The sequence below is a fragment of the Astatotilapia calliptera genome, chromosome 4 (genome assembly GCF_964374335.1).
Source record: "Astatotilapia calliptera chromosome 4, fAstCal68.1, whole genome shotgun sequence".
Classification (NCBI taxonomy): domain Eukaryota; kingdom Metazoa; phylum Chordata; class Actinopteri; order Cichliformes; family Cichlidae; genus Astatotilapia; species Astatotilapia calliptera.
In genome coordinates this window covers 32,283,524-32,427,702 of record NC_137425.1, presented here as the reverse complement: position 1 = coordinate 32,427,702, position 144,179 = coordinate 32,283,524, and the positions used below count along the sequence as shown (strand labels likewise).

General features: G+C 42.1%; 4 protein-coding genes and 3 long non-coding RNA genes across 10 annotated transcripts in view; 3 read left to right on the top strand and 4 right to left on the bottom strand.

Annotated features, from left to right (window-relative positions):
* The window catches only part of LOC113021406 (beta-1,4 N-acetylgalactosaminyltransferase 2-like), a 40,994-nt gene extending 20,482 nt beyond the window's left edge, over positions 1–20,512 (bottom strand). Inside the window, exons 1-6 of one of the 2 annotated variants that reach the window (XM_026166049.2) lie at positions 20,353–20,512; positions 9,131–9,270; positions 7,699–7,869; positions 7,379–7,485; positions 6,509–6,546; positions 4,959–5,025 (exon numbers count right to left, since the gene is read on the bottom strand). In XM_026166049.2, coding sequence (XP_026021834.1) covers positions 4,959–5,025; positions 6,509–6,546; positions 7,379–7,485; positions 7,699–7,869; positions 9,131–9,270 — 523 coding nt within the window. In that variant the 5' untranslated portion in view covers positions 20,353–20,512. Of the gene's footprint in view, positions 1–4,958; positions 5,026–6,508; positions 6,547–7,378; positions 7,486–7,698; positions 7,870–9,130; positions 9,271–19,500; positions 20,186–20,352 lie in introns of those variants that run through there. The other variant, XM_080300501.1, reaches the window with a different exon arrangement.
* The window catches only part of LOC113021409 (G2/M phase-specific E3 ubiquitin-protein ligase-like), a 258,658-nt gene extending 231,485 nt beyond the window's left edge, over positions 1–27,173 (top strand). The window contains exons 1-9 of one of the 3 annotated variants that reach the window (XM_080300504.1): positions 18,632–19,163; positions 22,794–23,006; positions 23,250–23,385; positions 23,585–24,078; positions 24,260–24,566; positions 24,678–24,853; positions 25,215–25,387; positions 25,570–25,784; positions 26,075–27,173. In XM_080300504.1, coding sequence (XP_080156630.1) covers positions 24,305–24,566; positions 24,678–24,853; positions 25,215–25,387; positions 25,570–25,784; positions 26,075–26,334 — 1,086 coding nt within the window. In that variant the 5' untranslated portion in view covers positions 18,632–19,163; positions 22,794–23,006; positions 23,250–23,385; positions 23,585–24,078; positions 24,260–24,304 and the 3' untranslated portion in view covers positions 26,335–27,173. Of the gene's footprint in view, positions 1–18,631; positions 19,164–22,793; positions 23,007–23,249; positions 23,386–23,584; positions 24,567–24,677; positions 24,854–25,214; positions 25,388–25,569; positions 25,785–26,074 lie in introns of those variants that run through there. The other 2 variants (XM_080300503.1, XR_013908678.1) reach the window with 2 other exon arrangements.
* Positions 26,756–28,801, bottom strand: LOC113030958 (uncharacterized). Its single transcript, XR_013908679.1, has 2 exons — positions 28,113–28,801; positions 26,756–27,556 (listed from the first exon to the last, which is right to left on the bottom strand). It is a non-coding gene; the product is annotated as an uncharacterized LOC113030958 (long non-coding RNA).
* A 3,198-nt stretch (positions 28,802–31,999) lies between these two features.
* Positions 32,000–33,811, top strand: LOC145428387 (uncharacterized). Its single transcript, XR_013908677.1, has 2 exons — positions 32,000–33,623; positions 33,661–33,811. It is a non-coding gene; the product is annotated as an uncharacterized LOC145428387 (long non-coding RNA).
* A 16,307-nt stretch (positions 33,812–50,118) lies between these two features.
* Positions 50,119–98,247, top strand: LOC113021404 (beta-1,4 N-acetylgalactosaminyltransferase 2-like). The gene is made up of 12 exons (XM_026166047.2): positions 50,119–50,269; positions 51,340–51,467; positions 51,834–51,977; positions 52,399–52,508; positions 55,615–55,652; positions 56,065–56,131; positions 83,062–83,175; positions 83,465–83,551; positions 84,793–84,974; positions 85,295–85,438; positions 97,463–97,691; positions 97,779–98,247. The coding sequence occupies exons 1-12, from the start codon at positions 50,267–50,269 to the stop codon at positions 97,970–97,972; spliced, it is 1,440 nt and encodes a 479-aa protein (XP_026021832.2). The 5' UTR covers positions 50,119–50,266; the 3' UTR covers positions 97,973–98,247.
* On the bottom strand, positions 56,454–57,704 carry LOC145428386 (uncharacterized). Its single transcript, XR_013908676.1, has 2 exons — positions 57,114–57,704; positions 56,454–57,068 (listed from the first exon to the last, which is right to left on the bottom strand). It is a non-coding gene; the product is annotated as an uncharacterized LOC145428386 (long non-coding RNA).
* Positions 98,248–129,956: 31,709 nt separating the features above from the next.
* On the bottom strand, positions 129,957–133,517 carry LOC113023854 (uncharacterized). Its single transcript, XM_080300500.1, has 2 exons — positions 133,001–133,517; positions 129,957–132,544 (listed from the first exon to the last, which is right to left on the bottom strand). Exons 1-2 carry the CDS (start codon positions 133,500–133,502, stop codon positions 132,030–132,032), a joined length of 1,017 nt encoding a protein of 338 aa, XP_080156626.1. The 5' UTR covers positions 133,503–133,517; the 3' UTR covers positions 129,957–132,029.
* Positions 133,518–144,179: the final 10,662 nt, after the last annotated feature.

Here is a 144,179-nt window from a genome sequence, read left to right as displayed (position 1 = left end):
GAAAAGACCATAGAAGCTCTAGGAGAAATGTTCAGTAGGTTTGGATCTCCTACTCAGATAGTCTCTGACAATGGACCTCAACTGGTTTCACAGGAAATGGAGGCTTTCCTACAGGCTAATGGAGTGCAGCACATTACGTCAGCTCCATACCATCCTGCAACGAATGGTCTTGCAGAAAGGTTTGTTCAGACAATGAAACATGCACTGAAAACATCACAAGGCCAAGGAACACTGCATCAGAGACTGCACAAGTTTCTGCTTAACTACCGGAATAGTCCACATGCTACCACAAGGACATCTCCTGCCAACGCAATGTTCAAAAGAGATCTGCGCACTACCTTTGATCTTTTGAAACCCTCAACTGTGAAGGACACTGTACAAAAACAAGAGAAACAAATCATGTACAGGGGTCAAAAGGTCAAGGACAGAGTCTTCAGCACCGGCGAGTAAGTGCAGGCCAGGAACTACCGAGGAGTACACAAGTGGGTTCCTGCAACTGTCATTGCTCAAACTGGTCCAGTTTCATATACAGTTCAGGTGGCCGATGGAGTGTGGAGAAGACACGTGGATCAGCTACTCCGGTCCGCACCAGTGTCTGCAGAAGGGTCTTGCGGAGATCTTGGAAATGCACTCATCGACTCGGCAGCCCCTTCACACACACAAGTAGAGAACTCCACCACATCAGGAACAGTGGTTCCACCTGTAAATGAGACTGTAAGAGAGACTGAGACATCTTCGGTGTCAGGAACAAAGGCTCCACAAGAGAGCACACAGACTGACGTTACCACAGACCGCCGATACCCCAATAGAGAGCGGCGGCCTCCTGTTCGTCTGAGTTATTAGATGGCACCTGACCCAAATGAACGGGGCAGAATAATCCCCATGGGTCATGGGGGAGGTTGAGGTAGTCCACCCTCACTCCCCAAGATAGCAATTAAAAGAGTTGGTGTTGTAACCTTACAGTTAATAAGAGGTGAAATGTTTGTGAGGCTATTACTGTCATGTGCCAGTGAAGACTGAAGTTTGTGAGTAGATCACCTGTTTATTTCGTAGTACATCCTTTGTAAGAGGGGAGGAGATGTTGTGTATTTTGGGTTATAACAGGACCCGTAGCGGTCACGCCCAGATGCATTATGGGATAAAAAGCTTTAGGCTGTCGCTCGGGCTAGCTCCATGTTAAGTTATGCCGTTATAATAAATACCTCAAGTTACGTCGTGGTCCGAGTATCATTGTTATACTAGTAACCCGGAGTGAAGATATAACACTTCTTGCTGTGAGGCAACAGTGTTAACTACCACGCTAGCCCAGCCAAAATTAATTAGTTACTGATAATTGACAACAACAATATGAAGCCCTGAACTTTACCAAATAAGATTCATGTAAAACCACCAATACTACGCTGATTGAGGAGACACGATGTCTAAAATTGTATGGAGCTATGGAGGCAAGTCCAAGGGAAAACCATCATAATATAAAAAGATGTAATAAAAAAGGGTAGGGTTGCAGGGTAGTGCTTTTAAAAAAGTGTCAAGATACCTTGTAAGAAAAAGAACACATGTATATGTCTTTGTCTTCTAAATTTTATCACATTACTCTTTTATGACTTCAGTCTTTTGAGATTGCAATTTTTATTTTACACATGTTACAGGAAAAAAATTATAAAAATCTAAAAAAAAAGTAATAACGGCTAGTTTAATGTGTTACTGACAGAAATAATGGAGAGCCAGCAATCTTTGTAGAACATAACAGATAATTACCACCTAGACAGTGGAAGGATCAGACACACTTTAGGCTGAGTACATGAAAACCCTTCATTTGACCTTCATTGACCTTAATGTGTGAGTCAGCAGTGCAATCAACAACTGTTCAAAAGGACCAGTGCAGCTCTCCATCCACATTCCAATGTAAGGAACCAACACCCACTGATGTCTATAAATAAAGACCAGGGCAGTGGCGGAGCACGAGTCCCTGAGCTCTCACTCTCGTGCAGGTGCTCTGTGGCTGTCCTTGATGCAAGTAAAACTGTGTGTTTCTCCTCTCTGATTCTCAGCTGAAGTGTTTTAGAATACATCTCTTGACACAGTGTCTCACTCAAGTTAATCTGATATTTGTGTTTAGTCAAGACTCTTGCCCACGTAAAAGATCACTCATGTGTTTTGTGTTTGTTTAAGTCGAATTAGTCACTCACCCCAGTTTAAATTATTTGTAAATATCTTTAAGTCTTTAACTACTTCTTCTGCCTTGTTGTTTTGCCTGAGTCCCGCACTTGAGTTGTGTTACCATTTGTTTTCTAAACATAATAAAGTGTTTTGTGAAGGCACTGGAAACAATTCTTCCAAACACCAAACTTGTATTCTATTAGACCACAATATTGTGTTCTGGTTTTAGCAAATAATTTATATACATTTAGAAAAAGAAAAAGTTCTTCTTCCATGGTCTCAATGAACTCCACCCCTACATTTTTGAATCAGCCACATAAGACCCACAACTGTACTTTGCTTAGCCTGCAACCTGTCAGTTGCCTCTGGAGTCCCACAGGCTCTACAAGCCGCAGCCCCTTGTTGCCACTTTAGAAATGCAGCACATGATCCACTCAGATTCACTGTTCCCAGCCTCCCTCAGAGTGCAGTTGAGGTGTGATGGGGCGTGGTTCGTGGCACACTGCGGTGGAGGAAAACACACCTGAGCTGCATGAGATCATCACGCCTCTCTCCATAAAAGAGTGAACTGGGGCCTGAGTGTTGTTATTGTGTATGTGTGGCTGGCAGGTGAAAAGCTGCAGCCAAGTGTAAAACAAACGCCAACAGAATAAAGAAGTGTTTGAAAGTGTGACAATGTGGTAGGATCTGCCATGCGTCTTCTACAGCTATTACTTCCAGGCTTTACTACTGCAATTCATTATTATCAGGATGTCCAAAAAACTCGCTGAAAAGCCTTCAGCTAATCCAAAATGCTGCAGCAAGAGTCCTGACAGGGACTAGAAAAAGAGAGCATATTTCTCCTGTTTTGGCTTCCCTTCATTGGCTTCCTGTTAAAACCAGAATTGAATTCAAAATCCTGCTCCTCACATACAAGGTCTTAAATAATCAGGCCCCATCTTATCTTAATGACCTTGTAGTACCATATCACCCTATTAGAGCACTTCGCTCTCGCTCTGCAGGCCTACTTGTTGTTCCTAGAGTATTTAAAAGTAGAATGGGAGGCAGAGCCTTCAGTTTTCAGGCCCCTCTTCTGTGGAACCAGCTTCCAGTTTGGATTCAGGAGACAGACACTATCTCTACTTTCAAGATTAGGCTTCAAACTTTCCTTTTTGCTAAAGCATATAGTTAGGGCTGGACCAGGTGACCCTGAATCCTCCCTTAGTTATGCTGTAATAGGTGTAAGCTGCCGGGGGATTCCCATGATGCATTGAGTTTTTCCTTTCCAGTCACCTTTCTCACTCACTATGTGTTAACAGACCTCTCTGCATTGAATCATATCTGTTATTAATCTCTGTCTCTCTTCCACAGCATGTCTTTTATCCTGTCTTCTTTCTCTCACCCTGAAAAGGATAAGCGGAAGCGAATGAATGGAAAAAAAAATGGAATAAATTAAATTACAGTGGGAATTGAAGATGGCCCCTGCCTGCAGCATACCCTCACCAGGTCTGTCCAGAATTTTCTGCCACAACTGATCACCAGGTGGTGATCAACTAGCGGCGCATCTCATCTCTGCACATGAGTGTCCATGACTTATGGCTGCAGATTTGATAATACGATTACAAAACTGACCATCAACCTTCTACATAGTGTTCTGGTGCCACATTCACTTATGAATACCCTCAATCGTGGTGTTATGTTGTCGTTAACACTGAAGTCCAGTAACAGAACTCCATTCAGATATAACAGCCTATTCCTCCCTATGACACCTCTCCAGGTCCCGCTATCATTGCCCATGTGAAGTTATGGAGTAGAACAATGGAATCCCCAGATGGCACACTTCCCAGCACTCCAACAAATGACCCCAAGAAGGCTGAGCACTCTGAAGTGTCATTTGGCACACAGACAAATGATAGTCAGGACCTTTTCCCCAACCCAAAGGCATAGAGAAGCAACTTCTCATTCATTGGAGAAAATCTCAATGTCTGGAAAGAAAACTTGTTGGAGGGTGGAGGATTCAAGTATACTCCCACCATGGTGGTAGTTGGACCCATGTAGCTTCTTTGGTCTGAGGCCTGCTAGCCTCCACGGGAAAAGCCCTGGCCATCAGGTGTGGCTAGAGAAATTGAACTCAGAACCTTGAGTCTTACACTCCAGGCCACTAAACTAAACCCAGTCATATTCCAAGAACACTGAACAAGAGGGGCGCTGCTGCAACAGCTGTGACCGGTACATACTGGGCCTGTAAGGCTACTCAGTCCTCTCAGTTTAGCTGGGGTACTGGGGTATTTAGAAATTAGAGGCAATTAGAACTGGGGGAGTCCCCTCACCTACTAGCTCCTTCCAAGCTCTGCACTGAAGTAATACTCATATGATCAAACTTCCTGTATTCGGGTGCTGGTCCCACAGATCAACAAGTGCAATCCCCTTAGTTCTGACTACCTTTCCTCTCTTTGTTACCATTCAAATAAACTTCTCCAGTTTGAATGATATTCCAATGTAATTGCTGTAGACGCTGTACTGGTATGGATCAGTGTATCAATGTCTTGTTCACTCTTGGCATATAGTTTACCTTACACCTAGCTTTTACTAGTCTTCCGCTGCTCAAATTTTCATCCAAAATAATTATATAAATATTAGCATTTTCTGTACAGTGTTCATCCTTCTATTGGGGACACAGGAACAAAAAACAATGAAACAAAGAGAGAAAAAGCAAGCTAATAATATTCAATAATTAAAAATAACAAAAGAAAAAACCCAAACCAATGTTAATTTGGTACCAGTGTATATATAAATTTACCTTTGACTTGGAAACTCACCTTGAACAGTGGCCTCTGCAGTTGGAGTTTCTGTGGTTAGGACACCATTTGACACAGTTAAGAAAACCTAGAATAGAAACACATGAATAAACTAAAAAGCACTCTGAGTAATTTTAGCAATACCAATACTACTACCACCTCCACAAAACTGCACCACCACTCAAGCTGTCTTTTTAAACCAGAAGAAAGCTTTAAAGTGAGACGGAAACTGAGAACCTGATGCAAATACATATTTTTCAGCGTTCCTATAGTTTTATAGCATTCAGTGCATATCAGGTGCACTACACAGCCCAAAGGGTGTGTGGTCTGTCTTGTTAGATTGCAAAATAGTGGGAAACGCAAGTACGCACAGCTTCTTCAACTGAGGACAGTTTGAATTATATTGTGAAATCCACTGTCCTGCAAGCATAGGTTTCAGTGCGTGAATCTTAAAAGTAAAAATTTAGGAATATGAAATAAACCTGCCACCCCAACTTATGTAGAGATTGCAAGAGGGTGCTTTTAGACAAATGTCAAAGGCTAATAAAGTTAAAATCTATCATGTGAGCTTGTGCTGTTTGAGAAATTTCAAAATCAACTACCAAAAGGGGCTGTAATTGATAATTGGCAGCTATTATTGTAGTGGTAAGACTACACACGTAAGACTAGAACCTCATGGAAGAAAATTTATAAAAGCTTGTCGTCCTTTTGGTCATTGCTGTTTCAATGTACTGCTAGACTGATTTTATACATAAAAAACTGTACTAAATGATATCTCCATGCCCTGTTCCAGGTTCAAAATTTAGCCTATTTCTCTGGTCAATGTACAATAATGTCCTTCATTATTTCTTCTGGTCTAGTCTCAAGGCCAATGAACTAACAACTATAACAAGTATCTGTTGCTCATGTGATACATATCGTATCACAAATCAGGTGATTCCTGCTGTTTTTTTGAAAACTGCCACGTCAGCTAAAAAATGGGTGGAGTGCCCACTCTGGGTGACAACAAATTGTGGCAGGATCAGCCTGATATTATTTGTATCCCATACTGACTATGCAGATTGTATACCAAGCCTTGTTTGCCACACATGAATGCAATAATACATTTTTTGACAGTTGGTATATAGTATATAATTCTCTTGGCATAAAAATGAGAAAATGTGAACTTAAATTCAGAATATGATACTGGCTCTCAAAATCAAAGCATTTTCAGTAGCAAGCTCTATAAAATCCCAAGGTCACCCAATATGGCTGCTGTACATTGATTAAAAAATCATGTCAAAGAAGAAAGAAGTATAATTGCTTGTAATATTTACAAAAATCCCCAGATTTGTACATCAAAATTAGTGACAGTCTCAGAGGTGATCAGAGACAATTAATTATGTTTAACTTTTCAGTACAATTTAATTGTTTTGAACATCATTGCCTTTTATAAAATAAAATAAGCATACACATCTTTGAACTTTACAAACATTCAGCAGCCAACTTTTATAAACCAGCCAACCTCTACCATTCAGTCAGGCAGATCTGGGTGAGATCTGCCTGTTTCTAATCTGTGATATCAGACCAACCTTATAGCTCGTTCCTTCTTCAGCATGCAGAGCTAAACCTGAAATAAAAACTACCTTCAGTGTCACTTAGTCCTACTCAAATACACATATTCACATCATCTTTTCACTTTACACCAGTGTTGCAAGGTGAGTTCTTGAGGAAACCTCAGCTATCTTTCACTCAGTTTTTTATACGTTTTAAAATATTACGGTTTTTGTGCAATTTTTTGTCCCATTAACATGATTGGGACCACACTACAAGTGTGGTTGCTGGTTTAGCTCGCTGGGGTGAGCTGTGTTTTAGCTAACTGAGATAAGCAGGCGTTCTGAGAGCGGGAGGCGTGAATTCCAGTCTTTCTCGTGGTAACATTTTTTCAGCAGACAGTGCAGTTTCTTCTGCACACCGGTTTGGCTTGCTGGCATGAGCACCGTTGTAGCTCACTGAGATGAGCAGGCACCCTGACAACGGGGGGCGTAGGTTTGACTATCTGTGGCCTTTCAGCTTTTTTACCTCTTTTCAGCAGATAGTCCTGCTTCTTCAGCAGTTTTTCAAAGACCATTTCCACTACATGGCATTCACCTGCCATTTTCACAGGAAATGTAGCTTTTTCTAGCTGTTTTTTAAATGACTTAAGTTTACCTAGTCAATTGACTCTGAATCACCAAATAACTACTTCTTTGCAGATGTATTTGTTCAGTGCTGTTTTTGATCTGACTACTGACAGCTTACTTTTATAAAAACTACTATGATCACTTTCATGTTAACCTTATGTTCATAAACAATTGTGAACCATGGCCTTGTTGCCTTCCTATTCTATTTGTATTTATATTTTTATAGGAACATAAAAACTAAAACATTGGTGACCGAAGCATATGTTGAGCTTAACATACCTGGTATCGCAGTTGCAGTCAAGGGTCGTACTATAACGCCCTGGATAGGATACTGCAGAGGAGAGTTAGGCAAAGCAAAAAGTAGCTTGGATAGTATTGAATTAGTCCTGTTGAGGAGATGGATTTGGAAAAAATTAAACAAAATAATTTTGAATGCTCAGTATGACACACACACACACACACAAACACACACACACACACACACACACACACACACACACACACACACACACACACACACACACATTTTAATTCATTTATTACTGCACTGTAAGTCTAACAGTTCACGGAAAGCTCGCACCCATACATCCATCTTCTACCTGGCTTTGTATTGCTGGAACTCTTTAGCTCGTCGCTGCATTAATTCCTCATACTGGTCTTTTGGGATTTGGTCTTTGAGAACTGTAAAGCCATCAGGACAGGTGCATGGACCAGGTAAGCGATGTTGTGTGGGCAAAGATGACTTATAATTTAGAGATCCTGAAGGGTCCCTGTAATATGGAAGTCCTGAAGAGTCACAATTCAACATCAACATTTAAATGAACTACTACAGTCAAGTATAAAAGAAAGTATGTCCTTATATGATGTGATCCTTATGGCAGCCTCAGCATGGCCATCCTAGTCATCATTAGATTCCTCCTCATCAGTCATTTCTTGGTCTAGATTGCATGGATTATATTCTGATGCAGACAATTTCTCCTCTAATGCATCCCCACCGTCAGTTTCCTGGCATCTCTCGTCCTCACCAGTGTAGTGATCAAATAAGTAGTAAAGAGCCTCACTTAGGTTATATATCACCTTGTCATGGTGCTGACACCCACTGACCTCTGAGCAAGGCCTCAAAAAAGCATTTTACACCAAATCTACGAGAAAAGTTCAATGATACAATGATGCTGCCAACAGAGGAGTTGTTGGCATGGAAGTGAGGCTCTATTGTGCAAACATTTCCAGTGTAGTTGCTAGGGAACCCAGTGTGTGCGTGTGTGTGTGTGTTTATGGCCATCTGACAAAAGAGGATGTACCTGAACTCAGTTATTTACACTAATTGTTGTCTCCACTATTAATTTCTAGTGATTGGTCATTGTTGACCGGAAACAGTAAATATGCAGTGTTGAATAAAATGAATTAGTGATCATTCTTAAATCTCCCAGAAAATTTCTGAACATATATGCAGTGCCCTCTATAATGATTGTGACAAAGACACTATCAAATAATCAATACATAATTGACGTGCAGACTTTCAGCTTCTTGGGGCGATCGTGGCTCAAGAGTTAGGAGTTCGCCTTGTAATCGGAAGGTTGTCGGTTCAAGCCCCGGCTTGGACAGTCTCGTCGTTGTGTCCTTGGGCAAGACACTTGACCCGTTGCCTACTGGTGGTGGTCAGAGGGCCCGGTGGTGCCAGTGTCCGGCAGCCTCGCCTCTGTCAGTGCGCCCCAGGGTGGCTGTGGCTACAATGTAGCTTGCCATCACCAGTGTGTGAATGTGTGTGTGGATGACTGGATATGTGAAGCGCTTTGGGGTCCTTAGGGACTAGTAAAGCGCTATATAAATACAGGCCATTTACCATTCTTTTCAAAGGGTCTTACAAATATTGTGCACGGGTCACTTTCAGCACTGTTTTAGCTACATCACTGTATCCTTCTCACTCAGTTGCTTCAGTCTATCTGCCATGAAAAGAAAAATGTATAACATACAAGTTTGAAGAGGACAGTTTGTCCACACACACAGACACACGATACAGGAATAATTTACCTTTGTTTTGATGTTGGAAGATTGTTGTTGGGTAGCTCATTTGCCCATTTACACGAATTCCCCATATAGAATGCAAACATGATGAACAGCACACCAACAACAGCAAATGCAAAAAGCTTTGCGTTTGTATAGATATACATCTGTTAATACACAGAAATACACATTACAGTTGGTTAATTAGCAAAGGCAAAATCTTTAACATCTAAATAGTTAAACTTCACAAATGGACATATCAGTCATATAAAATCTGTTATGTCTTGACTCACATCTTAGATATGACCGAACATGTATAAAATTAACATGAAAAATGGCTTTCTTTTAAAAAATGTTTCCTTTGCGTCTGTAAAAAAGTCCATCCTCCATCTCTCAGTTGAAGCTTTCGGTGTAATTGCCAAAAAGGAATTTTCAGTATTTGCCAAAAAAATTTAAGCTGTTGTAAATGACTTGTTGACATTTAGATGTCCTTTATTTATTTGGTTGAACAGTCTCATTTACATTAGAATTGTTTTTTAGTTTTTTGTTTTTGAAGAGTGAGCTGGCCAAGAAGGCAGCAGAAATTGAAATAAGAATAATATAGCAGCAGCATAATGATCAGGGGTGGGTTTTGATTATCGATTTATCGATTAAAATCGATTCTAGCATGGATAACGTGATATTGATTCATTAAAATCCTGAACCGATTTTTTAATATAAATTTAATTTGCCTGAAAAGCCAGAATCTCAGGTTAAACCTCACAAAATGTCAACAACCACCAAACAGCTAAAACAGTAAATGAGAGCAGGTACGCGGATTCTGCACAAAAACACAAAGCGCGGACCCGCCGACACATCAGAATCAGTGAGATGTCGCCTTTCTCACCCGACGGCACGAGCATGTCGTCGGGGCTGAAAGCCGACAGCTCGCTGATTCTGATGTTTCAGCAGGTCTGCGCTTTGTGTTTGTGTATTTTTTGCGCTAGATTCTGAGCTGCAGGTTTTATCTCTCTCCAACCAAAATTCAATGAAACAGCAGCAAATGAAGCAGCAAACTACGCTTCACATTTGATAAACATCGTCATGAATTCCCTCTTACTTTTCCTGTTTTACTTCCACCATGATAAAATCACACTTCATGCACAGCTCTCTCTCTCTCTCCCCCAGTGTACTTCAAGAACAGTTTCCCAATCTAAAAATCTGTTTTCTTCATTATTCACTTGCGCACAAGTCTACCGTTGTTTACAGCGCTGTCGGCCACTGTTTTTTTTCCTTTTAAGTACTTTCGAAAAGAAAGCCTCATTTCCGCTGTTTAATAAGCTACTGAACAAATTTAAACTTTTTAAAATTATGCAAAATTGCAAAAAGCATGGCTGTGTCTCTAATAAAACCTCTGTAACTTTGCTCTGCTTCACTTCAGCAGCATCAGGTAATGTTCATATTTTGATTTATGGTTTTCTTTCATTTTTGATCTACTGCAGAATATTTTTATAAAATCCCAGGAAAGGAAAATTACCTTCATGTTTTTCTGTTTTATCCTCAGCTACTTTGACACAAAAGCATCTGCTGTGATGCTCACACCTTTGATAAAGTCTCGCAAGTGTCAGCTTTCTTTTTATAGATATAAAAATATGGAAATGTACTCATAAATGATCTGAATTATAATATTTCTGACTGAGGCAAAATGTCCCCGATTCAAATCGAATCGAATCGTGGATCGAATTGATTCTAGAACTCAGTGACAATACCCAGCCTTAATAACGATAGTGGCCAGAAAAGACTGAATTGAATAAAATTTAGATACAATATCATGGAATAATAAGGATTGCAACAGAAATTATTTTTTTAATTTTATATATAAGCCCTTTGTAAACCCTTTGACTACAATCTGTTTACCAATATAAGCAGAGATATTACACATGAAAAAAACAAACAATACAGAAACACTGGAAATCACATTTTGACAGTTTATCGCCTGTATCTTCAATACTTTAAGTCCTTTTGGCTGCAAAGGGGCTCATGGGATTGGAAAAGATTAGTCCATTAGTCCAGGCAGTAGATCACAATTAGCGCCATCTGCCTGTGTTCAGACAAACTGCAATTTTAAGGCACTGGATTCATCTTTGCTTTGCCTGTTTGAAAATAAATTAATTTGAACTAAAATAATTTTGTTTTTAACATTGCAAACTAGGTCTGCACAAGTAGGATCAAAATGATAATCACAATTATTTTGGAAAAATATTAATATTTTTTTATTATTATTATTTAACTATGATGTAAACATAATACTGCTTTCACATCTTTATATTGGGACACACATTGCTTAAAAGAGAATAATTGTTAAACAATATATCATAATCTAACACAAAATTCAATCAACAGGCCACCAGTGTTGGGACTAACGCATTATTAAGTAACGCGTTACAGTAACTACGTTATTATTGTGGTAACAAGCACGGTAACTAGTTATTATGCCAAAACCAGGAACGCGTTACTCGTTACTGGGGTTTAGATAGGCTCGTTATTCGTTACTTTGTGTGGTGGCTATCACGGAGCTTCCACAGATTCAATAACATTAGCAAGTGGTGGAGGCCAGCAGGTGGATGAAGGAAAAGGGAGGCAAGAGGAGAGACCCGAAGCGGCTGCTAGTCCGAGAGTGTCAGGTGAACTGAACTTCAGTTAAGAAGTTATGACTTGCAGTCCATCTGAGTCAGATATGAACCAAGTTTAGGTGGAGTTTATTTTCGTTATGCTGACTTTTTCGTGCTGGGTACTAGCTAGCATGATGGAGTTTCTATACAGCTGGGTGGTGCTATGTTACTGATGTTGAACTTTATTTTGTTCATAAGGTTAATTATTAGAGTTGCCAACCGTCCTGTAAAAAACGGAATCGTCTCGTATTCAGAGAAAATATCATGCGTTTCGTATTGAGGTGAAAAGGAATACAGTTTGTCCCGGACTTCAGCTACAATGAAAAAGACACAAAGATGGATTTATTCTGTGTTTACATTGCACAGCTGCCTCTTCTACTCTCATCCTCTCCCCCTCCCTCTCCTGTTTCTACTTCAATCATGAAACTGATCAATGATCAGCTGATCGGCTTTTCTCTCTTGTTTATTTATCACCCACTTTGCGCCAGAAAGAGGAAACCAGTGGATGTCCTGCTAAACAACAGCAGCACGTTTAAGCTTGATCAGCTGTTGTTAGAATTTATTTAATATTAATTTCTAGTATCAGCTGATGTTGGCTGGAGCCACAGCTGTAAAGCTGCTGGTCATGATATCGGTTTGGTTATCTGGTGAGAGGGAAACATGAAGATGAAACCAGGAGATGTCCTTACTGAATCATCAGAGCTGTGATGGAGAAACAGGTTTACCTTTTAGTTAACATGAATGAGTTGAAGGGAAGTTATGAACTGTTTCTGAGAGACAAATAACACCAGGATCCTTTTCTAAGTAGCTGACAGCTGGTAACTGTGCAGGGGCGGGTCTAGCAAAGTGCTGCCAGGGGTCAATGTAGGGCATTAAAAGGGAAAGAGGGACACAAGGAAATACTTTCTTATTCTCATTTAAAATGTCTCACTTTTAAAAAAATAATTATCTGAATCTTACAACAAACGATTGATAGATTGATGCATATATACCATCAAAACAGTGAACATCACTGTCACAACAGTGTTTATTTTCATTCATAGGCTTTATGATTTTTCCTATAATGGTGGGCCGGTCTCTAGTCAAAATGCCCGGGACGATTTTTTTGTCCCAGTCCAGCCCTGTATGCAGCTCATCTGCAGTGTGGTGTTACCTACATCTTCCTATTCAGAAGACAGAATTTCTGAGTTCTGAGTACAATCGAAAGCACCACGACTGCAGTTTTTGTGTTGGATGTAAAAAGCGCACATGACGCTGTGACGTAGGCTAGAATCATGGCAGCAGTCAATGACGGTCCAGGCGTGGGATTTCTCTCGTGGAAATATGCACATTATTTTTTCCTTTCTATTGGTAGGTGGCACAGTGCACTTGTGGCAAGTAAGCAAGCTAGAAGGCAATCTTGCTGGGTATCCAGTTACGGAAGCAACACATTAACAAGAGAATTCTGAGTAAAACCAAAGTTACTCTCCCTAGTAACTAGTTACTCTGAAAGTAACTTGAAGTAACTGAGTTACTTTTGATAGAAGTAACTAGTAATGTAACTAAGTCACTAATTTAAAGTAACTTACCCAACACTGCAGGCCACTGCTTGCACTCTGCAGTCCTTATTATCAAAACCAAGTTTATCACAAAACCATAGTGATAAACTTGATCAGCTTGGAGGGGGAGCAAATTTACAAAGACAATACATTCCTAAAATCATTCCTAAATTAATCCTAATAAATTACAAGTCTTTGCAGATTAATAAAAAAGTTTATTCACTTGGTGTACTTAAGTGTAAGTGACTTAGACTTTACTCTGCAGCAACGCCATTCTCCCTTTTAAGCCTGAGCACAAGTGCAGCCATAAGAGCAAATTCATAAAATCTTAAAGACATGGCTATCGTCTATCATCGCTTCCTGGGAACTACTTAGAATAGTTTGCTTCCCTACAAACAGCAAACAGTAGTGCTTAAAAACTTTTTTTGTTAGCATATGTATTCACGTCAGTGTATGACACATGTCATCAATCTATTATTTATTTTCCATGAATCACCTTGGCACAGGTGTCTCACTGTAGTTTAGGTATGTGGATGGATGAACTGGTTCTTATATAGCCCTTTTCTACTCTTCTGAGCACTCAAAGCGCTTTACACATTCACCCATTCACACAAGCACATTTTTAGTGCTTTCTAACTAGCATTCACACACACATTCACACTCCGATGAATGCATCCGGGAGCAATCTTGCCCAAGGATTAGAAATAAGCTAGACAAGCTAGACAAGAAGCCCTGATAAATAGGGATGGGTATCGAAAACCGGTTCTTGTTGAGAACCGGTTCCCACTCTTTCAATTCCTTGGAATTGTTTGCCATTTTTGCAAACGATTCCCTTATCGATTCCAGTCGCCCTGAATGACGTCCCCACGTTGCGGAGCGTCATTTACCAGGCAGGAAACATGGCGCTCAAAAGTTTGGTTATACTTTATGAGAACGGATGACAACAGGGTAACTTGCAATACTTGCAAAGTAGATATTTCATTTAAGGAAGGAAACACTACGAATATGCAAAAGCATTTGCTCACAAAACACGCGATAACCTTAAATGAATGTTGTGTTTTTAACTCCGCTCCGGACTCGTGAATCTCAACCCAGCAGCAGCGGTAACGTTTGCACGTCCTCTCACTTCCTATTGCAAAATGGGAAACGGATTTATCAGTTAACTTAGACCAAAACTTCTGGTCTCAGATTTGCTTATAGACCTTTCATCTAATTAGAAATCCCAGTCTTCAATTAATTCAATACAAAATACTACATAGAGTGCACTATACAGGTCATCGGATGTTCAAGATGGGTTATACGTCTACCAACAACTGCTCACACTGCCAAACCAATTAACCGCTCTAACCACGCTCTTTGGTTCTGTCCAACAGTTCAGAGGTTTTGGCGCGAGATATGTGAAGACTTATCAAAGTGTCTGAAATGTAACATTCCAACTTCCCCCTTAGTGTGTTTGTTGGGCAGCTTAGATGATGTCACTTCAGAAAAGAATATCGCCCATATGGTTTTCACTGCCCTATGCATAGCCAAGAAAACAGTCCTCATGAACTGGAAAAATAAAAATAATCTTAATTCTAACCAATATAGAAATTATCTATTAGATTACATTAGTCTCGATACAGCCTCTGCCACCACATCAGATCAATTGCTCTGAGCTCCTTTGATCAGCTCCATCACCTAGTGGGGGTGGGGGGTCATAGTTTGGTCACACCTTCGCTGTTGTGATTGTTGTGGGGGTAGGGAAAGGCTTAGGGCGTCGGGGGGTTCCCAGGAGCATTTTCCTTGGAGGGCTCAACCTGGGGTAGTGGTCATGGCCTATTAAGGGCTCTGTTGGCTCTTAGGTGACGGTTTCCTCGTGGCTGCGTGCAGCGGGGCTAGGGGAGGGTCTGTGCTGACGGACGTGGGTTAATGACCTGGTAGCCTGGCTGCCCCTAGGTGGGTCCGGGACGGGCGTGAGGCTCTGGGGGTGCTCCATCTCTGGGCTGGGGCCCTGGCTGGGCCTCGGGGGCCTGGGTCCTGGTTGATGTGTTGCCGGCGTTATGGGCGGGTGGGTGTATGGGGGCCCGCCAGTGCATCGAGCCACCTGGGGGCTCTTCAACTGGTGGTGGTGGTGGGGTCCCGGGCTCTGTGGGGCTGGGCGGCGCTGCTATGATGGGCCTCAGTCCAGATGGGCCTGGGCCCCCTTTCCCTGGCAGGTTGCAGAGTATGGGGGTGCCTACTTGGGTCAGTGGGGGAGCTGGCCCCAGGGAGGGGTCACTTGCCCCTCCCTTCCTTCCCTCCTCATCTCCAGCTGCCTCCCTCTTCCCGCTCCACCACAATCACCCACACATGCAGGGCCCTGGGGTAAAGGTGTGTCACCAGGGTGCAGGGGAGGCATCCCCCCTCTGTCCCCTTCTGGCTGCCTGTGCCTCAATTTTATCTCACAACTTAGACATTCACATTACTCACACTCTCATAACACATACATATAGGACCTTGGGGGTGGGCACGATACACGGAATACAAAAGACCATCAGGGCGTACAATCTCACCCCTGGCGTCATTGCCCACCTCTATCAGGGAGAGCTATGCGCTTACCTGCTGCTCTCTGGCAGGTAGCTCCATGCCCTCCTGGATTTTAAATGCACCTTAGAACACACATGCATCAACACTACATATGAGCGGGCGGAGGGAGGTTTGGAGTCTTCTCACACCCCCCGTTCTCTGCGGCCTGCTGGAGCGGGGGGGCTAGGAGGAGGAGTTTGCCGTCCGACTGGGGTTTGGAATGTGGGCCCTCCCTGCTGCTGCGGAGTCTGTTTCTCCCCACCTAAGGGAAAAGGGTAACACCACCTCGGCCTGGGTGCAGTTTCCCCCTCCAGGGGCAAGGGTACCTAGACCCGGGGCTTAGAGTACGCTTGGGGAGTGTGATTGTGTGTACAGTGTCTCTCTATGGAGCTTACAAACAAAAGCGCCTGGACTTCTTTAAGTTGCTTGAAGATGTTTCACCTCTCATCCGAGAAGCTTTTTCAGTTCTAAAGTCAAATGGTGAGGAGTCAAGGCTCAAATGGTCAAGGCTCAGCGGGCACCACACTATAAAGGAAAAGAAAGACAATGCAGGAAATTTCACACCTTGCTTTCAAAAACACACACTCCTCATCCTGATCCTACACAACCCACAGAAGAAAACACACCTGAAGACAGTCAGGAGCAATGGGTAAAGAACTTTTCAGCCCGGAATCTCACTGAACCTGAAAAGAGAGTATTAGCCAAAGGACTCAATTTTGCCATTTCTCCACAACAGTTGCCCATAGTGGACCTCATCACAGCCACAGAATCTGCCATACGGATTAATAAATTATCACAGACAGAAGCAGAGCAAATCAGGATGAAAGTCTCAGCCACCCTCTCCAATGCCAAAGTCCCTCCATCCAACCTCACAATACAAGAAAAGAAGGCCGTCGCTTCCCTGAGCAAAGACCACAACATCACTGTTTTACCAGCTGATAAGGGAAGATGCACCGTGGTCCTAAACACTACAGATTACCACACAAAGATCACTACTCTCCTCAGTGACAACAATACCTACGAAGCCTTAAAGCGAGACCCCACAAGCAGCTACAAAAAGAAAGTTATAGCTTGCCTTCAAGACTTTGAAAAGGACAAAATCATTGACCGCCTTACATATCACCGCCTTTACCCAGGGGATGCCATACCCTGCATTTACGAACTTCCTAAAATCCACAAGGAAGCTGTCCCACTCAGACCCATAGTCAGTAGCATAAACTCAGCAACTTATAACATTGCTAAACACCTTGCTACCATCCTTGCTCCTCTCGTGGGGAACACCCCACACCACATCAAGAACTCCACCGACTTCACCGACAAGGTCCAGAAACTTACCCTGGATCCAGATGAAACCATGGTGTCCTTTGATGTAGTCTCTCTCTTCACTTGCATACCCACCACGGAGGCAGTGGAGACTGTCAGAAAACGACTACAAGAAGACAGCTCCTTGGAGGACAGGACCAACTTCACACCCCATCAGATTTGCACACTGTTAGACCTCTGCCTCACCACTACATATTTCAAGTACAACGAAGGCTTTTACAGACAAAAACATGGCTGTGCCATGGGCTCCCCCATGTCACCTATTGTAGCCAACCTTTACATGGAGGAAGTGAAAAGGAAGGCTCTTGGCTCTTTCAAAGGAAGAGTACCCAGCCACTGGTACAGATATGTAGACGACACCTGGGTCAAAATCAAGACACAAGAAGTGGAATCCTTCACTGCGCACATTTACGCTGTGGATAAAAACATCAAGTTCACCAGGGAAGACACAAAAGACAACTGTTTGCCTTTCCTGGACTGCGCCGTGCACATTGAAGAGAACGGCAACCTCAACATCGAAGTTTACCGGAAGCCCACACACACGGACCAGTACCTCCTCTTTGACTCCCATCACCCTCTGGAACACAAACTTGGAGTAATCAGGACCCTACACCACCGGGCAGAACATGTTCCCTCTAAGCCTGAAGGAAAAAAGAAGGAACACACACATGTAAAGGAAGCACTCAAAATGTGCGGCTATCCTAAATGGGCGTTCTTAAAGTCAGCAAAGAGGCACAGAAAAGAAGACCAGACACCAGCGAGGGAGGATAAGAAGGACAGACGCAACATTGTCATCCCCTATGTAGCCGGTGTATCAGAGAAACTCAGGAGAGTTTTCTCCAAGCATGACATCCCGGTGCATTTCAGACCCAGCAACACGCTAAGACAAAAACTGGTTCACCCGAAAGACAAAACGCCAAAACACAGACTTAACAATGTGGTGTATGCTGTACAGTGCAGCGAGGAATGCTCAGACCTCTACATTGGAGAGACCAAACAGCCACTTCACAAGTACATGGCACAACACAGAAGAGCCACCTCCACAGGACAAGACTCAGCAGTCCATCTGCATCTAAAGGTCAAAGGACTGAGAACCTTCACAGAGATAAAGGACACTCTTTCGAGGGTGCCAATGTTCACATTTTGGACAGAGAGGACAGATGGTTTGAAAGAGGAGTGAAAGAAGCATCTATGTCCACTGTGAGCGACCATCTTTGAACAGAGGCGGGGGTTTACGACACCAACTCTCTGCCATCTATAATCCAGTTTTGAGATCCCTTCCCAGACACCTTAACGCCCACTCACATCCTGGGCCATCTGACCTCAGGAATTCGCATGATAAGGTGGGGCCAGGTTTCACAATGAACACACCTGAAACTCTGGCTGATTGGGACACACACCCAGTTTCACACCTTGACTCAGGCGATTAGAGGATCATCAGGGGTCCTTTTGTCCCTCTGTGGGGGGTCACTCCCACTAGGTTTATATCTGGGACTCTCCACCATTTGACCTTAGAACTGAAGAAGCTTCTCGGATGAGAGGTGAAACATCTTCAAGCAACTTAAAGAAGTCCAGACGCTTTTCTTTGCAAGCTCCTTTGACTACGATGACCTGGATGACTGAGAACCTTCCCAGACATAGTGTCTCTCTATGTCTGTCTCCACATTGGGTGAGTGTTGAGTAATTGCATATGAGAGCATGAGGGTGGGGTCACTCTGGCACAGCTGGCTGCCAGCAGAGCTCACGGGCGTGTCACTGCAACTCCCTCTGGCTTCTGCTCCGCGGCTGCTGAGTGAGCTCTCATCTGGGGCTCTCCTCAGCTCTTTCTGGGACAGTGGCGCGGCTGCCCCTCTGTTGGTCTTCCTTGGTCTCTGGATGTCTGGAGTTTTGATGTCCTCCATACCTGCTTCATGCCCTGGTGGACGGGGCTGTGGCTCCCCCACACCCTCTAGCAGATCATTACATGAAGGAACCTTTTAAAAACAAGCGCGTTCATGCTCACAGGTATACTCACGGGTGCTCACACACACAAACTACACCCTTTTTGGCTCCTACCTCAAAGCACACTGTGCACTGTCGATCTTGCATGCTGCACAATAATGTTTACTATTTAGTATTTACTTTTTTCTTTCTCAACAGGTGATCCAGGTGATTGATATATGTATTTTTTTTGTCTGCTTATTTTGTTGGTTTTTGTTTTTTTCCCTTCATCCCCGTCCCTCTTCTCTGCTGTTTTTCCCTCTTTCTTTCCCTCTTTTCCTCATTCAAGTCTGTCCCGTATCTAACAAGTGAAAACAAAAAATAAAATAAACAATAAAAGGTGAATCAAATAGATCATTACGGCAAGGCTGGGATGGTCCATTTGGTAAAGTAAATCCGTTGGGCATCTTTCTTCGCCTTTAGACAAGAATTCTGATGGCAAAAAAACCAAACGGGACAGGCAAAAAAAAGAAAAAGGAAATAAGCTTGACACAACACACCTATAAGCTAGTTTTGAACAGAACATTACACACCACATACCTCCATGCTTCAGTGACTGCAAATAACATTGTATTTGCTAAAGAGGTGTGTCTTTTCTTCTTTATAGGCTTTAATCCTCTAACATCTTTTAAAAAATACTCTCCCGAGTCTCCACAGATGAGGGAAACAATAATGATCAACATAATTTACATCAACAAAACAAAAACTATTTGCAGTTTTACTTTTTTTAAGGCACACCATGATATTAAGGTTTAAAAAACTACTTTTATTATTGTGGCTGCATATTTATTGGAGAAAGACAATTCATATGAAATAAAGATCCAGGAATTTAGTTTTAAGGTGAAACCTCAGGGGAGAGCCACTCTCTCTTGCTTGCCTCAGTGATACAACTTTTTATGTGTAGTGTTAGTCAATCACCATCTTCTGAAGCTTGTTTTCACCATGTTTACGTCCCTAAATGACTGAACAGATAGGTTAAATAGCTGTCAAACAGGTGTACCTAATAAAGTATATAAATATAAATGTATGGGCTCCTTTCCCTTTTGTGCTAAAGAACAATTTTCATAATGAAACGAACTAATGAATACCACAGCGCCAGAATCAGAGAGTATCGGAAAAATTAAAATTAACATAACTTATTTATTTAATTACAAAGATATTGGGTTTTTATTCTTATGGTATGACAAAAGTATAGAAAAAGCAAATTTCCTACCTCTTCTTCCAGCTGTTTATGGAGCCACAATAATTTAAAAAAAATTATTAGCGAGTGAAGAAAAACTGTTCTTGGAAAGCTTGAACAACTTCTAACAAAATCTATGAAAGGTGCAGTGTTTTTCTTTTGAGTTAACTGGTATCACAGTGGACAATAAAGCATTAGATAAAGACAGGAGGCGGAACCACTGAGCAAGGTTGGAAACAGCAGAAAAAAAGCTCAACCAACTGGTACATGCACAGATCTCCACCCTTCATTAACAGAAATAAAAACCAAACAACAAAACCAAACAAAACAAAGAGAGGTAAAAATATGTGCAAGTAAAACGCCTGCATTTAATCATAAGTTTCTCAAAGAGGGAGTGCAAGTAGGAAACTTGTCCATAGACAATTTACTGTCCATAGATTTTACACTACTTTTATTTATTTATTGTGTGGATGCCTGAATTTTTTTTGCAATATTTTTTGCCCATTTCTGCCATATCATCAGTGGCATCACTGATTTTCCTTGCCGGGTTGACCTGTGTTTTAGCTCAGTGAGTTGAGCATCCGTTCTCAGACTGGGAGGCCCGGGTTCAAATCCCGCTTATGGCAACATTTCTTTCAGTTAACAGTTAAACTTTTTTAACTCTCTTCAACACAAATTTCAGCTTTTTCACCCCTTTTCATTAGAATTTTAAGTTTTTTCACCACTTTTCAGCACAAATACTAGCTTTTTCAGCTGTTTTCAGCAAAAACCTCTTTTCAGCAGAAATTCTGCTGATTGAACTCTTTTCAGCAGAAATTCTACTGATTCATCTCTTTTCTGCAAAGTTTTCAGCCTTTTCACCTCCTATCAGCACAATTCTCAGCTGTTTCTGCTCATTTCAGCAAAATTGTCAGTCACTCCACCTCTTCTTTGTGAGAATGACTTTGGCTCAGTGAGATGAATCCCACTTATGGCAACATTTCTTTCAGTTAACAGTTAAACTTTTTTAACTCTTTTCAACACTGATTCATCTCTTTTCTGCAAAGTTTTCAGCCTTTTCACCTCCTATCAGCACAATTCTGAGCTGTTTCTGCTCATTTCAGCAAAATGGTCAGTCTCTCCACCTCTTCTTTGTGAGAATGACTTTGGCTCAGTGAGATGAAAAGCGGCTTTGAGACTGGGAGGCCTGGGTCCAAATCCCACTTATGGCCCACATTTCTTTCAGTTAACAGTTAAATTTTTTTAAACTCTTTTCAACACAAATTTCAGCTTTTTCACCTCTTTTCAGCAGAATTTTCAACAAAAGCGATTGAGAACCACCAAAAGGCACTTCGGTTATGAGTCTCCAGATGAGCCCATACAAGATGCACTTAAAAAAATGGAAACCACATTTTTTAATGTGGTAGTGGATACAGCCATCTCTTCACTTGATGAGAGTGAAGAGATGGCTAGCCCGACGTCCTGGGGCTAGCGATTTTTCCAGGCTACCAAAATCTATCTCTGCCCTGCCCGTCGGGCTATCGTAGGAAGGAAAAATATATGTCTATGCTTTTGCATTCTTTCGGAAATGTAGCTGGGTAATTATGTCATTGGCATCGGTGAGCCACTGTCAATATGTGACATATTGAAATCGCGTTTGAATTTGCGCTTGTTTTTTTGCTTTCACTTTGCAATTATGTGTTATGCAACTGTGTATAGAGAGCGACAGCACTGATTGGTGAGTGATGATAATTTGCGCACCAATTCCTCTGACATCGTCTTATCAATCGTTAGCTTACTATGCAAACATGACAAGTGAAATCTCCCGCAGCTTAAACATGTGAGAGGTTGATCGCGCAGAGAATCGCTGAGCGTTATGTGAGTGCGTGTGTAAAAGCAGCAGGATTTATATTTTAGTTCTGCTGAGCCAAATAAGACAGGTCAGGGTGAAGAAGTGACAGCCAAAGAAAAGCTTACCACAAAACGGAAAAGTTATGACAAATCAGACTATAAGGCAAAAAGAAAGTGCAGCTTTATGGTTTCATGGACAAAATAATTTCTGTGGCTGCAATGACGAGCTAAATAACCAGGGCTGCACATAAGTGGTCCGCAGGTGCGCATTCGCTGTCAAAACAAAAGACACGCACAAGATAAGAAGTTGCAACGCGTGTTTGCGTACATAGGATTTTCTGGAGGAGGACAGACATTTGTTTAGAACCCTTAAAGATGTCGAAGAAGCTCCTTTAAGCAATTACTTTGGTTTTCCTCCACCTCCAAAGAAATGTCAGAAGGAGTCCGAACCACAAAAGAAGCGCGTATTCTCAGAAAAGTATAAAAAAAAGTATATAAAATTAACCCTTATGTTTGCCTAACTACAACAATTTTGTCTATGAAAGCATTCTGTGTAGGGGTTTGGATAGTGTTCTGCTGTCTGCATCTCAGTATTATTAGTTATCACTTGCTGTTGTTTATGGTATCTAATATTTATATTTCAGAGCTATGGCCCAGCAGCATGACCATTTCAACAAAGATGTTATACTACTTCCAACTCCATCATGGGGAGTAGTGTGCAAACAAGGTTCAAAATTACGGTTACACAAACATGGGCACATCCTCAGTGCTTTTGAATTCCAGAAGACCTGGGACAACCAAACTGTCGTGAAACACCTCAAGGAAAACTTTGGTGAACGCATTCCAGAGGATGTCAGGTAAAATACTATTGTTTATTGTTACTGTGTGTATTCATGTAATGACTTGTACTTAAAGATAATATACCAAAGTAAAGAAGTTTAAAATATTATTCATCATTATAAAAACATATGACTATACCAGTAGAATTTAAGTCATAAAAGCATACACACAAACAGAACAATATATAATAAAATATTTAACCAATACTTAAAATATTTAACTAATTAGCAATTGCTGTTGTCCCTATTTATTTTTTGTAGCCTCGAGTTTCTAATGGCTTGTGGCAATAAGCTGGTGTCTCCAAAGCTCCAAGTTGGTCAGGAGCTGAATGGGATGCTGATCCTAAAGGTTTTTAAAACCAAAGCCCTCTATGTAAGGCCATCAAGGACACTTTTAGTAAGTTACTAAAAGAATGAAAAGTAATCATGATTTGGGAAAAAACATGTCAACAATTGGGCTTCTAGCAAAATAGAATATATTTATTTAAAACAAGTGTTTGGGAGCAATCAATATTGATATTTCTTATTTTAATCTTTTTAAGATAAGCTATAATTACTTGCTTTTGATATATGTTTTTGGTCTTTTTCTGTTGAAGAGTGAATCAGATGAAGACAAAGATCCTTCCCACATCAGCTCCAAATCAGCATTAAGCAGTTGTGCAACTGATAAGGACAGTGACAATGATTGTTTTGAAGTTGATAGTTCAAAAATCCAACAAGACATGAGCAGCCAAGTCACTACAAGGTTAAGAAGTCATGTTAAAGGTGATAACCCTGGCACTAGCAGTGATGAAGAAGATGATACTGGGACCAACTGTATTCGAAGGAGTGTTGGTAAAAGGCAACGGGCAAAGCAAGGAAGTGATGGGAACAGCATTTGTGATGAAGGCTACATGGCAAGAAGTGATGACAAACCTAGCACAAGCAGTCACAGCAGAGATTTCAATGCAAGAAGTGAAGACATCCCTGCCATGAGCGTTAAAGATGAAGATTATTCTTCATATTTAACTCTCGTGGCATCGCTTTCTGGCGATTCTTCAGATGATGAGGATTTAAATCAAGCTATAATTGCGAGCTTGGAGAATCAGATGTGAGTAACAAACATACAGAATTTGAGTTTGAGACATAATTTGGGCTTTCCAGAATTGTCAAATCAATATAAACCTTTAAAGCTTTAACTCTCTATGATCAGTGTGACACATATTCTCAAATTCTGTAACATGACTACATGGCTGATATATTTTATTTTCTGTTTTATTTTCTTTTTTTAGTGCAGAAAAAGTCCCTGTTCAAGAGATACTGCTGGAACTATCGAAATGAGCACAAAACAGCAGTGCAAATTTAATATAAATCGCTCTGCTGTGTGGGAGGGAGCCTTGCGTGGTTTTCAAAGGCTATCTTATGATCCCAACTTGATGATCTGTGTGAAATTCTCAGATGATATGGGGAAAAATGAGGAAGGGGTTGATTTAGGTGGGCCGAGGAGGGAATTCTTGAGACTATTGATGGACACCATTGCCAGGTCAGCCATGTTTGAGGGGAAAGAAAACTGCAAGAACTTGGCTCTTGACAGTACTGGTAATTACCTATTTTTCTAAGATTAATAGTGGGAACTGTTTAACTGATATTTATTTTTACAGGCAACATTACTGACAATTTTGCTTTTCCTTTTATTCTGTTGCTTTGCAGCTCTCAGAGGGGACTGGTACTACATCTCTGGGAGAGCCATTGCAGTGAGCTTGGTACATGGTGGTCCACCACCTAACTTTCTGTCACCAACAGTATTTTCCCTTCTGGTTGGAAATTCAGCAAATCCAGCCCTGGAAGACATAGCTGACCTGGAACTCTTTGAAAAAGTCCGAAAGGTCTCTATATGTTTATTTTATAAATCTTATAGTGAATTGAAAATAGTTTGTGTTCCAGTTTTCTTTTGCAGGGAATGTTTATCCGGATCAGTCTGGCCATTGCTGAATGCCAAGTTTTTATATTTTGCTGCTATATTAAACTAAGATTCAGTAGATAAGGGTAGACGAAAGAGTATATTTTCTCATTTTTTAAGCACATTGTAAACATATTAAAAAAATATGTGTAGTCATTTGACTTCCAATGTACGCGCGGGCATATTGTGATTGTGTAGACCACTGGTGGCTGGGTTCCTTCTAATAGGTTATAAGACTACTGAGTAACTTCCATAACAAGCCCTTCCTCTGCTCTTTGTGATGCTAGATATCTCAAAGTACAACCCTTGAGGACCTTGAAAAGTCAAAAGAACCTCTGCTTGATTACTTGGCCAATGCAGGATGCCTGAGGCCTATGCGTTCACTAAGAGACAGGGATCTGCTGGTACATGATATTGTCATGTTTCAGGTCATACACAGGGTTCAAGGTCCATTTCAAAGGTATTTTGGTATTCTGTGTTTTTCAGATTAATTAAAATGGTGATAAAAATCTTACCCATTAATCAAAATGGCCAGTTAATAACCTAGTATAACTGATTGTGCCAAATTGATAATATACAATTAACTTAGAAGCATGAAATTGCAGAATTATTGAATAAAATTTCTTTGTGCTGTTTATCCAGATTTTGTGAAGGTCTGAAAACTCTTGGGGTTCTCGAGAAAATGAGGAGGCATCCAGACAGTTTTCGCCCTCTGTTCTGCTATGAGCCACATATGCTGACTGCTGACCAGGTGGATGATCTTTTCAACATTCATCTATCTCCAGAAGGAAGCAACAGAAGAGCTGCTGAGGAGATGGTTGTTACCTTCTGGAGAGACTATCTCCAAGATGCAGAAGGTAATTGTCACTTTAGTGCACAATAAATAGATATAACGATTTATAGGTTAGCATTTCTGAAATCTTTATTTTAAATAGCATACTCAATAACAATAACACCACATTACCCTCTTGGTTGTAGTAACATTTTTACATAGTTCTTTGAGACTATTGAAAGATGAAAAGCATGCTCTATAGTCATTGCAATAACAGTCATTAAGATTCTTGCTTTAGATTTGTACTCACTGACAATTTATGTTGGCCAAATGAAATAACCTTTTAACACTTTTTTCCTTCTCTGTTTTATGCAGAAGAAGAAGGACCTTCCAAATTACAGAAGATATTGGCCTTTGCAACTGGAGCAACTGCGGTGCCACCTATTGGCTTTTCCCCAGCACCCTCGATTGAGTTCATTCATAGAGGAGACGATGACTTCTCTTCTACACCAATTTTCCCTCTTGCCAACACGTGTGTTAACTGCATTAGGCTGCCACTGCATGTTTCATACCAGCTGTTCAAGGAGAAGTTTGATTTTGCATTAGGTAACACTTACGGCTTTGGCAGGGTATGAACACATTATGCTGGAGGAGTTTGCGTGTTTCTCTTTTGTATTGGTCTCTCTATTGATTCAAAGTGAGTATTGAGTATTAACTTGTTAAGGTTTTAATATTTCCAAATTTACCTGCCTCAGTCAAATTGATGTTTTAAGACATCAATTTGACAAGAAGTGATTGTTCTTCAGGATTCATACAGGTAGATACCAATTGTTTAACAGCTCGTCAGAAGTTAATTTAGATTGTTGAGTTTGAATATAAAAAATTTGTGTCACTTTACTCATTTCATGTGTATGTCCATCGGTTTTTGATTTGGTTGTCTTTGTGTCTGTTTATTCTTCTGCCTGTGTCAGTTTCTGTTTGACAACAGAGCTGTCATTTTATCATTTTAAAGAAACTGGTTTCAATATGTTAGTTTCGATCACATATGTTTTCTGAAATGTTTTTTTATATATCTTTTTTTTATTTTTTGCAAAATATTTTATTTAATGTAGAAGGTGTAAAAGTGAAGAAAACACATCTATTCCATGATTTCCATCATTTTCTAATGGATTCACTTGTTGAATTATGTTCATTGCAGTCTCATTTATGTTGATGTCAATATCTGGAATAATGACATTATTGTTTGTTTGAAGTTCTGGTAATGGCCCTTCTTCATCAACGCCATAATAATTATCAACATGAAAAATGTCATTTATAAACGACAGGATTCCCACATTGTTTGTGACACCTGTATGCCACAGCTGAAGAGGGGTCTGTCCTCCTTGTGTAGAGAGACCATGGTTGTTCCACTGATTGACAAATTCTGTTAATGCTCTTTCAATCCTTGGCAAATAAACATAATGCAGACAAAAAAGATGTAGCTCATTCAGTGAATCCAACATACCCTGTTCTTCCATAAAGTTAAAGATATTTATAAAGTGTCTTGATACAACTCTGTTGAGTTCTGCCCACAGTCTTTCAATTCTTTGGTTATGTACTGAAACACCTGTAATAACACTGCCTACTCCTCTTCTCTGTAACATAAAACGAGCAACCTGTATATTTTCCATACCATGATCACACCTGACCCTTAAGGGCAAACCAAAGTTTTGTATTCCTTCCAAAAATAATGACAAGACACTTGAGGCTCTGTTATTGGATAAGCAACGTAAGTATATGATAGTTCGGCTGAAGCCATCAACACAGCCATGCAGGACCAAGCGCCATCTAATCAACTTGTGGTTGCCGTCAAAATGCCTGTTGAGAGATCAGAAAGCATTACTACAGTTCCACATGTTTGTTCATATTATTTAGTAGTGAATTCCTGACCCTGTACTTAAACAAAAACTAGAGGTTTCATTTTGTACATTTACTTCAACAACAGCACACCTCTCTCTCTCTCACACACACACACACACACACACACACACACACACACACACACACACACGTGCTTACACGTGCACACACATACACACAGTGGCATAAAATGTCTTTTTCCACACTACGTTTACCTGGCACAATTGATGTTAGAGATTAAAATTGTGATGTAAAATAAAGGACTAAACAACTCAACAGTATATACATTAGACAACATCTAAATTGATGTACTATGAATCCCCCAAATATTTAACATACTTATATCAATTTCAGTTTTTTTGGTTATTGTTATTTTTTTTATTATTATTATCTTATGCTGATCATATAGATTAACTTCAGTAATGTTTTGAATGAAGGACCATTAATTTTGATGTATTGTGTTAATACTTTTAAACACAAGGCCTGACCATTTGTTTCAAACCAGTGAACTTACCATAAGTGGTTGGGGGCCTGAACACTATAGATCCTTCGCCTTATCGCATGACGAGGTCTAAATGCACGTCCAATAGGATCCACTTCCTGTAGACTTTGTCTGACCCTCCAACGTTGAACTCTTAAGCCACGAGATCTCAGACTTCCAAGAATGTATACTTCCCCTGCATTTGGAGTGTTCTGTAGGATATCCGTCACAAGGCCATTCAGTTCTTGATTTGAAATATCCACATAGCTTAATGGCTCAACTCCCAAAGTTTGTCTGTGTCTGTACAGGGTTCTTCGACTTATTCCAAAGCATGATGCAATTCTCTGCCATGTCATACCAATGGAAACAAAGTGAGAAATCTGTTCAGCAGATATAGTGTATCGTGGCCGACCTGGATGACCACTCAAGGTGGTTGGGGGTAACAATCTGTGGGTCACATAAGCAGATCTCTGTCTAGCATCATATTCATGTAGCAAGCTGCAAAAGCATCTATACAAGGATTGTAGTAGGTTGGTGGCAACCCTATTATTGGGATCATATCGAGATACAGCAGCAAGAAATTCTGATAGAGTTCGTGTATGATCATCTAGCTCTCTATAAAGCCGCTCTTGTCTGATATTGTCCGAATTTTCATTTTGGAGCGCCCCAATACATTGCAGAGCACAAGTAAAAAATCTTTCAACATCTTCTTCATTGGTTCTCACCTCAAAAAACAAAGTATGTAAAAATTGACAAGGATCTGATGTAATTTCATTGTAGATGAGGTACTGTCAGACACAGTCTTTCCAGATTATACGGGCAGCTAGCATAGCATAGCATGCCCCGACTTGTTGCAATAGGCTGCTACCCTACAACAATGTTTGGATAGTCACTGATGAAGGCAAAAGATTTTTCAATTATACCTCTAACAGACTGTTGTCGACGTCACCGCGGTGTTAGCTGTGCATTAATGTGTTATTTGTTTTTCCTCACCTTCCTGTGCAGCTGAAATACCTTCCTGTTCAATTGAAATCCTCTTGGTTTTCATTAGTGTGTGTGAGAGCGTTTCAGTAGTGTGTGTGAGAGCGTTTCAGTAGTGTGTGTGAGAGCGTTTCAGTAGTGTGTGTGAGAGCATTTCAGTAGTGTGTGTGAGAGGTAAAATTTCAGTTGTGTGTGTGAGAGCGTTTCAGTAGTGTGTGTGAGAGCGTTTCAGTAGTGTGTGTGAGAGCGTTTCAGTAGTGTGTGTGAGAGGTAAAATTTCAGTAGTGTGCGTGAGAGCATTTCAGTAGTGCGTGTGAGAGCGTTTCAGTAGTGTGTGTGAGAGCGTTTCAGTAGTGTGTGTGAGAGGTAAAATTTCAGTTGTGTGTGTGAGAGCGTTTCAGTAGTGTGTGTGAGAGCATTTCAGTAGTGTGTGTGAGAGCGTTTCAGTAGTGTGTGTGAGAGGTAAAATTTCACTAGTGTGTGTGAGAGCGTTTCAGTAGTGTGTGTGAGAGGTAAAATTTCACTAGTGTGTGTGAGAGCGTTTCAGTAGTGTGTGTGAGAGCGTTTCAGTAGTGTGTGTGAGAGGTAAAATTTCACTAGTGTGTGTGAGAGCGTTTCAGTAGTGTGTGTGAGAGGTAAAATTTCAGTAGTGTGTGTGAGAGCGTTTCAGTAGTGTGTGTGAGAGCGTTTCAGTAGTGTGTTTGAGAGCGTTTCAGTAGTGTGTGTGAGAGGTAAAATTTCAGTTGTGTGTGTGAGAGCGTTTCAGTAATAATGTCCCTTACGGCACCTCATACTCACGCACACACACACACACGCACGCCTGTGGCCATCTCCCTTTACAACTCCTCCATCTAACACACTGTAAACACTGCAATAGGTAGACCCTTTTTACACACGCTCTTTTCCACTCTGTAATATTCTTGTCAATTTTCTTGATATGTATTTATAATCACCTCTGTTAATCCTCTGTTAAAAAGGTGCTTGTCTGAATGGCTCAATCCGGTCGTTAAATCTGACATCACTAGCTGTGTCTGGGCCTAAACTCTGCTGCAGGTCCATATATCAAACGATCACTATGGCATTACTGAGAGTTGAAAAACTGTCTAAAGTCTTTCATCTTTAATAAAATGATCAGCGTTCTGCTCTACCAGGTGTAACAGTTGAGTTTAACATCCAGGCATCCATGAAAACGGAATTTATGACATTTAACGGAGTTAGAAGTTAGCAGGGAGTTAGCTCGCTAGCTTCTATCTAAATACAATATAGCATGTCCTGACTGCGGGGTTTGGAAACAAATTAAAACGTACAGCTCTGCTATCACTTCCAACATAAATGAAGACAGAAAACAGCAGTGACGTTTGTAGGGTTAGTGAAGTTTGGCTAGCTGGTATATGATGTGCTACGTGACCGCTAGCGACACAGCTATGTTAGCATAATATAAACAAGCTAACTTTTTTCCACTCGATAAACGTTAACGTGAGTGTTCTCGGTGGTCAGGAACAAATGTAATCGCATGGCAGGATGCTGTAAAAGGACCAAACTTCAGCCAGGAGAACAACTGAGATAATCCATCCACAATACGAGGTTAGTCATTCATGCTGGGCTGTAGTTACATCCCAAGGTTTTAAAAACTGAGCTTAAATAAATGATTAACAGTAATAAAAGCCGAGGGAGGTCACAGTGATCACTGACTGTTTTAGGAGCTTTTTGAGATTAAATAGAAGAAAATACAAAACATTAAACATGTTAACAACACAAAAGCCATATTAAACGCAGACTACTTTAGACCCGGAAGTAGGATTTGTCACGTCATCACTTAAACTATAGCACACGCGCCTGTATCTCTCATTGGTGTTAAAGCAGGGAAAACTTTTTGTTATCAAATGCTGAATTTATCCACTGCTGACTCTCCAGCTTGCAGGACAATAGGTGAAACGTTTGTGAAAACAGAGAAGAAAATAAATAAATAAATAAATAAATAAATAAATAAATGAAGACAGAGAGAGTCTGGTATGACCAAGCAGTAATCAGACAATAAATTTAGTTGGTAATATAATAAATTGTGAGATGTTTTCTGCTTGATTGATGCAGCACAAGTAATTTACTGTATGAAGGAAATTCTCTTTTGTGGTAATATTTTGAATGTGACCTGTCAACTTAGCGCATTATAAACTGATATGCAAATTAGTTGATACTAGATTTGGAAAAATGACTGGATTATAAAATAAGTGAATAAGATGTAACAGAGGGTTGTGTGTGGAGGAAGGTTTTATGGTGGCACACATCTGTTTACGTGGGAGAAAACTCCTTACGTGATATGACATTTAGCAATTTGCAAATTGTGATGTTTACAGAACTTTTATTTTGAAAGGTCGAATGTAAGGCGGAAGGACGAGATATAAAAAGGGAGACAACAGAAAACGGTAGATGAACAAGTTAGTGCTGCAGACTGTGTTGCCGCTGCAAGCCTGAGAATTAAAGAATGGAACTGAGAAATACTGAAGGTGTCATCATTAATGTTTGAGGCATAAAGATGTAGCCGGATGGGCTACTCGCCCTTCTTTTTCTCTCTTTCTCGCTCGCTCTACCACCTTCGCTCTCTTTCCGCTGCACTGGCTCCTTGTATCGTGTGATTGGGTTAATTAGGAACCCACCTGCATATTGATTACAGGGTGGTGTTTACCTGTATAAAGGGAAGCCGTTTTTTTTTGTTGGATCATTCCTCCCGAGCTTCTGGTGCGATACAGCAGTAAATGCTGGCCTATTGGTTAATTTACCGATACGATCGGATTGTGTGACTGCTACAAGTAGGCCTCCTTTCGACCTCTGATTTCTCTCAAAAGTCAGTAACTAGTAGTCATAATTCTGCGGCCTGCTTCCTTCCCATACGGAAAAGAAATAGTAAAAACTTATGATTTACTCATGAAAGTGGCCACTTTCATGAGTAAATCATATAAGGCTTACATGATTTACTCATGAAAGTGGCCACTTTCGCATTACTTTCATACATTGTTTTAGTAAGTATCCAAAACATACAAGTTTCATTATATAATTTTTCAAGGGATCTTATATCTGTTTTCACACTTATATGCTTTTCATACAAGTTTCACACAAGACAGATTCAAACTTTATAAGATTTATATATATCTTTTCCATATGGGTTACTCCAGCTGTGGTGGAGAGACGCGTGAGTTGCGTTCACCGTACAGTACAGCGCCTCCAGTCTTGGGGTAAGCCGCTTATATTATAGCTGCTAGTATTTGTAAATTAGAGACGATTAAGGTTATTGAAGGAAACGGTTTCCAGGGCCTAATCCGTGGATCGGCTTCCTCCGAGGCGTGGACGTCTATCAGCAGAGAATGTCCCTTAGTCTGTAACACAGTCAAATATATTCTCAAGTAATATTCAAGCATGCCATTCAGCGTGTTAGTACGAGCTCGGGAGCAGCTTGGGAGAACAAGAAAACAGAGACTGCTTTAGATTGTCTTCCCAAAGTGACTCAACTTTATTCACAAGTACAACAGTTTGTATAGAGGGTAAAATTCATGAGACAGCAGATTTATCAGTTTAAACCAGTACAGACCAAGATAAGGCAGCGTCTTCCTGCCCTTGGGTGAAGAAGCATCCTTTGTGTAGTGTATCAGTTCAGCTACAATTGTGATTATCTCAGCGACATATTTTCAAGGCACAAAACAAAGAGTTCTTACATTAGTGAAATCTGAAACAAACCATTTGGCCTCAACAGGCGTCTCCTAAAAGATTAAGAAACTAATGTAGCTGAGGGAGTGATCTCTGTGGTATTTCAACCTTGTACCAGCCTGTGATTCTCACACATCAATTCTTGGGTCAAAGAGAAAAATAACTAAAACAAAGGGGCCTTATTGAATGACAGAGTTTTCCTGCATAATGTCACTATAAAACAATATCCAGTAAATGCTCCCATGGTACTAAAATACCTAACAGTTATCTTTGCCTTTTTTTGTTTGTAGGGTTTGATTGCTCCCGCACGTCCTCAGGGACCAACTGCCTGATTTTAAGCAAAGAGTCGAGACGCCTGCCTAGCTGCTGTCTTGTCTTGCCCTGTTTTATCTTGTGTTCCGATCTGTTGGCCGTCCAGTTTTGTTCCTGCTGCTGGCCTCTCCTCGCCCCTGGGGGCTTCGGGTCTCACGTTAAGCCCCTTTTTGGACTATCGTTTTACTCCAGCTTTCGCGGCTGGTCGGGGCGATCTTCAGCTGCATATTGGGCTGGTGTTACAAAAACTGGTACCATCTCTCCCTTTCCCTCTTCCAGTTGTGGAGAGCTGCGCAAGACTGAGTAGGGCTACGGACAATCGGAACCAGCACCATCTGTGGGCTGGCTCGCAGAGCACGAGTGTTTCCAATCTGTGCTCTGTGGTGTGTATGTGGGTCTCAGTTTTCCTTTTAATTTCTTTTTTTTTTAGTATATAGAGAGCCTTTATGTCCCATGTTTTGTTTTTTGTTTTTTTATCCTGTTTAATGTGTATATCTTGTGCTTTTATTTCAGTGAACTGAGGATCTACCAGCGGCCGTGGGACCTTAGGTGGCGGGTGGTTTTCCACACTTTTGTTGTACAGCACCAGGTTAATAGACTATAGTGGGTTTTTTTGTGTGGTTTTCTTTTGGTCCACCGCTGCTGGTAAGTCACAGTTGTATGTTTATTTTTTTGTAATTTGGGACACTATTTTAGACATTTAGTGCGCTGTCTTTGTTGTTTTGTTTTTATTTTTTTTTTAATAAATAAAATGGTGTTAATACATTGAGCCGGCCTCAGTGTGCATCCCTGAACCTGTGCAAACGTTGTTGTTTTTTAAGTTCATATTTCCTGGGGGCTAGAATTCCCCCAGGTGGCGTTGTCATTTTATTATTTCTTTTATAACCCCGCCGACCACTTGGTCACATAATTGGCGTTGGTCGACAGGATGCACATTTGAGGTAGATGTTTGGTCTTGTAAATAGTTTTTTTTTTTTTTTTGCAAAGATCACAGTTCACCTGTTTGAAGGCTCTATTTGTTTTAGAGTGTGATTATAGACAAGACAGCAGTAACCAGGTAGGAGGAAGAGTAAAAGGATTTTAGCACCTTGCTGATTTAATTTTCCTTTTTTTGGTCAAAATTTATTATGGAGGAAGAATTGCAGCAACTTGGAGACTTGGTAGCGCAGTTAAAGGCAGATAATGAGCAATTGCGCCGGGATGGGGGCGCTGTGCTCGAGTCTGGTGGTGGTGCCGCGTCGTCCTCCTTCGTACCAGCTGGTTGCATACCAAATGTTGGTAGCCAGGCCGCCGTTACAGAGCGTTTGGTGGTGGTGCCTAGGGACCGTAAATGTCCCATGTTCAATGGCAGAACGGGCATCAATATAGCTGAATGGGTCGAAGAGGTTCAAGCGTGCATGCGTGCCCGGCACCTGTCTGTTGCTGATCAAGCTTTCTTTATTTTTGACCATTTAGAGGGAGAAGCAGGGGAGGAGATCAAATTTCGCCCTAATTTAGAGCGAGGGGATCCTGCTCGGGTGTTGACCATTTTAAAGGAACTGTATGGTAATGCGAAGTCCTATGTCACTCTGCAGCAGGCTTTCTTTTCGAGGAGACAGCCGGAGGGAGAGACTTTGCAGGAGTTTTCCTTAGCGCTAATGGCTCTGATGGAGCAAGTAAAACAAAGTGCACCTGATGGTAGGGCTGCTCGATTATGGCAAAAATGATAATCACGATTATTTTCACTGAAATTGAGATCACGATTATTTGACGATATTTATTTAACCCTTTAAGACCTACTATAGAACCAAGTCCACCAGAGCTTATATTATTTTTATTTATTTTTTTTACATGCTGTAGTGCCATTTGTGGGAGCATTTCAAGTTGCTATACATCAATACAACTGTTATAGCCCATATTTTAATAATATGTATGCATTAAGTGCATAGTAATTACATAAATTGCAAAAAAGTGCAATAAACTACAAAAAAAAATTGAAAATCGCTTTTGTTTTGTTTACATATATTTCTACTTGGAGAAGTTTAAGAGGTTTATCCCTCAAAACTTTAAATACAATAATGTTGCAAAAAATAGTTTCCCACCACAGGAAATTTATTTTGAGTGTCTTCATAGTTTTATTTTGGAGATACAGCAATTTTTATATACTGCAGGAAAAACAAAAAACAATCCTATGATGCAAATTTGCAAAGAAAACAGCAGGTGCATCATTTCACTGTGGGAAGTGTTACGAACAGCTGATAGGAACGGCGGAGCGTGTTTCTGGAATATTATGTTTTTGTTCCTGCAAGCGCTTTTTATGCAATTTTTGCAAAGCTATATGTGGAACGAAACCGTGACCGAGGACAAGCTGATGGCATCAAATGTAAACTCCTCCGGTTTCATATGCAAAACAAATTATTGCGCTAGCTTACACGGTTCAGGTTCTACAGGGATTTAAAAATAGTTACGCAAAACGGAGCGTGCTGCTCTGACCGGCTTTAAAGGGTTAACAATGACTTTAAAAAAATAATATAAAATAGTGTGCAACACCACTGAAGTTTTTTTTTTTTAACTCTTTTCAACCAACGGCAGTCACTCTCCAAATAACTTCTGCTTAGCTTTCCGAGCTTCCCTCGGGTCCTCTTAATCAGCGGTCTCCAACCTTTTTTGCGCCACGGACCGGTTTATGCCCGACAATATTTTCACGGACCGGCCTTTAAGGTGTCGCGGATAAATGAGGGAGGGGCTAATAATCGGCTCAGTCATTTTTAATGATCGTTGAAAGCCCAGATCGTAATCGTGATTAAAATTCGATTAATTGAGCAGCACTACCTGATGGTATGCGTAACGCAGAGGTGTTGCTCCGAGACCAGTTTTGGAGGCCTTACATCAGTGTCACCAGTCTGCAGCCCAAGCCCCAGAGGACCCTGTCGGTACCGTTAAGGTACAGGGTCCGCGGGCTGTGCGGATACCTGGTGGCGTCATGCAGCTGGTGGCTACCACCTGTTTTCAGCAGTTGTCAGGTCAGGTTGTGCTTTTTGAGCCTTCTGAGTCCGGGTTGCCAGTTGGGTTGCTGGCCTCTCCATGTTTGGTCCAGGTGGATAAGGGCGTTGCCTACATCCCAGTCACCAATGTGGGGACAGCTGAAGCTGTTCTCCACCCACGGACCCGTTTGGGAGTGATAAGGTCTGGGTCAATGAGACAAAGGAACTGGAAACCTACAGACTGTCACGGCTGCCGAGGCGAGCCGCGTGGTGTTGGAGGAAAGGAGGACTCAAAATGCAGGTGATGCCTGATGATTCGAGTGATGTTTATTTAGAGGGTGGTGTAGTGGCAAACAGGCAGCGAGGGATGACAGGGAACTAAAGAAACCTAACTGGAAAAACTAAATAACAAACCTGAGAACATACGAAACGGGGAGAAACTTACATAGAGACACACCTACATGCACACTCACTTACGTGCACTCACATAGACATACGGGTACGTGCACACACAGGCATTCACAGGCTGGTGCATACACACAAACACAGAGTTTGCAGCATACCATGGGGGGTTTTAGGATGGGGTCACTTCTACAAAACTGAGTGAAACAGACAAAGGGGTTGAGATCTGCAGAGGAATTCCGGGGTCCTGTACATCTCCCTTCTAGAAGGTGTAATCAATAAGTGTGGATTAATAAAAGTGTTGTGAATTGACTGCTGAGTCCCGGTGTTCTTTCTGGAGGCCTGAGGAATCTACAAACCGGGGGAAAACTGTTTTAAGGTAACAGTGTCTAACAAAAAACGTCTTTGCTGAAGTTGCAGCTGGTTTGGGCCATCATGAAACTCTAGTATAGTCAACACTGCGGTGGAAAATACTGCTGCATACTGTAAATCTGACCCTCTGTCAGCACTAATGTCTCAAATGGATTTCAGGTCAAAGTGCAAAAAACATTTGCATAATTACTAGTAAGTCTGATCTTGTAACATCTAAGGAGTCAAAAATATAGTGTCAGAGTTTCACTATATGTTACCATTGTGATCCCACATGGTGAAGATGGCTATTTCACCTCTGCCATTCATGCAGTGCCTTGCTCTGTTTGACTCATTAGATCTGTTTATAAAGTAAACAACACCACTCACCTTGGCAGATGTTGGCAGGGAAGCTTTGAAATTCACTCTGGTTATGATCCATTTACATCAAGACTAAAAAGACACCAGTGGTGATTCAGAAGTTGATTCAAAACCTGCCACCAATGTCCTTAATGAAATAGATTGATAGCATTGGCATGCTATCCTACAAGTCATTTAAATTGTTCTACAATTCCTTCAGTACACAAAGCAGCAGCGTTCAAATGCAGTCTCATTTTGAATGACGGCTTCTGTGGCGTCCTCAAAAAGAACTGTACTGCACTCTTCGGCATAAGCGACTGCCAGCAGAAAAGAAACTTTCTCTGTTACAAAAGGCCTTAAACACATTTAATTAAGTACTGTACTCAAGTAAAAAATGTATATATCTGTACTTGACTTCCCATCTTAAGACACTTGCATACAGTAATCCAAAGCAGACGCCACAGACGAGCAGGATTAAACAAAAATTAACCTTTTTTGTGGTTTTTCAGTGAGTCAAAAGGCTACGTTCACACTGCAGGCGAAAGCTCATCAAATCCGATTTTTTTGACCCTATGCGACCCATATCCGATCATGGTCTGACAGTGTGAACGGCACAAATCCGATATTTTCAAATCCGATCTGGGTCACTTTCGTATGTGGTACTGAATCCGATACATATCCGATGTTTTAGAAAGCGACTGCTGTTTGAACGGTCAAGTCGCATTAAATCCGTTTTTTACGTCACTGACACAAGACAGACGCCAATTATCAGCGCTGGAGAAGACATTGTGAACCCTTCCTGGCCATCCCGTGTAGATGTCAGTGAAACTGTTGGGAAGACAACGTTGGAGAAACGTTAACATTTTATTTTTACTGTATAATCTGCAGAGTCTGACAGAAATCTGCAGCTGTCCTTTGAAGCAGCGCTCCTCTAAAACAGCAATAAGGATCATTATTAGGTTATTTACATTATTATGTAAATAACAAAATAAAGCAAAAATTGGGAAACGTAAAGTCCGAAGTCTTTATATTAAGGGCCATCAGTCAAACAATATTGTTTGCTCTGGGTCTAAACAGAGCGCGTTGTGTGTGACGTCTTCTTCTGTGCATGCGGGCCGCTTTGAGGGTTCACACTAGAGCACGTTTGCTGTCGCATTTTATTTGTAGTGTGAACGAGCAGACAAAAAAATCGGAACTGAGCATTAAGACCTGCAGTGTGAACGTAGCCTAATTCCAGTCAGTACGCTGAAAAAGTGTAATGGAAATGTGTTCATTCTGTTAGAATATACACGTTAATAAATGAATGTAATCCTGAAGAATCTCACTTAAACAATAAGTCATATATAATGTCTTCTTATATGTGTAACTTTTGTAAGCACAGATCTTTTAGAGCACTTAGCACCAGGTTGTGGAATGCTTTGCCTCATTACGTTACCTTGATTGCATTTATTCTTTTAAATAGCAGCTTAAGACTCATTTATTTAGACTGCATTATGTTTTATGTAAATGTGTTTTATATTATTTTGAAGCACTTTGTGATTCTTCTCCTGTGAAGACTGCTATATAAATCAATAAAGTAAAGTAGTTTTGTGATATCGCAAGTAAATGCTGGACTATCAATAATTTAAAATTGCTTAAAGTCAGTGAAGATGTTAAATAAAGCTTAATGTGCAGCTAAGCAATTATTTATATCTTTATATGCAGTGGTAAGGGAGCTTTCACTGCTTTAAGGCTTTTCAATGCATAGGTCAGCTTGTATGTCTTCTGAAAAAACAATTTTCACAGAACTAAACAAGAGAATGATTCTGTTGTTTAGTCAGAAAATCAACAGAATGACTGAAAAAAAAAAAAAACCCATCTCCTTAAAAAATAATCAACTTTCATCATGCACATTCTTTGGGTTGTCAATGAGCTGACTGGTGCAGACCCATACCAACCGTGGCCAAATTCGAACACTTTAAACAGAAAGAGCTGAAGAGCTGCGACAGGGAGCTGAGAGGAAGGGACTTCAGTGGCAATGATCAGTTTCTCATAGAGATCCTGGAGCGACGCAAGGCAGCGACCAGAACACCAGGCCATGGCTCTACTGAATTGGGTCATCTATCCACATTAATTCCATTTTCTTATGTTCTCCTTTCACTCTCTTTTTCTCCTGATTTAACAGAATTGTCTGCATAGGACAATTCTGTCACAGCTGCCGAGGCAAGCCGTGTGGTGTTGGAGGAAAGGAGGACTCAATTCGAGTGATGTTTATTTACAGGGTGGTGTAATGGCAAACAGGCAGTGAGGGATGACAGGGAAGTAAAGAAACCTAACTGGAAAAACTAAATAACAAACCTGAGAACATACGAAACGGGGAGATCAGAAGAGAGCCGCAGACGGGGAACACAGACGAACCGGCAACAAGCAGGAGAACACACAGGGCTTTAATGCACACAGCAGTACTCAGGGGATGAGAGACAGGAGGGCAACACACCTGGAAAAGTCAGAGCTGATGGGACAGGGGAAACGTAAACTGAACACGCTCACACGAGACAGGGACCTTCAGAATAAAACAGGAAACTCAGACACAGAGAACCAGACAAGACGCCGAACTAACTAAACAGATTCACAAACAGACAGTGTGACGCCATAGACAGACAGAACACAGAAGTGGGACCAGGGTAAGCACAGAACAAAAACCTAACAAATGGCAAATCATAACAGAATACCTAAACAAATACATAAACAAAAGCATAAAGAAACACAAAACACTGAGTCGGCAGACTCAGGACCATGACACAGACATTCTTAAACAATACATGAGTGATTTTGGTCTTTGCAATGCTTGGCATTCACATCACCACACTCTCTGTCTCCCTGTCTCTCTGCAATTTTCCTACTATAACTAAGCATTTTATTCTATTTTGTGTAGTATTTTATTCTACTGTATATAGTATCTTATTCTGTTTTTTATAGTATGTTATTCTATTTTATCTTATCCTATTCAATTGTGTTTTTCTTAATTTTTACTGCTCTTATATATACTGCTCACTCACATCTCAGAAAGTGCTGTCAATAAGCTCCATTCTTTTCCTCTATGGCCTCATCTTGTGGCCATAGTTGGCTATTGTCACTGAAAGCTGCACGTACTTGCTCATGTGCGTTGTGGTCGTTCACAGTCAAGTATGAGGCAACCTTCCGATTGCTCAGTTTTCACTGATCTGCACTTCATATGGATATTGACATTTAACCATGCCATACAGTGCTCAAGCCTTTAAAATTAGCAGATTGTTTTTCTTATTAATATTTTATAATTAAATGAATAAAAACACGTATATAATATACTTCTGAGCTCCTTTTCCATTGATATGTGGTCCTCAAATGAGAGCCACTGCAAACATATGATTTATCGAATATGATGCAAAAGATTAAACAGAATGTAAAATATTTCAATTGAGCTGAATTCTTAACATATGCATTAGTAATATTAGTCCATTTAAGACTGATGATTATTCTGCAGAAGCATCCTTTTTAATATTCGACATTTCATTGAAATTTTTCAGGTTGTTTTTAAACTGTGTTTTATTGGGGTTTTTCCTTAAAGGAATGTTTTCAAAAATTCCTCCACCACATTGTTTTCTATAACGCTTAGGCTGTTCCTGTAAGGGTAGTTCATTTAAGCTGGATAAACAGGTTTCCTCAGTGGTTAAATCCCAAATTTCAAAGGTCAAACACTTAATGCTGTACAAAGATCTTGAAAAACTGATACATGCCTTTTTGACATCCATATTAGATCATTGTAACTCGCTCTACTCTGGAATCCAACTTGCTCACTCCAACGATTACAGCTCGTTCAAAATGCTGCGGCTCGTCACCTAACCAGGACTAGAAAGTTTGCCTCTATGACTCCAGTGCTCTCTGACTTACATTGGCTGCCTATTAAATTTCGTATTGATTTTAAAATTCTGCTGCTTACTTTCAAATGCCTAAACCTAAGGCATTTGAAGTTATTTCATATTCTTCCCGCAGGCAATACGGTCTCGCAATCACACCACCACACAGTACTGACCCACACATATAGTTCTTACACACACACTGGACATTCTGGACTTTGGTTTTGCACAACACTGGACATTATATTCTTCATTTCCAGTTAATACTTGTACAGCTGCTGTTATTGTGTATATATTTATTTATATTTCTTCATACATTCTTATATAGTTCTATATTGTGTATTTTGTTGTACAGTTATTTTATTTTCAACTTTAATTTATATATTTTATCTTATTCTTCCCAGTTAAATTTACCCTTCATTCTAATTTGTGTTGTACAGTTATTTCATTTTTAACCTTAATTTATATTTTATTCCTTCCTAGTTAAATTTACCCTTTTTAATTTTTCATATTTATTTCCTATCTTATTCATAGCCTTTTCCTTTTTTGTTTTCTTTAGGTCACGAGCAGTTGTCCAAGCATTTCACTACATATCGTACTGTGTATGACTGTGTACGTGACAAATAAAATTTGAATTTGAATTTGAAACCACCTTGCCCCTGACTGTCTCACCAACCTCCTCAGTCTCTATGCTCCCAGCTGTTATTTACGATCATCTGGTCAGTTACTTCTGGCCCAGCTCAGGCACTGTCTGAAGACTAGGGGTGATCGTGCTTTTGCCTCTGTAGAACAAAACCTCTGGAATAGTCTTCCCGCTACCGTTCGTGCCTCTGACTCCATTGAATCCTTTAAAGCACGTTTGAAAACTTACCTATTCAACCTGGCTTTCCGACTCGCTAATTCTCACCGCTCATTAATTTCTGTATTGCTACTCTCTCTCTGGATAATCATGATTCCTCCCTATCTCTACTTACTGATGATTTTGCTTGTTTCTCTATTTTACCTTGTTTTAATGACTTCCTGTTAAGTGTAATCATTTACCTTTATTCCTTACTGTGAAGCTCTTTGGTGTACCCCCATGCTATATAAATAAAATTCTACTGTATTGTATTGTATTGTAATAAAGTACTTAGTAGTTTATTACTATTTAAATGATGTTAGGACAGAAATATTAGCTTCTTTCATGATGAATTAAGTTCTAATTAAGTTTCCAGTAAAATGATTAATTGCAGCCACAGATTCCCAATTCAGATTACCTTCAATGCAATAACTTCTATTTTCAATCTTTGCTTCATTTAAACTGCATCGTACTTATATCGATATGTTGTGATGGAAATTCCTTTTTCTTTTATGTATTGATCATGTATGTTAACAGTGGTATACATATAGAGGTATTAGTTAAAGAGATGGAAAAGAAAGCATCATATATGTGTTTTATATTTTATTCTACACATACGCAATTAGGTATTGTAAGTTAGACTGACACATCCAGGCACCATGAGACATTAGGCAGATAGCAAAAGCCTTCTCCTTATCTTAGAGAGGAGGGGGCCTTGAGGGAACGATTCAAGAGGTAAATCTTTAGGTGACAGTTAAATGAAAAACAACTCTCACTAGGGGAAGGGGGCATAGGATGAAGTTTTCCTGGACCCTCTTTCCTACTGAAACACCTATTTCACCTGAAAGTAAGTTAGAAGCTTAAAGTAACATTTACATAATGCAAAACACTATGTGACTCTGTGAAATACTGTAAATGATCAGTTACTTAGTTCAACCATAAACATTTGCTTAGCAGAAATTCTAAACAGAATCAGATGCTGAATATTACAGGAACTGGCTTCTCTGTTGTGGTCACTGAATGCTGCTGTATTTTCTTTTTTGGACATTCTGATGGTGAACAGTCAGAAAACACACATGCAGTAATTGGTTTGTATTACGATCTAAGTCAGACTGCAGTTTTTGTGCTTTAAAAATTAAAGGTCTTATAATTTATATAACAGATACTCTCGAAGAGTATCTTATTTGAAAGTGGAGACAAGATTATCCACTGATCCAATTCACATTACCTCAATATTTTCTTTGAAGCTGGATTCAATTTAGATTCTTTCATCTTTTCTCTCCACGATAAAAAAAATCATAGAACATAAAATCAGTCTGCTACAGACCCCTAGTCCCACCAAAACATTCAGCTTAAGAGGAAACTATACAGTACATTTTCCCAGAAATAAATGTGGTTCAAAATATACATAATATGCTTGAATAACATGTCTGAATGTATTTTACCTTGTGTATTACATACAGTTTCTTCAAGGCCAGTGTACAATATACAGTTTAACCTCAATAAACCTAAAATTCAAGTACATACAATTGCCATACTGACAGTTACGGCAGTTATTAAGATGATTATCTAAATTGCATGTGACTGTGTTGGAAGAGATATAGCATAAATGCCCGTTCATCTCACGAGAGCTGTTGAATGTATTCATTTAAGTAAGTTTTTTTTTAAATTAAGAATGTTTTAATTTGGCAGGAGCTGTAGGGAGATGTTTTTATGAGACAGAAGACAATTATATGCTCCAGTTACACTTTAAAAATTTATTATCAAAATGGTTCAAATTTAAAATACGTTTTTCATGGCGCCGTGGACCTCCTCTCTCTGGCTCAGAGACAAAAGGCTGCAGTATACACTTTTTTATTGCATGTCACAGAAACATGGTATTAACATGATTGATCAAAACAGTTTAGATTGGCCTTATGTCTGATATCAGCTCATGTTTGTTCTTCTGAAGCTTTCTGGGCATCTCATTATATGGAAACGCCACTTCATCCTTCTGTCAGCAAAACTCCCGTTGCCATGACAACCATCTCTGGTCCTCCGTCAACCTGCAAAAAGATCCAGAGAGCTTTTCCAAGCCCAGAAATTTACAACCATGTTTATCTTCTGGTGCTTTCACTAGAGAGTCAACCCACCCCCTCAAATTCCTTGGAAACAGGGCCTCTCTCTGTAATGTCAAATAATATCAGAGTAGCAGTCCACCTCCAAAACTAGATGACACAATTGCTACATAGTGAAAGACAACAAAAAACGTTTAACACATGAGAAGAAATCTATTTCGGTATTCTTGTTCCGGTCTCGTCCTCGCTCCCATCCTCACTTTCCAGGTTCACCAACATACTCCAACAATGGGCATCTGAAGCTGTGTATTTAAAAATTAAGGAAAGTACGCAATACCAAACACACCTTTCCTCTCCGCCAGAAGCATGTCTAAGACCTTCCTCAGTGACGTGTATACAAATTGTTCAAATAAACCTGAAATTGTATGTTAAGATTAAATTAGCCAATTAAACATTACAGTGGACAGAGTTATGAAGATCAGACCTAATAAATAAACTGCTGGCTGGCAAATGCCATTCATTCACTGTAAGAAAGGTCATTGGCAAAAAAAAAAACCCAAAACAAAATCAAGTCATTAATTATCCAATAATTGAAATTATCCTACTGGACCAGCTCAGAATCTCATCTCTGATTTTTGCAGATGATGTGGTTCTGTTGGCTTCATCGGGTGAGGGCCTCCAGCTCGCACTGGAACGGTTCGCAGCCGAGTGTGAAGCAGCGGGAATGAGGATCAGCACCTCCAAATCTGAGGCCATGGTTCTCAGCCGGAAAAGGGTGGAGTGCCCACTCCGGGTCGGGGATGAGTTCCTGCCCCAAGTGGAGGAGTTCAAGTATCTCGGGGTCTTGTTCGCGAGTGATGGGAGAAGGGAGCCGGAGATCGACAGACGGATTGGGGCTGCAGCTGCAGTAATGCGGACGCTGCACCGGTCCGTCGTGGTGAAGAGGGAGCTGAGTGTAAAAGCGAAGCTCTCAATTTACCGGTCGATCTACGTCCCTACCCGCACCTATGGCCACGAGCTGTGGGTAGTGACCGAAAGAACGAGATCGCGGATACAAGCAGCAGAAATGAGCTTCCTCCGAAGGGTGGCTGGCCTCTCCCTTAGAGATAGGGTGAGAAGTTCGGCCATCCGGGAGGGGCTCAGAGTAGAGCAGCTGCTGCTCCACATCGAAAGGAGCCAGCTGAGGTGGTTCGGGCATCTGACAAGGATGCCCCCTGGGCGCCTCCTGGGTGAGGTGTTCCAGGCATGTCCCACCGGGAGGAGGCCCCGGGGCAGACCCAGGACACGCTGGAGAGATTATATCTCTCGGCTGGCCTGGGAACGCCTTGGTGTTCCCCCGGATAAGCTGGAGGAGGTGGCTGGGGAGAGGGAGGTCTGGGCCTCTTTGGTTAGGCTGCTGCCCCCGCGACCCGGCCCCGGACAAAGCGGATGAAGATGGATGGATGGATGGATGGATGGATGGAAATTATCCTCTTAAGCAACAACGCCCCCATATACGGAGCCAAAAGGGAGGAGATCACATTTAGGGTTAGGTGTGCGTGCTAAAGAGGTTAAGTTCTTTAAAATAAAACTACAGATCTCGCGTCTCCCCTTCATAACCACCTTACTATCTATCCTCATTGTTGGCAGTCCGAATCAGCTGCGAACATCTTCCTCCTGTACAAAATAAATGCAAGCCCACCACCTCTGCAACTCCTCTCCTCACCAGATTTGTGACCTTTAGCGTGGAGTGAATAGTTGGTGTGTTGTGTATTCATTGTTTTATTTTGTGTGTTTGTGACATTCATTAGTACCCTCACTAAGGCAGGTTACAGTGTAAACACTGTCTCCAGGTGGAGCACAGGAGTGATACACCTCCTGTTTTGTATATGACTTTATTGTTTTAAAAATTTGGGCTTAAGTTTTCAAAATTTAGAATTTCAAGTTATGAAAATAATTTACTAAACACGTCTGTGGATTTTACAGTTAAAATCAAAATACAACTACTACTAGGATTTTGGTTTTTTGTGTTATTTCAGATCAGTTGTGTTAATAGAGTATGTCGATGAAAAAATAACTGTAAATTCAGACACCTGAGGTGGAGCTGAAAAGAATGACACTAAGCAAGGCAAGGAAAAAAACAATTTGAAGGTGAAATACACATGTAAAATCAAAAGTAATCAATAATGGCCAATTATATTTTGGACCTCAGAGGGTTATTATGTTTATGGGGCAATCACTTTTTTTCCACAGAGGGCCATGCTGGTTTGGATGTTTTTCCCCTTAATGATAAACCCCTTAATTTAGAAACTGCAAGAATTAGGTGACACAGTCTGTGTGCAGATCTTTATCCACTTGGTAGAGCCCCAGAGCTAAACATGTAAAAGCAGGAAGTTGTTTTCAGGTCTGAAAACACAGCCTTCTCTGAGCTCATTACAATAAAGCATTTAACCAGAAATTCATATTAAATTAATATCACAGCTTAAAGTGAGGGCATTCACATGGACAGAATCACACCCCCAATTACAGATACTGAAAAGGACTTCCCACATAATCCAGGAGTTAAATATTATAACAATAGCCTACATGAAGTATTAAACTTTTTGGAATTAAACTATTGTGCTTGTTGTGCACATTGTCTTCCTGTATGGTTAGAGTAAGGGTGTACTTTTCCAGATATGGCTCTGATGAGTCATACAGGAAGCTAGCATAAGTACAAACCCACCACAAGAGAGATGGCTCATCAATGGTTACAGTTCTTTTTTCTTCTTAAAATTAGGTTAAAGTACTTCAAGCACCAGCACCCATTTGCTTTTCCTAAAACAATTGTGCCTTGTGTAGGCTTTCGTGCAGAATCCATGCACATACACAGTCAGGGTGCTCTGGAAAAGAACTGGAGGTTGTAAAACAAACAAAAAAAAACAGTTGATCCCGTTCAAGCAACCATAGACAACTTTGACATCTTTAAAAAAAAAAACCTGATATAGAACATGGAACTGTAAACAGCATAAAGAACACTTCACAGAAAAACACTTCATTGTGGAGCCTGGTATTACATGACGATAACATGACAGCTTTGGGGAGAGAACACGATTGCTGTGTTGTCATATATATATAACACTAAGGACAAAGAAAAACAGTTTAAATGGTAAATTGACCGTTTTTTATGCGTAACATTTACATTTAACCCTTATCTTCATGCCGATATTGCATGCAAATGAGCAACATTTCATCTTTTAAATACAATGCTACAAGCCTGGTAATCTGAGGGTAGGAGTCAAATATTTACTTTGCATGCACGCACGCACACGCACACACACACACACACACACACACACACACCCCTACACACACACACACACACACACACACACACACACACACACACACACACACACACACACACACACACACACACACACACAAACAAACAAAACTGGGTAACAGCCAGGAATCTTGTGGTGTGGGTTTAGGGTGAAGGCTAGACTGGAGAAAAGAGCCAGGGTGCTCAGAATTACTGTAACAGAAGAAACAGGAGTCAAGGGGTGTTCTAGACACTGATCCAGGGTGAAATAGACAAATTGTGAACAGTCCGGGTTAGCAGTGAGTCAAGATTGGAGATCTGAGCTGTTCCAGTGAGTTGGGCAGGGAGGCAGGCAGGAGCATGAGCAGTGAAGCTGCCGAGCACACCAGTGACTGAACAGAGATTTGGTTATTGGAAGTTAGAAGCTGGAGATCCAATGAACTGGAAGAAAACAGCACTCACCCTGACCATGACAATTTGTATGCACAGAAAGATTTTTGAAAGACAAAAAGCTACAACTGAATAAATTGTGTATAAATGTATTGGATGTACACATTTGTAAAATAGCTGTACATGTAGTCATATTGCTTCAAATTTGTTTGTGGATTGGCGCATGCATTTGTTAGTACTCAAAAGTTACACACAAATTTACGGTACACGTTTGCAAAGATTATTTTAAGCTTATGGATCATATGGTATGCATTCATAGCCATTTTGGGTGTAAATATCTCTCCATAGTAATGTAGCATGGGGGACATGCAGGCTCAGCAAACACATGGATGTGGGGTACATGTAGCCGCTGCACAGTGGAGTCTGGGTGGGAAGCCAACTGTTGATCCCAGTGTTGGTGTGAAATGTAGGATCCATCTGGGCACCGCAGTGTGTGACCCAGGCAAGGATGCTGTGGGCAGATCAGTTTTGGTTGTAGACTATGGGCTCAAATTGTACAGGTAGAGCTGCTCCAAAAACCCACAGAGCCCAGCAGCCAGCGCAAGAAATTCTGGATCCTTTGCTTTTAGTTAGCAGTTAGCATTAGCAGCATATCCTGCGTCCGCACTGTGACTCACAGCAATGGTCCCGGGTCAGCCCTGACTTTGTGTTAAACTAATCCTAAAGTAATAATGGTATTTCTAACCACTGATATACCACAACTTTATCCTTTCAACAGCTGCTGAAAGTTATTGGGACCTAACTGCTATCGGATATTTATATAGAGATCCTCCAGCTTCAAACTGTATTACCCTTCAAGGACCTGCAGTTCAAAAAAGCGCCCTGCCGACAGCCAAACCCATCTGTTCTCTGATTGGATTGTTAAATTTGTGATTGACATGACATTGACCAATCAGATGAAAGAAAGAAAAATAGGGTCAAAATTCGTCATTGTAACTTGCAGTTTCACACGTTTTTTTTGGGCTAAGTCCACACACAAATCTTTTTTACACACACAAATTCTTTTCACACATACAAATCTTTTTTACACATACAAATCCTTTACAAGTACAAAAGTGATTTACAAGTACAAAATATTTATGACCACAATTTGAGCCCATAGTAGACAACTCCAGAGGAGAAAATCACGTCCTGTTTAAGGAGCCAGCTCAGACTTATAATAATAATAATTCACAAACCAAAAGCTCAGTCTTGATGACCTGCTCTGACATTGGAAGGAAAGAAGGTGATGCGTGGGTTTGCTCATTGTGGAAACAGAGTTAGGCTTTGTTTTTGGTTTCCCCCTCATTTCCTCCCTGTTGACATTCTGAGCTGGAGCTTCTGCTTCAACCTGTGGTGGAGTTCCTGGCAGCTCATTCCTTCCTGCACCTGTTCTTAATGAAGGAACCCATATTTGAGGGGCCGACAGGAGCCACAGTCCTCTGCCAGATAATCCTCTCTGCTATGTCAACAGTTAACCCTGTCTTGTTTTTGTTTAACCTTAGTATATTATTGCCATTTACCCAGATTTTCTGCTTTCCACACAGGAACTTGTCTGAATTTACTGTTGGAAATTGGTTTGCTTAAACCTCATGTCACCTGTGCACTGTGGATGCTGCTGGGACCATTCCCTTTAGCCTGCTAGCTGAAACCTGTAAAGAAGGAAATCACCAGCTAACCACCTCCCTGCCCACTCTCTCTCTCTCTCTCTCTGTTCCATTCCAGGATCCGTGGACCGACCACGGCTGGACCCGTAAACCTTGCAAATTCTCTCTCATTTTTTAACAAATAAATCAGGTTTATGGTCAAGTAGAGGTGGCGCGTTTGCAGTCTGCTCCAGTCCGGGGATTGCCTGTCTGTCTGTAGTGAGCTCTGTTTTCAGAGTGACGCGGTTTGTAAAGAATGTGGTTCAACAGTTTGTGGAAAAACTCTTGCTTGTGCCTTTAGTGAAACTCAATCAGACAAAAGTGGTGCAGTTTCTAGACGTGGTTTTCACATCTTTATTGATGCACCAGACAGATAATATATTTACGAAACATTTGGTGGTAAATGTGGTAGGCATGCAGTGAGCTGTTCTGAAAAACAGGATCCATTGTGGTTGCAGTATCATTCGCATGGTTCAAATGTGCTGCATGCAGATGAAACAGAAAATGTCAGTGAAATGTGTTTCTCCCTTTTAATTCATTTTTCCTCATGGGTGAACATTAAAGAAATCATATGTTACATTCATATGTGAATCCAGGAACTTGCTGTTTATGTAATATTGTGAGGATTATTAATGTCCGATAACAAACAAAGTGTTTTATGAAGTTAATTTTATTTTCATGCAATACAATGTGATTTTTATGAGATATTCAGAATCTTTGATGCAGTTGTTAACATATATTATAAGCACATAAGCTGATAAAATCAGATATACCAGTGTTAAGCTAGTGCTGTATCAACAGTCTGATGAGGATCCCACCCCCATCAGACTGTTTTTCGTTAACTACACCCCCTCAGTCACTGTACACAAGTGTCCAGCCCCTGAACTCTTAAGAGGTTTTTTCAAAACTCAGGCTGTTTGATTTCGTGGCTCCTTAATGTCTTGGATATTTATGCTGAATAAATGAGATAAGAGTGAAACTTTAGAAGGAAGAAATGGTAAGACATGGATCATTTCTATACTGTAGCCAGTGGTTAAATATCATAGTTTTGTTCATTCTGTTACCATTAACACAACAATAAAATTTCAATGACATATGACATAAATATACATAAATAAATGTAAATGTGAATTCAGTTAATTATGATATTAATTATAATGTTAATTTATTTTCATCTCTTATATGACTACTCCTGATTTCTGTCCAAAGAAATAAAAAGTATATAAATAAGAGTTTTGTTGTAGATATCATCCACGTGAAAGTTAACACTAAAAGAAAAAGGGAAACATTTGTGCAGACAAGGGCAGATGATTATATATTATATTTAGTTTGATTAATATTTTCTTCAGTGCCACATGCCAACATAATGGAGCAGTTTCCAGGGGGGTTATGACCCCCCCAATAATCAGACCCAACCAATATAACCCCCCCAGTAAAATTATGAATTATCTTGCATAAATAGGCTGTTGATTTTCTTTACTCGTTTCAGCTATTACCAGCAAAACAGTTGCATGTTTAATCATCTGGCAATTTAAAAAGATTTATTTATTTATTTAGACAGAGATCTTGACCCCACCAATGTTCAGCACAAAGTTACGTGCCTTTTAGTGAAACTATATAAATTTGATACATCAAAGGCAAAAGACAAAGTGTAGTCATTTTGTTGCGCTGTGAATATTTTTTATATAAATGTAAGGGGAGTTAAAATGTCAGGATTTTTAGATGTTCGAACATTGTCTCAGATTTCAGTGTGTGAAAAAATGCTTTTCAAGTTGGTTGATGCACCATTTTTTAAGAATATGTGTATTAAGTATTGATATATGAAGCAATCACTCTTGTGTCCAAATTTATTACTGCAAAATTTTTATGTAAATGCATTGGGTATGCCAGATATTGACTCTCCCTATACCAGATGCTGACTTTGCATCTTTAGTACTAAAATAAATAAAAATAATCTGCCACCTGACAGCTGTTGGGGGCAGGAGCATTAGAACTGCAATCTTTGCCCTTAGGTCCTTTGCTAGCAAACTGTCTACAACGTGAGTTTGTGTGTGTGTATGTCCGCAGATGTCATTGAGTAGCACAAGGCTCCAGCTGGTGGCTGTTACTCTGATCATCCTGATGGTTTTCTATGTCATATATTTCTCTAACGTTAATGAAAATCTGTTCAAGTTTTCCAGCGCAACAAAACTAAGGTAATAATTTGTATGTGTGTGTGTGTGTGTGTGTAAATCCCTCCTCTTGTATATTTGGCAGTGTTTGAAAGTGTTTTCATTAAATTGCCTTTAACACACACCACACGCACATGTAGAGTGCTTTGTATGACCACTTTGTGTGTTTTTGTTGCTGACCAGAGGTGAAACTGCATTTTATTTGAGGAAAGTTGGTATACTTCTATCCAGATGAAGCAACAGTCTTGTTACCCTTAATGCATCATTAAAATACTTTTTAGACTAGTCTCCCAAATTCCCATAAAATCTGAACTACTTGATTTAAATGACAATGTGATATAGAAGAGAATTTTGACCCTTTAGGAGTTCTGTATTTCCTTTGTTCTTCAGGTCAGTTTCTCCTAGGAACTTTTCATTGGCTCATCAATGTACCTGCCCTAAAGGCTCAGAACTTCTTAAAGATTATATAGCCAAGGATCAATACGAAGAGCTTGTTAAACGGCGAGCTAAGGACCTCCAACATTACAAAACCAGGTAGAGGGTGGATGAATGAATGTTGTGTACTTTAACAGTAATGCAATGGCATTTGTAACTGAACATAATCAATTGGTATCTTTGTAAACTGTAATTAATGTAGACACATTTGGCATTAAATATTACGCTTTGGGAGTGAGAATGTGTTGCACTTCAACAGCAGAGTTGCTTCGCTTGGTGCAGTCGTGCAGTCTGTCAGCGTTAATCAGAATCAGAATCAGAATGGGGTTTATTGCCAAATGTTGAGCAGGTTTACAACATTAGGAAATTGCTGCGGTGCTTCAGTGCAAACATAGTGTCATAAATAGCACTTAAATAGACATGGAAAAAAATAAAAGTAGGGATAAGAATTAATGCTGACAGCACTAGTAAAAAGGTGATACCTGTTTCTATATCTACCCACATTTCATCTCTTCATCAGGATGGTGTCTGCTGAACTATCCAGACTGCTGTTTGCTTCGCCTAACTCTCCTCTGCAGTATCCTATTCAAGGTTATATAGTACAGCCTTTGACCTCTACTCTCATACCAGGTATGCCAAGCCTAATACAGTGGGGCAAAAAAGTATTTAGTCAGCCACCGATTGTGCAAGTTCCCCCACTTAAAATGATGACAGAGGTCAGTAATTTGCACCAGAGGTACACTTCAACTGTGAGAGACAGAATGTGAAAAAAAAAAATCCATGAATCCACATGGTAGGATTTGTAAAGAATTTATTCGTAAATTAGGGTGGAAAATAAGTATTTGGTCAATAACAGAAATACAACTCAATACTTTGTAACATAACCTTTGTTGGCAATAACAGAGGTCAAACGTTTACTATAGGTCTTTACCAGGTTTGCACACACAGTAGCTGGTATTTTGGCCCATTCCTCCATGCAGATCTTCTCGAGAGCAGTGATGTTTTGGGGCTGTGGCCGAGCAACACGGACTTTCAACTCCCGCCACAGATTTTCTATGGGGTTGAGGTCTGGAGACTGGCTAGGCCACTCCAGGACTTTCAAATGCTTCTTACGGAGCCACTCCTTTGTTGCCCGGGCGGTGTGTTTTGGATCATTGTCATGTTGGAAGACCCAGCCTCGTTTCATCTTCAAAGTTCTCACTGATGGAAGGAGGTTTTGGCTCAAAATCTCACGATACATGGCCCCATTCATTCTGTCCTTAACACGGATCAGTCGTCCTGTCCCCTTGGCAGAAAAACAGCCCCATAGCATGATGTTTCCACCCCCATGCTTCACAGTAGGTATGGTGTTCTTGGGATGCAACTCAGTATTCTTCTTGTCACAGGCTGGGTCTCTGACCCAGCGCTCTGAGTTCATGTTTGTATTTGTCTCATTTTGTTATGTGATTTAGTTTGTGTTATTTCCTATCTGCCTTTAGTTTAGGCAGTTATTGTTCCTGGGTTTTCTATGTTTTGGGGTTTTGTATTTATTCATCACATATTAGGTCTGTTAAGTTGTGTTGTCATGTTTTAGTATTTCCTGTTTTATTCTGACAATGTCATGTGTTCTTTGTTTATTGTATTTAGCTTTCCTCTCCTGGTCCTGTCATTAGGTTTATGTCTGTCAGCTGTTTTCCCCCATGTGTCGCCACTTCCCCTGATCACCTCATGTCTGTATTTAAGCCTTTTGTTTTCTTCATGCCATTGTCAGGTCGTCTGCTCATCCATGTCTCATCCCCAGGTACCCATGTCAGTTCACTATGGTTAAGCTTTTTCATGTTTTGTTATTAGTTCACCCAGTTTAGGTTATTGTTTAGTTTTCACCGATGCCCGATTATTTTTACCCTCATTGCTAGCCTCAATAAACGGCTTGTTTTGTTTATCCACACTACGTTTTGGTCTGCGTTTGAGTCCTCCTCTGCAACACATACGGTCTGCCCCAGCCAGACCGTGACACTTCTTCCTCCAAACACGACGAGTTGAGTTTATACCAAAAAGTTCTACTTTGGTTTCATCTGACCACATGACATTCTCCCAATCCTCTGCTGTATCATCCATGTGCTCTCTGGCAAACTTCAGACGGGCCTGGACATGCACTGGCTTCAGCAGCGGAACACGTCTGGCACTGCGGGATTTGATTCCCTGCCGTTGTAGTGTGTTACTGATGGTGACCTTTGTTACTTTGGTCCCAGCTCTCTGCAGGTCATTCACCAGGTCCCCCCGTGTGGTTCTGGGATCTTTGCTCACCGTTCTCATGATCATTTTGACCCCACGGGATGAGATCTTGCGTGGAGCCCCAGATCGAGGGAGATTATCAGTGGTCTTGTATGTCTTCCATTTTCTGATGATTGCTCCCACAGTTGATTTTTTCACACCAAGCTGCTTGCCTATTGTAGATTCACTCTTCCCAGTCTGGTGCAGGTCTACAATACTTTTCCTGGTGTCCTTCGAAAGCTCTTTGGTCTTGGCCATGGCGGAGTTTGGAGTCTGACTGTTTGAGGCTGTGGACAGGTGTCTTTTATACAGCTGATGAGTTCAAACAGGTGCCATTCATACAGGTAACGAGTGGGGGACAGAAAAGCGTCTTACAGAAGACGTTACAGGTCTGTGAGAGCCAGAGATTTTCCTTGTTTGAGGTGACCAAATACTTATTTTCCACCCTGATTTACGAATAAATTCTTTACAAATCCTACCATGTGAATTCATGGATTTTTTTTTTTCACATTCTGTCTCTCACAGTTGAAGTGTACCTCTGGTGCAAATTACTGACCTCTGTCATCATTTTAAGTGGGGGAACTTGCACAATCGGTGGCTGACTAAATACTTTTTTGCCCCACTGTATATGCAACAGACAAGTTTACCAGTGGTCTGTATTGTTGTGTATGTGCTGTATATTCTGTTGTGGAAGTTTTCCATTTAAATAAAGCCTGCAGACGAGCGGTAGCTAACATTCTTTAATCAAAACACACAAAGAACAGACAACCAAGCTTGTGGAGAGCCTACATGACCGCGGGACAGACGGTCAGCAGAGTCTCTCTGAGCCTAACATGGCTCTCAGTTAAATACCTTCTCCAGGAACAAAAGAAAGTACACAGCTGCTTCACACCTTAAGGTTCACACTCCCTTGCTACCTCCCAGAGTCCTCAAGAGACAAAAGACTCTTCCTGTGGAGTTGTCTGCTTCCCCCAACTTCCTTACTAGACCCCCACCATCTGTCTTACAGTATGGGTGTGGAACATGTTTAAATCTAGTGGCACCAAGGCATCATACAATAAAATAATGTGATTAATACATAAGTAAAAGAAATTCCTATACAATCCCTTTCTAGTTTATTAGAAAAATGGTTAATAAATGTTGATCTGAGACTAAATTTGGTGGTATTTCTCAGATTATTAAGTAAACTTTAATACCTCTGAATTAGAGTCATTAGTGAGTCAAATTAACATGCAATTTCAGGAATTTTCCACGTTTAAAACATAATTAAAAGATAATTAACCAAGAGTGATAATGACCAGCAAACTTATACCTCAGCAAATGAGATGGCAAAATTAAATCTGTATTACAGCCAACATATTCACAGACAAGACAGTTGCATGGGGGTTTTAAGTAATTCATGTTGATCATTTATGCTTCAAAAACGTGTCATGGAGTCTTCCCATAAAAGGACAATGTAAAAGTAATGTCATTTTAATTTCAGGTTTAGGGCTGCATGCAGAAAACAGAAGCAGCTACAAGGTTGGTGTTTCTCCCTCACAGCTAATATGAACTGTACAGGTTGGCTGGTTCATACAAGATGCCTCCTGAACATATACATTTCAAACATTAAGGGCCCTGATTCCCTGATTTTGTGATCAATGTGTGGGGCTGACTTTAATTCAGCTTTAGGATAAATGAAAGAAAAAACACAAACCTCATTTATGGTCTGATGTACAGTATAAACTAGCATCTTTCTTTCCATCTTCAATAGGTATTCCAATGTTACACTGACATAGCATAATTTCATACACAGTTTATTTTTTTTGTAGACGACTGTATAGGATATTCTGGGGTAGGCATGGATATCAATAAAGTATCCATTATTATTATTATTATTATTATTATTATATTCTGAGTGCTTTTTAAATTTATTCAGGCCTTTCTTTTGTAGGTATCTTTAAGTGTGTCTAAAGGCATCCTGACCACAAATATTACACCTGAACAGACAATCATCAAAGGTGAGATTTAGTAAATAAGTGACTATATTGTAGGGGGCATTTTTGTTGGATTGGTTTTTGGACCACACGCCAGATTAGCAGCAAGGGTCAGAACTTTTCAGCCATGTGGAGAAGAAAAACAATCTCTTACAAATATGAAATATAAAACATTTACAGCAGTCTTGTCATGGGCTGGGTCTGGGACCCAGCATTTTCTCTTCATTTTGCATTATTGATATGTACTGTAGAAGACATGCTAAGTTCTTGTTGTTTCTATCATTAGTTTTGTTGGGGGAAAACTCTGTAAAAAACCCAGGAGAAATAAAGACACAATGAGACAAAGTTACTTTCTTTATCAAACGTGTACACGGGTGAGCTGCTAAGGACAACTCACACCATGCACAGTGGCTTGGTAATTTTTATAGGAAAGACAGTGAGAACAGGATAAGAAAATACAAAACAAATAAAATAAACAACTCCATATGTGGCGCTAGTCTCGTCAGCAGAGAGCTGGGAGAAGGCTGTGAGAGATAAAACAATCTAAAACAATATGTCCCAAAACAGTATGTCTTTGCTGAGAAAGTCTAAAAAGATAATTGTAAACTAATCTAACCATAGGCAAAGGGCAGACAAAAGGCATCTTTGTACATTTAAAAGAAGGTAAAGAAACATAGAACCATTTTTCCTGTAACATTCCCCCCTGTTTAACTTATTTTAAATGTATACAACAATTGTCTATGAAGGTTATTTATTAAGTATCTTAGGCAATTTTTTAATTTCCAAAATTTTCAAAATGTCAGCATAGCAGAAATGGCAGTCATTTGGTCTAAAGAATAAAACAAAAGAAAATAATAAAAAGAAAAACATAGTAAATGAAAATCATAGTAAATGAAATAACAAGTGGAATAAACAAGAAAAAATAATAAAACTAAAACTACAAAAAATAAAGGATAAAAACCTTATATTTTAAAACGAAAACTACAAAAAATAAAAGGGTGAAAACTAAAATGAAAACTTTGTATTTAAAAATGATGAAAACTTCATATGTAAAATGAAAACCTCAAAAAATACAAGGATGAAAACCTTATACTTAAAATGATGCAAACCTTAAATTGAAAACTTTATATGTAAAATAATGAAAACTTCATATTTAAAATGAAAACTTCAAAAAATAAAGGATGAGAACTTCAAAAAATAAAAGGGTGAAAACCTTATATTGTACCTGCATAAACTACTAATGTGTTAATCAGTGCATGATCACTTGAAAAAGGCAGAAGTCATTTTTAATCACCACGTCATTCATTAGCAGTTATTACAAGTTCTCCTCTAACAGAATTGCAACGGCATGCTGTTCTTCTTTAGGCACGGCAACATAAGCAGTCATTGTAGTTGTTATCATCTGTGAAATCATTACTCTTAGGCATGGCAACACACACAACACTAATATGAGCAGTGCTATCATGATGAGACCTAGAAGAAAAAATGGCTTTGCTACAGCAGCCAGCCATGAACCGCTGAACAGCCAGTCAAGCCAGCCTTGTGCTGTAGCTGCTCCAGGTGTGTGGTCAGTGACATATTTTTGCAGAGCAGTCAAATTCTGCAAAGCTTCATAAATGTCTCCTCCAGTTTCGTGTCCATCAGGGATAAAAGTGCAACATGTTTCCCCGATCAGCTTGCAAACTCCTCCTTGTGATGCTGTTAGCAGGTCTAGTGTCAGTCTGTTCTGCAGCACCATCGTTCTGATGGCCTGCTGTTCTCCTGCTAAGGCGGTTCCAGGGTCTTAGTCAAGTTGATGTGTCGTAGCAGAGCATATCGGTTGATTTCCACATGATCCCGCACCTCGGCAACTCCAATGCCGGGGATCAAGCTCTGTAAGAATTTCACTCCTCCTCAGATGCGAAACTCTGGTTCCTTTACTGCTTGGTGCCGTCCGTGCACATCCTGTCTGGTAATGAGTCTTTGTTTGTAGTATCATCCGGTAGCTGTAGTTGGAGCGACAGTTGAGGCTCATCAGTGTCGCGTTACTGGCACAGGTTTCGTTGAGTGAACAGTCCATACACTTCCTCTCGTTCCTCGGTGGGCAGAAAGTGTATATGTATTTGCATAGCAGTCAGTTTTATTATTCCAGTAAGCTGTAGTGTTCATAAACTGCCACCAGAAATTAGTGGCATAGCCATGGGGAAACTTGGTGTACTTTCCTTTGTCATACAGTGTCTGCCTTTTCTTCATATAGCGTGACTTATTGTCCCTCACGGAAGCAAAGATGAGGAGCCCGGCCATGGTCAGGGCCGCTGCAGTTGTTAAGAGCCACCACCTCATGACGACGGGACACACCCTCCTGTCGCGAGTAGACCCCCCGGCCAGGAAAGCTGACCCCTCCACCGGGCGAGATCACAACAAGCGGGCAAGCCTGCCGTCAGCTGTGTTTAGATGGCTTCACTGACACGCCTGCAGTGACTCTGATGGATCCAGGATGGTCGTTCCGCAATTTTGCAAGCGGTGGGCGTGGTGAGGAGAACCTGGTATGGCCCCTCCCACCTGGGTGTGCTCCAGTTTTTCCTTTGGAGCACCTTGATCAGAACCCAGTCACCGGGCTGTGATCTGCAAGACACTTGATAGACATCATTACATTCTTCGTCATTTACAATCATCTCTTTATTTTCCTACAACTTAGACATACATTTTGCTACTGAAATTGTATCTGCCTTTTTCACTGGGTAGATTTCTGGCCACTTTGAGAATACATCTATAACCACTAGGGTGTATTTTTACCCTTGGCATTCATTTAGCTCAATAAAGTCCATATGGATTGTGTGGTCTCAGGTTTCCCTGAGCATTATATTTTTGACACGTCATGCACGTTCTGACAAATTGTTTTGCTGAGGTTTCAAAATTTACAGTGTAGAATTTACAGTGTAGAAATGAGAGTTGACAATACTGGTCAGTCCCCCCGTTGACAAATGCGTACAGCCATGAGTCACTAATGCCGCCATTTTGTGGAGGAATTTTGGCAACACTAGCTTGCCATAACACATCACTAAGTCGTTTGTCAGAACTGCACCGTGTTTTAGCCATTTTGCCTGCTCTGCTGTGCTTGCTGCTTTTTGTTCATTTTTCAACACATCCAGTGGAATCTGATGTGTGTTTACTGCCATCAATGTGATGTTTGCCTGTTGTGCCGCCTATTTTGCTGCTCTGTCAGCAAAATTGTTGCCTGTAGTAATGAAAGAGTCAGTAGGCGTTGTAAGAGGTTGGCATGCTGGTTTGCCAGTTGGTGTAATCATTCCTCTGGTTTTCCAGATTTTTTGCAAAATGATGCACAGCAGAGAAAACATACTGGCTGTCTATATAAATGGTTATTTGTTTATCTTTGTGTATTTCACATGCGCAACAATCTCGTGTGAAGTGACCTTCCTCTCCACGGTTCTAGCAGGCGTTGTCTCTATGTTATCTGCTGTTTCTGCGTGGCTGTCTGCAGCCTTGGTGTTTGTGACTTTGCTCGCCTCTCTGTTCCTGATAGCCACCTGTGAATTAGTGTTTTAGTCTGTTGTCAACAGTCAGCCTTATTTTTAAGTTACAGAATGCTTCTCCCTTTTTTTGTTTTTTGTTTTTTTGTTTGGGAGAATAGATGCAACTCTACATTTTCACTTAAGGCAGTTTTAGATAATTTCTAGTTTTTCAAACAATTCATGGATCTCACACATTTCAAACTTTCAAGTTAGGGTTGTTTCCCATTTATACAAATATATATATATTTAACTTTGCATTGCTCACAGCTCATAGCTCACAGCTCTAAACCTAGGCATTTTTCAATCATATGCCTAATCACTATGTGTCACTGTGATTCTCAAGTATTGTCACAAGTTCGTTTAAATTCGTTTCCAAAACCAACAAAATAATCAAACAAAAACAAAAACATAAACGTGTCAGGACACAAAAGAAAAAGAAAAATGCTGCCATCCGAACAAGGCAGAAGTCTGCATATGTTGGCTTTTAATAGCATGCAGCTTGTAACATGGTAGACTAATGTGCCTGTGTTAATTCAGCTCCATATTATTGTGTGAAGTTGCACTGGGTTGGGAGTGGTTTTGTGTGTGTCACATTTTTGGTGAGCCAATGGCTGGAATGGGGTTGGACTAATTAGAGGCAGGTGTACTTGATTGCACTGACACACTGGTCTACTTATTATGGAACGCCAGGACTGCCATAATGAATTAATTAAATACACCATTAAATAATTAATTAAATGTGTCAATAATTAATTAAAATTGGAATTAATTAATTAAATAAATAGTTATGACACATGTAATTAATTAATTATTGACACATTTAATTAATTATTTATGTATTTCACATTTTAATTAATTATTGACACATTTAATTAATTAATTATTGACACATTTAATTAATTATTTATGTATTTCACATTTTAATTAATTATTGACACATTTAATTAATTATTGACACATTTAATTAATTATTTAATGATATATTTATTTATTTCATTTTGGCAGTCCCGGCGCCTGGCTCTCGTCATGAAATAATTTTATCTGTCAGCCTCACCCATCAAACTCAGGGGGCGGGGTTAACGCTGCCCATGCAGCTTCTCTAACATTTGATTGGTTGCCGTGCAAAGTAAGTCAAAACAGGTCGATCCTAGATAATCGATTGCTTGTGTAGACTTGGGGCAGCCAGTTATCCCAGAATGCAGATCAAATCACAGGCAGCAATGGTGGTGGTGTAGTTTTAAAATACCCCGTTTTTCTGTCACCAGCTACACTTTTAACAGTGTTTTAGCCGCGAATGTCGCGCCGTATGTCTGGTCAGGTTGTCAACATAGAACATGCTTGCAAAAGTGCTCAGATGTTTTCAGAGATTTCACTAGCTCTGCTAACAGTTAGCATGCAGAGCGCACCGAGGGGGTACGTTAACCGGTTTGTTTACATATTCCACTCTCCGTGTTCCACATGTTGCATTCGCAGATTCTCATTTTCACCGAACGATCGTCTCTTTCCGCCTGGTCTTGTGTCTCTGTGCTTCTGTAACATAAAGAACGAGCTGACATTTTTCTCACGAAACCAGCGATCAGCTCAACAGACCCTCAGTTTACCTGCATGCATCCTCCTCCTCATCTGTCAGCTGTTTAACACCTGCTGCTAATTCAAGAAACACGCCTACGTTACCTGGTGATAGTCACAGTTTAACTGGGCAGCCGGTGCTCGATATAAAGCAATGTCAGCGCATTTTTCTGCACAAGATAAGTAAATATAGTGTTTTCCCCGAGCGCAGAGCTGCTGGAGCTCGTTTCCTTACAGAGCACTTTATAGGCGAACAGCTTCATCAGCGGCTGATGTCCAATCACCAGCACACAGCTTTCAAACCTCAGCTGAGTTTTAGCTCTCAGTGGTTAAACGCTGGACTTCATTCACTCAGGTTCTGTCTGTCGGGTCACGTTTACTTCGCTGTTTTATTTACAACTGAGCAAATCGGTTTGGCTGAGGTTAAAGTTACGTTTCATAACTGCATAGTTTCACAGACGTTTAATGGTTCACTGGCACATGTGTTAGACTGAACTATCATCTAAATATCATCTGTTTTTTAATAGTTATTCAACTGTATTCTAAGCACCAGCTGTCTGTTAGAATGTGATTTTTTTTCTCTCTCTGTTGGCAGAGGTATAAAAATGCGCAGGAAAATCTGACGTGCATGGCAAACTTCACCGACGATATTTAGGGAGGAATAAACACACATCAAACATAAATGAACCATTTGTCTGTCTCCATAATTGAGAGAATTTTCTCTTCTTATATCAACACTCTCTCTCTCTCTCTCTTTTTTTTTTTTTTGCTTTTTCGGTCATGTTATGTTTACCTGTCAAAGGCTTGTTACAAACTATGAAACACATTGTGCAGACTTCTGGATGTTAGAAGAAAACGAATACTGCTCATGAATGAGACTAAAGGCAGGAAGGTGTCCTTTAAAACTAAACATGTTAATAGGACCTCCCTGTTTATATCATAGTTTATGATATAGCACGTGTATTTCAGTAATAGCCTGCTGAGGCCACTATACGTGCTGGCCTCATATCAAATGTGAAGGCAGACTGAGTCTATGTTTAACGTTTGTTTATATCTAATCTTCCTTTTCAAACATTTAAACAGCAGCGAGTCTGCAGCTGAGGGAATACAAATTCAAATTGTCGGAACAGGTTTGCTCGTTTCTTGGATTCATTTGGTGATTTATTAAATGTATAACTGTAATTCTAATCTGCTGCTGAGTCTCTTACACTTTTCTTTATGCTGTATATTTTCACGTCTCTGGAATAGTTGGCAGTTAGATAGTCAGCTGGGAAACTCATGGAGCTGAGGATATCGTGGATATGCTGACCTCGCTGCGTGGTGTACAGAGCGAGGTCAGCATGATTAATATTCACAATAAAAATATTAGCCGAACATCATGAAGTCTGTATGTGTTTCATAGTGTCGAACAACCTTTGTACAGTTAAAGCCAGCAGTTACTACATGACGGAAACACCAACGTTATCTCTTTTATGTGTTTATACACAGGTCACGCTGATTACTGAACAAAAACCCAAAGATCAGATGTTAAACAGATTTGCTCTCTCTCCTCCTTAAACATTGTGGCATGAATAAGGCACGGCGGGACCACAGAGCGACGTTCAGAGCCAACTTTATTTGATTCACATCACACCACACCACCACCAACCCCTGAGTCCCCGTGTTTTAACACGGCGGGCGTGATTGCGGATGCCGTGCAGGTGCGTCCGCACGGCCCCGCAGACCACGCCCCACCACATACCCCCATCGCCCGATTGAGGCCGGGGAGTGATCCGGCCAAACCTACTCCCCCCCGCGACCTGGGGCGAGACTCGGCCCCTACACATCGGCGCCCCAGCCCCCGACCAAGCGACGGGGAAGCGTCCGTTCTGGTGGCCGCCCGCGCATCCAGCGGCAACGGCGAAGCTGGTCCGGAGGTCGGCCGCGTAGCAAGCGGACACGGCCCCACCGGCATGGCCGTGTGCTCCTGCACACAGGCGGCTGGGCAGACGCCAGGCGCGCAGAATCGACTGGTGGCAGCGAGGCTGGACTAGCCAGCCCGCCGATCCCCGGCCTAGCGGGGCTGTCCCGCTCCTCTGCCTCCAACTCCGGCTGCACAGGCTGCCCTGGAGCAGGGACCTCCGTCTCCCCGCACAGCTGCTCCGCCACCGCCTCAGCCACTCCCGTTTGGAGCGGCTCCCCGCACTGCGCCTCCGCCCCCAGCAGGCACCGCCCCTCGCCCCCCTCCGGGTGGAGCGACTCCTCTGCCTCCGGCAGGTGTAGACCCTCGCCCGCCTCGTCCTCCGATTGGAGCGGCTCCTCCACCGCTCCCGGCAGGAGCAGCCCTTCACCCGGCTGCTGCTCCTCCTCCTCCGGCAGGCTCGGACCCCCGCGTGGCTCGTCCACCACCTCCGGCTGCCGAGGTGACCCACACGGCTCCTCCACTGTCCTCGAGACACACTTGTGGGGGTGGCGCCCAGGCCCAGAGCAGCGCTGCCAGCTCTGCCATCTTCCCCAGGTGGCGTTCGCTCTCCTGCCGCAGCTCCTCCTGTTGGCGACGCACCTCCGCCGCCTGCTTCCGCTGGGTGGCCGCTATTTCGGCCACCATCTCGGCCAGCTCTTTCCTTTCCTGGCTCTGGTAGGTACCCGCCATGCCGCCTCCTGGGTTTCGGCACCAATGTGGCATGAATAAGGCACGGCGGGACCACAGAGCGACGTTCAGAGCCAACTTTATTTGATTCACATCACACCACACCACACCACCACCAACCCCTCAGTCCCCGTGTTTTAACACGGCGGGCGTGATTGCGGATGCCGTGCAGGTGCGTCCGCACGGCCCCGCAGACCACGCCCCACCACAACATGTTTTTAATGTTAGTTATAATTCAGAATTGGCGACTGAAACACGTAGGACACATAAGAACATCAGGAAATAAAACACCGATAAATATAACCTCAGTAAAAGAAGTCAGCGGGGGTTACTACAGCTGTGTACCGGGGCCTGCGCTTTGTCGGTGGGATTGCTTGCGAGGCGAGCGGGTCTATCCCACGCTTTGCCGTGAGACTGGGACGACATCTCCGAAATCATCGAAACACTTTTGCAAAGAGGCTGTATCTTGACAAACCGACCAGACACATGAAGATTAAACCACTACATTCTCGGCTAAAAAAATATTAAAACGGTATTTGGTAACACACAAACAGGGTTTTTCAAAGCTCAGTTCTGTTAGCTTCCACATGCCGGTTGTTGTGTGCTAGAAACAATGGCCACCAGGCCAAAGCAATGGTTTTGACTCGATCAGCGTTAACCCCGCCCCCTGAGTTTGATGGGTGAGGCTGACAGATAAAATTATTTCATGATGAGAGCCAGGCGTCAGGACTGCCAAAATGAAATAAATAAATATATCATTAAATAATTAATTAAATGTGTCAATAATTAATTAAATGTGTCAATAATTAATTAAATGTGTCAATAATTAATTAAAATGTGAAATACATAAATAATTAATTAAATATGTCAATAATTAATTAATTAAATGTGTCAATAATTAATTAAAATGTGAAATACATAAATAATTAATTAAATGTGTCAATAATTAATTAATTACATATATCATAACTATTTATTTAATTAATTAATTCCAATTTTAATTAATTATTGCCACATTTAATTAATTATTTAATGGTGTATTTAATTAATTCATTATGGCAGTCCTGGCGTTCCATACTTATAGCCCACACTACAAACACTGCTGTGTTGTTTTGTCTCTCTGTGCAGGTATGCAATGCGATGAAATCAGATATGTTTGGGATGGATGGGTTTTGCCCTATGAATTTTATATTAAGTGCGTCGTTTTGTCTCTCTGTGCAGGCCAGGGCCTATTATATGCCACAGCCTAAAGGCAGCAGAGTTCCAGAGGCTTGAGTGACCACTGACTATATGCTTGCAGGGTGGTGGGTCTCCAAGGACAACTTCTAACCCTGTTAAAGGCAACATGTGGGGTGCAACTTGGCCGTGTGGCATAGCTGGCTCTGGCCTTGGGACTGTGTGTTTTTATACAATTCATAAGTGGGACACTGGACTGTTTTATCTTTTATCTCTTGATATATTTTTCGTCAATAAATTATCTTTTAGAATTTTATTGACTGTCATCTTTTTGCCCACGACTGAGACGGTTGGTCAGACCTAGAGTCTTTCTTTGGGTGTGTTACAGCAGCTTCTGCTCTAAAAGAAACAAAAAAGAAAAAGAAAAGTGGTGGAACATGCTCATCAGCTTAGCAGTGTCTACATATTTAATTCAGCTTCTCAATCCTGTAGTTGTAGCTGTTGTCTACAGGGTTTTGCTTATTGGTTGTTATTATAGGTGTGCTCTATATCTCAGCAATGTGTCATTCTAGGATGATAGGTTTCAAGCTGGTCAAGTGCCTCTATGCACTTCATTAGTTTAGTTATTCTCTGTATTGTCTTCATCTCACATGTCATTACACTGAGTTTCAGCAAACCTTAAGCTTGATGCAGACTACTGCTTAACAATTATCCACCTCACATCATAACCGATTAAGGTGCCTCTTCATATTAATATTATGTCATTGTTAATATTATCCTCTTTGTCTTATATGACAGCAATAGCATATTATAATATTTTATCAGTGTGTACCACTATACTACTCCTGAGCCAATTTGTTAGTTAGGGTCATCTTATTCGGCAAACAGATAATTTAGAATTCATCCAATCTGCGGTCACATTTGTTCTCTCTGTTGCATGGCGGACCAGGCAGTTCTATTATAATATATTATTTATATTTTATTTTGTATCCATCAAGGGCTTCAGATGACCTGCAGAATCATCCTTTTCCCAAGGTGGAGACAGTTACCTTTTCACACACTGGCCTTGGCTGAACAATGACACAGCCTTAATATACTTTATTTATTTTATTAAAATATTTTCGTGTGAATTATTTGCTTTATATTCATTTTATACATTGTGGGCATGGTCATCATGCCAACTGTGTTTCATTGTTAATATCACTTTACAGGTTGTTATCCTTGCTATTATTAATTTCAAATACTCTAAAGATAATTTCTACTGTAATTTTCCCTTTGTTTAGCTTTATTTCGTACTTTTTATATTTATATCTACTCAGTGGGGTCTGTTTTCAACCCTTTTAAACTACTACAAAACTACTGTGATCTCTAGTTTTCACTTAATAAGGGATTATTATGTTCTTCCTGATATGGGTGGTGCTGCAGATGCGGCTGCAGGAATGGGTCATGGCTTTCTAAAAGGATTGTGGGCACTGCACAGTGTCTCGTCTTCTGGTTTTACTAAAACTGGCAGTTGAGCTCTATTCTTCTGACTGTTTATATTTTGTTTTCTTAATTTTCTCAATTTACAGACTGTTTTGTCCGGCGCCTGGATTTTTCTTTTCTCACCACTGCTCGTCAGCAGGAGTGAGTTTTAATTTCACTTGCTTGATTACCCATCTTATTTATGTATTTACTTATTTTTTGTTTAAGTAATATATACACGATACAGCTGCTATCACCTTCGCTGGTATTAGAGACGAGAGTGGTTGCTCACACGCCCTTCTACTTTCGGACTATTTCCAAAAGCGGTGTGAACTTTACGAGACGGAACTCGACCGTTCTCTCAACTCACCAGCACGTCAGTGAATAGCAGTAAAGAAAAACACAGTAGGAGCAGCTCAGTCTCTTATTGGACCGTGAAAATTCAGCTTGCTCCGTTAATTAAAACAATACACACACACACATACATTCACATTCACACTTATTCGCGCGATCGGAACCCTTATCATAAGGGGAGCTGCCAGTCTTTCTGTAGACGAGCTACTTATTCCCTTGACCCAGCTGGGGGAGCTACCCAGAGCTCCAAACCTAACCCACAAGAGTGGGGAGCTTCCAGTCGACGAGCTCCAAGCTACCAGCCGACGAGCTACTTTAAACCCACAGAAGTGGGGAGCTTCCAGTCGCGACGAGCTACTTTCGCTATTTTAAATTCCCTGAATTTAAAATACGATTTTACGCAAGATTGTGTCAGTGTGTCTGTATCTACCTGGTCAGTGTCGCCGGGTCTGGTCCACCTCGATCGGGCCCCACCACCGTGGGTCGCTTTCTAAGAACGTTGGCCAAGACTCGAATTTAACGCCCTTGGTCTTTGACCACACACCTAGTGTGTGGGCTGTCGACAGACGAGCAACGTGGACTGGTCACGGAGATGGGACACGATGGAGGCGCTCCGGCTCGAAGGACCAAGAAATGTTGGGGGAAAACTCTGTAAAAAACCCAGGAGAAATAAAGACACAATGAGACAAAGTTACTTTCTTTATCAAACGTGTACACGGGTGAGCTGCTAAGGACAACTCACACCATGCACAGTGGCTTGGTAATTTTTATAGGAAAGACAGTGAGAACAGGATAAGAAAATACAAAACAAATAAAATAAACAACTCCATATGTGGCGCTAGTCTCGTCAGCAGAGAGCTGGGAGAAGGCTGTGAGAGATAAAACAATCTAAAACAATATGTCCCAAAACAGTATGTCTTTGCTGAGAAAGTCTAAAAAGATAATTGTAAACTAATCTAACCATAGGCAAAGGGCAGACAAAAGGCATCTTTGTACATTTAAAAGAAGGTAAAGAAACATAGAACCATTTTTCCTGTAACAAGTTTGGATTGAGTTGTTTTGTATTTTGAAATTCTTTAGTCCTTGTTTATCTAGATCCTGTTGTGTCGTCACCCCTTATGTTCCAGTCTCAGTGTTGGGAAGGTTACTTTTAAAATGTATTCCATTACAGAATACAGATTACATGCCCCAAAATGTATTCTGTAACGTATTCCGTTACGTTACTCAATGACAGTAACGTATTCTGAATACTTTGGATTACTTAATATATTATCATGCTTTTTACAACAACGTGAATGTACTATTGCTGTGTGATTTATTACTATTACTGAAAGTCCGCGACTCCGAACTGTAGTAAAGGGACCTCTGACTAATACGGCGGGGTCCCTGTCGGCTCGTAGCCGAAAAATAGCTTTACTTTGTTGTGTGGGTCAACTTTTCTTGCGAGAGACAGAGAGAGGCGTTGAAAGGCTGCTCCAACGGAACTTATTGTTTCGGAGGAAAACACGAACACGGTGTACAGTCGAGTCTTAATAGCTTACTTACAACTGGGCTCGTCAGGCACTCTTCTTGGCTGCAGTGGTTATTATTATATTTACATGCTTCCAGCTCCCGTTTTTGCTCGATGACAACTCGTACTTTGCCTTTTTCTCCCTCCCTCGCTCACAGACACATTAACGTGTATGGCAGTCTGTAGCACCCTCAAGGATTGACGTACGCACGATGTAGTTATAAAACAGGGTTTATTCTGGTCTTGGCAACCCGTGAGAACTGCTCACGGACAAAACAATAAAACAAAAACATCACATCAAAATGCGCTCTTGTACGTAATGTCAATCAATCAAAAAATCCTTAATTACAGAAAATAAACCATTTAAAATACACAAACCTCGTGAGCTGACATCCAGGAGGTGCTAAATAGTCCTTTATGGCCTTATTGCCTTATCTTCCATCTTCTTCATCAATTATTTCACTCTTTAAACAATATTTTCTCCATGTGTGGAGCTAACTGTGAGTTGCAGCATGCAGACACCATGTGCGCTAGCAAAAGAAAAGTGGCTGGGTGGAGACCCAAACAGCAAAGCTGTACCCTACACAGTTCACCACCAGAGGGCGCAAAGGAACAAAATCCAGACATACAGCTTAACAAATATCAAATGCAACAAACATCAAATGCAAAAGACCATTACACTCCCACCAATCACTTGTGATTAAAAACTATGAACCTATGAACTAATGAACGGCTTTTGAATGAACTATCATGAATTATCCTTTAAGCAGAGTGCGGTGGAGAATCGTTTTCCGCTTCCATCAGAATGACTGTCTTCTGAATGGGTCTTTCCAGGTGCACAGGTTTGGAGGTACGTTTTCCTGCTCTATCCAGGGTTGGATCACTCAGCAGCAATTTCACCTTCCTCACTTTTCCATCCTTTCCAGGATACACTTCAATGATCCTTGCCAACTTCCACTGGTTGCATGGAGTTATCTCATCCTTCAGGAGGACAACATCATTGATCTTAGCATTTCTGTGCTCTTTGGTCCACTTCTGTCTGCCTTGAAGATTTAACAAATACTCCTTTTTCCACCTTGTCCAGAAAGTGTTGGCAAGTAGTTGAACACCACGCCACCTCTTACGGAGATAAAGATCTTCTTTCACAAACCTTCCTGGAGGTGGAGAGATGATTGTGGACTTCATGGTTAGTATGTGATTCGGTGTTAAAGGTTCTGGGTTTGATGGATCACATAGTTGGTCAGTAGTCAATGGTCTGCTATTAATCACTGCCATGACTTCATACAGGAATATCCTCAGAGAGGAGCTGTCGAGTTGTTTGGCTGATTGTTCCAGAATGGACATGAGAACACTTCTTATGGTGCGAATTTGTCTTTCCCAGACACCACCCATATGACTAGACGCTGGGGTGTTCATGAGAAACTCACAGTCCAGTTTCCCTAGCTTGGCTTGATCCATTTCCTTAAATGCTCCAATAAACTCATTTCTAGCGCCGACAAAATTCGTGCCTTGATCGCATCTTATCTGGCGAACTGTACCTCTGATGGCCATGAATGCACGTAAGGAGTTGATGAGGGAATCTGTAGAGAGATCGTCAAGCATTTCAAGATGCACTGCTCTGGAGCACATGCAAGTGATTAGCAAGCCATAACGCTTTAGCTCCTTGCGGCCTTCTTTGACATAAAAAGGACCAAAGCAGTCCATCCCACAGTAGGTGAATGGCGGTGTGGTCTCCATCCGATCCTCTGGGAGGTCTGCCATCTTCTGCTGCTCTGTGCGCCTTCTGAACCTTCTGCATTTTACACATTTATAGATGTAAGATGACACAATCTTGCTGCATCCAAGAATCCAGAATCCATTAGCTCGAAGTTCATTCATGGTGATCCCTCGTCCTTGATGGTATGTCTTCTCGTGATAATGTTTGACCAGTAATGCCGACATGTGACTGTCTCTTGGCAGGATCGCAGGATGCTTGACATTGGGGTGCAAAGCTGCATGTGTTAAGCGTCCGCCTACCCGAAGAATGCCTTGGTCATCAAGAAATGGACATAACTTGTGTAACTTGCTAACCTTGTCTTTCATCTGCATCACATCATGATGTTGCAAGGTTCTTATTTGCTGAGCAAAGGCTGTTTCTTGAACCATCTTTATGATTGTTAACTCTGCTTCCTTTCTCTCTTGTAGGCTACTGATGTCGTGTGATCTACTCTTGTGATGCTTTGCTTCTTTCACATAGCGCTTGAGTCTAGCAACTGCCTTAATCATCCTCGACCAGTGGGAAAACTTGTGTAAGCGATCTAACAGTGACCTTTGTTCCTCCCCTTGTATCTTGTGGACTTGAACCTTCTTAACCTCCGGGTCACTGGTTGATAACTCTCCCACCTTAATTTCTCCACTGGGTATGACCTTCTGCCAAAGGAGGTCTGGGCCTTTGAACCAGTTTGATGCTACAAGTTGTTCTGCTGTGAGACCTCTTGAGGCGTGGTCCGCCGGATTATCTTCGGAAGGTACATACCTCCATTGGGTTGAATCTGTACTTTGTTTGATGCGTTCCACTCGGTTTGCAACAAACACATGAAATCTTCTGGCTTCATTGCTGAGGTATCCGAGTACCACCTTCGAGTCAGTCCAATACCTTTCTTCTGAAATTTCCATTTCCAATTCCTTTTTCAGCATGTCACCAGTGCGCACAGCAACAACGGCCGCCGACAACTCAAGCCGAGGTATAGTTGTGACTTTGGTTGGTGGAACTCTTGATCTTCCCATCACCAATGGGCAGTGGACTTCACCAGTTGTGCTTACTGCTCTGAGGTAAGTGCACATTCCATATCCAGATGCACTTGCATCAGAAAAATGATGAAGTTCGTAGTGGTGTGCCTTGAAGTTCGAAGGAATGTAGCATCTGTGAACCTTTACGTCCGCAAGGTTTCCCAGGTCACGCAACCAATACTCCCACTGAGGTCGAAGTCTGTCAGGTAAGTTATCATCCCAACTGAGTTTATCTCGACACATTTGTTGCAAGATCTGCTTTCCCAGCAGAATGAAAGGTGACACAAACCCAAGTGGATCGAACACAGAGGCGACTGTGGCCAATACTCCTCTTCTGGTGAGCGGTTTTTCCTTAACAACTACTCTGAACTGAAATTGATCTGATGCCACACACCATTGTACGCCAAGTGCTCTTTCCATATGTACTTCACCGAGTGCCATATCTAGCTCTTTGGGAGCTGCAGCGCATTCTTCTTTCGGAAGCGAAGCTAGAACTTTGGTGCTGTTTGAGATGAACTTGTGCAACCGAAGTTTGCCCATGCTGCAGAGTTTGCGTGCTTCATTAACCAGCTGTATTGCCTGATCTTCAGTGTCAACACTTGCTAGTCCGTCATCAACATAGAAGTTGGTGAACTTGATGGTTTCTTCATTAAAACTTCCTTCCCCTTTAGCTGCAAGATGCTTGAGGCCATAGTTGGCGCAACCTGGAGAAGATGCTGCTCCAAATAGGTGTACCTTCATCCTGTAGACAGTGAATGGAGTTTCAAGGTCACCGTTCTCCCACCACAAGAACCGTAGGTAATCTTGGTCACAAGCATGCACATGGAATTGGTGGAACATGCGTTCGATGTCACACATGAAAGCCACTGGGCCTCTTCGGAAGCGACACAAGACTCCGAGCAAGGTGTTTGTTAGCTCTGGACCAGTGAGGAGATGGTCATTTAAGGAAGCGCCTTGGAACTTGGCAGAGGCATCAAAGACGACACGAATCTTTCCGGGTTTTTGTGGATGATACACACCATGGTGTGGGATGTACCAAACTGGTGTCTTATCAATGTCTTGCTCTGTGACCCTTTCAGCATCTCCATGGGCTAGGATCTCATCCATGAATTTCTTATAGTCCATGTAGTACTGCTTGTTACTCTTGAGCCTTTTTTCTAAACATTTGAGGCGATGAATAGCACATGCCTTGTTGTTTGGCAGGTTCGGCCTTTCACTCTTAAATGGGAGTGGCATTTCAAAATGACCATCCTCCTTGTGCCTAATGCCGGCTTTCATCTTTGTTAAAAATTTGAGATCTTCTTGAGAGACCTTTGTGTCTTCTGGTGCTTTCTCAACAAAGTCAGACTCCAACATCTTTAGGACCTCTGTGGGAGAGATCATTTCCTTTATTTGAGTTCTGTAGACATAGTGAACCTTGTTGGTGAGATTTGAAGAGGGATTAATGTCAGGCACCACTTCCTTCACAATGACTTGGTGACTTATTCCGAAGGCGTCTCCATAATCGAGACATGGATTGCCATAACCCACAATACTCCATCCCAGATCAGTTCTTTGTGCAAACGGCTGATTTTCCTTTCCAGACACAACCTCACGAGGAACAAGTGCTTGGGGGCAGTTGTACCCAATCAGCAGACCAACATCACAGCTTTGTAGTGGAGCGATCTCACTTGCAATGCACTCAAGGTGAGACCATGCCTTAGCTGTTGCAGGCGATGGAATGTGATCTCGGTTTGCGGGAATAAAGTCTCTGGCATACGTCACTGGTAGGGAAATGGTCTTATTTGAGTAGAACCCTCTGACTTGTAGACCTGAGAGCTTGCGACAGGACACAACTGTGTTTCTTGAAGACATGGTAGTGAGCTTTAGCTGAGTCGATTCACCTTTGATATGCAGAGCTTGTGCCGTTTCTTCAAGAATAAAGGTCGTATCGCTCTGTGTATCAAGGAGCGCGTACACAAGAATTTCATGCTCTGGCTCAACTTTGGTTGACACCCATACTGGAATAATGGAAGATGTGTGAGTGTCGTCAACATTCTGCGTGACTCTGTTAGAAGTTGCTTCACTTGTTGTTGGTGTGACACTGTTGTCTTGTGAGACATCTGCGTTCGTTTGTCTTGTCCTGCCACTGTTCTTATGTGGATTTCTCCTTGTTCTTTCTTCCTTCGTGCGATTGTCATGAAGACATGTTGGATGTCTTTTATTACATGTGTCACAGGTTTCTTTCCCTTCACAATCCTTGGAGCGATGACCAGAGTTCAGACAGCCAAAACATAACTTCTTGTCTTGAACAAACTTTAGTCTCTCAACAATGCTCTCATTTATGAACCTTCTACACTTAAGTAGGCTGTGACCCGACCTTTCACAGTACACACAACTAGCACTAACAGTCCTTTCATTTGAGTTAGTTGCTAGCACCTTTGCTCCATTGCCTCTGTTCCTTGTGGTTTTTGCCCCTTCAGTATCACTTGGCTTCAGAGCAAAGAGAGATGTTATGGGATTACAGGCAATTTTGGCTTCCCGTGAGATGAAATCTACAAATTGGCTGAAGCTTGGAAAGGTGTGAGTCTCTTCTTGCACTTCTGTAACCTTTCTGTTCAACCTTGAAGTAAGCCAATCTGGAAGTTTTGCGAGCATTTTTTGGTTTTCATTGCAGTCATTGAGCACTTCAAGCCCCTTCATTTGCGACATGGCTGTCTTACAGCAGCAAAGGAAGTCAGCAAATGCTTGAAGTTCCATACTGCCTTTAGAGCTTATCTTAGGCCATGCGTCAAGTTTGTCTCTGAAGGCCTTTGCTACTAGGAAGGGATTGCCATACCTCTCTTCGAGAACTGTCCATGCTGCATAGTATGCAGACTCTGTGCCAAGCGGGAAGTAGCCTTCTATTGCCTTCCTTGCAGGTCCACTTACATATTTCCTCAGATAATAAGTCTTCTCTTCAGTTGGTATATTTTTCCTGTCAATCAGAGTCTGAAAGGAAATTTTCCAATCATTATATCTGATAGGGTCGCCACTGAATATTGTTGGCTCTGGTACCGGAAGACGACTTGCATTAAGAGACACTGCAAATGCCTTGACCAGATCTTCTGTGTTCACCTCTCGGAGCGGTGTCACATTTCGTGGCGAGGAACACCGTTTCATATGCTGGTCATTGTTTTCAGACTTGACTTCATTTTTCTTATCAGATCTGTGGTGAAGTAGGTTGTATATTTCTTCATCTGAACATTCACTTTGTTCATACACCCGCTGTCGAGCCTTTGCTGCATTCAGCTTTTTTACAGTCTCAAGTCGCTCTACTTCTCTGCGCTTAGCTTCTAGAGCCTTTTGTCTTTGTGCTATTTCTGCTTCTTGCCTTTCAATTTCCTTCATATGGATTTCTTGTTCAAGCAGAACTTGGAGAGCAGCCTCATTTGCTGCAACTTCAGCAGCTGCATCTTGTCTTTTAGCCGAGAGCCGGCTGGAGTGTCTAGAGGAAACCCTCGAATGAGAAGAGAGCTTAGTGTGGTGTGACTTAACACTCATCCTGTCTGAGGCTTCTAACTTAGGCATAGACTCAGTCTCCTTCCATTTTTCATCCCTTTGACTTTTCACATCTGAGGCTACGGATTTAGATGAAGACTCAGTGTCCTTCCAAAGTTCTTCATCTCTTTGAACCTCCGCACTACTTGGGCTTGGACACTTTCTTACAGATTCAATAATTGTCTTTGTTATGGCTTCACACGTATCCATCCTTCGTCTTGTGTCACTATCTGGAGATTCAATACGTCTCAAGTCATCATAGGCTGCATTCACATCCTTAGAAGCACTCAAAACCTTGGAAACATGTTCTTGTAGCAGATCCTTTGAGCATTGACCATCTATAGCTCTTTTGGCATCCTTAATGACAACCTTCCACTTCTCATAGCGCACACTGAAACGATGTGCAGCCTTCTTTATGTGCTCACCGTACAGTTCTTTGCCCTTTTCCGTCAATGTACGGACTCGTTGGCTCTGTCGTGCTCTTTGTGAGGTAGTAGAAACATCATCAGCTGTGCCTTCAACTGCTTGTAGTTGCTCATCTGCAGAGAGTTGTTCCACATCACCCTTTTCACTGACTTCTGGATTAGCCTCAAACTCTGCCATCGTTGGAGGGGTTTGGGTTTTTTGTGTATCTTACTTAGACTCAATGTAAAGGTGCAGCAGCTTAAATTTGATTTGGTAGTTGAGGAGCAAATGAATATTAATCTACATTTACTGTTACAACTTTAAAGCACAGTAATTACTATTACTCCTTAAACATCACTTAACGTGTATACTTAAGTCACATTACATATCTTGTCCAAGCCAGTAATACTGTTTCATACAGCAACTGCTGAAGCCCACCATATGCACAATACACAGGTTACTCATCACAACATTAACTTAACATTGTATGAATATCAGTCACTTGAACAGCAGAAATGTAAACAATGAGAAAGAAAGAAAAAAGAAGAAATATTCCAGTCCTTTGTTCATTTATAAAAGGAAACTTATCTTAATTATTTTTACAGTCCTTTTCCTTTTTATTTCTCTTTCTTTTGGTTAATTATATTCAGTCCTTTAATTGAGGCAACACTTATTTTCGGGGCACCTGACTTTCCTGCGGGGCTGCGTCCTTCATCTACCCGTGCAGAGCGGAGTTCTCACTGTAGCACCCTCAAGGATTGACGTACGCACGATGTAGTTATAAAACAGGGTTTATTCTGGTCTTGGCAACCCGTGAGAACTGCTCACGGACAAAACAATAAAACAAAAACATCACATCAAAATGCGCTCTTGTACGTAATGTCAATCAATCAAAAAATCCTTAATTACAGAAAATAAACCATTTAAAATACACAAACCTCGTGAGCTGACATCCAGGAGGTGCTAAATAGTCCTTTATGGCCTTATTGCCTTATCTTCCATCTTCTTCATCAATTATTTCACTCTTTAAACAATATTTTCTCCATGTGTGGAGCTATCTGTGAGTTGCAGCATGCAGACACCATGTGCGCTAGCAAAAGAAAAGTGGCTGGGTGGAGACCCAAACAGCAAAGCTGTACCCTACACAGTTCACCACCAGAGGGCGCAAAGGAACAAAATCCAGACATACAGCTTAACAAATATCAAATGCAACAAACATCAAATGCAACAAACATCAAATGCAAAAGACCGTTACACAGTCCATTCTCCCTGCAGCACGGACTACACTGCCCATGATGCTACATTCTTTAGAGCTATGCTTGTAGCATTCTGCCTGTTAGCTTAGCACAACAACAACAACAACAACAAAAGGCGCTCTCTCACCCAGGAAACACACGGTCGCAGAGAGAGAGAGAGCGTCGCCCTGTAACCATGGCAACCGTAACGCTGCCGCCTGGAACAACAGAACGTAGCTGTCAAACAAACCCAAACAGTCCTGACCCGCGACAAAATGAAACAGGAAAGTACCGCAGTGTAATCCATTTATTTCAACAAAGTAACTGTATTCTGAATACCACCTTTTTAAACGGTAACTGTAACGGAATACAGTTACTCATATTTTGTATTTTAAATACGTAACGGCGGTACATGTATTCCGTTACTCCCCAACACTGTCCAGTCTCCCTTGTTATCAAGTCAGTATTGTCTGCCTCCTGTCTTATTTTGAAAGAGCCTGGTTTTCTTTGTTCATTGTATTTAGTTTCACTTCCCCTGTCCCATTATTAGGTTCATGTGTGTCAGCTGATTCCCTATGTGATTCCTGATCCCCCCCCCCCCCCCTGTGTGTTTTTAGTCTGTGTTTTTCATTGTCTTGTCTTTGTCAGAACGTCTGTGACACCACGTCTAGTCATAGCACTCATAGTCACAGTCATCATAGAAATCATAGTTATCATAGTCATCGTGATTAGTCACAGTTATCTTGTTCCGTTTTCCCAGTTTAGTTTAGTAGCAGTTTAATTTGTCGCCCAGTTTGCCTCGCATTATTTTGTATTCATGTTTATCAGCTAAAATAAAACGTCTCACTTTTGGTTTAACTCTCCGCTCTATCTCCTTTTGTGTCTGAACCTGGGTCCTCGTTCTCACTCTTGCACAATCAGCAGGTGTGGATCTAGAGAAATTTTCTTAGGGTGGCAGAGAAATCAAATGGGGTGGCAAAATCAAAGCCTTCTTTTTTCAAACACATATGCAGATGGTTACAATGTTGTAATGGTTCAAATGCATTAAGTATACACGCTTTTCATATAAATGTAATCTATAACTTAATTCTTTTCTGTAGCCCACATGATTAAACACGTTAGTTTGACATAAAATTCACATAAAACATGTGAATTTTGTTTTTATGTACTGTAGGTATATATATATATATATATTAGGGGTGCAACGATACACAAAATTCACGGTTCGGTTCGGTTCGATACTTTGGTGTCACGGTTCGATATTTTTTCGATACAAAAAAATGTTCATGCCTTTTTAATTTGTCATTTATTAAAATTATAAATATATATATTTAACTCAAAAGTACAGTTTTTAAATTTAACCCTAACCCTTGTGCATGTTTTTTATTTTGACAGTGAATACACACCTGCGGACCATTTATGTGCAGCCCTGGTTATTTAGCTCGTCATATTGCAGCCACAGAAATTCTTTTGTCCATGAAACCATAAAGCTGCACTTTCTTTTTGCCTTATAGTCTGATTTGTCATAACTTTCCCGTTTTGTGGTAAGCTTTTCTTTGGCTGTCACTTCTTCACCCTGACCTGTCTTATTTGGCTCAGCAGAACTGAAATGCTTTTACACACGCACTCACATAAGCTCAGCGATTCTCTGCGCGATCAACCTCTCACATGTTTAAGCTTGCTGCGGGAGATTTCACTTGTCATGTTTGCATAGTAAGCTAACGATTAATAAGACGATGTCAGAGGAATTGGTGCACAAATTATCATCACTCACAGATCAGTGCTGTCGCTCTCTATACACAGTTCGCGCGATTGCAAAGTGAAAGCAAAAAAACAAGCGCAAATTCAAACGTGATTTCAATATGTCACATATTGACAGTGGCTCACCGATGCCAATGACATACAGTGGGGCAAAAAAGTATTTAGTCAGCCACCGATTGTGCAAGTTCCCCCACTTAAAATGATGACAGAGGTCAGTAATTTGCACCAGAGGTACACGTCAACTGTGAGAGACAGAATGTGAAAAAAAAAATCCATGAATCCACATGGTAGGATTTGTAAAGAATTTATTCGTAAATCAGGGTGGAAAATAAGTATTTGGTCAATAACAGAAATACAACTCAATACTTTGTAACATAACCTTTGTTGGCAATAACAGAGGTCAAACGTTTACTATAGGTCTTTACCAGGTTTGCACACACAGTAGCTGGTATTTTGGCCCATTCCTCCATGCAGATCTTCTCGAGAGCAGTGATGTTTTGGGGCTGTCGCCGAGCAACACGGACTTTCAACTCCCGCCACAGATTTTCTATGGGGTTGAGGTCTGGAGACTGGCTAGGCCACTCCAGGACTTTCAAATGCTTCTTACGGAGCCACTCCTTTGTTGCCCGGGCGGTGTGTTTTGGATCATTGTCATGTTGGAAGACCCAGCCTCGTTTCATCTTCAAAGTTCTCACTGATGGAAGGAGGTTTTGGCTCAAAATCTCACGATACATGGCCCCATTCATTCTGTCCTTAACACGGATCAGTCGTCCTGTCCCCTTGGCAGAAAAACAGCCCCATAGCATGATGTTTCCACCCCCATGCTTCACAGTAGGTATGGTGTTCTTGGGATGCAACTCAGTATTCTTCTTCCTCCAAACACGACGAGTTGAGTTTATACCAAAAAGTTCTACTTTGGTTTCATCTGACCACATGACATTCTCCCAATCCTCTGCTGTATCATCCATGTGCTCTCTGGCAAACTTCAGACGGGCCTGGACATGCACTGGCTTCAGCAGCGGAACACGTCTGGCACTGCGGGATTTGATTCCCTGCCGTTGTAGTGTGTTACTGATGGTGACCTTTGTTACTTTGGTCCCAGCTCTCTGCAGGTCATTCACCAGGTCCCCCCGTGTGGTTCTGGGATCTTTGCTCACCGTTCTCATGATCATTTTGACCCCACGGGATGAGATCTTGCGTGGAGCCCCAGATCGAGGGAGATTATCAGTGGTCTTGTATGTCTTCCATTTTCTGATGATTGCTCCCACAGTTGATTTTTTCACACCAAGCTGCTTGCCTATTGTAGATTCACTCTTCCCAGTCTGGTGCAGGTCTACAATCCTGTTCCTGGTGTCCTTCGAGAGCTCTTTGGTCTTGGCCATGGCGGAGTTTGGAGTCTGACTGTTTGAGGCTGTGGACAGGTGTCTTTTATACAGGGGGACAGAAAAGCGTCTTACAGAAGACGTTACAGGTCTGTGAGAGCCAGAGATTTTTCTTATTTGAGGTGACCAAATACTTATTTTCCACCCTAATTTACGAATAAATTCTTTACAAATCCTACCATGTGAATTCATGGATTTTTTTTTTCCACATTCTGTCTCTCACAGTTGAAGTGTACCTCTGGTGCAAATTACTGACCTCTGTCATCATTTTAAGTGGGGGAACTTGCACAATCGGTGGCTGACTAAATACTTTTTTGCCCCACTGTAATTACCCAGCTACATTTCCGAAAGAATGCAAAAGCATTGACATATATTTTTCCTTCCTACAATAGCCGGACGGGCAGGGCAGAGATAGATTTTGGTAGCCCGACTGGAAAAATCGCTAGCCCTGGGACGTCGGGCTAGCGATTTTGCGAGCCCTGTATCTGATTGAGGAATCACTCATCTTTGGAAAAGAGAGTTTATTACAGAGAAATGTCTCTTTCCAAAATAAAAGCTATACTATCCGCTTCTTCTGGGCTATATTCTCAGCAGCATATTAAACATATCAGGTCCCCATAAGGAGAATCATGTGCTAACATCTGTCTAAATGACTCAGGTAAAGTTTGTAGCATGCGTGCTTGTTGTTTTTGTCTTTGCACTAGGATGATGTTGGCGTAAATGTGCAGTCATATTCGTTGTGTTCCCACTAGTGCTTTCAGGTTAACCTCGTTAAAATGACGTTAACGCCACAACACGGCAAATCTCCGTTAACGAGCTACCGCTGATCGCCCCGTGCATGGGGCTAGACGGCCAACACGTTAACGAGCTAAGTGCGCTAACACACTAGCTCCCACCCATGTAATTGAGCATTGCGTGGCACATCCAACATACTGTTTTACTTTAGTCCATGACTCGCTTACCTTCAGGGTCATACATCACATGAAAACCAAAATAATTCCAAACGCCAGATCTGAATGAGGGTGGGGGAAGTTCAATTTGCCATGTTGCAAGGAGAGCTTAACTTCTGTCTCGCTAGCTTGCCCTGCGCTCTTCCTTCTGACAATGCTGTCTGTGTGGAGCGCTCAGTGGATCTGCACTCGACAGTGCAGCCTAGGCGGAGTAGTCGAACGCAGATTCACTGAGCGCTCCACACAGACAGCATCGTCAGAAGGAAAGTTGATAAAATAAATTACAAATGTTGTATCGTTCGATACATATGCGTACCGAACCGAAAGCACTGTATCGAACGGTTCAATATCGATACGAATATCGTTGCACCCCTAATATATATATGTATATATATATAATAAATATGTAGCCCAATACGTATAAAATCCAGAAAGCTGCACAACATGGGGCGGTTCATTTACAAACACATGTCTATCTTAAGTTTCACTGGTTTTTTGTTAGAAAAAAATCTAATTTTTGCATGCTTAATTTACACAAAATGTCAGAAATCTGCACCGTCATGAACAAAAATTTAAATGATTTAACCCTCTGAGGTCCAAAATATGACTGTTTATTTTTGACTCCTTTTGATTTTACATTTGTATTTCACCTTTAAATTGTTACATTTTTTTCCCTGTCTTGCTTGGTATCATTCTTTACAGCTCAACCTCACATGTATTAATTTTGTTGTTTTTTTCATTGACATACTGTATTATCACAACTGATCTGAAATCACACAAAAAACACAAAATCCTTTTCACACATTTTGTAAACATTTTCAACTATTTATCTAAAAATACACCTGGAATTTTTTACAATTTTGAACAACCATTTAAAAATATTACTCTAACTAAAAAGAGAGAACAATCGAGTGTCAAAATAAGATGCCCCACAAATTATTATGTGTTTGTCGGACACAAGACAGAGGAGAACCCCACAGGGATAAACCCTGCAGGCCTGACAACAGGAGTTGTGTCACTCCTCTGGTTTTCTACCTGGTCACAGTGCTTACATTGCAATCTGCCTTTATGACAATCATTAGTACCCTCACTGACACACAAATTAAAACAACGACTACACAACACACTAACTACACACTCAAAGCTAAACGTCACAAATCTCCCACATCTAAAAACTCGATATCAATATCTCTCTCTCTCTGTCACTCGCTCTGTCTCGCTGCTGTCATTTCCAAAACTTTCCCCTCTTCCTATCTGTCCTTAGAAAATGCTTTAAAAGAAAACAAAACAAAAATACAAAACAAAACATGACAATAGTATTTAGAAAAAAGCATGGCTTATATTATATTTTTTCTATCATAACTCTGAATTTACTGGCCTGTAATTAAAATTTAAAAAACGGTGTATACTTTGAAGTCCGAACTTTCAACACGGGCTGAAAGACTCAGCGTGGCTGCAGCTTGTTGCTATGTCAGCTTAAATCAGACATGTGATTTGGAGGTGCAGCGTGCCTGTGGACCACAGAGGGTTAATAACACTCACCTTCATTGTGTAACAACCAACCACCTGTGTGAAATCTGAAATTCCCATGGTGTTCTTCGAAATGTGCTATGGGCTGAACCTCTTGTTAATGGTGGAGGGGGGTAACACTATGCAGTATATTCATTTGTAGAATTTATATTCACTGCTAACTGTAACTGTGCTCAAAGTGTTAATGCTATCTTATTTTAAAGCACAACACTGTCGTATGCAAAAGTAGGGTGGTACTTGGGGTGGCAAGAGATCATATTAGGGTGGCACATGCCAACCTTCTAGATCTGCCCCTGACAGTCAGCTCCCACTGACCGTGACTTGAGAACTTAATGATTTTAACAATCATCAGATGTTTCTTGTGTTATGAAACAAGCAATAACCTTGGTAATGCGACACCTTTTTATAGGCCATCACTTGGTACTGAGGATTGGCAGGGTTGCTTTCTAATTACTGATAGATTTCAGCTGGTGTCATTACTTTCCATGCCTTCTTGCACCTCCCTTTCTTCTTGTGTTTAATACTGTTTCCCTGTATTAAACTCATTATTACACATCTTGATTTACCTTCCTGTTGTATTTGGGTCGAACCTGACCCATTTACAAATTAAAACACTCATTTGATTACCTCAAGGCCTTATGACATCCTCCACACTATGCATTTGAACATATAAAAGTAATGAGTACCTCTTTCATTTCAGTGTTATGTTAATTTAAGAGCTGTTAAAACAGACCAGTCAATTGTTACCGGGAACACTAAAGTAAGGGGGGTGGGGATGCACACAACAGGAGGGTTTATGGACAGTTCTAGTTTCTTTGCATATATCGATTGGATATGTTACATCTGGTACATTAGCATTATTTTTCATAATTATGTTGTATGAGAAAGCAACATACAACACTAGCAATTTGTTTATTTTTCTCAGTGTTGTTGTGAACTCACTGACTGCTTTTCAACTTTTTTTTTCTTGAAAATGTGTCCCGCCTTTAGTTGTTATTTAAAAAATATAAGAAAGTGTGATTTCAGCTAGGCAAAAAGGCAGAATAAACAGACCTTGTTTGAATTCATTTTTATATAATCTATATAGCTTGTAGGGTGTACACTTTGTCATATTTATTGACTTTAAAACTTGAACTATTAATCAAGTCATTTTAATGCTGTTGTGAAATTTTGTGGTTTGAATTAACAGGATCTGGTAAGAACAAACTGATTATCGAGTCTCGCAGCCTGGTGACCCTCAACAACTTGCTAGCCAAAGTGTCCTATACCAGCACTGACTACCACATAAACACTGGAGACCTTGGTATGTGTTTAAACAATGTTAAATGAGCTAGAAATTTGAAATTCTATATGAAAATAAAGTTTTGCATGAAATTTGATTGTTTCTGAATTCCGTATGTCATGTCCAAGCAAAATAAGTGAAAGCAAAAGTGAAATTAGACAAAGTGTTTTCCAGTTATGCAGTTTGTGTGCTGTTCTAAGGTTTATTGGAAAATCAGTGACTATGTTTTGTTATGTTTTTGTTTTTTCTCTTTATACAAGAGTGTCCTTTGCACTATATTTAATCTGAGCTTTTTGTTTTCTGATTTTAGCCACTTTCCAGTTTGAAATGCATGAAGCTGTGTTTCCAATTGCCATCAAACAGCCTTGTGTACCAGTCCTGTATGACATGGGAACAGGTAGTTTGTTCTTCCTAGGAATTAAAAATCTCTGTGATGGTACCATGTATTGATTCCTGAAATTATGGCCAACTTAGACTGCCTTCCTCCAATGAATGAAATGTTTCTAACTTAATTCTGTTTTCAAGGTTCTTCACTAGAGGTGTACAGTCCTTTCAAAAAGTAGTTGCACCCTTCCTGATTTCTTATTGAATATTGTTTTGCATATTTCTCACACTTAAATGTTGCAGATCATCAGATAAAGGTTAACATTATTTACAAATAATCTGGGTAAATACAAAAGGCAATTTTTAAATGTTGAATTCTTTCATTATTGAAAAAAGTGATCCAATCCCTTTTGGTGTTATTGGTGCTACTTAGTTGAGGAGCGTGGCTGAAGAGTTTAAAATATTACTCTTTTTGGGTCACAAAATAAAATTAACAAATTTTCAGGCGAGAATGTAGCTGTGTCAAGTTCAAATATCTGCTCGATTTATCAAGACATCGCATATTTGCAAAAAGTGCTCCGATGTTTTCGGAGACGTCTGTTACCGACCAGCTCGATAGCTGACTGGGTGGTCAAGGCTAACTTGAGCCGGTGAGTACAGTGAACTCCCGACACATCATTTTCAGACCCTCGCGCAGTCTTTCACTACTCAGGTTAAACATGATATATAAGTCACTTGTTGATTAAAAATGTTATTGTTTGGTGTTTTTCAGTGTTTTATTTGTTCCTCAGTAAATCAGTTTAGCTGAGATTAAAGTTTTTTCACACAGCTCAATAAACGTCAAACAGAAAACTGATTAAACAGAAGTGTGAGATGGTTGAGAATTTACTCCAATATTCTGTTATATTTTAGATAGCAAGGAGCAGATGGCTGAGTTTATTAAACTCCACCGACACAGTGACACAAATCTGAAGACTAGACCGTCCCATTTCACAGAATCGCACTTCTGGCCTTCTCGGACCTGGCCCACATAGACTGCAAAGGCAGGGTCCTCCAAAGGATGCAGCCACTGCATTGGGACATAGCCCATAGCCCAGGTCTACCCCCCCTTAAGAAGTGAAATCAGTATTTAAAAACTCAATTTTATATCTGAAACATTTCATTGTAGTGAATGGGGACAAATACTTTTCCATGGCACAATAGGTGAGAGAAGGATGCACATAGAGAAAAGTGTCCTACGATAACTCATTCTATGCTGTAGCAGATCACCCTACTTTTTCTTGAAATAAGTCTTTGTTTGCTTCTGTCTCTCAGATATCAGCTCTCAAGTCACCATCACAACAAAAACTTTCCAGCGCTATAGACACTTAAGAGTGTTGCTTGACAGCATCCGGCAATTTTATAGCAACGTAAAAATTATTATTGCCGATGACAGCTTTGAAACGGAGCACATTACTGGAGAAAACATTCAACATTACATTATGCCTCCAGCACAGGTATATACCTACATTCTTATGGACTAAACTGACTATACAAAATTTAGAACATATGTCACTTTACTTTAATTCTTGAAATTTTCTATAAAATCTGATAGGAAAATAATTCAGATTTCAGATGCATTTAAAATTTTATTAGCTAAACTTCTGTTACTTAGTTGTATCAAGCATGTTAAATTGCTGCTAATCTAACTAACTATATAAAGAATAAATGGACTGCAGTCACATGTGGTCACCACCACAATTTAAGGATAAATCTGAAATCAGAATTAGAACTCTTATCATTTGCATTAAGATGTGAAAGATGTTTCCTTTCTCAGGGCTGGTTTGCAGGCAGAAATCTGGCTGTTTCCCAGGTAACCACCAAGTACTTCCTGTGGGTGGATGATGACTTTATGTTTTCAGAGAAGACGAAGATAGAGAACCTTGTAGAGGTGATGGAAGCGATGCCAGAACTTGACGTGGTGAGAATGAAATGGCTCCTGTTTGGGTTAATTTACTTCTATTTGCTTTATGGGATACAGGTTGCAACCAAACATCAAATATACATAGCTATTTCTGTAATTAGGTAAAAAAAACTTTAACTTTAACTTTGTAACTTAGTTTCTTTTTACCCTTTTAATACACTGATTGGCGTTCTTATAGACTTTACTCTTTCCTTGACGATGATTTATCTGATCTAGTTACAACATTACCAAATTAATTTAGTTTTTTCCAAAAATTTTGATGCATTTTTTTTCATTTAATTAAATCAGTTTTAATAATAGTTAACAGCTGTCATGTTACGGCTGTGTGCAGGCAGGGATTGGACCTAAACGTAAACTCACTGACACATAGAATAAACTCAAAGCCAACTAAACTGGGAAACTAATAGAACTAATGCACACGAGGAGACACTGGGGAGCACACAGTACGAGGGACAATGTGACATGTAACTGAGAGAGACTCGGACATAAATACCCAGAAGGTAATGAGGAAAGTGGAAGCACATGGGGAACACAGCTGAGGATAATTACATGTGACAGGACAGGAAAGACATGAAAACTGACAATGCTGACACCAGACACAAACCTGATTCGGGCGATCGTGGCTCAAGAGTTGGGAGTTCGCCTTGTAATCGGAAGGTTGCCAGTTCGAGCCCCGGCTGGGACAGTCTCGGTCGTTGTGTCCTTGGGCAAGACACTTCACCTACCGCCTACTGGTGTTGGCCAGAAGGGCCAGTGGCAGCTGTGGCTACAACTGTAGCTTGCCTCCACCACTGTGTGAATGGGTGGATGACTGGGTGTGTAAAGCGCTTTAGGGGAGGCAAAGTGGGGGACTAGTAAAGGCGCTATACAAATACAGGCTGTCATATACTGGGTTGCCTGTGTCGAACGGGTGGGCGTTGCGGCTTTACGCCACTAGGACATGCTTTGCGGCAGGGCTGTCTATGTCCAGATCTTCTCTTAGCTGCCACACCCGTTGTTGTGCTGTTATAACCCATGCTGGATACACGTTCAATAAAGCAGCATCACAAGAAAGCTACCGAGTGGTCATTCTACATGGTGTCAGAAGTGGCCCGGACCATCGCCGGAATAACGCCATAAGGGAGAAAACAGAAGTTTAATCCCCCGACAAGCTTCCCCTTCGATAAGCCGACGGAATGGCTCGACTGGAAACAGCGTTTCGAGCGCTACAGGATTGCAATGAAACTCCACAAAGACGAAGGACAAGTACAGGTGAGCTACCTAATCTATGCAATTGGGAAATGAAGCAGAGAACATTTACAAGTCACTCACCTTCGCCGCCGATGAAAGTCGTGACAACTTCGCCGTCGTAATGAGGAAGTTCGACGAGTATTTTTCCCCGCAGCGGAACATTATACATGAAAGAGCATGTTTTCACCAGCGTGTCCAGCGGCCAGGCGAAACGGTGGAGAGTTTTATCCGAGCCCTGTATGACCTCTCAGAGCACTGTGAGTTTGGTGCATGTAAAGAGGAAAATATTCATGATCGTATTGTGGTCGGGATACGAGACAAGGACCTCTCCCGCAGGCTACAACTGATGAAGGACCTCATGTTGGCACAAACGACCCAGATTGTCAGACAGTCAGAGGAGGTCGCAGCGCAGGTCAGCTTGCAGGGAGATGCTGGAGGCAGGATGTACGGGATAAACGGAAAAGCATGGACTGGAAATCACAACAACAGCGAGGCAGGCTACCCGAGGAAAAAAAATGGGCGGGGCGTGACAAGAAATGCATTAAATGTGGGAAGACACAGCATGCCAGGGATGAAAGGTGCCCGGCAGCAAAATCTGTTTGCCATGGCTCCCGAAAAATTGGACACTGGGCCAGGGTGTGTCGTAACACCAGATCAGTGAATGAGGTTACAGAGACAGAGAAAAGCGAGCAGGCCTCATATTTTCTAGGCTCAGTGTGTAATACAAAAGGAAATAGTGAAGCATGGACTGTGCAGTTACTGCTAGACTCTGCCCCAATAGAATTTAAGATTGACACAGGAGCAGATGTCACTATCATAAATGAAGATACATTCCACACACTTGCTCATAAGAGAACACTAGAGCCTTCTAATCTCCCTCTAGATAGCCCCGGAGGAGAGCTGTTATGTCTCGGCTACTTAAAGGCCACAATACGTTATAAAGGCAAAGACTACCTGTCCAAGGTGTATGTGGTTCGTGGACGCAGAGTTAACAACCTTCTCAGCCGCTCCTTGTCAGTGCAGATGAACCTGGTGAGAAGAATTGATGAAGCAACGATCACACTCACCAGGAACCAACCACTTTACGGTGAACACGGAACACCAAAAACTGAACCAGTCAAAATTCAGTTAAGGGACGATGCTGTGCCATACGCGGTGCATACGGAACGCCGTGTGCCTTTCCCCATGCTGCAGAAAGTGAAGGAGGAACTACAAAGAATGGAGAACCATGGTGTCATTGAGAGGGTGACCCAACCTACCGGATGGTGTGCCCCAATGGTGCCTGTCTTGAAGAAGAACACAGCAAGGGCCAGGATCTGCGTTGATCTGACAAAAATGAATAAGTCTGCCAAAAGAGAGCGCTATATCTTGCCTACCCCTGAGGAAACCATGTCCAGGTTGAGTGGGGCAACGGTCTTCTCCTCGCTGGATGCAGCCAGTGGATTTTGGCAGATCCCTTTGCATCACGAGAGTTGCAAACATTCATCAGGCCATTTGGCAGGTATTGCTTTAACCCTTTAAGACCTACCATAGAACCAAGTCCGCCAGAGCTTATATTATATTTTTACATGCTGTGGAGCCATTTTTGGGAGCATTTCAAGTTGCTATACATCAATACAACCATTATAGCCCAGATTTTAATAATATGTATTCATTAAGTGCATAGTAATTACATAAATTGCAAAAATGTGCAATAAACTACAAAAAAATTGAAAATCGTTTTTGATTTTTTAACATATATTTGTAGTTAGAGAAATTTAAGAGGCTTATCCCTCAAAACTGTAAATACAAAAAAGTTGCACAAACTAGTTTCCCACCAAAGGAAATTTATTTTGAGTGTCTTCATAGTTTTATTTTTGAAATACACCAATTTTTATACACTGCAGGAAAAACGAAAATAAATATTATACTGCAAATTTGCAAAAAAGCAGCATATGCATCAAAATAAACTATTTCCAGCAGTGCAATATGAGTCCTAAGCATCCCAGAAACGACACAGAAAGTCATAAAGTCAAAGATAACTTTTAAAAAGAGCAGTATAGGCCCTGAGGCCCTGATCGCAAAAAAGACTACATTTCCGCGAAAATGACGTCACTTCCGGTTTTGGCCAGGTAATGGCGGAAATGCAAAAGTTCGCGCTGACGTCTATTCCAACGTAGGAAGTGTTTTGAACAGCTGATCGGACCGGCAAAGCGTGTTTCTGGAATATTATGTTTTTGTTCCTGCAAGCGCTTTTTATGCAGTTTTTGCAAAGCTTTATGTGGAAGGAAACCGTGACCTAGGACAAGCTGATGGCACAATATGTAAGTACAACTCCTCCGGTTTCATATGCAAAAAAAATTTTTGCGCTAGCTTACGTGGTTGCAGTGCTACCGGGATTTAAAAATAGTTACGCATAACAGAGCGTTCCCGCTCCGATCGGCTCTAAAGGGTTAAGAGGCTGCCCTTTGGGATAACAAGTGCACCAGAGATCTTTCAGCGAAAGATGTTGGAGACCTTAGAGGGGCTCGAAGGAGTGGAGGTCTTTATGGATGACATCCTGGTCTATGGGGCCACCATGGAACAACACGACACCTGACTTGAGGAGGTGCTGCAGCGCATTGAGTTAGCCGGATTGAAGCTCAACCAAGAGAAGTGCTCCTTCAGACAGAGCCAGCTTCGCTTCCTAGGGCACCTGATCGACTATTCTGGGGTCAGGCCAGACCCTGAGAAAGTGAGCGCCATTCTTCAGCTGCCGTCACCAGAAAATGTGCAAGAGCTTAAACGGATCCTAGGAATGGTTAATTACCTGGGCAGATATATTCCTGCTCTTGCCACAGTATGTCAGCCACTGTACGAGTTGCTTAAAAGCAAAAACAGTTGGACCTGGGGTCACCCACAGCAGGCAGCCTTCAAGAACATTAAGAGAGCGCTTACATCAGCACCTGTTCTTGCCTTCTATGACGTCAACAGACTCACAGCCGTATCTGCCGACGCCAGTAGCTACAGGCTTGGGGCTGTGCTGCTTCAGCTTCATGGCGCAGAGTGGAAACCTGTTGCCTACTACTCTAGACGCCTCACGGAGGCTGAAACACGCTATGCACAAATCGAAAAGGAGTGTTTGGCAAGTGTTTGGGCCTGTGAGAAGTTTGATAAGTATCTATGTGGCTTAGATCGCTTCAGGCTTGAGACCGACCATAGACCTTTGGTGCCCCTGGTCAACAGCCGGGACCTTGACAATGTTCCATTGAGGTGTCAACGCCTCCTGATGAGGCTCATGACAGGTACAAGCCGGAGGCCGTCTATGTCCCTGGCAAAACGCTTGTCATCGCCCATACGTTGTCACGGAGTCCACAGACTCGGGCTGAGGATGACACTAGCACTCACAGTGAAGTGGACTGCTACATAGCCACCGTGTTACAGGGCATTCCAGCGTCCCCAAGCCGAATGGAAAGCATTAAAGCAGCCACTGCAACGGACGTTGAACTACAGACTGTCATTACGTACATTCGCAGGGGTTGGCCTGCATACGGAGCTAGTGTGCCATTGAACATTAAAGCGTACATGTAAGTGAAAAACGAGCTATCAGAGGCTGACGGCCTGGTTATACGAGGCTGCAGAATTGTCATTCCAAAGTCACAGAGAACAGCCATTCTACACAAACTACATGAAGGACACTAAGGCCTCACCAAGTGCAGGGATAGGGCTAATTCATCTGTGTGGTGGCCGGGGCTCTCCACTGAGTTAAAGAATGCAGTGCTGCAGTGCCACACATGTCTGGCACAGAGGCCAACACAGACAAAGGAGCCGCTTATCTCCACACCTTTGCCGGATCGTCCATGGCAAAGGATAGCCCTGGATCTCTGTGAACACAACCGGAATAATTATCTTGTTGTGTCGGACTACTACTCACATTTTCTGGAAATACCGCACCTACCATCCACGACCAGTGGCCAAGTTGTTCAGAAACTGAAGTCGACCTTTGCTAGGTTTGGGATCCCTGACAAGGTGGTGAGTGACAATGGCCCTCAGTTCTCCAGCTCTGAGTTCCAGGCCTTCGCGAGAGAGATGGATTTTGCCCACATAACGTCTAGTCCCCACCACCCACGGGGAAATGGTCACGCGGAGAGGGCAGTACAGATTGCAAAGAAAATCCTTCGACACAACGACCCACTGATAGCACTAATGTGCTTTAGGTCTACTCCCTGTACCACTACAAGCTTCAGCCCAGCAGAACTTATTATGGGGAAGAAGACCAGGACAACCCTGCCTACCTTGGAGAAGAATCTTCAACCTAAATGGCCAAACAAAAGAGAGGTTAAACGAAGGGATGCTGGTCAGAAGGCCAAGCAGGCGTTCTACTTCGACTGCCGCCATGGTACTAAGCCCCTACCTCCACTCCATCCAGGGGATGCTGTCCTAACTACGCTGGACAGGGAGAAGGCTTGGGCAACACCGGCCATCATCTCCAAGGAGAGCGACACTCCGAGGTCCTATCTCGTTGCCACACCCCAAGGTGCAGTGCTGCGACGGAACCGCCGCCATCTCCGCCTCGAACCATCTCCACGGGCTATGCCACAACCCCTTCCAACACCCACTGTGGACGCTGAGGAGCTGCCATCTCAGTGCGCTGGTGCGTCCACTCCAGAAACCTCACCTTTGGCCCCTAGTCTTCCCCCAACACTTGCACCCACTCACGCCGACGTACCGGATCAGTTACACATGAGGTGCGGCCGGGTACGCAAGCCAGTCAACAGGCTGGATCTGTAGACACTGGGGTAATGGGAGAGAAAGAAGGACTGGGGAGTGGGAATGTTGTATTGTTGCTGTTTTGCACTTATGTTTTCAGCTGCAACCAATACTGCTGTTACCTGGTTGACTTAATTACCTTAAATGGCCTGTATTTATATAAATGGCCTGTATTTATAAAGGTTTACCATGTTTAATAAGTCCTGTTTTGTGGACACTGCCCTTCAGGCCGACAGTAGGCCAGTTGTGCCCGGTCCTTAAGAGAACCGCCCAGAGGCTATTATAGTGTCACATGTTATCATTGTGTCGTTGCTGTTCTATTTGGGGTTTGTTATTGGAAATAACATGAAAAGGGGGGGAGATGTCATATACTGGGTTGCCTGTGTCGAGCGGGTGGGCGTTGCGGCTTTACGCCACTAGGACACGCTTTGTGGCAGGGCTGTCTATGTGCAGTTCTTCTCTTAGCTGCCACACCCGTTGTTGTGCTGTTATAACCCATGCTGGATACACGTTCAATAAAGCAGCATCACAAGAAAGCTACCGAGTGGTCATTCTACACAGGCCATTTACCATTCTAAATAATTAAGGTAATAACAATACAATGATCAAGAACCAGGGTGAAAATTTGCATATATTTGCATCACTTCTGTGGAATTACAGAAGTTAAAAGCTGAACATGTGCAATAGCACGTGCGCAGTTGAAGTTGAAAGCAGGTTAAAGCAAGTTTCACAGGATGTTGGGTCGAGCTGAGACAACCACAGGCTTCAGTGTGAGTGCTGCAGTGCTGTAGAATTCTGAAACCAGCCATTTCCTCAACCTTCTCACGCTATGAGGCTCACTGAGCTGTCAGCATGACTATATGTGCATATGTCTGTGTTTTCATGACTAGTTAAAGCGCTATACAAATACAGGCCATTTACCATTCTAAAAAATTAAGGTAATAACAGTACAATAATCAAGAACCAGGGTGAGTAAAAGATACTTCTATTAAATTTGCATATATTTGCATCACTTCTGTGGAATTACAGAAGTTAAAAGCTGAACATGTGCAATAGCACGTGCGCGGTTGAAGTTGAAAGCAGGTTAAAGCAAGTTTCACAGGATGTTGGGTCGAGCTGAGACAACCACAGGCTTCAGTGTGAGTGCTGCAGTGCTGTAGAATTCTGAAACCAGCCATTTCCTCAACCTTCTCATGCTATGAGGCTCACTGAGCTGTCAGCATGGCTATATGTGCATATGTCTGTGTTTTCATGAAGCCTTTAAACCACTAGTATTGTCTAACTGTAATTGTTTCACAGCAGACTGATCAGTGAGCGTGATTCTCTGTTTTAGAAGGCATTTGCATTTTCTTTCTTTTATTGGTGAGTTTTCTTCTCCTCTGGGTCTATTTACAGTTTAGTATAAAGAAGAAGTTAATAAAAAGAGACAGGATACTTGTGCAAAAAATAGAAAAGAACATACTGTATAACACCTGAACTGTGACCATGCTCCCCCTTGTGGTGGCTAGTGGGTAATACACCACACTACAATTACTACTACAGGTTTTCAGCCATCATTGTATGTATTAACAACCAACACACACATTTCACACACATAAAAACTTTTTTAATTGTAATATGGAGGTAAAAAGGTTTTACCATACACATTTAGGGACAAATGTGTGGCTGCTCGTCTATAAGTTTGTTTCTGTTTATATCATTTCTGACCTGCATCATTTACAAAAGTCGCACAACCCAGGTTTTCTGCACTGTCACCTAACGCTCCCTGAAATACAATAACTTCATAAATGACTTCTCTGATTTTTTAGCTGGGATTATGCCCAATTGTGCTGTTAAGAGGGAATGTCATCGAGCAGAACAAATGTGATGGATGGTCCCAGCACGGAGCCTTGAGGAACTCCACATAGCAGCTCTGTGGATTCAGACTTAATCTGGTTTGCAGACACATTAAAACTCCTATCAGATATGTAGGAAGAAAACCACTCTAAAAGAGACTCTGCCGTGGTTTTTGTTACAGCCTCCAAGAGACTTTCCCAACGTGTGGTAATCCAACTGCTCTCAGAACTGTTCGGTCCAGTGACTGCTGTCAAACAAATCCTTTTTATGCTGACACAGAGAAACTACCAGCTGACATAAACACATCAGGTTTTTATTCTGGGTTAAAATTAGTATTAGTATTGATTAAAAAAAAGACTTAACTAATTAATTTCACAATTTTCTGTAATTGATCGCGATTAATTGCAATTACTTGATGAATAGCGTGGCTGCAATGACACTTTTTAAACTTTATATTTAAGCTTGTAACAAACATTTATGCAATATAATGAAGTAAATGGAGAATAAACACAAAGAATGTGTGCTTAAATTCAAAGAGAATTTGAACAGTTTTCTTTTAGCACAGGTTCTCTCCTGTGAAATACAACTTTTTTTAAAACCTACATACTAATGGCTAAGTATACACTTATATATAATATATATATTAGTGCTCTCAAACAATTACAATTTTCAATCGGATTCATCACAGGGTTACTGTGGATTAATTTTGATTAATCATGATTAAATATAATTCATTTTTAATCAATATTAATTGCATTTCATTTTGCATGAGCAAACAGACTCGAGAAAAAAGCGGAAAATATACGCACTTAACATGTTTATTGACATCTTGTACATTCATGTTAACAAAAAACTCTGTAAACATTTATCCTCTCTCGCTGTCACTCTTGCAGAGTCACTTCAAGTCCTTGAGACGAGGAACCAAAGCTATGTAAAGTGCGTGTTCTCAACGACATTAACAGGTGTGCAGTTTGTTGCAATCCACTTGGCAAATGTGTCAGTCAATATGTTCGAGGCAGACTTACTGAACCCCCGATGCTTCGTGAGTGGTTTGTCGCAAGTTGGGTGACGCGTTAGCCAAAGTCCTAGCAGCATCCCTGGCTAATATATGCTTCGCATCAATGTGATATTTTAAGCTGCAAGTGCTTTGGTGAAAAGAAAATTCCTTCTTGCACAATGTGATTGATTCAGCTGCCCAGCCTCGCTTCTGTTAGTGCGCCCTAAGGCAGCTGTGGCTACAATGTAGCTGCCATCACCAGTGTGTGAATGGGTGGATGACTGAATGTAGTGTAAAGCACTTTGGGGTCCATAGGGACTAAGTAAAGTGCTGTACAAATACAGGCCATTTACAATTTAATTGGCCTTGGTTATGGCAGGTTAAGACTCTACAGAACGTTGTAGAACCACATATCAAAGGATTTAAGTGAATCTTTGTATATATTTGAATATGTGTGAATAATTCTGACCATCTGTCAATTTGAGAAAAAATAATTAAAGTCAAACCAATTCTTTTGTTAAGTAATTATAATTTTAAGCTGTACAGTCATTCCACCCAGTTAAAACATCAGTCTACAGAAATAATTAAAGGCTCAAAATTATTTTGGCATTCATGCCCAGGGTGGGCATTAATATCTACAAAAACGTGTGCAGTGAAGTTCATCCTCTTCAAATACTTCTGTTATTGCTGTTATTGTTAATAATCTAGTTCCTTTATACTGCTGTCTTCTGTCAGGGCTGGCTCATTATATCTGTACTGTTCACTATTATTTCTATTGTGCTGTAAGCCTTTGGATCTCCGCCTTCCTTCTCTTCTACTTCTTAAGTAGCTTCCTTCTAATGATATCATAGCACTAGAAGTACTTTCCGACCAGTGTGGATGTTGGTCTGCTTATCTATAGTTCCCACATGTGTTGCACGTTTGGTCTATTTTTTTAAGATAAAATTCTGGGTATTTTCTGTACTATCAAAGTAAAGCCAAGCAGAGATGTGATATTCTGGTGATGGCACTGACCTTTGTGTATTCTGCAAAGTATTGTGCTCATATGTTTCCCGGAGGTTTGGCTCTTAGGCCGAGTTTAAAGTGCATGTTTTTGTGCATTAATGTCTCTTCAAACCACCAGATGGCAGAGGTGAGTAAACATTAACAGACGAGGATGGATTACTGCTGTTCAAGCTGAAGGAAGTCTCATCACTAAGCACGCCAGAAGCAAAACCTCAATTTATATTTATATTTTTAACATGTACCATGATCTTATTCGAAGACACCATCATGCACAAAGACATAATGTCATTTAATTTTACACATTCAGTCAAAGTTTCACATGTAAATTTGTTCATTAAGAAAGCTGGTGTACTGCACTGCTGTTGTGAATAATCTTAAAAGGAATTAGTTAAAAATTTACACCAGAAGGAGACATTAGCTTTGCAGCAAGATGCCTTTGTGAGGCGCCAAGCTGTTTTCAGTATTTTATTTGTTTCATCATTCTTTATAATATGGTGAATTAAAGGCATCTATCAAGACCCATTGAGACTTAAATCTGAGCCAAACATTAAGGCTGTTGTTACGTTGTTAAAAACACACACAGACACACACACAACCATTAGGTTTTTATTCTTGGTTAAAATTTGTCATTAACTTGACTTAGCTGAGGTTTGTTTTTGCTCCCCAGATGTCTTGACTGACCCTTACTTCCTTGTGTGTATTTAAAGTCTCTCTTCAGTCTTTATCATTCCACTTATGGGCTCTATATTTCTTGGTCTGTTTATTAACCCCTTTTAATGGTGCATTTTGAGTTGCTTTGCCTGCTTTTGAGCCTTTGCATTTAGGTCCGTTTGTCCTGCACACCATGGTAGTTATGATAGCATAACGTATCATATAACTCATAGCTCTTGTCAAACAATGTCGAACCGGTTAGATTTGGTTTGGCTTAAAATTCCTAGAGAACCACAAGATTTTGCATATATTTATTGAGATAATATATATGTAATAATAATTATTATATTTTCATTCACTTGCTGATAACTGTAAACATGAAAAACTATATTTATTAATGGTCCGAGAAAGAGAACAGGCTGTGTATTATGAAAATACCATGTTCTTTTTTCAAGATTGTATTAGACTTGGGAATAATTACTTTTCAGGGTTAAAATATGAATATAATATATAATACATGTAAATAACAGTTGCATTTAGATTTTTTTGATTGTGTCTGAAACGTTTACAATTCAAACACCTTTGTGACTACTGCATAAAAAGTGTCTTGTTCTGTTTTGTCACTTAAACATGTCCAATGTGTAGATAGCGCTTGATGTTCCTAAGCCACTGCATATAACTACGACTCATAATAATAACATATAAAAGCAAATTACAAATATCAAATGTGATTTTCATTCATATATTCAGATTTTCATTTAATGCATAAACGTTTTAGATAATAATTAACGGTGGAGTGCCCACTCCGGGTCGGGGATGAGTTCCTGCCCCAAGTGGAGGAGTTCAAGTATCTCGGGGTCTTGTTCGCGAGTGATGGTAGAAGGGAGCCGGAGATCGACAGACGGATTGGGGCTGCAGCTGCAGTAATGCAGACGCTGCACCGGTCCGTCGTGGTGAAGAGGGAGCTGAGTGTAAAAGCGAAGCTCTCAATTTACCGGTCGATCTACGTCCCTACCCTCACCTATGGCCACGAGCTGTGGGTAGTGACCGAAAGAACGAGATCGCGGATACAAGCGGCAGAAATGAGCTTCCTCCGAAGGATGGCTGGCCTCTCCCTTAGAGATAGGGTGAGAAGTTCGGCCATCTGGTAGGGGCTCAGAGTAGAGCAGCTGCTGCTCCACATCGAAAGGAGCCAGCTGAGGTGGTTCGGGCATCTGACAAGGATGCCCCCTGGGCGCCTCCTGGGTGAGGTGTTCCAGGCATGTCCCACCGGGAGGAGGCCCCGGGGCAGACCCAGGACACGCTGGAGAGATTATATCTCTCGGCTGGCCTGGGAATGCCTTGGTGTTCCCCCGGATAAGTTGGAGGAGGTACCTGGGGGGAGGGAGGTCTGGGCCTCTTTGCTTAGGCTGCTGCCCCCGCGACCCGGCCTCGGATAAAGCGGATGAAGATGGATGGATGGATGGATAATAATTAATGATGACAGCAACCTAGTGGTTGTCATGAAAAATAATATCTACATCAGAGTATTTATTAGTAAAGATTTGATTTGTAATGTTCTCTGTTCTTGTTAGGTTGGTGGGTCGGTGAAAGGGAATCAGTTTTACTTTGCTCTCATCTATGAGGAAGGAGATGAAATTGAAGGTGGCTGCCTTTACAGGAAATCTGGAGGGAAATTTCAAACACTTCCTGGTTACCCACAATGTTCTATGACCAATGGAGTTGTCAACTTCTTCCTGGCACGCACAGATGCCGTGCAGAGGGTGGGCTTTGATCCTAAGCTCCAGCGGACAGCACATTCAGGTAAGTCCAGACCTCATCAAAGTTTGAGTTCTAAGTGGCAATTAAAGTTTTTTACCTTATGGGGAAAATGTCTCTTTCTTTCTCCAGAGTTCTTTATGGATGGTCTGGGCACTTTGCTAGTTGCCACATGTGGTGATGTTTCCATTGACCATCAACTCACAACATCAGAAAACAAGAGTCCTTTGTATAACAAATTTAGATACCCTGGACAAGGTGATGTTGAGTTCAAACTGAAGCTTCACTTTTACAAAAATCATCTAAAATGCATTAAATATGGATAGAGTACCAAAAAAATGAGAGTCACTGGTTTTAGAACATTTTGTTTCTTTTTGTTTTGGATGTTATTGCCACAGTGAAAGAAAATAAAAACAATGATACTCTGGTCTTCCTTTCACCATGTATGACAATTTGTTATTTCTGTCATTTCGTTCAAGTGTTTAATTTGGATAACTACTGTATGTGAAAATTGTAATGTCACTGCCACTGACAATTGTTTCTAAATTTTTAACACTGGTATTTTATTTATTGCTTCTATTTAAAATTTCGTTTTATTGTCTGTGAAATGTTGTTTCTTTAATCCAACTATGTAAGGAACTGAAATCAGGGAGTACTGTTTCGCTGAAAGGATGTCCATCGGGGCTGAAACTCGTGGCAGCAAGTGGCCTGGGCCTATGTATATTTATATATAAAACATAGGTGTACACCTTGTGACATCAATTTGATTGATGTCCCCAGCCTTGACCTTTTGACCTTACCGGAAGTACTCCGGAAGTGTCACGGTCCGCTGTGACGGACCGAGTGGAAAGTGCGTGGAGGACTCAGGTGCAGACACGAGTGATAAGGAAGTGGACTTAAACAAAAGCGAGCCTTTTATTGTGGCTGATGAATACAACAGAAGCAAACCAGAATAAGGGCAGCACAAGAGCAATAACTAAACAGAAACCTAAACTGGGAATAAACTAAGGTAAGGCTATGACTTGGAATATAATAGACCGGGCATGGAAACACGGAGGGTGGGAACACAGACGACGCGACACAGACTACATGAAACACAGAGACTAAATACACAAGAGGGATGATCAGGGGAAGTGGCCACACATGGGAACACAGCTGACACAGATAAACATAACAAGACATGGCAGGAGTAAACAACACTGACGGGAGACTGTCAAAGTAAAACAGGAAGTACACAGAGGTGCAAACAGGAGGAGAGAGAGAGCACGGGCATAGTGGGCTGGGGAAACATGGAATGAAACACGAGGGGAGATGAGGGCTCACAGATACATAGAGGGGCACACAGGGGATAAGAGTCACAAGGGGAAGTCAAATAAGGAACAACATAACAGGACAACTCAGGAAACATGACCTAAATAAGGAACGAAATACAAAAACACAAGGAACTGAGAATACTGGGCCCGCATGGCCCAGGACCATGACACCACCCCCCCCTAAAGGGCTGGCTCCCGACAGCCCAAACCCGAGAAACAAAACACAAGCGAAACAGAAAACACCCCACCCAGGGCGGGAGGCGGGGGACCAGGACGGAGGGAACAAAACGAACCAAAAACAAGGAGCATGAGAACAAAACTGAGTCCACAAATACACAAAAGAGTCCAGAACAGGAAGGCGAATGTCCAAAGAGGCCCGAAGGCCAACCCGAGAGGCGACAACACAAAAGTCCAGTCCAACCGTTCCGGAGGCCGGCCACGGGAAAGGTGGCCACGGTGACAGAACAGATCCGGAGGCCGACCGCGCGGAAGGCAGCGGCGGCGGCGGAGCAGTTCAGGGGGCCGGCCGCGCGGAAGGCAGCGGCGGCGGCGGAGCAGTTCAGGGGGCCGGCCGCGCGGAAGGCAGCGGCGGCGGCGGAGCAGTTCAGGGGGCCGGCCGCGCGGAAGGCAGCGGCGGCGGCGGAGCAGTTCAGGGGGCCGGCAGTGCGCAAGGCGGCGGCGAAGCAGTTCAGGGGGCCGGCAGTGCGCAAGGCGGCGGCGGCTCTCCAGTGTCAGGCGTACTGGCCAAGGCCCGGTGGGCACGGGACCAGTCGAGGCGGGACCAGACGAAGCACAGGCTGAGGCAGACGAAGACTCTGAGGCAGACGAAGACTCTGAGGCAGACGAAGACTCTGAGGCTGAAGCCGGAGCCGGACCAGGCGGAGCAGGAGCAGCTGATGTAGAGGCCGGACCGGGCGAGGATGACGGCTCTGAGGCTGCAGCTGACGAAGCACAGGCCGGAGCTGCAGCTGACGAAGCACAGGCCGGAGCTGCAGCTGACGAAGCACAGGCCGGAGCTGCAGCTGACGAAGCACAGGCCGGAGCTGCAGCTGACGAAGCACAGGCTGGACCATGCGTAGCAGAAGGTGGCTGGATGGGCTCCTCGGGCCCTCCAGCTGAGACAGAAGGCTGAACGGGCCCCTCGGACCCTCCAGCTGACGTGGCATGAGGCTGGTGCGGTTCTCCAGAACCCCCAGCTGACGAGGAAGGTTGCTGAACGGGCCCCTCGGACCCTCCAGCGGAGACAGGAGGCTGAACGGGCCCCTCGGACCCTCCAGCGGAGACAGGAGGCTGAACGGGCCCCTCGGACCCTCCAGCTGACGTGGCATGAGGCTGGTGCGGTTCTCCAGAACCCCCAGCTGATGAGGAAGGTTGCTGAACGGGCCCCTCGGACCCTCCAGCGGAGACAGAAGGCTGAACGGGCCCCTCGGACCCTCCAGCTGACGAGGCTTGAGGCTGAACGGGCCCCTCGGACCCTCCAGCGGAGACAGGTGGCTGAACAGGCTCCTCGGGCCCTCCAGCTGACGAGGCTTGAGGCTGAACGCATTCACCTGACATCTTACAGTTAACAGTCCAGAAGCAAACAGGTGTCAGATGTCCTGAGGCACAGACCAGCTCATTCACTTCAAGACTCATGTAGGCTGACATAACAGGCTCCAAAACAGAAAGTCCTGCTTCTATATTCCTCCCTTCAGTCTCGAGCAATGACAGGGCTTGACGGCCCAGATAAGCCGGGTCAGCCACAGGGAAAACAAGGACTACAACACTCCCCAGAAAAACACGACTTAAGCCTTCACGGATAAACTCCTGGGCAAACATGAAATGTTCAGGAATGAATCTGGGCGATGAGAACTGACTAGCAAGATGGTGGTAAGGGTTATAGTGACTAGGAACCATGCGTGAGGTGGACTGTAACTCAAGGGTGTTATGTAGTGTGTATGGTGAAATGGGTACGGCTAATGCTGTGCTAGCATTCCTAGCTGAGACGGGTGATGTTACACAGTTCATGTTACCCTGATTTGACTCCATGTCGTCATCTTTAAGTTCCAACGTGAGTTCATGATCCGCGTTCTCAGTTTTCAGTTCATTGGGAATAGGAGCAGCATGCAAAACAGGATTACACATCATCTCACACTCAGTACTTTTACACTTTACGTCATGACCCTCCTTTAAATAATCCTTATGTGCTAAGGAAGCACAGGGGCCTACTTTAAGTAGCTCGTTGGTGAGCGGAGCGGGCTCGGGAAGGGAGGCATTAGCCACAGGTAACTCAGTCCTAGATGGAACCCCAGGCACATTAAATGACACAGAAGAAAACACTTCCACCCCACTCCCCACACAAGCAACATCACGGCCTGTGGAACTCTCTTTCAACCCAAGTGTAGTGTCAGGGGCCCCTACAAGATCACTAGGCCTGTCCAAGATCCTCTCTGGAACAAATGCACTTGGCTGTGACTTGGTTAGCAGAGCGGGTAATTCTGAAACAGTGACTTTATTTTCGCAAACAGAAACACACGAAACAGGGGATTCCCCGGTCAGCTTAGAGGCTGGACAGTTAAACACCTGTTCGGGTGGCGGTGACAAGAACACCGGCTGTGACTCCCCAGTGTTGGAACTCACAGTCTGAGTGGGTCTTACTCCCTGTTCGTGGAAGCCAGACGAACAGACCACACCATTCCCAGTACCAGAGTCAGCCATTTCCACACTATGTGTCTCTGTTAAATTTGACCCGTGGCTCTGTAATTCTGAGTCTAATTCATCTTCTACGGCTTCAATGGAGGCTGGAGATGACAGGTTGCACTCACTCACCTCCGGTCGTCGCGCGATGCGGTGGCGATGCGAACGCCGTTTCCTCTTGGCCGTGAGCCCCGTTAACGTGGAAAGTGGAGCCTCTTGCGGCGTCGCAGAGGCTGAGGAGGCGAGGGTTGGCGGAGCATCAGGCGGGAGCTCCTGGCAACTCCGGGGGCCCCCAAAGGCCAGGCGTGTCCCGCGGAAAATCCCACCGTAGTGAGGAGCGAGCCCTGGCTTCCCCCGTGGCTCCTCCTCCAGTTGCGCGCATGCGGCGCGCTGCCGCTCCTCGAGGTCGAGATCCATCACCTCCACAGCCTCCTCGTGTCGCTCAGTGGAGGGCGAGACATGCCGTAGCGATGAGCGACGTGAACGCCGCTTCCGTCTTGAAGTGGACGCAGACGGAACTTGGATTTCTGTGGTGACCGGCTCCTCGTCTTCTGACCACATCCGCGCCAGATACAAAGCGGGAGAAGAGTAGTCCGATCGAGGCGGCGAGGACGGGCGGCCAGTCCGAGGCGGGGCGGCTGGCGGAAGCTCCTCCTCGGAGATAAGCCAGGGCTTCCAGCGTAGCTCGTCCTCCCGATACGCCCGTAACACCTGCTGCCGCTCTTCCTCGCCAAAGTCCATGGCCTCCGTCGTCTCCGTGCGCCACGCCGTGCGGCCAGACCGCGGTGAAGACGCGGAAGCCGACGGGGCGCGAGCGGAAGGTGTGTCGGTGGCGAGCCTCACCGTTCCAACTGCAACTGCTTCTGGCTCGCGAAGCAGCGGGGAAACGGGACAACAGCAGGGCTCTGGCGGCATAGCCTGCACACTAGGCAGCCGTGGCTGCGGACGGAGTTGGAGAGCGGTGACGAGAAGGTCGGTGATCAGCGGGTGTAGTGCCTCCCATAGCCAGGGAAACACAGACACACATACTCCCACTTGGCGGGCCAACTCCTCCCGTTCCTCCTCTCCGGAGCACCGCAGCCATCTACCACATAGCGACTCCACCGTCTGGAGGATCTCCCTCTCTTGTGTCGCTGGGTCCGACATGGTCGCGTCGTACTGTCACGGTCCGCTGTGACGGACCGAGTGGAAAGTGCGTGGAGGACTCAGGTGCAGACACGAGTGATAAGGAAGTGGACTTAAACAAAAGCGAGCCTTTTATTGTGGCTGATGAATACAACAGAAGCAAACCAGAATAAGGGCAGCACAAGAGCAATAACTAAACAGAAACCTAAACTGGGAATAAACTAAGGTAAGGCTATGACTTGGAATATAATAGACCGGGCATGGAAACACGGAGGGTGGGAACACAGACGACGCGACACAGACTACATGAAACACAGAGACTAAATACACAAGAGGGATGATCAGGGGAAGTGGCCACACATGGGAACACAGCTGACACAGATAAACATAACAAGACATGGCAGGAGTAAACAACACTGACGGGAGACTGTCAAAGTAAAACAGGAAGTACACAGAGGTGCAAACAGGAGGAGAGAGAGAGCACGGGCATAGTGGGCTGGGGAAACATGGAATGAAACACGAGGGGAGATGAGGGCTCACAGATACATAGAGGGGCACACAGGGGATAAGAGTCACAAGGGGAAGTCAAATAAGGAACAACATAACAGGACAACTCAGGAAACATGACCTAAATAAGGAACGAAATACAAAAACACAAGGAACTGAGAATACTGGGCCCGCATGGCCCAGGACCATGACAGGAAGTGTCTAATCGAATCCAGATGTGTGTAATATGATCCATAAGCGCGACGAATTGCATCCGGTGAGGGGAGGGGGTTACTCCGGCAGTGTCTAATCGATTCCATATGTGTGACTAATCGCATCCGGTGGGAAAAAAGGAGGGGGTTTGTGGAGGGAGGAATATAAAAACAGAGGGGCTGGCGCACACTTTTCTATGTGCAGACAAGATGGAGCCTTTCACTCTGCACCCCTGCGTTCCTCTGTTCTTGGACGGGGAAGAGATCTGCTCTCCCGACGCCGTAAGCATGGGAGGCAGCAGCAGCGACTGGTCCTCATTAGTGATCAGCAACACCCCCGTCACTGTCTACAGTAACAGATGCGATGCGGCTGATTTCATATAGGTCTCAACTCCTTGTATGTGTAAAGTAAGCCTTAGTGGAAAAAAAGCACATATTCAGAACTCTATCCTAAATAATTTTATTAAATCACCCCGATGAGCTATTTTGGTTTTGTGCAGCCACTCCTTTTCAGACCAAAAGTAAAGAATTTTTCTTCATTTTTTGAGCTTCTTTTACAACAGGTTTTCTCATTAACAGAAAATAGACAGAATTCCCAAAAGAAAACGAGTTTTTAAAACATATCGATATATTTTTATACGAGATATAAGATGTGACAATATCCTTTATATCGATATAGTCTATGTTACATTATAATTATAGTTGTGGAGCCGCAAGTTTGCCTCTCTTTCGTCCACTTTTGTCTCTACGTAACGTTACTCCGCCTCGCCTTCACTGAAGACAACTCCCCCTCCTCCCCCATCGCTTCACGTGCAGGCAGCGACGAGATGGACACGGCAAATCTCCGTTAACGAGTTACTGCGCATCGCCCCATGCGTGGGGCTGGACGGCGTCAACGTGTTAACGAGCTAACCATGCTAACGAGCTAACCCTAAAATCCTTTCATTCTCTCAAAAGTTGATAGCGCGCCTTATGTATGAATTCTGGTTGTGCTTGATGGCCGCGAACCGATTTTATGTGGTACACGGCGCTCAGCAATCTGTCAAAAATGTTTGAGTACGACTTTCGTAAGCTACGGAGCTGCACCGCTTGATAGTTTGTCGGCGCATTACGGCTACCGAGGAGCTTCGCGGAGTGATACGTACTGTGCATCAACGTAATATTACCGTATTGTGTGTGTATAAGGACCATAAATGGCACCTGTAAGAGACACGGTTATGAAGCGGATTTCAAACTCCAGGCTGTCAGTCATGCAGTAGAACTTGGGAACAGAGCAGCTGTGAAATCTGTCTGTCTTTGTTATTACGCTCAGCGTCTTTTAGTTTACATTTTGACTGCACAATTGTGAGCTCTTTGTTTAGCACAAAACAACATTGTTTTCTTTTATTTATGGAGCATTATTATTTAATGAATGCTCATAATTTAATTTTGAGTAATTTTTCATGTACATCTGTGCTGTATGTTAATAAAAGTGCCTGTGTGACATCTGGGACACAGCTTTGACTAAGAACTCTCTTTTTGTTCTTACTTTATGGCTTAAAAAAAATATCGAGATATATATCTTATATCGCCATCCAGCTAAAAAATATCGAGATATGAATTTTGGGTCATATCGCCCAGCCCTACTGTAATGTAACACCAAAGTTAGTATTTTAAGATCAGACAGGTCCCAAAACATTCCTTAGACATTCCCACAGTCATTGAATAAGCATCTGTGGCACAAATAAGCTTCAGGGACTGACTTGTTTTTTAGAACCGACATTTGACACTTGGATGTTGGCTTAATTTTTTATCCAAAGAGAAATTTGACCCTAATAAAAAAAAAAAACACAATACTGTGGTGAATACTTACCTCAACTTTGATGGGTTTTTTCACAGCTACTGTATTTATCTTGAAAAAAAGTAAACATGTTACAAGGACACATTGGACATTGCAGAGTACATGAATGGGAAGTAGGAATCCCCCCCCGACCTTACACACACACACAGCACAGACATCACATGGGGATACAGGTCAGAGATCGGTAGCGTTACAGAAAATTAAACACTGAAATATACACTACAATGGGAAAGTACAAGAGGAAAAAGAAGAGACCTCTACTCATGCTGGGCTCCTGGGAGGACAGCATGAGAACAGGAAACAAAAAAAACTCCTCTGCACAGAAAAGCACATAAATGTCCACAGCACAACATTATGGAACACGTGACAAGCCACAGGGTCGGGTGGGGGGTGAGGAGTAATCCGAAGCAAACACAGCAGCCATCCTGCACTGTGCTACCATTCCAGCGCGGGCTCAGACCCGCCATGTTCCCAGGAGGGAACAAGCATCGAAGGCGTTAGGAAAGGGAGGGGGGATGAGTGTGTGCATATCAGTGTATATGTATGTGTGTGCGTGTCCAGAGTTCAGCTGAGACAGTGTCCTTCGCCCTGCTAGGCTAAGTAAACAGTCTTCCAGCCAACCCAGGTGGCCTTGCATGGAATGGGAAGGAACATACTAAACACAGTCGTTATCAGGGAGATTTTGTTCAGCTCCAGCCTTGCAACCGCAGCTGGCTCCGAAAGGGTATCCGCATGAAGTGATGGTGTTTTTTACTTTAGTGCAAACATCTCATATGAATTTCAAAGGAGTTCTACAGTCCAACACTGGTCTCTCAATCTCCCGTTGGAGAGCCGCAAGGTTCACCATACTTGCGTTCTGTGATGTTGTCATTTCTTGTGCTCAAGGAACCGATTCTGAGAACTCACGGCAGTGAGCCTCCCCGAGAAAAGTGCGTCCGCCTTCGTCAAGTGCTTTGTCAGTGTTTACTCAGCATTCAAGGACAGCAATATTTGCATAGTATTTTTACTGACATATAGTGCACATATGTTTTGGGCAAAAACATTTTTTAATATTAAAATACGAACATTTGTAACAAACAATTGACAAATTAGCCAATGCCAATGCAAAACTTTATCTGCCTGTTAAAAAAAGAAGATAATCTTCTCACAAACTGGTGTTTGATTTTGAAACAGGAAAAAAGTGGGGAAACAACTGAAAAGACTAACATTTGAATAAAACCTGAAAGCAAGTAAATACTTTCTATGCTGCCTTATGGTAAACTTTGGTAACAAGTAACAGTAACAACACCGGCTGATGATGAATTACAGTCAGCTGGTATGGTGACACTGCCAGTATTAACCTGCAGGGCTGGACCGGGACAGAAAATCGGGCATTTTGACTACAGACCGGCCCACCAGGTATTAAAGCCATAAAGCCTTTGAATGAAAACAAATGCTGTTGTGACAGTGATGTACAGTCTTTTTGGTATATGTATGATTTCTATACATTTTACATCAGATAAAAACTTTGGTTGTAAGATTTAGATAATTATTTAATAAAAGCGAGACATTTTAAATGAGAATAAGAAAGAAAAGTATTTCTTTGTGCCCCACCTTTCCCTGTTAATGCCCTACCTGGCCCCCTGGCAAAAATTTCCTAGACCTGCCCCTGCACAGTTACCAGCTGTCAGCTGCTTAGAAAAGGATCCTGGTGTTATTTCTCATAAACAGATCATAACTTCCCTTCAACTCATCCATGTCACCTAAAAGGTAAACCTGTTTCTCCATCACCTGTTCAGCTCTGATGGTTCAGTAAGGACATCTCCTGGTTTCATCTTCATGTTTCCCTCTCACCACATATCCAAACCGACATCATGACCAGCAGTTTTACAGCTGTGGCTCCAGCAAACATCAGCTGATACTAGAAATTAATATTAAATACATTCTAACAACAGCTGATCAAGCTTAAACGTGCTGCTGTTGTTTAGTGCGACATCTGCTGGTTTCCTCTTTCTGGCGCAAAGTGAGCGATAAATAAATGAGAGAGAAAAGCCGATCAGCTGATCATTGATCAGTTTCATGATTGAAGTAGCAACAGGAGAGGCAGGGGGAGAGAATGAGAGGAGAAGAGGCAGCTGTGCAGCGTAACGACAGAATAAATCCAGCTTTGTGTCTTTTTCCATTCTAGCTAAAGTCCGGGACAAACTGCGTCTCTTATCAGCTCAATACGAAACGTGTAATATTTTCTCTGAATGAGGGACCATTCCATTTTTTAAGGAGCCGTTGGCAACTCTACTAATTAACCTTATGAATAAAATAAAGTTCACTATCAGTAACATCATAGAACCCACCCACCTAAAAACTCCATCAAGCTGGCTAGAACGCAGTACGAGTTATTGCAACTGACGGTAAAAAGTCAGCACAACGAAAATAAACTCCACCTAAACTTGGATTATATCTGACCCAGATAGACTGCAGGTCATAACTTCTTACCTGAAGTTCAGTTCACCTGACACTCGGACTGGTGGCTGCCTCGGGTCTCTCCTCCTGCCTCCCCTTCCCTCATCCACCTGCTGGCCTCTGTGGAAGCCCCGTCATAGCCACCACCAAACAACTGATTTTTTTACACATCGACCTGCATCTGGCCAATCCACCACCTCTCATTGTTCATGCCATTACAAAAATAAATAAAAAATAAGTCACCGGGCATATCCCCGGTATGCCCGATGGCCAGTCCAGCTATGTTAACCTGCAACCCAATCTACAGCTCCATACAGCAATTTTACAACTTAGATTATATCTTATAACTCATATGTTAGCTGCCCTCAGTAGCATACTGTCAGAAATATTCGAGGGCTGCAATAATTCTTTAAGTGTTATTTTTTCCTTGGTATTCTAATTTCACCGAAGTTTACTAAACTCAACAAACTTAATATTAGTTACCGGGACAGTTATTCTGTCCTCATTTTCTTTCACCGAAAAATTGTTTCCTGCGGTGCCGTCTTTCGTGCTTGGCTCTCCTACCTTTGCTAATGTGATGCACATAGCGCAGAAGCCGATGCTGCATTCACTTACACTCGGATGTCTGAGCTTCACCGTGAAAACATGATCGTACATTTGATATTTGATTGAATTTTATTGTTTTACCTTTGGGGTGGCCAGTCTGGTTGGGGGGGTGGCCTGTGCCCCCCCCCCCCAGGCCACCCCGCTGGACACGCCATTGAGAACAACTCGAGCATCTTTCTTTTGGGAGCCAAACTAGGGCTTACAAGTTTGCCGTGCAGATCCCAGCTTCATCCAGAAAGGCTCCCGTGCTGTCATCGCTGTGGACCGGCTCTACATGGACGGACAGCTCTACCGCGACCCCGGCACCACACCGTGGTTATATTGACTACACTCCAGATAAGAACCCGCTACACTCTTTTCTTATTCATTCATTCACACTTTCTCCTTTAACATGGGTTTAACCTAGTAATATCAATATGATGTCATAGCAGATATAACACCGTCACCCTCCGTCATTACTTTAATTGGAATGTTTCCGTTTCTTTTCTTTTTTTTTTGTTGTTGCTCACAGTCAGTGTTGGGGAGTAATGGAATACATGTACCGCCGTTACGTATTTAAAATACAAAATATGAGTAACTGTATTCCGTTACAGTTACCGTTTAAAAAAGTGGTATTCAGAATACAGTTACTTTGTTGAAATAAATGGATTACACTGCGGTACTTCCCTGTTTCATCTTGTCACGGGTCAGGACTGTTTGGGTTTGTTTGACAGCTACGTTCTGTTGTTCCAGGCGGCAGGGTTATGGTTGCCATGGTTACAGGGCGACGCTCTCTCTCTCTCTGCGACTGTGTGTTTCCTGGGTGAGAGAGCGCCTTTTCGTTGTTGTTGTTGTGCTAAGCTAACAGGCAGAATGCTACAAGCATAGCTCTAAAGAATGTAGCATCATGGGCAGTGTAGTCCGTGCTGCTGGGAGAATGGACTGCCATACACGTTATGGGTCTGTGAGCGCGAGGAGGGAGAAAAAGGGGAGTGAAAGGTACGAGTTGTCATCGAGGAAAAATGGGAGCTGGAAGCATGTAAATATAATAATAACCACTGCAGCCAAGAAGAGTGCCTGACGAGCCCAGTTGTAAGTAAGCTATTAAGACTCGACTGTACACCGTGTTCGTGTTTTCCTCCGAAAACAATAAGTTCCGTTGGAGCAGTCTTTCTACGCCTCTCTCTGTCTCTCGCAAGAAAAGTTGACCCACACAACAAAGTAAAGCTATTTTTCGGCTACGAGCCGACAGGGACCCCGCCGTATTAGTCAGAGGTCCCTTTACTACAGTTCGGAGTCGCGGACCTTCAGTAATAGTAATAAATCACACAGCAATAGTACATTCACGTTGTTGTAAAAAGCATGATAATATATTAAGTAATCCAAAGTATTCAGAATACGTTACTGTCATTGAGTAACGTAACGGAATACGTTACAGAATACATTTTAGGGCATGTATTCTGTATTCTGTAATGGAATACATTTTAAAAGTAACCTTCCCAACACTGCTCACAGTTCATGTGGTTTCTTTCTTTCTCTTGTCTTTCACTGCTGTGATCACCTACTTCCCCACTCACCTACAAACAACACCCTCTATTTCTCCATATTTTCACACCACGATCACGAAAACACATCCGTTCAACGGCAGCACATTCACAACTGCCTCACAGCACGCACAGACTTGCAGGACACATAAGCAAGCCACGCTTGTTCATATTAGTGAATATTCACACACATAGTCAGACTTATTGAGCCTCTCACCACACTTTTTTTTCTCTTTCTATTTACAAACAAGTGATGTTTCCACATTCTCTCCACCTGTCTAAACGAAACACCCAGCGTACATCATTAGACATACACACACAATTATGGGCATTCTGAGGCTTGTCACATGGAATGTAAATGGAGCTGGCTCCAGAGGAAAGAGGTTAAAGATATTTAACCAGCTTAAAAAACTACAGGCAGATGTTGTTTTATTACAAGAAACTCACAGACCTGTCACAGGTTTAAACGAACTTAAAACACCTGAGTTTCCTAACGTGTTTGCAGCCTGTTATAATTCTAGACAACGGGGAGTAGCAATTTTAATACATAAAAATGTTAATTTTACAGTACTCAATACAGTTATAGATCCAGAGGGCAGATTTCTAATTATTAAACTATCAATATTGAACAAAAAACTATGTATTGTAAGTATATATGGTCCAAATGTTGATGAACCCTTATTCTTCCACGGATTTTTTAGTGCACTCTCTGAACACCTCGATTGCACACTCGTTCTTGGCGGCGACCTCAACCTTGGACTAAATGAAGAAATGGATAGGCTCAACACAACAGGAACTCAGCGCAACTGTCAATCCACAAATATAATCAAACAGTATATGAGCGACTTTGGCCTTTGCGATGCATGGCGCTCCCTTCACCCCAACAGTAAGGAATATACTTTTTTCTCACATGTTCATCACTCGTCTGGATTATTTTTTGGTCAGCAGCTCACTGCTGAGTGACATTTCAGACACTGAGATTCATCCTATAGCTGTCAGCGATCATGCTCCTGTATCTTTAACACTAATGCACAAGAATAATACTACGCCAAGAAAAAACTGGAGATTTAATACATCACTGCTTAAAGATGAAGACTTTATTAAATATTTTAAAAAGGAATGGACTTCATATAGACATAGACACCTGACTAAAAGCCGCAGGTGTTTCAATGTTGACTTATCATATGTAAGAGAATATGCACAAAGCGAATTGTCAAGAAAGAGACGGCTGTTTGGAGACACACCCCTTTTATTAATATTTTGAAAAACAAGTTATGGGTACATATTTGCATAACTTTTTATGCAAAGTACAAGTAGCGGTAATTACAAGTACGAAACATGTACTGTGCTTCATAAATGAGTAACAAATGTAGCACATAACAGTAACCTACAGCACACCAGAAAAATAGATTCGGCCTACCTTTTAGGCTCAGGTGCAGTGACACGGCTTCAACAAGAAGAAAAGTCAGTCCTTCGCCACCATCTTTCTCTTCTTCCTGCACTAAAACCACCAAAGTCCTCTCCTCCAGTGTCGGAAACGAACAGGCTCAGGGTGGATTCGTCATCCACTCTCCGCTTCTCTCCTTCGTTGTCAATTACAAAACCAACCAAAGAAATCCTCGTTGTCAGAGTCAGAGTCAAACACCCTCTGAAGGGCCGTGGCGGTGTCCTCCTCTCCATCATGCAACAGTCCAGCCCTTCGAAATCCGTTGGTGATCGTGGATGTTTTCACACTTTTCCATGCTGTCAGAATCCACCGGTGGAGTTGAGCATAACTTGCTTATCGCAAGTTTATCGCCACTCGTCATCCACGCTGAACGCGTAGCGCTACTTTGAAGTTTGTTTTTCGCGCTACTTGTATGGCACTATGTTTCCTGGCGTGTGTCTGATCACATGCCCTTCCGCCAGGCAACGCAGTGCCGTACAACAGCGGAACAAATAAAACAAATCGTCTTACGATATCACAAAAATCATGGATAATCCATAGAAAAGCTGCACCTGACTAAAAGCCGCAGGGTTCAAAGCTTGTGCAAAAAGTAGCGGCTTATAGCCCGACAATTACGGTAGTTGTTTTCTTAATAAGTTATTTGGAACATCATCGCAACCTGTCAGCTTTTTATTGAGGATTTAGAAAGTTGCTGGTGGCCCGAGTGTGTACAGTGGGGTGTTGTTTTTGTCACATGGTGAAAGTGACCTCATGGGGAGCAAAGAGAACAACTGAACAATGTGGGGATTCACAGACTTTGGAAATTGCTTTAAAATCAATTAATAAAAATTGTTCTGTGTGAACTAAAAGCTCAAATATAAACCATCCTGACACACTGACACAAATGATCTGCTGTTTATAAGCAGGGCAGTGTTTTCATGAGCCTGGGTGAAGGTCATTTGCATGAGTTTAACCTCCTGGTCAAAAACTTGCATGACTCTGTTATCACTGTAACTTTCTTCTGTTTATTTATTCATTTCTGCTAATTGTAGTAGATTAATATGTTGACCAACTGATTCTTGGCCTGAATGTTTGAATGTTTGCAGTTTCAGGTCCTACTGATCAGTTTTAAGTATTGTAGAAAGTGAGCAGCAATTAAATCGAGCTCTGGGATGAAATGGGACAAAAGGGTAATGTGACAGCCACATTAGTTCCCTTCCCTCGTTTAACAATGTGTAAGCAAACTGCTTTAACCTGCAATTTACTGCATGTTGTTAGGCTGCATGGTACAACCACAGGCTGCTAACCACCCGTGGTGATCGAAGGTTTTGAGGTCTTGTTCGAACTACTGATGAAGTTTTATCAAAGCTTGTTAAGTTTCCCAACCACATTTCATCCCGATGGTCCAAGGCTTACATCTTTATGCTCACAGACGTACTTCTGTAATTAATCAGTGACCGATTTATTACTTTAAGTTACAGTGTGAGGGGCATTAATGAACATAAATCAGATTTAACTGGATTATGTGTTTAGGTCAAGAGACACAGACCTTCATCTTTAAGAGGCTCTTCTTGAATGTCTAATCACGATGTTTGTGTTTGTCTGCAGCATCACTGCAGCAGAGAGGGTATAACACAAGGCCACAGTCATGTGGTATTCTTATTCTTATATATAAAAAGGGTTCACAACTGAAAGTAAAAAGTAATACAGTTAATGCACATTCACATTAGTCGACATAAGCATAAAGACAATGTAAATAAGATATGAAAATATTTTAAAAGGTATTATTTTTCATGTTGCATCAGTGGTTGTCATTTTATTCACGAGAACTGCGATCTGTACAATACTAATCGGCTAGTTTCTGGGATCGATTGGTAGTGTCTCCAATCTCCACTAGGGGGCTTTCGCACATTCTCCTCATTGCATTAAACTACTCTGTGAGATAACAACACAAAATCACTCTTGTGATTCTTTCCTTCCTGTTTTCAGGGGTGTAATAATGGCTGCATTCACTGAGGAACGTAGAGGAACAGTTAATATATGACAGCCTATATTTAGTAACATAGGGTCAGTGCAACACAACCAGGCTTTTTTTTACATCAATAGCTCAATTATGTCCAGCAATATTAGTAAATGGCCTGCATTTGTAGACCTGGAAACATTCCTCACAGATTTAGTTTCATATTGGCATGATAGCATCACACAGTTGCTTCAGGTTTGTCGGCTGTGCATCCATGTTGCAAATCTCCTGATCCACCACATGCCAAAGATAATCTGCTGGATTGACATCCGTTATAAGATGAGTATACTGTGGTCATAAAACGATGGACATGGTCAGCAGCACAGCTCAGAGAGCTTGTACCTCTGGAAAGGCCACCTGAAGTTTTCACCAGCGAGTTAGAAAGGAACGGAGGGTTCCTCAAACAGTGTTTCCTAGTGTTTCATCAACAAAGTAGAACTTATTCTTCAGACTGTGCAAAATTTGCTTTCATGGTTATTCTGCTGCGAGGGTGAGCTCTGAGATGGGCTGAAGCCATGCTGAAACCAAACCCAAATTTCATTGCAAAGTGTTTATGACAAAGGATTTAGCTGATGCTGCGGGCAAGAGGCTTTTTACCCTTAACCAAAGTGAGAGGAGGTTTAGCTCTTTATCTCACACCTCATCGTCCTTATGACTGCTCCATTGACTCGCTTACTGCTCCTCCTTCACCTTCCAGTAATCAGTATAATTTTTAAACCCACATGGGTCGTTTCGGTTATTTGAAAATAGCATTTTCAGCAAACGCACCAGGAGTCTCCTAGAAAAAAACATCTCAATTTAAAAGGTGAGAAATGTGAATTTCATGTTGATTCAGTGTCATTCCTGGGCTTTATTGTTGAAAAAGGTCATTTAAAAGCACACTCAGTCAAAGTGGTTGAATGGCCAGTTCCCTCAAACAGGAAGCAGCTTCAACAATTGCTGTTTTGATGACTTTTACTACCTTTTATGATTTCAGAAAAATAGCTCTATTGTTATCAAATTCAAATTTTATTTGTCAGACACACAGCCATACACAGTATGAGGCAGTCCTGTTTCAAATTTCCACCAAATATACTTTTGTGCTTGTAGTGGTGTGTTTCCTCAGTGGATGCAGATGGTCAAAGTCTGTGTTTTCAAATATGTAGAGTGTCATTTCTCTACATAACACAGAAATAAGAATTTACAAATCAAACAATTATTCAGAAACAAAATGTGCAAAACCCAAAATAAACTAATCTTCAGTTTAGAGCAAAGGAGTCATCTATTAATGTTGTGGAGTTGTTAAACACACACAAACTGCTCTAAGATGAATAACTCGGTGTGGAGATCAGGGAAATATTTTACTGCTGCTATTCATAACCATCATCATTACCATTACATTAATTATTATTTCATCAAGTGCAGTGTTTTGTGTTGTTTCACTTTAAATTTGTTTAAAAGGAGAAAGCTGAAAATTTAAATAGTTAAAAGTTGAAATGTAAATAGTTGGTTTTTGTATTTTATAGTTTATTTATTACATTTTAATTGAAGTGAATAAATAAAAGTGTATTTACGCTGGCCCCTAGAGAGAAAAACTGCAAATCACGTACAAACTCCGAAACACGTACCAATTGCAAAGCACATACAAACTGCAAAGGACGTACAGACTGCAAATCACGTACAAACTCTGAAGCACGTACAAACTGCAAAGCACGTCGTACAAATTCCAAAGCACAATGGAAGTGCTCCAGGATGCCGGGGGCAGTTTTGAGCTTTTGTTACCTAGTGGCTACATAAGCCAGGAAGTAGTGGTAGTAATAGGTAAATGAAACTTTTTCTTAAAATTAAATATATATATATATATATATATATATATATATATATATATATATATATATATATATATATATATATGTGTGTGTGTGTGTGTGTGTGTGTGTGTGTGTTTGTGTATAAATACACAAACAATAGACATATGCTTTCAACTATGTAATTTAAGTTATCTAGGTAGCTCTGTTTACTTTATTGATCCCTAGGGGTATTATATTGGTTACAGTGCTCCAGTACAAACAGTAACAAAAATAGACCATACAAGAAGTAAGAAATAGCACAATATATATATATACATATAAGTCACTTACTAATAAATATCTGAATAAGAAAGAAGAGCATTTGCAAAAAGGGTGTAGCTATTGCAGTATATAGTGCGTTAGGTGGATGAGTTGTACAGGGAGATGGCCACAGGCAGGAATGATTTCCTGTGTCATTCAGTGGTGCTTTTTGGTCATCTCAGTCTCTCACTGAACGTGCCTCTGTGGCTAGCCAGCGTGTCATCGAGTGGGTAGGAGGTTTTTGTGCATCGACGATTCCTGGACCCTGTGGATACCTGCCTCATCGCTCCTTCTTGACCCCTGTCCTCCTCGGCTCAATGTGCGCCAAGTGAACCCCGCAATCTGAGGCCTCTGTGTCGGGCTCCCTGTGCATTTTATATTTATATATTTTTTTTGTAACTTATTATTTAACTTAGTATACAGCACTTTGTTTTCAGCTGGGAGTTGTCTGAAAGTGCTATATGAATAAATTGCTTGCTCTCTTGCTTTTGAAAAATGAGCTTTAAAATGAATAGTGGTAATAAAAACGGAGACAGGCCAACAGTGATCACTGACTTTTTTAGGGGCTTAAAGATTAAATAGAACAAGATACAAAGCATTAAAACATGTTAAAAACACAACAGCTTTAATAAATGCAGAGTCGTTGGGACCCGGAAGCAGGGTTCATATGTCATCACTTAAAGACCGGATATCCCACCTGCTGTGAATGTTTTAATGCAGTACAGCTGTTATTATTATCACTTGTCACATCCTGTTTATGACAGATAAAACAAATAACATTCATATAAGAAATAAAATTGTCTGTGTAAACTGATTATGGTGTTAAATAGGCCTATATTACTGTACTTTAATGTCGTTCATAAGGATGGTACTTTAAGAGCCATATATTTTATGAGGTGGTACTCGTTGTGAAAAGTTTGAGAACCACTGCCTTAGAATGCTCTGGTTTCTTCAGCGGTAAAGTAATCCAGTGACAGCTGTCAGTATTGCCACTGTTGCACAGCAAACAACAACTGTTTATAATGAATTCAGCAAACTTTATTTTTCAAATTTTAAACAAATACAGTTTACATTTCTATCGCTGCCACAGTGTAACTTGGTTTACTGCAGTAACCTGAAGTGTCCATCAGAATGACCAATCAACTTTGTCGATTTGCGAGTGTAGAGAGCAACCCACAAGAGCGTGTAACTGAAGCAGAGTTAGCTACAGGAACTGTAGCTTCTTTGTCTGTTGTTGAATTTACGCGCAAGGAATTTATTTGAAATTGAATTATTTGGTCAGATTATCTTTCTGAGTTGATTTCCTGTCTTCCCACATTCTGCCTGCAACACAGCTGATCCTTCAAGTACTGTTTTTTTATTCCATTTTTTTGTCTCCCCTTTGACATCAATTAATGCACGTTTGTCAGAATTTTGTACAGAAACTCAGTGAAGCCTGAATGAATTTCATGAGTGGAATCTGTCTCGCACATTTCTGTTTATGACCATCATATTTTCTCAGAAGATGCTGTTTTCCAGTTTGTGGATACAGACATTTAAATTAATTATTCTGTCTTTCAGGTGTCACAGTAAGCACCATGGTGGATTTGCACAAGAGAATCTATGGTGGTCAAGACTGTCAAAATGAGGGTCACTATCACGTGAAAGTTATTTCACAAAAGGATGGAATAGAGGGTTACTGTGGCGGCTCACTGATCCATCCACGGTGGGTTTTGACTGCAGCTCACTGCCAAAAGAGTGGATGGTGAGAAAATTATAGTTTCACATGAAAACATTAAAAATTAATTTAAAGATTGGCTTGCAATATGTCTTAAAATACTGAAGCAAAAATAATTGCCAATATTTTTTCATAGCAATAATATGATAATAACAACACTGCTCATTCTTATTTTTAGCAAGCACAGTCGCTATTTCAGTCACTATTTCTCTTGTGCAGGAAACTGAGCGCGATTGTTGGAGTCCATCCAGATCCAGGACAAGTCCAGAAAGTGGCAAAGAAAAAGATCTTTAAGACGAGCATCTGGAAGACAAATATCTTAAATATCTTTAATAGAAAGAATGACATCATGCTACTGAAACTGTCTGAGGCACAGAATGGGAGTGTAGCCTTACCTGACTGTAACAACCCTCCTCATATGTGAGTTATCATGAAATTAATAAGTTTGAAATATTTATTCTTGAGATGCTGATATGAGATGCTTCAGGTTCTTATATTATTGTTTTAATTTATTTTATATCTAATGATTACCTGTGCCAGATGACTGTTTTTTCTGTATGTTTTTTTTAAATTAAATGTTATATGATAGCTGACTCTTTAACTTTGTATTGCAGTAGTCAGAATATCACATACTGTTTTTAGCTAAATCACACAGCTTCAATAACATTTCTGTATTTTTAGCATATTATTATGATGTACTGGGTTGGCAGCCTTTTCAGAATTTAGTCTCCCTCTTCTGGGCGACTGGCTTCAGAGTGGTGGACAGTGAAGCAAGGTTAATCTGTTAGTGATGCACGCTGAGCCTAATTTCTTTTCAGTGTTTCAGGTGGCTCTCTTGTTACCTGGTAAGATCACCATGGAAATATGCTCCTGTTGAGATTATGTTCAGAGTTTTGGTTTAAAATGAACAGGAAGCATCACATTTGAATTAGTCATTCAATTTATAGTATGCTTTAAGCATGACATAGATTGTCTGCTGAATTAATACGTTTTATGTAAGCAACTTGTTAAGACATACATTACTAACACCATCAGTTTAGGAGCAAACAGGTTTGGCTTGAATCTGCTCCTCAGTCTGCTTCACACTGCTGGAAATGCAGCTAATAGAACACAGATTAGAAAATGTATCAGTAACATTTGTAAACTATGTATCAGCTGCTCAATCTATAAATTCCAGTTTGATCTGGAGCCAAAAGAAAGTGACTTCCTGGTCTCCTTTATTAAGCCATGGGTCAAAGTGTTGAACACAGTGAGTGATCTGTGGTGTTTAAATGTATTCCGTTTAAATTTTCAGATCTCCAATGTGTGGCTGTCATGTTGAGTTAAAAACAGCAGAACCGATAGCACAGTGATGATCAAATCAGGGCTCTGCAACATTACTTTTTCTTTGATTTGGAATACCAGCGTTGTATTTTGCTGTTTATTTATTTATTTATTCATTTATTTATGTATATAAAACACACACACACATGCACACACACACACACACACACATCTCTAGGGTTTACAGAAAGTGGTATGAAAAAGTAACATATCGAGCAAGTAATATTTCTCTGGATGAAAATGCCTCGTCAAGATCACAATGGCCAGACTGCTTTGAGCTGAGCGGAACAACAACTCAAATAACCACAAAACATTGTTCTTTGTCAAATCGGTTTTTAATTAGTAATTCACTCACAATCAAAATAAAACTATAGAAAGGATGAGAGCCTCTGCAACCACATTTGTACAAAGTAATAAAAAAAGAACAATTTTAACAACATTGGTTTTATTAAAGGGGGTCATTATTCAGTTTGTGCAGCTAGTTTTAAAAGTTTGAACTTATCTGAAAATGGAAAGGGGTGGGGCAGGGCGGTTTGATGCTAACAGTTGTTGAGCTCAACTGTATCAGTGTGTGATGAGTTCATGTAATGAGAAAATGCCTCCCCCTGTTTTGTACACTAGAACAGCGGTCCCCAACCTTTTTTTGCGCCACGGACCGGTTTATGCTCGACAATATTTTCATGGACGCCTTTAAGGTGTCGCGGATAAATACAACAAAATAAAACCAGTACCGGTACCAACACCCCCCCCCCCCCCCCCCCAATCTATTGATAACACACCGGAAAAGACCCATGGAAACCGAGTTAACGATAAAAACAATAAAAAATAACGATAAAAACCCTGAAAACCATAAATTTCACACCCGAGCCTCAACTCTCGCAGCCCGGTACCAAATGACTGGCCCATAGGTTGGAGACAGCTGCACTAGAATGATAATTTTGCACTTTGTGTGGATACAAGTCTCTATGAGCTTACTATGTATCATTTTGATTAGTTATTACTTCAAGATGTGGTTTAAAGTTATGATGAGGAGGAAACAACTCTCAACTTCAGATCATCATCATCATCAATGTCTCCTTCTCGGCAGTGTTCGCGTAAACCGGCCTAAGTGAGGACTTCGGACTCTCCCTGCCTCCCCGTCCTGCGACCTCCTTCTTCTTCGTTCTCCTGCTCCTCGCAGGTGAGCGCTTTGCCGGATGGGCCTTGGGTTACGCGTAAATGGGCCTAAGTGAGGACCTCGGGCTCTCCGTTGCTCCTCGACTTCCTTGCTCCTTCTCCATCGTTCTCCTGCGCCTCGCTAGTGAAAGAGCAGCTGCTTGGCCTGCCTATTACGCGAACACCGCCCTCCAGTTGGACCTCAGGCTCTCCGAGCCTCCTCGTCCTCCTTGCTCCCTCTACATCCTTGTCACGCTCCTCGCTAGAGTATGCTTAGTTTTGCAGAGGGTGGGTTTTGCGAAAACCGCCGTCGGTGAGGACATCGAGTTCTCCGTTGCTCCTCGTCCTCCTTGCTCCTTCTCCATCGTTCTCCTGCGCCTCGCTAGTGAAAGAGCAGCTGCTTGGCCTGCCTATTACGCGAACACCACTCTCCGTTTGGACTTCAGACACTCCTTGCCTCCTCCTCATCTATGCTCCCTTTACATCGTTCTGATGCTCCTCGCTAGCGTACACATAGGTCTGCGGAGGGCGGGTTTCGCGAACACCCCCTTCGGTGAGGACCTTGGGATCTCCGTTGCTCCCTGTCTTCCTTGCTCTCTCTCCATCATTCTCAAGTGCCTCGCTAGTGAAAGAGAAGCTGTTTGGCCTTCCTATTACTCGAACACCGCCCTCCAGTTGGACCTCGGGCTCTGCGTTGCTTCTCGTACTCCTTGCTCCCTCTACATCGTCCTCAAGGGCCTCGCTAGTGAAAGCGCAGATGTTTGGCCTGCCTATTACGCGAACACCGCCCTCCGTTTATGCTCCTCGCTAGTGTATGCTTAGGTCTGTGGAGGGCCGGTTTCGCGAACACCCCCTTCAGTGAGGACATCGGGCTCTCCGTTGCTTCTCGTACTCCTTGCTCCCTCTCCATCATTCTCAAGGGCCTCGCTAGTGAAAGAGCAGCCATTTTCCTTTCCCATTACGCGAACACCGCCCTCCGTTTATGCTCCTTGCTAGCATACGCTTAGAACTGCAGAGGGCCAGTTTCGTGAACACCCCCTTCGGTGAGGACCTCGGGATCTCCGTTGCTCCTCGTCCTCCTTACTCCTTCTTCTTCGTTTTCATGCGCCTCGCTAGTGAAAAAGCAGCTGTGTGGCCTGCCTATTACGTGAACACCACCCTCCAGTTGGACCTCGGGCTCTCAGTTGCTCCTCATCCTCCTTGCTCCCTCTACATCGTTCTCAAGTGCCTCGCTAGTGAAAGACCAGCTATGTGGCCTGCCTATTACGCGAACACCGCCCTCCGTATGGACTTCAGAAACTCCTTGCCTCCTCCTCATCCTTGCTCCCTCTACATCGTTCTCAAGAGCCTCGCTAGCGTACGCTTAGGTCTGCGGAGGGCGGGTTACCTGAACACAGCCTTCCGTTTAGACCTCGGACCCTCAGTGTCTCCTCATCCTCCTTTCCCTTTTTTAAAACATTTTCCTCGCTCTCAAGTGCCTCGCTGGCGAGCCCTTAGCTTTGGGGAGGGTGGGTTTCGCGAACACCCGTCTGTGAGGAACCCAGTACCTCCTACACACACACACACATACAGGAGGCAGTGAGGAGTAGAAGGAGGTTGTTGCTATGCCTGCGTCGCGAAACCAGGGCTCATTGTGTGTGCGCCCGGAGCAGCTACGGGGGAAACACATGGGACAACCGACCAGTTTGGGGCCATGGTTTATTCAACGTGTATTTTCAGTGTGGTTTAACTTTTTAATCTGATCTGAAATACTTTCCTTGAATGTGCCTTAGTTTCACCTCTTTTTTCTTTCTTCTTGTCACGGCTGGCGTGGTGAGCCGTGTGGTGTAGGAGGAAAAGGACCCAAAATGCAGGCAGTTGACTGGTGATGAGAGTGATGTTTTATTTACAGAAGTGGAGCGACCGAACAGGCAGTGAGAAAAGACGAATGACTGAAAAAACCTAGACTGGGAAAACTAAATGACAAACCTAAGCATGAAACGGGGAGCGGAGAATGCAGAGAGCCGTAGTTACACCGAGAAACACAGACGATCCGACAATGAACAGAAGCCAACACACATTATAAATACACACTAGGTAATGAGGAGATGACATGCAGGGGTGGACACAGCTGACACTAATGGACATGTTGAGAAGCAGACCTACAAAGTAAAACCGGAAACACACAGACTGTTTTACAACAAAAACGCAGGGACCTGAACAGAGCACAGAGGGGAGACACAGGTAGGGATAATAAACACGACAACCAACCCAAAGAATTAATACAGAATCAGAATAAACACCAAACACAAGATGAACCCAAAAAGAAACACAAAACGCTGGGTCAACGACCCAGGATCATGACACTTTTCTTAGGCTCTGCGACCCGTGAAGAACTGAGACTCCTTCTGGTCGGTAAAACAGGATCGGGAAAGAGTGCATCCGGAAACACCATCCTGGGGGATGCGAACGCTTTCAAAGAAGACGTTTCGCCTGAGTCTGTCACCGACGGCTGTCTGAGAAAAGAGGCAGAGGGCGAAGACGGAAGAAATATCGCTGTGATCGACACTCTGGGGCTGTCTTTTGGATGAAATAGATGAAATGGTGGATTTCAATGGAGGAAACCACTACACCGACGAGATGTATAAGGCGGCCCAGAAGAAACTCGAAGGAGAAAGGCTGAAGAGGAGAAAGGAGGAAGAACAAAGAAAAAGGGAAGAAGAGGAGAGGATCGAATTGAAGGAGCGGTGTAAATTCTTCCGCCTCGCTTCCCTGGGATTATTTGGCACAGGAGCATACTTTACATCTTATGTTCTCATGGGGCTCGGTGGAGCCCTTGGAAATTCTCAGTTAAAGACTGAGAATGTGAGGTGGCTGTAGCTCAGGTGGCAGAGCAGGTCACCCACTAATCAGAAGGTCGGTGGTTCGATCCCAGGCTGCCTCCTGGCTGCATGCCAAATATCCTTGGGCAAGATACTTCACCCGTTGCCTCAGAGGGCCCGGTGGCGCCAGTGTCCGGCAGCCTCGCCTCTGTCAGTGCGCCCCAGGGTGACTGTGGCTACAATGTAGCTGCTATCACCAGTGTGTGAATGTGTGTGTGAATGGGTGGATGACTGGATATGTAAAGCGCTTTGGGGTCCTTAAGGACTAGTAAAGCGCTATATAAATACAGGCCATTTACCATATCTGCTTCTGCCGTGGCCTGGTGGACAAAACATTGGTTAAGGGTTCCCCGAGCTTTCATGCCCCTCATGTTCTTCATGTGCCCACCACTAGAAGCATGCCTATGGAAAAAGTGCGCCGGCACACAGTGCAGTGCGTTTTAAAGGTGTTATCGTGCATTTTCCGAGCCAGGTGTTTTCCTTTTCCCAGTCCTCCCTGTACTTTTGCAGCCTTTTTTTTTTTCTTTCTCTGAGCGATCAAACATTGCTGCTCTAATGCTGGGCTCACACTGTGCGATTTTTGGCCCATTTTGAGACGATTTTTGAGTCGTGCGACCGATTTGGTGATCGGCCCGATTTTGGCCTTCATCGTGCATCGTGTAGTATACGTGGGGTAACGAGAAGCGATTAACACCTCACGACCAGCTCCCGATCATCAATCACGCGCAAACACGTAAACGTCGGTGAAAAAGACAGAGCAGCACGGCTGTGCAGCGTGTGATCCAGACACAAGCGATGGAGGCACAACTTGTAGAACTTTAGAAAGCTCATCCGAGCCTTTTCGATGTGGCATCACAAAATTATCACGACCACAACAACCGTGAAAATAGTTGGATTTACATTGCTGCTCAATCACAGCTGCCTGATCAATGTTTTTCATTAGCAATTTAGCAAAGTTGATGGTGGTGGTGTGTCTGTGTGAGTGAAAGACAGAGAGAGAGAGCGCGACAGATTTTCTGTTATAAACTTCATTTTATGGACGCACAGTGTGAGCACTCAGGTCGCATCAGAGCATCGGGCGGTATAGTGTGAGACCTGCATCGTGACCTACCAACTTCTAACCCCTGCGAGTCAATCGTGCAGTTTGAGCAGGAGCTGAATAACGTGACTGAAAAAATCGCACAGTGTTTGCCCAGCTTTAGGTTTACTGTCGTTCGAGCCAATATGGAAAAGATATATATAAATCTTATAAAGTTTGTATCTGTCTTGTGTGAAACTTGTATGAAAGAGAAAAGCATATAAGAGTGAAAACAGATATAAGATCCCTTGAAAAATTATACAATGAAACTTGTATGTTTTGGATACTTACTAAAACAATGTATGAAAGTAATGAGAAAGTGGCCACTTTCATGAGTAAATCACATATAAGTTTTTACTATTTCTTTTCCATATGGGAGACTTGCACCGCAGTGTCGGCGTTTGTTTCCCTGTTGGCCATGCTTGTTGTTGTGGTCATCTGTTGTCTTCCGGTATTTTCTCTGTAAGCGACCTTTCCTCGACCAATGAGATGAGCGGTAATCTGAATTGTCATACTCGAATTGTCATAAGTGTGCTGTCAGCTCATTGGTCACAAAGCAGGAGAGGGGCTGGGAATTATGTTTTCAAACAAAGCGTTAATTCCATTAACATTTATAGACTACTTTTGATTCTCACTGTATTACGGGACAAAGTGCGTCCCTTATTAGCTCAATACGGGACGTGTACTTTTGTTTCTAAATACGGGACAATTCCGTTTTTTAAGGGACGGTTGGCAACCCTACCATCGACCCACCGAGTAAATGCCTGGTATGCCCGATGGCCAGTCCAGCTACGGTCTTGCCATCAGTTAACTACGCGTGCCTAGGGTTGCCGACTCCTGCTGTAAATGTACAATTTTCTTTCATTTATAATATTCCTATTTCAATGTATTATTTGCATTAAATCTATGAACATTACCAGGAAATCACATAGCAATCACAGCAATAACAACTTTTCAATATATTCTATTATTTATTGTGTTTAGTCTCAAACTCACAGCCCCCGGGCCACTTCCAGCCCGCACCTCCCCTTCTTCCAGCCTGTGAATTGATGTAAAATATATAATGCAATTTTGCCCTTGAAGTTACTTTTTGGTTTTTTTCTGCAATGAAAAAAAAAATTAAGTAATTTATCATTTAAATTTCCAAAGTAAGTGCAGTTTTTGACTAGAGCAGGGCAAAGAAACCGCAGCAGCTGAAGAAGAAATGGTAATATTAGCAGAAGAAGAAGCAGAAAATGTTGCTTTCCAAACCTAAAGGAAAGTGGATGACGTAGACCGATAATTTCAAGAAAGATGGACTCTGCAGTATTTTTTGTGAGTTTGGTTGAAAAGCGACCTGCCTTATATGTAAGGAGAAACTTGCTGTACTTAAGGAATATAATCTCAAGCCATGTTTAGTCGCATGAGACTAAACACGTTGAATTGTGAGAACAACAAGGGAGATGACAGGGGAAAAAAATTGGCCAAACAGATATAAAGAAGGCTACCAAAAACTACTAGAACCTTTTCACAAAGTTTATGCCGACACTGATTTTGCCATCCAAGCAAGTTATGGGGTTAGTGAATTAATCACTAAAGTGGAAAAAGCCAGAGGGGCAGTTTCTGAAGGATTGTACGTTGCAGGGTTGCTGATATGATCCTATGTCCTGAAAAAAAGAGCTTGTTCACCAACGATGTTGTGTCAGCAAACACTGTGCCACTGTGCAGATTAATGCATTTAACAAGTAATATCTTTGTAAGACTTACAAAGTGTCCAAACCTTGTTAGCTCAGTTTGGCTGTATTCAAACAAAACAGCAACTGTGAATGTAATCTTGACAAAACATACTTACAATAATGTGCGGTACCTTAAATGTTTCAGTGTAGGGGTCCAGATGGAAAACATAAGTTGTCTTGTTGTCCTCAATCAGAAAAAACAGCATTTTGTGGAACAGAAATCAGCCTCTAACTACATTAAAGCTGCTTCCTGGAATACACCTCAGTACATTTAGAGTTACAACTGTTTTCCACTGGAGGGAATCAAAGTATATTCTTTGTTGAAATGCATCGCATATAGTCAATGAAACTCCTTGAGCAAATCCTATATATAAATAGAATCTGTCTATCTACCTATCTTAAAGACACAGATTTGTCATCTATCACATTAATGGGGTTACATTAATAGATTCAGGATTAAGTTAAAGTCTTAATTCAGCCTGACAACCTGGGGGTGGAAACTCCAGTCATTCTGTCTTTGTTGTTTTCAGCATATGATAACGTCTCCTTGATGGCAGCAGGTAAAAACGTCTCTTCCTGTTTGTGAGGCAGTTAGATCCCCAACGGTCTCTGTATTTATTGCATGTATTTGCAATAAATGTGTCCTCTGCTTAGTGACTGAAAACTAGTTTGGGAGAATTATAGATTTGCTTTTAAACTCTGAAAAAACAACTTTTTTTAATAATCCAAAAACTGCTATTCTATGAGCAAATATATAGATGTTGTGTGTAGCAGGATTACAGTTGGGCTTCTTTACCTTTCCCTATAGCTAAGCAAAAAGATTAAAAAAAATCTACTTAATTTGCAAAGATAAGTATTATAGATACTTATCTTTTATACTTATCTGCAAAACTTTCTTTTATAAATCTTTTATTTATAAAATATGCTTCATGCCATGCTTTGTATGGTAGGAAGCAGATTCATGAGTTTGTTACATTTGGATTTCTGTTTGAAATCTCCACCCTGATAGGTTAGGGTGGAGTCACTGTGGAGTCACAAAACCCTCACCTTGTTTTGTCCAAGGTTCGCTGTTGTCTGGGATTACCAGAAGAGAAAAAGACAGCCCTCTTTCCTGTATGCAGTGCCGATGGTGGATGACCTCCAGTTTTCACAGGATTTCAGAGGTTCCAGTGATTCCTGCTGATCAGCGAAACTTAAAAAGTGGAAACGGTAAGAAGACATTTCTATACTATTATTTTTGTTCTTACTGCATTCTCTAACCTCAGTTTCTGTGTATTTATAAGAAGCATAGCATCGATGGGTTTTTCTCATTCAAATACTAGAATTACAGCTGAAAATTATGCAAATCTAATGTATTTTTACTAACTGTGAGCAACACAGTGAAATCACATGAAATTAGATAATTATATAATGGCATTTAGACTAAATTCTGAATTCACCATTACTTCCGTGGTAACAAAAAAACAACACCTTTGTCTTCCAAGATGACTAGTTCTTGGTGAGTAATGTGAAAGGTTAGCATTCACTTTAGTGAATGTTTAACAAGGTGTGTACTTTCATAGAATTAGATTGCTCAATGTGAATCTTTGTGTTTATATGTATTCTTTTACATACTGATCAAGAACTGCTCTTAGAAAAACTAATAAACAAAACAAGAATAAAATCAAGCAGGTTATAAAGACTTGTTGTCAGTACGAAAAAACTGCACTTGGTTCTTCAGTTTTGCTTAATTTCAAAATAGTCTTTTTCAATCACTGGTTGATCTGAGCTCAGAGTTCAAGAGGTCTTCATTGCGTAGCTGTTTGAGGCAGTTACCCCTCTATAACATCTCTGCAGAACACATGGCAGGTTGCTCAGAGTAAGTTCTGACATGTTCAGGGTGAATGTAACTGAACGCTGGTCCACAGAAACATTTGGGTATGTAAGTTCTTTAAAAAGCAAAAAAAAAATTTATATGCAGCCATTATGAGCAGAGAGTACAAACATGTGGATGGATTGGCTGTTTTAGTTCAGTGAGCGAGTTATTTGTAAACAAAACAGTTTTCACTAGCAGTCAAAAATGAATGTGTACACTTATATCTGCATTTTTATTTTGTTAAATATGAACAAAATTATAGCAGAAGCGCTGCCACGTATCTGGTCAGAAAGAGAGTACCTATTTGTTTATTTAGTACTTCAGATAAAGGCAACACTACGTTTTTGGAAATATTTGTGGGTGTTTTCCTGTTTGTTTGTAGGGTTGTTTTTTTTAAACTACTTGAACACTAAATTGGCCCTCACGTGAGATGACATTGCCAGCACTCATTTAAATTTGAGACCCCTAGACTAGACACTTCTGTTATTTCCCTTCACTGTATTAGCTTCCATGTTGCAGAAATTAACAAAACACATTCATTTTCACAGGATAATGTTGGCTAAGATTAAACACATCACATTATTAAAGATTATAGCAATTTACTTGAAATGATATCTATAGTAGTCAAAGGAGCTTGCAAAGAAAAGCGTCTGGACTTCTTTAAGTTGCTTGAAGACGTTTCACCTCTCATCCGAGAAGCTTCTTCAGCTGTAAGGTCAAATGGTGGAGAGTCCCAGATATAAACCTAGTGGGAGTTTCCCCCCACAGAGGGACAAAAGGACCCCCTGATGATCCTCTAATCGCCTGAGCCAAGGTGGGAAACTGGGCGTGGGTCCCAATCAGCCAGAGTTTCGGGTGTGTTCATTGTGAAACCTGGCCCCACCTTATCATGCGAATTCCTGAGGTCAGATGGCCCAGGATGTGAGTGGGCGTTAAGGCGTCTGGGAAGGGATCTCAAAACTGGATTATAGATGGAAGAGAGTTGGTGTCGTAAACCCCCGCCTCTGTTCAAAGATGGTCGCTCACAGTGGACATGGATGGCTTCTTTCACTCCTCTTTCAAACCATCTGTCCTCTCTGTCCAAAATGTGAACATTGGCATCCTCGAAAGAGTGTCCTTTATCCTTAAGATGCAGATGGACTGCTGAGTCTTGTCCTGTGGAGGTGGCTCTTCTGTGTTGTGCCATGCGCTTGTGAAGTGGCTGTTTGGTCTCTCCAATGTAGAGGTCTGAGCATTCCTCGCTGCACTGTACAGCATACACCACATTGTTAAGTTTGTGTTTTGGCGTTTTGTCTTTCGGGTGAACCAGTTTCTGTCTGAGTGTGTTGCTGGGTCTGAAATACACTGGGATGTCATGCTTGGAGAAAACTCTCCTGAGTTTCTCTGATACACCGGCTACATAGGGGATGACAATGTTGTTACGTCTGTCCTCCCTCGCTGGTGTCTGATCTTCTTTTCTGTGCCTCTTTGCTGACTTTAAGAACGCCCATTTAGGATAGCCGCACATTTTGAGTGCTTCCTTTACATGTGTGTGTTCCTTCTTTTTTCCTTCAGGCTTAGAGGGAACATGTTCTGCCCGGTGGTGTAGGGTCCTGATTACTCCAAGTTTGTGTTCCAGAGGGTGATGGGAGTCAAAGAGGAGGTACTGGTCCGTGTGTGTGGGCTTCCGGTAAACTTCGATGTTGAGTTTGCCGTTCTCTTCAATGTGCACAGCACAGTCCAGGAAAGGCAGACAGTTGTCCTTTGTGTCTTCCCTGGTGAACTTGATGTTCTTATCCACAGCGTTAATGTGCGCAGTGAAGGATTCCACTTCTTGTGTCTTGATTTTGACCCAGGTGTCGTCCACATATCTGTACTTTGGCGACAGTGGGAAGGAAAAACTCCCTTTTAACAGGAAGAAACCTCTGGCAGAACCAGGCTCAGCATAACTAAGGGAGGATTCAGGGTCACCTGGTCCAGCCCTAACTATATGCTTTAGCAAAAAGGAAAGTTTGAAGCCTAATCTTAAAAGTAGAGATAGTGTCTGTCTCCTGAATCCAAACTGGAAGCTGGTTCCACAGAAGAGGGGCCTGAAAACTGAAGACTCTGCCTCCCATTCTACTTGTAAATACTCTAGGAACAACAAGTAGGCCTGCAGAGCGAGAGCGAAGTGCTCTAATAGGGTGATATGGTACTACAAGGTCATTAAGATAAGATGGGGCCTGATTATTTAAAACCTTGTATGTGAGGAGCAGGATTTTGAATTCAATTCTGGATTTAACAGGAAGCCAATGAAGGGAAGCCAAAACAGGAGAAATCTGCTCTCTCTTTCTAGTCCCTGTCAGGACTCTTGCTGCAGCATTTTGGATTAGCTGAAGGCTTTTCAGGGAGTTTTTTGGACATCCTGATAATAATGAATTGTAGTAGTCCAGCCTGGAAGTAATAAATGCATGAACTAGTTTTTCAGCGTCACTCTGAGACAGGATATTTCTCATTTTAGAGATGTTGCGCTGTTCAAATTCAAAAACATAGTTAGCAGGCCCATAAAAGAAGTCAACTAAATATAACTCTACGAAAAGTAATTTCCAGAAACTTAAACAAAACAAAGTGAGACATAACTTAACTCACAAACTGACCTAATTACAAAGACACATGAGGGTAGCTTTAATAATAATTTGGCCAAACCATTAACACACAATAGGGGGAAACAAAACACACACTAATATTAACTAAGCACAGAATAACCTAACTAAACCTAAAACACCCCTGCTCCTGGTAAGCCCATGGTTGGTCCTGTTGAGCAGTGTTATGGTTCAAAAATATTGGAGATGGACACCAGAGGAAAAACCCACAATAACAACACTGGTCCGGTCGGGTTGAGTCAAACGATGATTTAATGATCACACACGTGGGAGATGGACACTGTATGCAGACAGTCTCAGATCTCATCTCAAAAAACACATTTCCATAGTTTTATGAAATCAGGGTATTAGAACGCCCCCTCATGCGTAGTGACAGGTGTAATACAATCAATGTTGACAATTTTATTTAACACAAAGAATAACATTGTCTCCTTCCCGAGGGCAGACGCTAACTGCCCCCCTTCTCCTGGAACCGTCTGTACCCTGCTGAGACACAACATGGCAACTACAAGGACTCTTTCATTTATTAAGACCATTAGTGTGTATTGCTCTAAATCAAGTATATAATATTAAATGAATATTGCTGGATCAGCTACTTCTACTTAAAACATATTAAAACATGACTAAGCACAAAATCACCAAGAATGACATCTTATAAGTGCTGTGTAAGCGCGTGCGGCCTTCCAAGCTCAAAGCCTTTGCCCTCCATAGATCAGCCAGACTCGCGCTGGCTGTAGCTTTTAACCTTTAATTACCTTGAGCACAACTCTAGAATGAGCAACAAACTGCAATGTGTATGGAATGATCATGGTTACATCTGCAATGGAAAATCATGTTATTATTCTGGTACCTGTAAGAAAGATCAAATTAAAGTTATCACCATCACTGTAATGCAAAGAATAATATAAGATCAAAAACTTCAATTCATGCTTAATGCAAAGCTGGTTATATACTTCTAATAAACTACTAATGACATATTAAAATATTAAATGATAATGAGAAAAACATCCCCTCCTAATTCTACAATTCCCTCTGTTGACCTCTGGAGAATCCAGAGGTCACAAACAGTTGTGTCCCTCCTTGGCCTACACATTCAGCTCCACATGCATCATTGGCATCATGGACATTGGAGTAATGACTCCACGGTCCACTGACCTCACAGACATACTTTTGAACATTCGTCTGGCACAAGGGATGAGACAACAACAAATAACCATAATACCCACCACAATAGACAAAGAAAACATGACCGCAGCGATGACCCCCTTCCACCGTCCGAACACTGAGGTCAGCCAGCCTTCTAACGGATTACCAACACCGGAGTGATCATGCATAGTTTCAGAAAGGCTCTAACAACATGTCAAGGGCCATTCTATTCTGCACTCCCATTAACGAGGTCGGACCCACCTGCTTCGCTAGCCCCTCCAATCCGTCTCTGGTCAGGTTAGAGAGCCTCAGTACATTGTAATGAACATAATTAATCCTATCTACATTCTTATTTGGAGTCACTGGAAAGAAAGCAGAACGATTAGTTTTTCTAGGAAATTAACTTTAATTAACCCTTTTGGATCAACCCCCGCTATTTCCACCCCCAAAATTAAATACATAGATTGTTTGCGATGCCAATTCCCCAATGACAAAGTTAACGCGTTTCCAGAGGGGCTAAAATCCCTCTGTAGTTTAAGCCCGTTTTCTGATCCTGATTCTAACGGTTCCCAATTTTGCCCAGTGTAACCCCTTACCTGGTCCCAATTACGGCACCAGCTGTCATAAGGACGATTTCCCCTCTCCCAGTGCGTACTCACTGAATAATCCCAACAGACCCACACATTGTATCCCCTCCAAGCACTGCCGACGTCCCTGCAATTAACAACATCACACAGATCAAACGTAAAGGAAGTTGTGGAACCAATAACATAATCTAATTCTAAACCACCATATGTGCTGAGACACTCATCCTTTTTACCAGAGACCTCGCGCTTCACTCTTGCCCGCAACCTTAAATCACTATGGACCACGCGTGATGTACTTGGTGTATCAAACAACGCCGGACTGGCATGGCCTCCGTGCTCAGACTGGTTTCCCGGGTCGGTCTGCAACAAACAAATCAAAAAACAAATAGCCATGATTAGCAACATAGTTAACATCAAACTCATAATAATTTTGAACATTGTGATGGCTTTTGAGACTCTTTTTTCATCACCAGTGTCTAATTGTTGTGATGGCATGGTGGTATGTGAATGTTATGGTGTAGTAAAAAGTTCAAAGCCCTTTATCAGAGCCTCTCTCTTGTTTTAGGTGTTCAGTGTGATACCGCTCCTTTTCGTTGGCGCGGCGATCTCCTCCTTGGCTGCTCCTCTTTCTTTGACCTTCCGGGTAGACTACCGGTCGGTCCGTTGCACAGGTGTGAGGGATTATTGTGCCGCTCAATTTCACCTGCGTCGGGTTGAGATTGATCCTTCCTCACCAAGCCCTCGTGCGCAGCTGCGCACTGCGTCCAGTGATACCAGGTGTCGCCTTTCCCCTTCAGTTGGACCGCTGTCGCCGTCCGAGCCGATACCTCATATGGACCAGTCCAGCGGGGCTCCTTCCACTTTCGTTTGATGACTCTCAGCCACACTGTTTTCGCGTCCGGGACCTCTCCTTCTCCTGTGGGCCCCTTACAAGCCGCCTGTTTCGTGAAACTGGACACTAGCGCCTTTAGCTCGTTCCAGTAGTCTGCGTGGGACCGGTTCCCCTTTTTGTCCCGTTCACCCGAGCCCACCGTCCAAGGTGCCGGAAACTGTCTCCCGGTTTGCAGCTCGTATGGTGTAAAACCTGTGGATTGATTAACAGAACATCTTATGGTCATCAACGCAACCGGCAGGGCTGCGACCCAATTTAGCCCTGTTTGCGCGCAGATTTTTGCCAATTTGTTTTTCAAATTTAGGTTCATTCTTTCTACTTTCCCCTGAGACTGAGGATGATAGACCGTTCCAAATTTATGCTGGACGCCCAACATTTTTTCTACTTTTTCCAAATCTTGATTTTTAAAATGGGTTCCATTATCTGATCTAATTCTTTTCGGGAACCCATGACGGGGAATGTAATGATTGATTAAACACTTAATGACAGTCTTAGCATCCTCCTTTTTTGTAGCCCAGGCCTCTGGCCAGCCGGTCAAAGCGTCAACACACACTAGCAAATATCTTACACCGCCCGGCCCGGAATCAATCATATCAGTGAAATCAATAACAATCTCCTCTCCCGGCCTCTCAGGGGGCCGAAACTTACCCACTTCCGGTTTTACTGCTGGCTTAGGATTGTGTGCCCCACAGATTAAGCACATCCTGGCCTTCTCCCTTATCATTCCTCGCAGCTCAGGATGCCACCAATGACACAAATTTCTTTCCATCTGGGCTCTCCCCACGTGGGCAAGTCCGTGGGCTTCATCCACCTTCTGTTCTGCCATTTTGGCTGTCAGCACGGGGCGCCCGTCTGGCCCCCTCCACAAATGTCCATCCTGCCAGGCTCCTTTGTTTTTCCACACCCCCTTTTCCTCTGGGGATGCCTCCTCCTGGGCCCGTTTAACTTCCTCAATCAGGTCAACAGGTATCTCTTCTTCTGATGTTACCTGTATCATTTGTCTCTGTCCTTTGTAACCTGCGGCCTCCTTTGCGGCTTCGTCTGCTCTCTGGTTTCCTTTTTCCACCATACTGGTTCCTTGGGAGTGAGCTTTGCATTTTATAATGCTCACCTCCTCTGGGTCAGCCAAGGCCTTTTCCAGTTCCTCCATTTCATGTTTGTGGGAGATAGGTGCCTTGGTTGCTGTTCTGAATCCTGCTCTTTTCCACTGAGGCAGCTCCACATGCGCTGCTCCAAACGCATATGCCGAATCGGTGTAGATGTTCACTCTCCTGTTCTTGGCTAGTCTCAAAGCTCGAGCTAAGGCTATCACTTCAGCTCTCTGGGCCGACTGCTTTCCCTCAATCCTTCCTGACTCTCTGACCTGATAATCTCCTCCTACTCTGCAGACCACCGCATACCCTGCTTTCAGTCCTCCTTCGTCTCGGTGGCAACATCCATCGGTGAACCAGTCCTCAGCTCCCGGTATGGGTTCGGCCTTCAGGTCCTCTCTAATCTTTTCCTCGATCTGTGCTCTTTTGGCGCAGTCATGTGGTTCCCCTACACCCATTAAATCTGCCATGTTAATTCCTTCATGTGTGAATGTCAAATTTGGGGCCTCTAAGACTTTGCTCAGTCTCTGTTGTGCCCGTGGTGACATACAAAATGCTTGTGAATTTACGTATGCCACTATGCTATGTGTAGTGAGTATTTTTAGTGGGTGTTCTCTCACTACATGTGCTGTTTTTTGGATAATTCTAGCAACCCCTGCTGCATGTTGTGTGCATGTAGGATGCTTTGCTTCTGTTGGATGTAGTTTTACACTAACATACATGAGCACTTCTCTACCCCCCCCTTTTTTCTGAAACAACACTCCATTTACAATTGAGTTTGTTTCAGAAACATCTAAATAGAATGGCTCGTCATAATTGGGTGTGGCTAAATCTGAGGCCCTTGACAAATCCTGTTTTACCCTAATAAATGCGGCTTCAGCTTCAGGCGTCCAAGGCAACTCAGCCTTAAAGTTTCGAACACCAACTTGCTTCATTAGGGCCCTTAAAGGGGCAGTTTTGCCTGCATAATCCGGAATGAACTGCCTGCTGTAACCTGTTAAACCAAGAAAAGAAAGCATTTCTCTCACAGTTCGCGGTTTTGGGTGTGTCAAAATTTGGTCTCTGTGTGTGTTCATCAAACCCACTGATTTGTGTGCGATTACCCGGCCCAAAAAGGTCACTTCAGGGCGAACTAACTGCAGCTTGTCTTTACTTACTTTAAAGCCACATTCCGCCAACCTATTCAACACAACGAACGATGCCGCTGTACAATCCGCTGCTGACGGGGCTGCAATGAGAAGATCATCAACATATTGTATTAATGTACAATCATTAGGCAAATTACATGACGACAGGGCTTCTTTAAGCACCTGATTGAAAATGCCTGGAGAAAGTGCAAAGCCTTGTGGCAAACGTGTGTATCTGAGTTGTTGGCCTCTGTATGTGAATGAAAAAATGTCTCTGAGTGACTCATGCAGAGGAAGACAAAAGAATGCATTTGCCAGGTCAATGCACGTGAACCACTTTTGGTCACATGTGATAGCTGATAAAGCTGTGTACGGATTTGGTACCGGTGCAGTAGTAGAGAGCAATATTTCATTAATGGCTCTCAAATCATGTGCCATACGGTATTTTCCTGTTCCATGTTTCTCCACTGGTAGAATTGGTGTGTTCCACAGTGAGTGAGAGGGTTCTAACACCCCGGCCCTTAGCAGGCCTTCTATTGTTTCTGTAATTCCTGCCTCTGCTTCAGGCTTGTGTTTATACTGTGGTCTATTGATCGGTGTGTGTGACTTGAGCTGGAACAAGACAGGAGGACACTTAGCTAGGCCAACATCCGTGGGCCCTTTTGACCATAGACTGTCAGGCAGATTCGACAGTCCAGCAACTGCGTGAGGATGATCTACACACTCCTCACCATGTGTTTTTAAAATTTCTTTATGTTCCAAAATCACTATATCCTCACAGGCACAAGTTATGCGATAGGTTTTACAATTTGGAGCATAAGATAAGTTAGGAATTTGAGTTCTTTGCCACCCTGTGTCGTCCAGTGCTCGCCTGACCATTGGACCTAGATCACCTGCACCATGACCTTGGTGGACCTCCAATGTAATGTGAGGGGTTGAATTTTCTTCCACATTGTACCAAGGCCGTTGTTCATCAGTTAATTTCACAGCCGCGGCTACACCTTCTGGTCCGATGTAGATGTCATGTGTTTGCACATTCCACGTCTGACCTTCAAGATCAGATTGAAATAATTCACGATAGGTGTCGTCATTCTCTTTATCATAAAACAGGGTAACGTGGTAAGGGTCGCGCGGAGGGGAGTAAACTGCCAAGCTCATTATCCAGGGTCTCCACAGCTGAAATTGCCTCAGAACATCCTCTTTCACTAATCTCCCCCAGTAGATGTTGACTTTTGCTCTTTCACAGTCTTGAAGCAGATATTGAGTCTTTGAACTTGTTCCCAGGCACGGAAAATGCTGGCCCCCTGGCAGAGTCACAGATAATCCATCTGCTGAACATGTGATTGTGGCGCCCAACTTCACGAGCAGGTCCCTGCCCATAAGATTTACTGGCGCTTGCGATGACACCACATAGTTGTGTTTCAAAGTCTGCTTGCCCAGCTTTGTCAAAGCTGGGTCAGTCACTGGCAGAGTTGTCGGGATCCCGGAAAAACCCACCACGTTCACTGTGTGGCAGGACAACGTTGCACTGTCTGGTGCTGCTCTCAAGGTTGAATATGTTGCTCCAGTGTCTACCAAGAAGGGCAATTCTGTCCCTTCTATAGTCATTAACAGCATGGGATCTGCCAGCACCATACTGTTTGGTCCCTCCGGGTCCCTTCAGTACTGGTCCTCCCTCCAGTCAGCCACTGGATACTGCGTGGCTGGTGCTGCACTCGGGTTTGGGGCCTGATATGCTCCCCTAGAGCCACCTCTTGCTCTCGGAGCTCCACGTGCCTGGGATTGGTAGCCTCTTCTTTGATTGTTCTGACGACGTTCTGGGCAATTTCTGCTCCAATGACCCTCTGCTCCACACCTCCAACAGACATTCCAAGGCACACTGCTGAGATTCCCCGTGTCACGAGCTCTTTGTACTCCCCCCGCTGAGCCACCACGCCCTCTGTACGATCCACCGGTTCCCCAATTCCCTGTGGGTTGGTTCTGCCTTGGTGCATTGGCGGGCCATCCGTCATTAGTGCAGGGACCCGGGCCACTATCTGGCCATTCAGGCCCAGGACCAGGCTGGGTCGCAACTATCATAATTTTTTCTGTTTTTTCTTTTTCCTCTTTTTTCTTTTCGCTGGCTTTGTTTCTGGCCTCCACCAACTGTAATTTGAGTAGAGACGCTTGTGCCTCCTCCAACTCTTTTTTCTGCTTGTTCGCCCTGTCCTGCTCCAGCTGCAAACGATGTGAGACGTGTCTTTCCCACTGCACCGAATCTGCTACGGCAAAATCTGGGTTTTTCTGTAGATCTTCTGTGACCTGGTTTGGCAGCCCTGCCAGCACCGCTGAGCGAAACCATGCCCGATGTTCACCTTCTCTACCCGGATGGGTACCTGTTTCTAACAACCACTGATCTCTGGCTTTTTCTAAAAACTCTCTAGGTGTGTTTTGGGGGTCCCAAATTATTTTAGGTATGGCTCCTGTATTAGGGGTTGGGTACTTTTCACGGACTGCGTCAGACAAAGCACATTGCACTTCATGATAAGGAAAATCATTTGCATGGCAAGTTGTGCGAGCTATAGCCTCTACATCTGCTAGCCCACCACCGAGCATACACCGCGCAGAAATGGCGCGAAAATCGCCAATCGCAAGCTCCTCTCCTTCTGTTAGTCTGCCTAATTCACGCAACCACCTTGCTCCGCCCCCAGTTATAGGTGGAAGCTGTTTAATCAATGCCTCCAAATCTCTTACTTTGTATGCGCGGTACACTGGTTCATTTTTTGCACCAGCCACTAAAGGCAAATTATAATGAGTACCCGCAGCTTTTTCTGCTTTGGTCACAGTTTTACACTGTCCCAATTTTCCCTTGCCTTTTGAACTCTTAAAAATAGGCCTCCTCTGTCCCTGCTCTTTTTTCACCTGTCTTGACCTAAGATTCCTGGCTATACTTGGTTCTGACGCGACTCCTCCTCTGTCGTTATCTTCATCATCTTCTTCCTCCTCTGTGGTAGATGAATCATTGTCACTCTCCTCTTCTGCCATGCTTTTGGTCATTTTGTCCTTTACGGTCTTCAGTGTATTTAATACTTCCAATAGCCCTTGCGGGGCTTCCAGCATTCGTCCGAATACTTCTCCTGCCCATGTGTCTGACTTGGCCATTGCTTTGGAGTGTTTTGACCTGGTTTGGGCCTGCTCTTCTCTTGCTGGTGTTGGCAGTCCGATGAAAGCCGGTTATGCCATCCTTTCCACCGGTGAAATCATTTCCTCGTTTGTTGGGGTCCAATCCGCTTCTCCAGTCTGGTCTGGCAGGCTCTCTCTTGATGCTTCGGCTTTTGGCCTGTCTCCTCTCTCATGTGAACTAGAAGGCAAAGGCAAGCCTTCCTCTGCGGCTGATGTTATCTCTTTCCCTTCCCCATTCAGGGACTGACATTTAACTGTCATAGGCCCTTTATTATGAAACACCCGTGGTGCTCTGGTGTATTCAACATCAGCTACTCCTCCTACAACCACTGCCGTCTGTCCATCGGGGCCTTGAACTTGTCCTCCTCTGAGGGTCATTACAGGCATGACATATTGTCGTCCTACGGCATTAGATGTTAATGTGGCCCAAGGAAGAATCTCTGCTGTGTGATACTTGTTAGCATCTCCTGGTTTTGGAATCCAGTTCTTCATTTGGTTTTCCAGCTTCTTATTTTGGTCTTTCAGTTGTTTCAAAGCCTCCATTATGCTCTCCATATCTTCTGTTTCAGGTGTGTCATCCTCCTCCATCCAGGAAGATGCTCCATTCCACAAGAACATCCACTTGCAACACTTTGCATGAGTTTGCTGTAGTTTCTTGATTTGTTGTTTAATCTTCCAGTTAATTGAACGTTTCTCTGCCTCGGCTTGTAGTTGTTCCAATTGCTGCTCACATCTCTCTCCTTCTATTTTGAGCACAAGACTTAGGGCTATTTTGTCATCCAGCCCTCTCTGTTGGGAAGCAATAAACTTGTTTAGCTCAGCTTCCATTGCTTTGGCTTCCTTCTCAGCTAACTTTGTTGATCCAGGGGAAGCTAAGCGAATAGCTTTTTTTAACTGTTGCTGCTGCTCCTTTAGAGGCTTATAGCCTCTGTGCCCAGTAGGTGTCGTGTTCGGGCCGTCAGCCATTATCCTAAAACACAAGCTTACCTCCCTTTTTTGTGACGTTTTACGGCTCCTCCTCCTGGATCACTCCGCAATGTCTGCCTGTTAGCTTTCAGAAATACTTTCGCTCCTCCCAGGGTCACTGTCTCCTTGTAATCTGCTTGGTAAGACACACAGCCAACGCAGTGTGTCAAGACTTAACCAAGCCTCTTTCATTATTCACTTTTAATAATTACTTTTCACTCTGTAACATAAATGTTATAAACTCATACACACTGCATGTTAACTTTGGGGCACAAAACAATAACACAGCTCAAATGCATTCACACAGCCTTAAATTTTTCACAGAAAATTGCTCCAAAGCAATATCATGTTTGCTCACAAACTAACAAATTCACTGTGTTGTTTACCGAGCGAGGGAGCAATGGACCAATTAAATCCAAACTCCTCAATAATTAGCTGTATAGCTCGCTCTACTTCAATGCCAAACCATAGTACTGTGATTAGCTTTATTCAAATCAAATCTATGTTTCAAAGCCTTTCAGACACACACCCACACACACAATTTCAACCACGCACTCTCAAGCACACATTTGTCTCCTTTAAATCTACTAATCGCTTGGAGACATCTCCACAGATAATTATATTATTTCCCAAGCAAGCATATCAAAATCAAAACCGTCTAGTACCGACTCTATCATAGCCTGAGCAAAGTGGGCGGCCTCTGTGGGCTCCCAATTTGGATCATTTTCATGCTCAGTCATCTCCTTTAAGCCTTGAAATAAAAATAGGCAACGTTGTATATAGGCATTTAGCTCATGCAGCTCAATCTCGGACCACACTGTCATCTCATAAGGTGAAACACCTTCCTCAGTCACTATGTGACATTTGCAGGTCACCTCCAATTGGCCCTCCTCCTCTACTATTTGTATGTTACAGGTTGCAAAATAAAGCACAGACATGTTTGCTTATTCTATTTAAACAACGATTTAACAGTATTAAATGGGACTGTTTAGTGCATGGGACACAATATAATCATTTATTGTTGAAGGGACAAATGTCAAAAGGGGTTCTAACAGGTCCACTTTATTGCGTGCTCATAAATTATTGTTATCTGGGTCACTCACCCAATGTGCTTTATTGTTTGAGATTATTAATTATGTCACGCTTATCAGTGGCTCATATTTATTTAAGGCCTATGTTTGAACTTGACAACAAAGGCAGAGCATCATTTCATCCTTTGAGGGTGAAACACTCCACTTTCTCTGTGTCATGGCAGCTCAGAAAACTTCATGAACTTTACTTATTTAAAGATATGACTTAAAATCAGTTGTGTTATCAGTATAAAATATTTAAGATTTAATTAAATTGTTTTCAATTGACTTACAGCAGCTTACTCTGACCTAGGAACACTCTCTTATGCTCCTCAAAAACTGAAGTTACTCAGTCTTAAATGATTTTTACATTACATAAATCAACTGTGATTAACAAATAACGTTCTAGTGATTCCCACTTGGTTTAAAACATTCAAAAGCCTTCTAGGGACCTATTCTGATCATAACCTATGTGTTTGTAAGCTTGTTTGCATTTAACCCTCTGCACTCAAAGCATTTATTACACTTTATCAATCCGGACAGTCACGCCGAACGAAGCTTCTGACCTTCAAAGGCCGAGTGCCAACTCATTATAAGCACATTTGCAAGGTGTGTCTGAAAATTATTTAAACCACTCTTTTTAAATCAAAAACTATTGACATTGTTATAACATCAAAACCAGCAGCTTCTTTACAAACTTTCAGCAATAAAAGGCCTTCTGCTTCTAAGGCTCACACACACTCTGGGCAGGAAGTGAAAAGCTCCGTTCTCCTCCCAGCCACACACTCATTTGCATGTTCACACCGTCTAAAAATAGCTCTCAGCGCTGCAGCTGCGCTCTCATCACACGCAGGGTCACACAAAGCTCAGACAAAACTCTATTCACAAAAGACGTCTTATATTCACAATCACTGACAGGCCTGACAGATTCAGCACCTAACAAATTTCGACAAATTTAAATTAACGGGTCCAACCGAAGAAAGTTTCACTTTTTTGTAATCAATCAAACAGTATCTGTCACTTCTGGGAACAGTTTCTGACCTAACTTCTAAATCCCTAACTCAATTTAACTTTGTCCAAACAAGCACATGACACCGTTTCAAACGATGAGGAGTCTCGGTAACTCCTAGCTTATTTCGGGATGCCCTGTACCCCACAGTTAAACCAAAACTGAACTACCCCTGTTCGCCGACAGGTCAAGACCGCGCGTCCACGGCCAGGAGGGGGCGTAACCCCCGGGCTATGTGCTTCTTAGCAGACTTCTGGGCTGCCGTCCTATAATAATTTTAACCTAACCGATTTTGTAAAATTTTACCATAACGGGTCCTACCGAAGAAAGATAACTTTTTTACGACCAATTAAACAGTCTCTGTTACTTCTGGAACAGTTTCTGTCCTAATTTGTAAAACTATTAAACAGTATCTGTTACTTCTGGAACAGTTTCTGTCCTAATTTCCCTACCAAACTACCTGAGCCTTCAGCTCAATATCCAGGGACTCAAACCCAACATTCTCTGTTACTTCTGGAACAGTTTCATATTTCTTCAACTTCATTAAATACTCTTAAACAACTTTAACTGCATAACACACGGTGATTCTCATCAAAATCAAAACAGACACCCACCAGCAACGTCAGTGAGCAAACTTTTAATTTAATGCAGCCCAATTTGGCACAATTTGGGAATCAACTCAACAGGCAGTGCCTTACCTTTTAGATGCACCCGGGAAGCTCACTCACATCAGATCCCTGGTCCGTGCCTGTCCGCTCGACAACCTCAGACCGTCCACACCTCGCACGTCCACCCCAATACCACAGGACGAGCCCCCAAAATGTTATGGTTCAAAAATATTGGAGATGGACACCAGAGGAAAAACCCACAATAACAACACTGGTCCGGTCGGGTTGAGTCAAACGATGATTTAATGATCACACACGTGGGAGATGGACACTGTATGCAGACAGTCTCAGATCTCATCTCAAAAAACACATTTCCATAGTTTTATGAAATCAGGGTATTAGAACGCCCCCTCATGCGTAGTGACAGGTGTAATACAATCAATGTTGACAATTTTATTTAACACAAAGAATAACATTGTCTCCTTCCCGAGGGCAGACGCTAACTGCCCCCCTTCTCCTGGAACCGTCTGTACCCTGCTGAGACACAACATGGCAACTACAAGGACTCTTTCATTTATTAAGACCATTAGTGTGTATTGCTCTAAATCAAGTATATAATATTAAATGAATATTGCTGGATCAGCTACTTCTACTTAAAACATATTAAAACATGACTAAGCACAAAATCACCAAGAATGACATCTTATAAGTGCTGTGTAAGCGCGTGCGGCCTTCCAAGCTCAAAGCCTTTGCCCTCCATAGATCAGCCAGACTCGCGCTGGCTGTAGCTTTTAACCTTTAATTACCTTGAGCACAACTCTAGAATGAGCAACAAACTGCAATGTGTATGGAATGATCATGGTTACATCTGCAATGGAAAATCATGTTATTATTCTGGTACCTGTAAGAAAGATCAAATTAAAGTTATCACCATCACTGTAATGCAAAGAATAATATAAGATCAAAAACTTCAATTCATGCTTAATGCAAAGCTGGTTATATACTTCTAATAAACTACTAATGACATATTAAAATATTAAATGATAATGAGAAAAACATCCCCTCCTAATTCTACAGCAGGCATTTTGTTCCCAGAGTCCTCAGCCACGCCTTTTGCCCAGACAGGAAACAGCCACCGCCCAAACCCAGGTAACTCAAAGAAAGAGAAACATAATTAATATAACAAAACATTTTAGAAAAACCACACAATGTTACTATGTGCGCGCCTCATAATACCAGTGTTAGGTTTAACCAAATGATTAATGAAGAAAACTGCAAAGCAAACTAATAAGGTAAAAAAAATGGACTAATTTACCCCTGTGTGGCTGATGGCATCACATGCGCAAATAGAAGAACGCAGTCTTACATATATGGAGATACCCCAAAAACAATTTGACGAGTGGGACAGATGGATCTCACGGTTCGTCTGGAACGGCGGAAGACCGAGGGTCCAGTACAAAACGCTGCAATTGAAAAAAGAGAAGGGAGGGAGAGCTTTGCCGTGCTTACAAGATTACTACTACGCCGCACAACTGAAGCCCCTGGTAAACTGGTGTTCCCCAAACTATGAAGCTAAATGGAAAAATATGGAAATTACACAATTAGACTTCCCATTACAGTCTCTTTTAGGAAATAAGAACCAAGCTGAAAAATTTTACAAAGATTTGAACCATTTGACCCGGTTCACCCTGAAACTATGGTTCAGGGTTGTGGGGAAACTACAAATAGAAAAGCAGGCTAAGACCTTGAATTGGATAGCTTATGACCCGGAGTTTGTACCTGCCAGGCTAGGGCTGCTCGATTATGGCAAAAATGATAATCACGATTATTTTCACTGAAATTGAGATCACGATTATTTGACGATATTTATTTAACCCTTTAAGACCTACTATAGAACCAAGTCCACCAGAGCTTATATTATTTTTTTACATGCTGTAGTGCCATTTGTGGGAGCATTTCAAGTTGCTATACATCAATACAGCTGTTATAGCCCATATTTTAATAATATGTATGCATTAAGTGCATAGTAATTACATAAATTGCAAAAAAGTGCAATAAACTACAAAAAAAATTGAAAATCGCTTTTGTTTTGTTTACATATATTTCTACTTGGAGAAGTTTAAGAGGTTTATCCCTCAAAACTTTAAATACAATAAAGTTGCAAAAAATAGTTTCCCACCACAGGAAATTTATTTTGAGTGTCTTCATAGTTTTATTTTGGAGATACAGCAATTTTTATATACTGCAGGAAAAACAAAAAACAATCCTATGATGCAAATTTGCAAAGAAAACAGCATGTGCATCATTTCACTGTGGGAAGTGTTACGAACAGCTGATAGGAACGGCAAAGCCTGTTTCTGGAATATTATGTTTTTGTTCCTGCAAGCGCTTTTTATGCAATTTTTGCAAAGCTATATGTGGAACGAAACCGTGACCGAGGACAAGCTGATGGCATCAGATGTAAGTACAACTCCTCCGGTTTCATATGCAAAACAAATTATTGCGCTAGCTTACACGGTTCAGGTTCTACAGGGATTTAAAAATAGTTACACAAAACGGAGCGTGCTGCTCTGACCGGCTTTAAAGGGTTAACAATGACTTTAAAAAAATAATATAAAATAGTGTGCAACACCACTGAAGTTTTTTTTTTTAATCTTTTCAACCAACGGCAGTCACTCTCCTCTCCAAATAACTTCTGCTTAGCTTTCCGAGCTTCCCTCGGGTCCTCTTAATCAGCGGTCTCCAACCTTTTTTGCGCCACGGACGGTTTATGCCCGACAATATTTTCACGGAC

Coding starts and splice junctions, on each gene's coding strand:
- LOC113023854 (XM_080300500.1), bottom strand. CDS start 133,502: ATGGAGGAACTGGAAAAGGCCTTGGCTGACCCAGAGGAGGTGAGCATT. Junction 132,545..133,000: donor AGCAGTAAAACCGGAAGTGG/GTAAGTTTCGGC, acceptor ATCAATCCACAG/GTTTTACACCATACGAGCTG.
- LOC113021404 (XM_026166047.2), top strand. Junction 51,978..52,398: donor CTCCAACATTACAAAACCAG/GTAGAGGGTGGA, acceptor TCTCTTCATCAG/GATGGTGTCTGCTGAACTAT. Junction 85,439..97,462: donor CGATGCCAGAACTTGACGTG/GTGAGAATGAAA, acceptor TGTTCTTGTTAG/GTTGGTGGGTCGGTGAAAGG.